At 37.6% G+C, this 127,944-nt stretch overlaps 2 long non-coding RNA genes across 3 annotated transcripts; one reads left to right on the top strand and one right to left on the bottom strand.

Moving 5' to 3' along the window:
* Positions 1-41,568: 41,568 nt before the first annotated feature.
* On the bottom strand, positions 41,569-103,304 carry LOC108281391. Of its 2 annotated transcripts, XR_005195227.1 has the most exons (5): positions 103,198-103,304; positions 79,680-79,797; positions 78,900-78,973; positions 54,362-54,460; positions 41,569-41,773 (listed from the first exon to the last, which is right to left on the bottom strand). It is a non-coding gene; the product is annotated as an uncharacterized LOC108281391 (long non-coding RNA). The 2 variants fall into 2 exon arrangements; XR_001815971.2 differs by lacking the exon at positions 79,680-79,797.
* A 235-nt stretch (positions 103,305-103,539) lies between these two features.
* LOC108281392 lies at positions 103,540-108,536 on the top strand. Its single transcript, XR_005195228.1, has 2 exons — positions 103,540-104,915; positions 105,754-108,536. It is a non-coding gene; the product is annotated as an uncharacterized LOC108281392 (long non-coding RNA).
* Positions 108,537-127,944: the final 19,408 nt, after the last annotated feature.

A 127,944-nucleotide genomic window follows, 5' to 3' on the forward strand; every position in this document is an offset into this window, starting at 1 on the left:
AGCTCTGGAACGTGGGCTGAAGGTAAGGAGCAGGCTCCTCACCATGTCCATTTTTCCACTCTCCAGCTCTGCAGCAAACACGCGAGCATGACCTGCGTAGAGGGGCTTCTTGTTTTAGGAGCAGTCACACCATACAGGGAGGAGATGTGACACTGGCCGTGCTATGTGTGCACAGATAATGGGATACACTAGAGACAATGAAGGAAACACTAAACTCACAATGCACGATGAATCTTTGCTGAAGGAGAAACAGATAGAACCCTTCACATAGGCACACAAACATTGGGAATACACAGAAAAAAAAAATTATATGAGCTAGGCATGGTGGCTAATGGTTATAATTCCAATACTTTGGGAGACTGAAGTGGGCAGATCACCTGAGGTCAGGAGTTTGAGACCAGCCTGGCCAACATGAAAAAACCCTCTCTCTACAAAAAATACAAAAATTAGCCGGGCATTGTGGTACACACCTGTAATTCCAGCTACTTGGGAGGCTGAGGCACAGGAATTGATTGAATCTGGAAGGCAGAGGTCGCAGTGAGCTGAGATCATGCCACTGCACTCCAGCCTGGGTGATAGAGTGAGACTCTGTCTCAAAAAACAACAACAACAACAAACAACAAAGAAATTATATGAAGCATGGATCTTCTATACATACACAATAAAAAGTAAGGTGGGGCCGGGTGTGGTGGCTCACACTTATAATCCTAGAACTTTGGAAGGCTGAGGCAGGAGGATCTCTTGAGGTCAGGAGTTTGAGACCAGCCTGGCCAACATAGTGAAACCCTGTCTGTACCAAAAATACAAAAAAATAGCCAGGTGTGGTGGTGCATGTCTGTAATCCCAGCTACTCAGGAGGCTGAGGCAGGAGAGGTTGCAGTGTGCCAAGATTGCCACTGCATTCCAGCCTGGGGACAGAACATAATTCTGTCTCAAAAAACAAAAAAGATTTAAAAGTAAATGAGATTAGAACTATTAAATCAGCAAATAAAGTATTCTCTCCCACCCCCCAATCCAGGTAGATAGATAGATAACATACATACATATATAACATAATTCTATGGTTTAAAGAAAAAGTAAACCATGATATTTTTGACAAAAGACCCATCTTATGTGTGACAGATTGATTATCTCTTATCTGGAATGTTTAGGACCAAAAATATTTCAGATTTCAGATTTTGGGGGTTTTGGAATATTTGCATGTATGTAACAATGAGCTATCTTGGGGATAGGACTGAACTCTAAACAGTAAATTTATTTATGATTCAAATATACCTTATACACATAGTCTGAAGATAATTTTATGCAATATTTTAAAATAATTTTGTACATGAAACAAAAGTTTATGAACATGAGATTAGGTGTGGAATTTTATGCTTTGTGATGTGATGCTGGTGCTTAAAAGTTTTCAATTTTGAATCATTTCAGATTTTGTATTTTTAGAGTATGGATGCCTAACTTGTATTGAGGTTGTTATATATTTCTAAATGTATTCTTAATCTCCTCAGAATGCTGTCAGAAAACCTTTGAAAAAATCCTAACAGTTTTTCAATAAGGAATTAAATTTCTGTCTTCGAGTAATCATCCTATTTAACAATTTTCAAACACACTTCTAAGTGTACTCCTATATTTCTGGCTTTCAGACACATATCCAAAAATCTGTTTATTTCTACAGCTAGTCTGTTTTATTTGCATCCCTTCGTATTTCAAATGGAAAATGCATTTTTACTAAAATTCTAATGTGAAAAGTGAAATGCAATAAGATAAAGAGATTCTCCAGTTTAGTGCCTTTAGCATGTAGTGGATATGTCTAAATATGGCAAAATTCCATGAGGTATATTTAGTGGCCTAAAGAGTGACTTGAATTTTATAGTTTAGATACTAAGTATAGATTAGTAAACAGTAGAATAACTTTTTCTTCCTGTTCCTTCCCGGAGCATCCTCCTTTAGAAATAAGAAGCAAAGGTTCCTATCTTCTGGGCTAAGTCAGTGACCTTTAACGCCATCATTGTCAGTGAAGGCTTAACCCTGCAGGCACTCTGCAGAGGGAATTGCAAATATCTCCTGATTGTTGGTGTTCAGAGCCTGTGGTGTACACAAGATTATGCACACAAGCCCAGGGTGCACAGGCCAAAAATCTATATTAACCAAGTTGTTCTCTGTGTCTTTTACATGCCAAACGACATATATTTCTGGAGTACAAAATAAGGACAAATAATAGCTAGTAACAAAGAAAAGTAATTTGGGGAGTGTAGCTTCCTGACCACAAATTATGGAAAGTAAAAATTTCTTTCACATCAATTCAGAAAAAAACTCCGTGATAAAAGGTAGAATTTTACATTGAAGGCGTCAATAGGGTGAAGCATCTTGAGCACCTTGGAATGTTTTAGAGATGGATGGAAGGTAGAAATATTAATACTAACCATAGAGCAAAGCCATTGCTTAGGAGGAGGGAAGGAAATAATAAAGAAATTAAAATAATTGTTTTAATGCTATACTAAGGAAGAACTCCAACACTGTTTTTTAAGAAATCAAGAAGGTCACAAAACTCTGGGCATTGTCAGAGTTAAGCAGTGAGGACTTGTTTGCAGAGACTGGCATATCATCTTCTGTTGGCCAAGAAGCCTGTGAAATTCAGGGTCTGGCTATGATTCAGTGTGGAGTCTGAGCTAACAGACAGGTGAATCATCAGGTAAAAGAGCTCATGAAGCAAACATAAGCCAAATTTAATGTGGAGGTTTCATGCATAATCAGAGGAATGGTTGTAAATTCCAAATTCCAAATAGTAAGATTGCAATTTAAAGGGGTGTAGGCATAACTAAATGTCAGGGATGCGTTGAAGCTGGAACCAGGGAAGACCACTGAATGCAGACCAAGGAAACAATGTTCAAAAATATCATTTTTTTTCCCTCTTAACATTAAGAATGAGTGGCTCTGGTGATGAATGTTCCTGACCAGTTTTATATGTGCAAGTTGAGAAGACATTGAGACATTGTTACTATCTAAGAGAGAGATACTAAATGATTTGATGAATATGGTGGTGTTTGTAAGAGAGAGAGGAAGGGCATGCATACACACACACACACACACAGACACACACACAGACACACACACACACAGACACACACACACACACATGGGTTTTATAAAGGGCATATATATATATATATATGGTTTTATAAAGACAAATATAAGATTTGTTACTTGTGTGAATATGTTGAATAAAACAAATCAATAAATAAAGCAGTGTCAAAGTTAAAGTTTCGTTTTGAAGGAGGGATGCATTCTTAGTTTCAGAGAAGGATTCTTTGATAGAGCATGTTTAAAGCTATTAACAATATGAAAATCAATCAATCAGGCATATTTTAGTATAATGAGAGTATATTTCCCTGAGCTTTTCAGTGTAAGAATAACCTGTGTACATACTCCAGCTGTTCTTTCTTTTCTCTTTGAGTTAAATTTTTTTTTAAACCAAAGAGAAATGTTAGACTTTCCTCTCAATTACCATATTCCTCCATTGTCCCAACAGGCAAAGCTGAGCTGAAGGCCTTTTGACAGTCTTATTAGGTTGATGCAAACGTAGTTGCGATTTCTGACATTATTTTAAACAGCAAAAACAATAATTACGTTTGCACAGACCTGAAAAAGCAGTTGTATTATAGGTACACAAGAAAGTAACATTTTCCTGTATATCTTTGTTCACTAAGGGAAATGGAAATGTTCTTCTAATTAGGAAAGAGGAAATTCAAGATAAAAGTTTTAAAGCTCAGTTGTAAAAGAGCCAAAATAAAATTGAAGATAAAAATTGATTAAAATAATTTTATTTTAGGAAATATATATAAATGTGCATAAATAAGTAAAGCATACTGACTACTCAGGAAATTCTAATACACGTGTTAGCATGTGGAGTGTTTCAGGGGGAAACTGGGCCTTATTTTTGAGAATACTTTTGAAGAAGTAAGTCGGGAAAACTGTTTATCATCAGAACTTGGAGCATTTAATTCCAGATATACCTGTGTAATTTATCTCACTGTGAGTAGAAAAAAATAGAAAACAGTTGATGCACCAATGTTTAAAAGGTGAGGAATGCCTGGATTTTATGATACTAACTTTAGTTTCAACTAGAGAGGGGAGGGAGGGAAAGACATTTCTTTAAATTGCTCATAAAACTTTTGACTTTTGATAGAAATAGGGCAACTGACCTACCACTGTTCTCATAAGAAAAAAAAAAAAAACATGGTGCACAAGTACCTTCCTACATATTTCTTTACATTATGACACCTCTGTATATACTAAACATATTTTTATAGCTAAAAATTGAGAAAATGGTGCATGCCTGTAATCCCAGCTATTCGTGAGGCTGAGGCTGAGGCAAAGGTTGTGGTCAGCCGAGATGGCACCATTGCACATTGCACTCCAGCCTGAGCAACAAGAGTGAAACTCCATCACACACACACACACACACACACACACACACACACACACACACACAAATTGACAAAATAAAACAAGACAAAGACTACAGGATAACCTTGAAGGTGCATGTAGCATGGGGTTTTCAAACAGTCTCAAGCACCTACTGGCTGCATTTCAAGTTTGCTAACAAGTTGCCCTATTTTGTTTTTCTCTTAGAAGTTTCTTTTTCCTTTAAGCCATCCTTCTACAGTAGTCTTGTGAGATAAATCACACCAGGATCTTTTGGAGTGTCACCCTTTGAAATTGCAGCGCCTCTAACAAGTGAGGTCAGAGGAAAACAGAAAGTACTGCATTGATCTTGTCGCTTTGCATCTGAGTTTTCACTCAAGAATCTCCCCTGGAAGACACTGCTCAGAGGGAAAGTCCTTGCAAGCTCCTAAATCTAAATCCTCTGTCAATGTGAGAAAGCATTTCCTCTGAACTTCTTGCTCCCACCCAAACTAACACGTGTTGCTGAGAGCCTATTCGTCTCATTCTTGGTCACCAGCAATAGTGGGCATGGCAAGTGAGTTACTTTGGTGGCTCTGACTTTCCTTATTTTTGGGCTTTGGGTGGTTTTTTTTTTTTGACAAATCTCTACATATTGGATAAGTTCTTGGGATTTCGGTCTTGCCGTCATCAACATGCTACTGACTTTTACCAAATAATTGGCAGAATGTATTTTTCTTGACATTTTACTGGATCTCTTGGGACTCTAGAATTTTAGTACATTGAAAGTCACCAATGAGCTTCAGGATGCAATAAAAGTTAAAAATCTTAATTTTGATTTACAATAGCTCATTGTCATTTTGCATTTGAAAACAATCATTGTTTCACCATGAATTATCCATTTTCTGTCATCCTAGACTCTGCTAAAAGATATCCCTTTCATAATCTGTTATGAACTAGATCCACCATACTGCATCACATTGGATTTTACAGTTTTTATGCTATAAATGTGTATTCATCTCATTTATTAATTAGATTTTCTTTTTTTCTATTAATCAAATGAACACTACTTCTATAAATGTTTTAAATATACCAACTTCCATCCCAGTTTTCCCTGAACAGCATTTTGCAGATTTGTGCTTGAATGCACAACTTACACTTATAACCCAAACAAAGGAGCTGGCTCCTCACTTTTATCCCTGAGCATTCAGCTTGGGAGGGGTGACAGCAGGTGTTAGTTGATAGCAGAGTGTCTTTATTCTTGAAGCAGCCCAACATAGTGGAAGAACTCCTGAATCGTCTGACATTTTAAGGGGTTTAAAGCTTCCAACCAATATTTTAAAGCTTCCAACCAATCTTAACATGTGCAAGGTCCTGAAATAGCATGGATTGAAAACAATTCAATCTATGAATGGCTTTCCACTTATCAAGTTGAGTTAAACAGTGACAGAGCTGGCATAAGCCTGCTCCATGGGATTGTTTCACAAATAACAAAACCTGCTTTGTCAATATCATTGTTTGGTTATACTCTCCAGGGCAAAGGGAGTGACATCTTCATGGGCAACTGGAGCACAGTGAAGAAAGAAAGGGCTGATTCTCTTTCTTTTAACTTTACGTTGTAATATTATCCAGTAAAACTTAATAAATTTGTTGATTTTATATTTTGAAAAGTTGATCTCTTACTAATATTAGCTTCAGGATTTTTATAAAAAGCTCCCCTAGTAAAGTGCCCTTTGAAGTGATATCACTGTTACAGCCTTAATAAAATTTAATTAAAAGATCATTGTAAGCTATTTATGTTTCCATTAATCAAAGCAAAAAAAAAAGTATATGCCAGTGTGGCAATATAAAAATCTTAAAAGCAGTATAAAATTTCCACTTTTGGTTCTTACCCAGTAACCACTAACAAGAATATGTTGTAGATGTGCAGACGAAAATTAAAGATTACAACCATTTTGTGAGGCTAAAAGCAAATGTCTAAATCTACATAAAACAACTAACAGTTAAACCCAAGACTGAGCTGAAATGCCAGCATGATGAAATGAGAAACACAGAAAACAACCTCATGATTGTGTTTATATGGCAGCTTTATTGAGGGTATTTTCAGTGAGAATGGTAGGTAGTAACAAAATGTAATAAAACCCTGAAAATGTTCCCAAATGTGATCTAGCATCTTATTTCACGTTAGTTAGAAACCATTACCTCATCTGGCAATATTACAAACCTGGGACCTTATTAGGTCCTCCTCAGCCATGTGAGTTTTCAGACCTGCCCAGCTGAACTCTAAGGAGCGAGCCTGTTCTCCGGCCGACTCCCTTTCAGACTGTCCAAGGAAAACTGAAAGGATACCACAGAAAAGCTAAGCTAGATCCCAGACTCAAACTGCAGGGAAAACAACCACACTGGCATGTGCAGATGGGGATACTGGGAGCAGAGTGGATTTTATCCTGTTTTTTTCCCCACACGCCTGGTGTACCTGGAGCAAATTCCATCGGTGGTACTGGAGGAAAACAACTGCTTTAATGACAAGTTCTGGCTTATATAATTTAATTTTATGGTGGATTTTTTACTTGAAGTGAATCAAATAAATCTGTAGCTCTAATGTATTATCTGCAGATAATAAATATATTTTAAGAATATGGTGAGAAATAAAAGCACTTAGCCAAAGAATACTATGTAGGCAAACTGTATCGAATTAAAATGTTTCAAACTTCCCAACTTGTTTCAAATAATCTACTCTTAAGCAAGCAGAGTAAGAGTCACAAGTTTAATATAGAGTTAATTAGTCTTGGTGAAGTGCTCAATTGCACTTTCAGGGCATGTAATAACCATATGCCCAAACAACAACAACTGCCTTTGCAAATTAGGTGCTTTCCAATTATTTATTTCCAAAAACATTGAAGGAAAACATAATCCATGAGACCATCTAGATTAGTAAAATGAAGTTTTGATGATAAACCACCACATGACTTTTTGATGTGTAACTTGGAAGAAATTCACAGAATTGGTGACAATTATGTAACAAAAAGACTCATTTCCATCACAATATTTGTTTAATTAATTTGTTTATATTATTAAAACATTGCATTATTGATTTTATATGATATTATAAAGTTATATACGTTTCTTAAAACTTACAACTCTAAACGCAAAAAATAGGAGTATAGTTGATGCAAAACTTGTCTATGTAAGTGGCATACATCCACTGAGAGGTGCACTGTTAAGGATAAAACTAAAGAGTCTGGGATGCCACAAAAGGAGGAAAAAGATAAAGAATGAGGTCTGAGGTTTTTCCCAAAATAATGAAATACCTCAAATCACAAGTCCAGTCAGCAGAAACAAACACTAAACAAGCAAACATAAAAACACACATCTAGATACATCTTATTCAAACTGCTGAGCTGCTAGAGGAGAAGAGGAGATTGTGTAGAAAAGAATGAAGACACAATTTACAGCAGATTTCCATCAGAAATTATCCAAGCCAGATATTAAAAAGTGACATTGCTAAAGTGGCAAAAGGAAAACAAACAAACCACAACAAAATAACTCTATAAAGTGAGAAGCTTATGCCCAGGAAAAATATCTATCAAAAATGAGGAAAAAATAGTTTAGGCTTTTCCAGATAAGCTGTAACTGAGACAACTTATTTCAGCAGAATTGTGCTATCAGAAATAGTTTTTTTAATTATTCAGACAGAAGAAACATAATATCAAAGAAGAACTTAGGTTGACACAAAAAATTAAGGCATCTGGAAGTGATTAAAAATGACAGTAAACATAAAACACATTTTTAAATTATTAATATATCTAAAGGATAATGGACCAAATAAAAAACTGCAGCAACATATAATGTAGTGTTTACACAATATGCAAACATAAAATATGCTAAAATAACATTATATATAAATTATATATATAAATTTATATATATAAAATAACATTATATATATATGCTAAAATAACATATATATAAAATAACATTATATAGCATATTAAAAAATATGCTACAATAACATTATAAAATAAAATTATAATGTATATTACTGTAAGATTTTTACACTATCAGTGAATCAGATATTATTTGAAAAAGGCTCTAATTATCTAAAGATTTATATAGTAAATCTTATGATAACCAATAGAAAAATTTTAAACAATTAAAACAGATATAAATAAGGAGCCAGTAGTGGAAAATAAATAAATTTTTAAAAATTATTTTCAAAGCAGACAAAAAAGAAGGAAAAAGAACAGTGAACAAATTAAACAAATACAAAACAACACACAACAGGGATAACTTTAACCAAATGATATAAATAACTACATTAAATATAAATAATTAACATACACCAGTTGACAGAAAGGGATTGTTATATTGGGTAAAAAGCAGTATCAGGAGTATGCTATCTGTGAGAGACCCACTTTCAACATAAGATGTAGATCAGTTAAAATAATTTTTTAAAATACTATCATACAAATACCAATCCAAGGGAAACAAGTGTGACCATATTAATTAATATCTTACAAACTAGACTTTAGACCAAGGACTATTACCAGTGTGACTAGAGTTCTACAAGGTAAAGACAAATTTAACAAGAAGATATAAAAAATTTTAATGTACACACACTTTAAAAAAAAGCAACTACAAACAAAAAGCTTCAAAATGCAAGAAGCAAAATATATCACCGAAAAGAAGAATAGATAAGTCTGCAATTGTGTTTGGAAGCACCAACTCTTCTCCCATTAATTGATACATCAAGAGCATGCTTGTAGAGTATGAGTGTCAAGTATGGCTCCTTTAGGTATTTAAGAAGTAGGCAGAAAAGAGTACAGGTAATGAAGAGGAGAAAGAAGGAAGCAGAGAAGGAGGAGAAAAAGTAGGAGACTTGGACAACAGTGTTAACTATCTTGACTTAGTTGATATTTGCAAAACACTACATCTCAGGACAGCAGAATACACATGCTTTTCAAATTCACATGGTACGTTCACCAAGATAGGCAACATTCTGGATCATAATAACAAAATCTCAACACAATAAAATAATTGAAATGATACAAAAGTATGTTGTTTGGTTGTAACTGAATCAAACTCTTAATGAATAACAGAAAGATATCTGAAAAAAATCCCCAAATATTTTTAATTTAAAGAACAGACTTTTAAATAATCCCTGTGCCAAAGAGAAAGTCTTAGGAGATGGTAGAGGTATATTTCATGGTAGATGTGGATCATTATAGGAATTAATGTAGTTGATGAGGTATTTAAAGAAAAAATAACACACCATTTCTTTTTAAATGCATTAATGTTTATGATAAAACATTGACAGCCATGAAGATATTTTTTAAGAAAGAAAAATAATTTTAGGCAATATGTAAAATAGAATTAAATTTTAATAAAATGAACAGATGACATATTTAAAAGTGATTTTTTTACTTAAATACACACTATATGTAAGAGTATTTTAAGAAAAATAAAATTAATCTGATCACTGTAAGTTGCCTTATTCTTATCAATAGTCTAACATTTAGGTAAAATGAATAAATAAATTCAAAATCATTCTATCAGTGTCTTAGTAGAAATTTGGAAAGTTATAAAAACTGAAAAAGAGCAACAGATGAAAGTGAAGGACCAAAGACAGAACATTATAGGCATGGAAAGGCCAATTCTCATGGCATCAGTAAGTTATTAATTATGTGCCATTTTTAATGTGCTGTTTATTTATGTGATCTACCAAAAAGATTAAAATGGTGGTGTGTGTTTATTTACTTTGCTTTTTAAAAAGCAAACGTGAACCTTCTGGCTTGATAATTTATCATAGTTGAGGACCTAATAGTCATCAAGAGTTGTTATTTGAAATACATGAAACTCCTTGTGCCTTATAATAATCTTGTTCCTAAACTATGAAGACTCTAAGTAAGAGTTTAATGTAGAGGGTGTAAATCCCAGGCATCCCCACTTGCTATTAATGCAATGACTGAACCATCTGAGCCCCTTGGTTGGCTCAGAGCATGGGTGGATACTCCCCATTTGATGTTGTTGCCCAATATTGTGGGAGAGACCTAGTGGGAGCTGATTGGATCATGGAAGTTGACTTTCTCTTTGCTGTTCTAATGATGATGAGTGAGTTCTCATGAGATCTGGTTGTTTAAAAGTGTGTGGCACTTCTCTCTTCTCTCTTTCTCCTGCTCTGCCATGGTAAGACAGGCTTGCTTTCTCTTCATCTTCTGACATGATTGTCAGTTTCCTGAAGCCTCCCAGCCATGCCTCCTGTATAGCCTGTGGAATGGTGAGTCAAGTAAACCTCTTTTCTTCATAAATTGCCCAGTATCAGGTAGTTACTTAGAGTAGTGTGAGAACAGACTAAGACACCATCCAATAAACTTTCTCTTTTCTCTTCATGTCCACTCCCAAGCCAATGACTGTTCAACTAAGAAAAAGCAAGAGGTGCTTCAGCATTGCCAGTTCCTCAGAAAGGAGCTAGGATGTGAAGCCAGAACCTAACAATGTGTTCGGCATCTAAGAAAAATCCCCACTGCTGTTTTCCTTGAATGCAATGACAGAGACACCTCTAAGGAGGGCAATCTATTAGCCTGTTTTCACATGGCTGATAAAGATATACCCTAGACTGGGCAAGTTACAAAAGAAAAGGATTAAACGGACTTACAGTTCCACATGGCTGAAGCTGCCTCACAATCATGGCAGAAGTTGAAAGACACATAGCAGCAGACAAGAGAAGAGAGCTTGTGCAGGAAAACTCCCCCTTATAATCACCATCTCGTGCGACTTACTCACTATCATGAGAACAGCACAGGAAAGACCTGCTTCTATCATCCAGTTACCTCCTACCCAGTCCCTCCCACAACATGTGAGAATTCAAAATGAGATTTGGGTGGGGACATAGCAAAACTATATCAGGCAATATGAGAAAACTACACTTAATAATCCCAGCAACATGTGTAATGAGTCTCCAGAATAGAAACAAGTCCATTGAAAAATAGGTGGAGCCAGTGATCTTCTAGTTTGAAACATGACCCACATGTATCAATATTTCTATGTTCAAATGTCTTCTGGAGGAGAGATGGGGCTTCATAATGCAGAGAACATTATTAAATCCAGCACCTCTGCCACCTTCCTTTCTCCACTGGATGCTTCTCAGGAAGGGGTTGTTATATGGCTGTTAGATGCATCAAGAGAATAAGTATGTCCTCTGTGCATCTGAGTTGAGGCTGTTCTGCAGGTGTACACACTGACACAAAGTTGACTGATGAAGGCGCCTCCTCCCAGGGTTCCATCAGCCTCCCCATGGGCTGCGTGCAGGAGGCTGCAGTAGACATCTGTGCCCACCTCTGATGTTAGAGAGCAGTGTGCCTCCTGGGACAGATGGCCCACAATGATGAGAACTCATGAATGAGTACCTGGGAAAACGATTAACCTCTTTACTAATCGAGAAGGCAGATTAAAATCACCCATGCATCAGTTAGTTTGACATGTTATGGCAGATACCCTAACTCCCAATGCTAGGATGCAGTTATATTGGTGTTCTCATGCACTTGAATTAGCACAGCTCTTTCAGGTGGTGATTTAGAAGAGAATATCAAGAATTAAGCAAAAGTGAATACCTGCTGACTTACCAGATGGTTTTTATACTGAAGAACTAATGTGAATTTCAAACAAAGAAAAAAAATTTAAATACAAATAAATTATTCTAAGTATTTTTATAATAGCAAAAATGAAAACCAATGATTCTCCAAAGAAAGGGAAATGATCAAGTAAATTATGGCATTTCCATAACATGCAGTCGAAATGAATAGTGCTTTTACATTACCATTATAAGACAATATAGTGAATTTGAAAAAAAGTTGAGTTATAGTATGTTCATAATCATGTAAGCATGCATTTTGAAAAGTAGAAACCTACATAACAATAAAATGAACTAAAATTGTCAACTTTGTCAATATAATTATGTTTGACGTTAAGAAACATATAAAAATGTCAATGTGTACAGTCACTGACACAACATGCACTTTGAATTGCTTTCTATAGTGACATATACCAAGAACCAATTTTATTCTCTTCCCTCTCCTGTGCATTAGATTTCAATTTTGTTAATTTTTTCTAGTTTAGTTTTACTAAAATCTGGTTGAAATTAGAATTTTGCAGTATATTTAATTTGACAGAATATTAAAAACCCCTTAAGCCCATGGTTCAAATAGCGCCTTTTCATATTTTGTATTTTCCACAAATCTATTGTCTATTCTGCTGCCACATGTATTTACACAACACTAATTAGCTCACACATGATTGATAAATAGGGGATGCTGATGACAGGAAAAGCCGTGTTGTCTCGTGCAGTCTTGCGTAGGGCCTGGAATAGGGAAAGCGCAATCATAGCCTTTTAGCAGGACAACACGGCTGTTTCTCAGGTAGAAAGCATATCAGATTTATTTGCAGAAAATTAAAAATGAGCAACTGTGCCCAAGGCTCCCTTTTCAGGGAGGCTGCCTCCAGCTTGAAATATTTGGACCAGAGCCAGTGCCCACCATAATGGCTGTCCTGCTGGCTCATGTCTCTGCTGCCAGCAGTGCTGTCTCCGAGCCTGCAGGTCAGCACTCTCACGCCACTGTTTCTGTGCATTTTAAACACATCCAAAGTAAACCCCCAGCTGCCCTGAACTGTCAAATCATCACCCCAGGTATCAATTATTGTTTATATTAGTAGCCTAGTTTTAGCATTGCAGAGGTTTTTAGTGGTCTTACTAATATACATCTTCAAACAAATGATCATTTGATTCTATGGAGTATTTTCTTAGGAAAAAAATCCCAAAGCAGAATTATATGTGAAAGAAATGAACTTTTTTTAATAACTGCAACTATCTATGGCCATATATATTTACAAAAGTTCTGTCCCTCACTCCCATGGACCTGTGCTATCTCTGATACACTTATTTCAGTAAGAATCCAACTACAGGACCCATGGAAGAAAGCAAGTTAGCCAGTCCTTGCAGAAAAAATCTTGGGCACAGGTCTCCTAAGAAAAGTTTTATTAAACCATTAAATAAAGCAGTCCAAACACAATAAAAAATATTTTTAAGTAAAGTTTTGATGTCAAAAAATTCAAGGTTAAATTTTAAAAACAAAATTCCTATTTTAATTTGTTACAATTATGATTACACATTTTGCTCTTGTAAGCTGATTGAATACATGTGACTATCATTATCATTGAATCATGAGTTCTCTCTATGGTGGTTGCATCGGAAACAGTAAATACAACTATATTTGCTGGGAGTTGCAGACATGGCTGGAGAGTAATTCTCATAAACATTGAAATGCTTCCCATATGCTTCACAAAAGCCACATTTCAAATATTATTATTTATTTCTATATTGATACTATAATTACAACGGTGATGGTGTCTATTCATTGTGTGCGTGTGTGTATATATATATCAGTATGTATGTGTATATATATGTATATCAGTATGTATATATATATCAGCAACATATATTAATATGTATGTGTATATATACATATCTCTATTATGTGTATATGTGTTTGTGTGTGTGTGTGTGTCTGTATATATCTCAATTGTACTTCTAATTCCAAAGATCTGAGCTGTCTTATTTCCAGCTCTATATAAACATGCATTTTGGACTCGATTCCATCAGTTAGGAACTGCATTATTGAAATCATTTTACTAGAAATAAGACTGAAAATCCCCAAACCAGAGGCCAACCAGATTTCTGAGGAACACATCCCAAGCTATTTACAAAGTATTAAGTTTTCACATCCAACTGGATTTTATTCAGTTTCCTTTTCTGTAAAACTGGGATGATAATACCAAACTCATAAGTATGTTTTTAGAATTTAAATTATATGTATTCAGTGAAAACAATAAAGTTTCTTTAAAATGGGATGCATATGGCTTTTCTAATTTATGTCTCAACATAATAAAAATACTACATATTATAGATGTTCGAGGGTGTTTGGGAACAGTTTACATGGAAATTGTTAAATCCCAAAATGTTTAGGGCTCTTTATTTAATAAACCAACATGAGATGTCATAATGTTTACTATTAAGTATTTCAAAGCAGTCCAGCTATGCATCTGAATCAATCAGTAGCCATTTTTTGACTACCTATATGTTCAAGGCACGGAGATAAATGTTGAAGACTCACAGAAGAATATAAATATCTGGCAGTGTAGTGAGGGAGGAAGAACACATTAACAAGTGCTGCCAGCAACACAGCCTAGAAATGGATGAATATAACCCAACAACACAACATAGTAAGTGATAAATCTTGCTGCAGGGGTTCAGAGGAGAGAGAGCAGAGAAAGCAGTTCCAGGAGAAGAAGAGGTTTCAGCTGGCTTTGAATAAAACCCAGTTGAGGTCAGCTGAATGTGAAGAACATCTTTAGTTCCAGGGAACCACCAGGACTGCAGGAACCACAGGTTGTATTGGAACAGCATAATGAGGTGAAGTGAGGTGGTCTGTGGGTTCTTTGATGTGTCAAAGAGACATAATAATGTGAAAAAGAATGTTGAGAGTAGTCTTAAGAAGCAAAAAATGTTTACTGTAGTGTACATATTGTGTTGAATACACCACAAGTAGATACAGTAAAACCTATAAGAACAATTTACGATGCCTGTAAATATGTATAAACTACAATTATAATTCACTTATTTTAAATAAAGAAATTTAACAAACGAATCTATGTGAACTACAAATTACCTACTTATGCTCATTACATATATATCTTTCCAAAGATACTCAATGATTTATATTACATGCAATGATATGTAGATGATGTTCATAAATAGTATTTTAATTAGTGACTTGTCTTTACATATTAAAAACGATTTACTATTGGCTAATCATTATTCCACCCATTAAAATACAATGATAATTTTTCACATTTTAATTTAATTTTAATAACAAATTTCATTCATTGAAATGGACAGCCATTAACACTAAGCACATTATTTTTAGTTAAAATATTAATAGGTGATGGTAGCACTCTGATTATCCTAAATAATGTGTTTTAAAACTGAGTCTAATACAAAAAGTGATATGTTTTGGAAAGAAAACAGTAGTAAGATAAAGGCAGCAAAAGAATACAGAACCGTTGAAACGGCCAACCCAAATGGGCTTTCTGGAATCTAGTCATCGCAGTCACTTAGAACCAGCTTTGGTTTCTGGCCTAACATAGCCCACGTCATCCCTCAACATGCACAGAGCCCCACGCTCTTTGTCTTGACTTTCCTGTGGGCTTCATGCATCTCAGCCACAATCATGGTCACGTCATCCAGAAGCTTCCTCTAGAAGAAATACAAAAGCTTCCTGGAAAGGTCAACTCTGCCTGCAGGAGGAAGCTTTCCAAAGAAGAAAGCCTCAGCTATGTCAAGGGACAAAAACCAGGATCCAGGGCACACAGTGGGCTTACGTGAGCCCTTCACAAGTCAGAGACGTGAAAGTATTCACCAAGAGTGGTGACCAGAAAAAGCTGTGTCTGTGAGCCGGAGAAGGAAAGAAAAGCATCACTGGTCATTTTATTCAGAGAAGAGCTCACATTTTTATCCTATGTACTTTACTCTGTAATGCAGGTGATTATAGGAACTTCTGAAGCTCAGCTTTCCACAGGTTTCTCTCCGTAGCAATCAAGGATAAAAATGAAGACACAGCCACCTTTTTGCCCCATTTTCACTTTCTTTAAGGGAAACATGCCAATGAAAGAGGATTTTATTGGCAAAATTAGAAAAAATACAAGAGGGTCTGAAGGGTCAACAGCTACTTCTGAGAAACCCACAAGGCGAGAGTATCGAGTCACGTATTTTGTAAATTCTTACATAAAGGTGTCTTATGTGCAACCAAACATTGCTGTATCAGCAATATTTGATTGAATTCTGAAGGTCAAAAACAGGGGAAAATGCACAAATACTCCAACTGACGCATCTCTGTGCGTATTCAAATTACATACAAGTAATGTTTATAACTCAGAAAAAAAGTTATTTTATTTTTTAAAAAATCTCTGTACTCAATAACAACTGCATTTCATATGCCAACTACTACAACCACATTAACACAGAGAAGCTAAATTTCCTTTTCTTTTCTTTTCTTTTTTTGAGCAGGGTGTCACTCTTTCCCTCAGGCTGAAGTGCAGTGGTGCGATTTTCAAAGACAGATGTTACCTTCCATATGTACAATTTTACCATCATATTTTCTATTCTGTTCATTCTCTCTTGAATTCTGTTCTATTACATTCTATTATGTTTTAAATGTTTCTTCCAACTCATTAAATTAATTCTTGATTATGCATGTTAACTCTTTTTCTGAAAATTAGTGCATTAAAATATCTCTGAAATATGGAAATAATTTAGTTGAGCAGTGTCATATGTGGATAAGAGTTTATAAATAATCTTCCATTCTGAGTCACTCATCAGAATCTGAACCTGCATCCACAGAATAAGGAAAACATTCCCATGAGAGCCCATGGAGTAGCCAGGATGGTCGGACTTTAAGACGGCTGCAGGAGTCTGCTTTCACTTTGCCTTGTTTATTTTGTGTTACCATTTGCTTCAATTGCATAAAAGCCTGGTAGGATCAAAAAGTGTTTTTATATGTGTTTTCGTGTTTAAATGTGCGTGTCAGTGTGTGCATGGGAGTGATTGACCCAAGGTAGGGGGAGAGGTGCTTTTGAAGGTGGCAGTACAGGCTCTTTCTATAAAATGTTGCAAATATATTTTCTTTATTTTCTATGAAGCAAATCTAGCTTCAGTGTTGGGAACTTTATGAATCCTTATAAATCCCTGGAAGCATATCTAGCAATTTGTATTCATAATTAAGTATATTTTTTTCATTAAAAAACTTAATTGTACAATACCAAAGACATGATCCATGAAAAGAAATAACCAATGAACCGGACTTTGTTAAAATTAAAGTGCCTGCTTTAAAAAAAGAAAACACAAAACACTGTCCAGGAAATGAGAATACAAAGCATAGACTAATGGAGACATTAATAAATGACTGCTAATTAAAATATACAAAGAATATTTAAAATTCAACAATAAGAGAATAAGCAACCTGATTAAAAATGAGTAAAAGAACTGAATGGATACCTCACCAAAGAAAATATATAGATAGCAAATTAACATATGAAAAGCTGCTCGACATTATATGTCACAAAGGAATTGTAAATTAAAACAATGAAATGGCACGATGCACCATTACAGTGGCCAGAATCCAAAACACTGACAACACCAAAAATGAGAATGTGCAATAACAGAAATGCTCATCCTTTTGTGGTGGGAATGCGAAGTGATTCAGCCATTGGAAGACAGTTTGATGATTTTTTTTTTAATTATATAAATTTAAAAGATACAGGTGCAATCTCCTTGCATGCATCTATTGCGTAGTGGTGAAGTCTTAGCTTTCGGTCTATCAATCTCTCAAATAATGTAGATTTTACTCATTGAGTAATTTCTCCTTATCCTTCCCATTTTCTTCCCCCACACTTGTTAGTCTTTAATGGTTGTCATTCCATAGCCTGTGTCCATGGGTACACATTATTTAGCTCCCATTTATAAGTAAGAACATCTGGTATTTGGCTCTGCTTCTAATTTGTTTTACTTAAGACAATGACCTCCAGTTCCATCTATGTTGCCAAGAAAGAAATGATGTCATTCCTATCTATGGCTGAATAGTATTCCATTTTGAGTATATACTACTTTTTAAATCCAATCATCCTTTGATGAACACAAACTGATTCTATATTTTTGCTATTGTGAATAATGCTGTGATAAACATACAAGTGCAGGTATCTTTTTGACATAATGATTTCTTTTCTTTTGGGTAGATACCCAGTAATGGGGTTGCTGGATCAAATGGTATTTCTAATTTAAAATCTTGGAAAAATATCCATACCGTTTTCCATAGAAGTTGTACTAATTTACATCCCCACCAGCAGTGTATAAGCATTCCCTTTTCTCTGCATCCTCACTAGTATCTGTGATATTTTTGTCTTTTTAATAAGAGCAGTTCTGAGTGGTATTAGATGATATCGCATTGTAGTTTTAATTTGTATTTCTTTGTTGATTAGTAATATTGAGCTTTTTTCCATATGCTCGTTGGCTATTATATGTATTCTTTTAAAATGTTTGTGTTCATATTCTTTGCCCACTTTTCATTGAGACTTTTAAAAATTATTATTGTTCTTGTTGAGTTCCTTGTAAATTCTGGGTGTTATTCACCTGCAAAAATTTTCTCCTATTCTGCATGTCATCTCTTCATGCTGTTGATTGCTTCCTTTAATGTGCAGTATCCCTTTACTTTAAAATCCCCCATTTCTCCATTTTTTATTTATATATATATTTTGCTTGTGATATTTTTTTACTTTTCTTTTTTTGAGATAGAGTCTCACTCTGTCCCCCAGGTTGGAGTGCAGTGGTGCAATCTCTGCCCACTGCAACCTATGCCTCCTGGGTTCAAGCAATTCTCCTGCCTCAGTCTCCCCAGTAGCTGGGATTATAGGCGTGCACCACCATGCCTGGCTAAGTGGAGAACGGGGTTGTACTATGTTGGCCAGGCTGGTCTCGAATCCCTGAGCTCAACTAATTCACCCACCTTAGCCTCTCAAAGTGCTGGAATTATAGGTGTGAGCCACCATGTCCGGCCTGGTTTCTGCTTTTGAGGTCTTAATAATTAATTCTTTGCTTAGACCAATGACCAGAAGAGTTTTTCCTAGGTTTGCTTCTAATATATTTATAGTTTCAGGTTTTAAATGTAAGTTTTTATCCATCTGTAGTTGGCTTTGCTATACAGTGAGAGAGAGGAGTCCAGTTTCATTCTTCTGCATATGACAGTTCAATTTTCCCAGCACTTTTTGTTGAAAAGAGTATGAATTACCCATTACATGTTTTTGTTGACTCTGTCAAACATCAGTTGTTTCTAGATATGTGGCTTTATTTCTGGATTCTCTATTCTGTTTCATTTGTTTTTGTGTGTATTTTTATACCAGATACCATGCTGTTTTTGATGACTATAGCCTAATTTGAGGTCACATTATGCGATGCCTCCAGCTTTGTTCTTTTTGCTTCAGATTGCTATGGCTATCTGGACTTCCTTCTTTTTTCATATCTATTTTGGGTCTTTTTTTCTTCTAATTCTGTGGAAAATGATGGTATTTTGATAGGGATTGCACTGAATTCATAGATTGCTTTGGGAGGTACCATCATTTTAACAATATTAATTCTTCCAATCCCCGAGCATGGGGTGTCATCTACAATTTCTTTCAAAGGTGTTTTGTAGTTTTCCTTGTGGATATATTTCTCTCCCTTGGTTAAATATAACCCTTAATTAAATAACTAAAAAGACATTATCTTTATAGTTATGAAAAATAGGATTTTATTCTTAATTTAGTTCTCACCTTGAATTTTTGCTGTATAGAATTGCTACTGATTTTTATATGTTGTATATTTTGTTTCACAAAACTTCACTGAACTCATCTATCAAATCTAAGAGTTTTTCATGGAGTCTTTAGGGTTTTCTAGATATAAGATTATATTACCAGCGGACAGATAATTTGACTTCCTCTTTTTCAGTCAGGATGCCTTTTATTTCTTTCTCATGACTGATTGTTCTAGCTAGGACTTGCAGCACCACTTGAATAAAAGTGGTGAAAGTGGGTATCCTGGTCTTCTTCCAGTTATGAGGGGAAATATTTTCAGTCTTTGTCCATTCACTAGGGTGTTGGCTATTGATTTTCATATATGGCCTTTATTATTTGGAGATATGTTCCTAGTTTGTTGAGCTTTTTTTTGGTTTTATCATGAAGGGGTGTGGAATTTTTTCAAATTCTTTTTTTCTATGTCTATTGAGATAATAATATGGTTTTTGTCCTTAATTCTCTTTATGTGATAAATCAAATTTATTGACTTATGTATGTTATACCATCTTTGCATTTCTGAAATAAAATCCACTTGATTATGGTCTATTACCTATTTGCTGTGCTGTTGAAATAAGTTTGCTGATATTTTGTTGAGGCTTTTTGCATCTATGTTCATCAGAGATATTGGTCTGTAGTTTTTTTTTTGTTGTTGTTATATCCTTGTCTGGCTTTGGTACAAGGGTGATTCTGGCTTCATAGAATGAGTTATGGAGAATTCTCTTCTCCCTGATTTTTTGAAATTGTTTCTGGACAATTGGTACCAGTTCTTTTTGTATTTAGTAGAAGTTGTCTGTGAATCAATCTAGCCCTGGGATTGATTCAATCTCATGACTCATTATTGGCCTGTTCAGAACTTTTATTTCTCCATAATTCAATCTTTGGAGATTGTAGGAATTTATTCATTTCCTCTAAGTGTTCTAGCTTGTGAGTATATATTGTTCATAGCAGTCTCTGATAATCTTTCATATTTCTGTGATATCAGTTGTAATGTTTCCTTTTCCATTTCTGATTGTGTTTATTTGAAACTTCTCTCTTCTTTTTTGATTCATCTTGCTAGTTGTTTATCAACTTTGTTTATCTTTTCCAAAAAAAAGGATGTAAAGATAAAAACTTGTAAAAGAAATAGAAGCTGAAACTTTTCCTGAAACTATTTCAAATTTAGTGTAAACTATAAGCTCACAGATCTGGCAAGTTCAACATATCCCAATCACAAGAAACATGAAAAAATAATTGTACCAAGGCACTTTATGATCAAGTTGCATGAAGCCAATAACATGGATCAAATCTTAAAAGCTGTAAGAATAAAAAGACATTTTATACATAGAAAAACAAAGGTGAGAATAACAAAGTCAAAAGGCAGTGGAACAACATTTTTAAAGTACTGTAGAGAATAAACGTCAGTATTTTCCACTAAAATATATTTCTAAAATGTAGATGAATTAAGATATTTCAGAATATATTTTCTTTCAAAAGACTTTATTTCCATAGGCCTGTATTACCAAAAATAAAATAAAATAAAATAAAATAAATGGACAACTTTAAGAAGTAGGAAGATACCCATTAGAAGTCAAGATATACACAAAGAAATGGAAAGCACCAGAAATAGTAAGAATGTTGGTAAATATAAAATACATTTCATATGAATTCAGTCTTATAAATTCAATATTTTAAAGATCTTTGCATATTTATAGCAAAAGCAATGATAATAAATCCTGTGGTTTGTAACAGAAAGAAGTAAAATGAATGACAAAGATAACATAAATACTGAGAATGCGGAAATGGAAATACCCTGCCATAGGATTCTATACACACACACACACACACACACACACACACACACACACAGAATATGCCAAGAAAGATTGTAAAATAAAAGTATTTAATACAATTAATCTAAAATCAGATGGAAATTTTAAGAAAAACATGAAATGAGAACAAATGAGACAAATAGAAAACAAAATGTAAGGTAGAATATTTATACTTCACCAAGTCAACAATTACATTAACATAAATGGGTTAAAAAACAACTAAAAAGGCATAAACTGCAGGATCATATTAATAAAACAAAACCTAAATATAATCACTCTAAATGTAAAGGCACAAATTGCTGAAAATAAAATGATGGGAAAAGATATATTAAACTAACGTGCATTAAAAGATTGCTACAGTGGCTCAATTATTATCAAAGTACATTTCAAGGCAAATGTTATTAGCAGGAATTAAACAGGTCATTTTATAATGATAAAAAAGTTAACTCATTGAAGACATAGCAATTCTAAACATATATACAACTAATTACAAAATTTTAAAATGCATAAGCCAAAACTAATAGAACTGCAAAGACACGGACAAATCCACAGTTATGGTCATATGTTTCAATACCCTAATAAAATAATTTCATAATCATATGTGTTACAATATTATATCAGAAAAAACACACAGAAAACTTGAAAAGCATTATCAATCAAATTTATCAAAATAAGATCGAGAAAATCCTCCAGCCTACGACTGTAGAATACACATTATTTTCAAGGGCATATCATACTTTTACCAGGTTAGACCATTGATACAGTTTAGCTCTGTGTCCCCACCCAAATCTCACCCTGAATTGTAATCCCCACATGTTGAGGGAGGGACCTTGTATTAAGGTTCTCTAGAGGGATACATCTAATAGGATACATATATATAGTTAGAACATATATTTATATGTCCTATTACATATATGTGTATGGCATATATATATATATATATATATATATATGCATATATAAAGGGGAGTTTATTTATTAAGTAGTATTGACTCACATGATCACAAGGTGAAGTTCCACAATAGGCTTTCTGAAAGCTAGGGAGCAAGGAAGTCAGTCCAAGTTCTAAAACCTCAAAAGTAGGAAAACTGACAGTGCAGTCTTCAGTCTGTGGCCAATGGCTTGAGAGCTCTAGCAAACCAATGGTTTAAGTCCAAGAGTTTGAAAGCTGAAGAACTCCATCAAGTCATTCATGTTCACCTCTACACTGGTTATTCTGGTTAGCATTTCACCTAACCTTTTTCAACATTCTTAGTAACCTCGAATTGGGTTAGAACATGCTCCTTTAGCTCAGAGAAGTTTGTTATTACCCACTTTCTGAAGCCTGCCTCTGTCAATTCGTCAAACTGATTCTCTATCCAGTTTTGTTCCCTTGCTGATAAGGAGTTGGGATCCCTTAGAGGAGAAGAGGCATTCTGGATTTTGGCGATTTCAGCCTCTTTTTGTGCTGGTTTCTTCCCATCTTCACAGATTTATCTGTCTACCTTTGGTCTTTGAATTTGATGACTTTTGGATGGATTCTCTGAGTGGACATCCTTTCTGTTGATGTTGAAGCTATTTCTTTCTGTTTTTTAGTTTTCTTTATGACAGTCAAGCCCCTCTGCTGCAGGTATCCTGGAGGTCCACTCCAGACCTTGCTTGCCTGGGAATCACCCACAGGGGGCTGCAGAACAGCAAATATGGCTGCCTGTTCCTTCCTCTGGTAGCTTCATCTCAGAAGGGTACCCACCAGATGTCAGTCAGAGCTCTCCTGTATGTGGTGTCTATTAGTCAGGTTTAATGGGAGTCAGGGAGTCCCTTGAGCAGGCAGTTTGTCCCTTATCCAAGCATAAGTGCTGTGCTGTGAGCTCTGTTGTTTCCTTCAGAGCTGCAGGGCAGGGAGGTTTAAGTCTGCTGAAGTGGGACTCACGCTGCCACTTTTCCCAGGTGCTCTGTCCCAGGAATGAAGGAGAACTACAAACCACTACTCAGGGAAATAAGAGTGGACACAAACAGATGAAAAAAACATTCTATGCTCACGGTTAGTAAGAATCAATATCATGAAAATGGTCATACTGCCCAAAGTAATTTATAAATTCAATGCTATCCCCATCAAACCACCATTGACTTTCTTCACAGAATTGGAAAAAAACAACTTAAACTTTATATGGAACCAAAAAAGAGTCCACATAGCTAAGACAAAACAAACAAACCTGGAGGCATCATGCTACCTGACTTCAAACTGTACTACAAAGCTACAGTAATCAAAACAGCATGGTACTGGTACCAAAACAGAGATACAGACCAATGGAACAGCACAGAGGCCTCAGAAGTAACACCACACATCTACAACCATCTGATCTTTGACAAATCTAGCAAAAACAAGCAATAGGGAAAGGATTCCCTATTTAATAAATGGTGTTGGGAACAGTGGCTAGCCATATACAGATAGCTGAAAGTGGATTATTTCCTTACACATTATGCAAAAATTAACTCCAGATGGATTAAAGATTTGAACATAAGACCTAACACCATAAAAACTCTAGAAGGAAATCTAGGCAATACCATTCAGGACATAGGCATAAGCAAGGACTTCCTGACTAAAACACCAAAAGCAATGACAACAAAAGCCAAAAATAGACAAATGGGATCTAATTAAACTAAAGAGCTTCTGCGCAGTAAAAGAAACTATCATTAGAGTGAACTGGCAACCAACAGAATGGGAAAAAATTGTTGCAATCTACCCATCTGATAAAGAACTGGTAACCAGAATCTACAAGGAATAAACAAACAACCCCCTCAAACAGACACTATTCAAAAGGAGACATTTATGCAGCCAACAAACATACGAAAAAAAGCTCATCATCGCTGGTCATTAAAGAAATGCAAATCAAAACCACACTGAGATACCATCTCATGCCAGTTAGAATGGCAATCATTAAGAAATCAGGAGACAACAGATGCTGGAGAGGATGTGGAGAAACAGGAACACTATTACACTGTTGGGGGGAGTGTAAATCAGTTCAACCTTTGCAGATGGCAGTGTGGTGATTCCTAAAGGATCTAGAAATAGAAATACCATTTGACCCAGCAATCCCATTAGTAGGTATATACCCAAAGGATTATAGAACATTAAATTATAAAAACACATGCACACGTATGTTTATTGCAGCACTGTTCACAATAGCAAAGACTTGTAACCAGGCCAAATTCCCATCAATGATAGACTTGATAAAGAAAATGTGGCACATATACACCATGGAATACTATGCAGCCATGAAAAAGGATGAGATCATGTCCTTTGCAGGGACATGAATGAAGCTGGAAACCATCATTCTCAGCAAACTGACATAAGAACAGAAAACCAAACAGCACATGTTCTCACTCATAAGTGAGTGTTGAACAATGAGAACACATGGACCCAGGGAGGGGAACACCACACCCCAGGGGCTTTGGGGGTTGGAGTGGCTAAGAGAGGGATAGTAGGACATGGGGGAATTGGGGAGGGTAACATTATGAGAAATATCGAATGTAGATGATGGGGTGAGGGATGCAGCAAACCACATGGCACATGTATACCTGTGTAACAAACCTGCATGTTCTGCACATGTACCCTAGAACTTACATAAAAATAAAATAAAATACAAACTGAATAACTTGGAGTTCAATGGGCAGGAAGAACCCAGCATGGGAGAAAAATGAAGGCCTGAAGACTCAGCAAATGTCTTTTTATCTTTTTCTGCCTGCTTTATTCTAGTTGCATTGGCCACTGATTAGATGGTGCTCTCCCAGATTGAGGGGTGGTCTCCCTCTCCCCATCCACTGACTCAAATGTGAATCTCCTTTCGCAACACCCTCACAGACAAACTCAGAAACAATACTTTGAATCTTTCAATTGAATCAAGTTGACACTCAATATTAACCATTAAAGACCCGGTGGGAGGTGATTAGATCATGGGGCAGTTTCCTCCCTTCTGTTCTCATGATAGAGATGAGTTCTCATGATATCTAAGGGCTTAAATGTGCAGCACTTTCCCTTTTCTTGTCTCTCCTGTCACTGTGCAAGACATTCTTGCTTCCCCTTCACCTTCTGCCATGATTGTAAGTTTCCTGAGGCCTTCCCAGCCATGCAGAGCTGTGAGTTAATGAAATTTCTTTTCTTTATAAATTACCCAGTCTCGGGTAGTTCTTTACAGCCATGTGAAAATTGACTAATACAGAAAATTGGTACTGGGATAGTGATACAATGCTATAAAGATAATCTGAAAATGTGGAAGTGACTTTGGAACGAACTGGATAATGGGCAGAGATTGAAATGGTTTGGAGGGCCCAGAAAACTGGAAGATGTAGGAAAGTTTGGAAATTCCGAGAGACTTGTTGAATGGTTCTGACCAAAATGCTGATAGTGATATGAACAATGAAGTCTAGGCTGGTGTGGTCAGAGATGGAGATGCAAAACTTACAGGAACTGGAGCGAAGATCACTCTTTCTATGTTCTTGCAAAGAGACTGGTGGCATTTTGGCACTGCCACAGAGATTTGTGAATCTTTGAACTTGTAGGAGATAGTTTAGGGTATCAGGCAGAAAAAATTTCTGTACAGAAAAGTGTTCAAGAGGCAACCTGGCTTTTACTGAAAGCACACAGTTATATGCACTCACAAAGAGAGAGTTTGAAATTGGAACTTATGTTTAAAGCAGATCATAAAGTTTGGAAAATTTGCAGCCTGACCCCTCAGTAGAATAAAAAATCATATTCTCTGGGGAGAAAGTGAAGCTTGAATGCAGAAATTTGCATAAGCAACAAGGTGGCAAATGGTAATATCCAAGACAATGGGAAAAATGTTTCTGGGACATTTCAGAACTCTTCAAGGCAGCCCCTCTCATCATAGGCCCCAAGACCAAGGAGGAAAAAATAGTTTCCTGGGCCCAGCTGCTCCATGCAGCCAAGAACATGGAACCCTGAACCAGCTGCTCCAGCTTCAGAAGTGGCTAAAAAGGGCCAAGTTATAGTCCAAGCCATGGCTTCAGAAGGTGCAATCCCCAAGCTTTGGTGGCTTTCACATAATGTTGGGCTTATGGGTGCATAAAAGACAAAAGCTGAGCTTTGGGAGCCTTCACCTACATTTTAGAGGATATATGGAAACAGCTAGATGTCCAGGCAGAAGTCTGTTACTGGGGTGAAACCCTCATAGATAATCAACTACTAGGGCAATGTAGAGGGAAAATGTGGGGTTGAAACCACCATATAGAGTCCATACTGTGGCGCTGCCTACTGGAGCTATGAGAAGAGGATCACCATTCTCCAGACCCCACAATGGTATATACACTGATAGCTTGCACTGTATGCTTGGAAAAGCCACAGGCACTCAACACCAGCCCATGAGCAGCCATGGGGGCTAGACCCTGCAGGGCAACAGGGGCAGAGCTACCCAAGACTGTGGAAACCCACCTCTTGCATCAGAATGACTTGGATGTGAGACCTGGAGTCAGAGGAGAACATTTTAGAGGTTTAAGATTTGACTGCCCTGCTGGATTTCAGACTTGCATGTTGTTCTCATGATAGTAAGTGAGTTCTCACGAGATCTGATGGATCAAAGATGTGACATTTTCCATTTCGTTTTCTCTCCTGCCATCATGTAAGACATGGCTTGCTTCTCCTTTGCCTTCTGTCATAATTGTAAGTTGCCTGAGGCCTCTTCAGCCATGAGGAACTGTGAGTCAATTAAACCTCTTTTTTCTTATAAATTCTCCAGTCTTAGATAATTCTCTATAGCAGTGTGAAAACAGACTAATACAACTATGTTCTAGGCCATAAAAAAATTGTCAGCAAACTTTAAAAAATTTCAAATCACACAACGTATGCCCTCTGAGCACAAGGGAATGAATCAGTAAGACATGAAAAATCACCACCAATTTGGAAATTAACACATTTCCCAACAAACCCCTTATCATACAAAGTCCTGGTAAGGATGAAGTGCAATTTGAAATGCTCATAAAATTCTAGTGTGAATTCAAAATAAAGGTACAGCCACTTTGGAAAAGAGTATGGCAGTTCTGAAAATGTATAGACAGATAGACCATATGACTCAAATGCTACAAATGTAGGTATTTACTAAAGATTAATGAAAGCATATGTCCACAGAAAAAAATGTGTGCATAAATGTTTGTATCAAGTTTATTTATCACAGCACAAAAGTTGAAACAACCCAAAGGTTCACGAGTGGGTGACTGGATAAATTACAGTGTAGTCATAAAATCAAATAATATTCAGCATTAAAGATAATAAATTATTAATAAATCAAAATATTGATGAATAGCAAAGTACTTTGTTAGTGAAAAATGTCAGAAAGAGAATACATGTTATATAATTTTGTTTAAATAAAATGCAAACTATCTAAAGTGTCAGAAAACTGACTTGTGGTTGCCTGGGAGCAAGTAGTAGGGTTCATGAAGGAGAAGGAGGAAAGAGTTATAACTGAGGATTTCAAACATTAATTAACATGAAATTTTAGGACAATTAATAAGTTAGTTGTTGAGACTGTGTTAATGGTCTTAATGTGTAAATTTACCAAGACATCAAATTATCCACTTTTAAAACATGCAGTTTATTGCATGACTGTTAAGCCTTAATAAAACTGTTTTAAAAACATAGTTAAAATATACAAAACAAACCTACAATGTCTAAAGATGCACAATTACATAGCAAGCTATGAATAAAAGTAAAGAAGTGAGGATATTTGACTCATAATAATTCATTGTTACATGTCTGTTTTGTGTAATTTTCTGTAACTCTGTTATATTTCACAATAGAACGTTAAAGCCACGTTACCTCCCATTTTCTAATTCACTGTTTCCAAACAAGAAAATAGGGCTGGAGGCAAAATCTTGACTTTTTTTAAAACTGTCGTTTCTGGCCCAAAGATTTAAACCTTTATATTTGTCATCATTAAGTAAACTAATTTACATTTTTTATAAAATATACCTATTTAAATCAAGCAATACAGAAAACTTCACAGAAGTAAACCAACAAAAAGCAAACAAACAAACAAACAAAAACCCTTATCATACAAATAAAGGGTTGGTTTGTTCCATTTCGCTTTGATCATTTTCCGAAGTGCTCAAATTGTTGAGGTTGAAGTGGCAGCCTTTTTTTTTTTTTTTTTTACTAAGGTCATCTAATTTTACCTCTACTTTTTCTACCTATTATTACATTTACTTATGGTCATCCTTAACTTATTTGTAAACTCCCAAATGCAAACCATTTCCCATCATTATGTTTTCTAAATCGAAATTTCAAGGAATCTCACATCATTTCAGCTAGGAGGGGTCTAAAGCACATCACTGTATTTTAGGGACAAGGAAACAGAAATGGAGGCAGTTCAATAGATGTTTCTGTCCCAGTGTTATCCTGTAAAGCCAACATATTAGCATTTGAATGTATAAACAATATTACAAAGCAAGTAATATTTCTAGAAGAGGGACAACTTCCCAAAGAAACCAGAGCCATGCCACGCACTGTCACTAGACCAGTCAGACCTCGAACAAGTAAGAGGTTTCACTAATGTGCTTGCCAGTGGTCTGAGAACTCTTCTGGACACAGACCACTAGATTGTACATCCAAAACATTCCTAATAATGATTTTTGCTGGTGAACAATGAAGTCATGCAAGACCATAAGTAAATGTGATGATAAGTAGAAAAAGTAGAGGTAAAATTAGATGATCGTAGTTAAAAAAAAAAAGCTACCATTTCACACTCAACAATTTGAGCCCTTAGGAAAATTACCAAAGGAAGGGCAAATAGCATCCCTGACAATGGTTTACAGAGGTAAAGTTTGCACAGTGTCACATAAAACAGTAGTAAATTCCAGTTAAATGTAATTTCTGGGGGAGAAATATTTACACAACACTCATCAGAAGACTGAAGTATAACCTTATCAGGACAAGAAGAAATTCTCCTAAAGAATTCCAGCTACAAGAAATGATGTGTAAAATACAGAATCTTGTTTTACCAATCTCTAAACCACAGAAAATATGTTCAGGTCCTGAAACAAATGAGTTACTAAGCACACTATGGGTAAAATAACTGAAAAGAAAAATGTATTCTTCATGAGAAAATAAAAAAGCATTTGGGTTTAAATGAAATGCTGTTCTTAAATGCAGTTGTAAGTAAAGCTGCCAGGAATAATTTGTAACGCATTATGTGGAAACAGAGCACCCTGCCTATGAGACGTGGAGAAGCTGCAGCAATGATTAAAATCCCCACAAAACCTTCAAGTACTGTGGAGGTGGGAGCTCAAAGGATTTACCTAGAAAAGCACCATCCAATGGAGATATTTTACAATCTACATAAATAATTTTTGAATTTCCCAGTAGCCTCTGTTAGAAATGTAAAAAAGAAACAGTTGAAATTTATTTTAATTATATATTTTATATAAGTGAATAAGTACAAAATATTAGCATTTGAGCATATAAACAATATTAAAAAATATTAATGACATAGGGACAACTTATTGCTTTCATATTAAGTCTTTGAAATTTGATGTGCTTTTGATTTACAGAGCAGCTCAATTCAAACTAGTCACATTTCACATATCCTGTAGCCTTGTGGTCTGTGGGTATGGTTTTGGACAGCAAGATCTAGATTTTGGTATATAGAGGTGTCCCAGTGTTACCCTGAAAAGCCAGCTCTCAGTCACCCACAAAAAGGCAAAGGATTCACAATCTACAAGTTTCATTGACTGCATGCCACATATTGATATTTGTCATATAATTTCATTTGAACAAAGGTTTCATCTTCACAAATATTTGAAAATCTCATAGAACAAACTCCATACAGAAATGTGTGGGCCACTTCTAATTTCCAAAGGTAACCAAATACAGTCCAGTTACTAAATCCAACACGAAATATACCTGAGGGCAAATGAATGTCTTCATTTAGCAAAGGCTCTCTGCCAATAAGCTGCCTGTCTGCAGTGCAATGCAACACCAATGGGGGTAACCTGGGCTCCACTGACAGTACTCTCTGGAGGGAGACCCAGGCTGAGAGAAGAGGAAGCTGAGTTCTCATCACTATCTACCTATCAAGCAAGCAGCATGGGAAGGGTTCTTTCTCTTCCTTCCCCTTTGAAAAATGATGATACTTTTCAGAGAGTTTTGTGGACTCGTTAGCAAAAGGGCCAATATCTGAGACCTGTTATGGTCAGAAAACAGCTGCACAGAAAGGCACATGATATGTCCATAGAAGAGGATTCAAGAAAGAATGAAAGATGACCTCATTGGGGCTGACAAGAGCTCCATTGAATGAGCAGCTCCAGGATGACCAGCTGCTGACCAGAAGAAGAAAGGGGTGTGCTCCCTGACTAACATGAGAAGCACTGTAACCCTTCCAAATGAGTGACACCGTTAGTTGAGCTGCAAGAGTCAGTGACGATGGGCTTTTAACCAAACTCCCAAATGCAAACCATCCCCCATCATTATGTTTTCTAAATTGAAATTTCAAGGAATCTCACATCATTTCAGCTAGAAGATGTCAAAAGCACATCACTGTATTTTAGGGACAAGGAAACAGAAATGGAGGAGGTTCAATAGATGTTTCTGAGTACATCATAGGTGGCTACAACTTAAACCTCTTCATTTCCATTTTAGTGCTGGTTTCAGAAATCTCAAAGGTTGTTGGTGCTTTGAAAGTCTGAAAAGGGTAACATTCAATCCCCTAAAATGCATCAGTGATATGATGGCTTATAAATTCCAAGAGGGTCACTGGGTTAATAAAACCGTATATTGAGTTTTATTCAAAATAAGAATTAAGCAGTCATTCATGCATATGCAATTATCCCATCAGATAATTCACTACACAGGTTACCAATATATGAATGCCACCGAGACCGGGATAGATCTCACTTCTTTATCAGGCTTTGGGGTCACTCTTCTGTGAGATCAAAAACAAACAAGAGAATAAACTAATAAATAAGTGCTCATTTCATATAGGCGGAAGACAATTCATGAGGGCACAAGGTTTATTTAAGCAAAACTCAAAACTAAGATGAACAAAAAGACTCTGACATCTCTTTAGGCAAGCTATCACGGTGAAAAAATTAGTCACTAGTGGCTGGAATTGACTTCATTTTGGCTTTGAAAGAACAGAGCTAATATATTTCTACTTTTTTTATCTTTAACTTTCTTACAGATATCTAATAACTTAAAATTCCATTTTACAGTCTTTGTTAGCTTATTCAGTTGAAATAAACACAAGTATAAAAATCATGTATTTGTAGATGGAGTTGCTTTAAATCAAGTGAGGAATATAAAGAGTATATTTTGTTACTTATATATAGACCAAGATCATGACAATAGTAGAAAGTAATTTGTTTTCTATTTTTTACCCTATCATGCAGCTTCTAAACATTGGTATTACCTGTTAGATTTAATAATTGTTCTATTATTACAGTATTAGACTAATCTTATTTAAATATCTTATTTAAAAATATTTTAATATAACATTTATTTCTGTATACATATAGAATTCTGATTTATAAAATTGCAAGAATATTCATTTGAGGCTTGTAGTATTTTACTAAATTTATCAATTTTGGAAGACATTATAAATTAATTCCTGTAGATGCAGCTGCTGTTGACAACCTTTATGCTAATGCCTCTGGTGCTCTTTGGGGGATAAAATTAGAAAGAGCTAAATGGCACTGGAGAATGAACTTTCTAGCATCAGAAGAAAGGGTCTCTGATTAATTGCAGTGAGTATTCATTTCACAGACTTCTAAAATTTTCAGCCACTGCAAAGTTTCAAGTGTGTAAAAATAATTCTTTCAGAAAATAAGAAATAAAAATAAAGAGGAAAAAGAAATGGGGCTAGTTCCAACATTTACCATAATTATCATTAAAAATTATTTTAAATGATGGTTTTAGACTTTTCATGCTTATAGGTAATTGGGCAGCCTGTTACACACTTCCTTACACCTCCGACTATGAAATAACTAATGTTTATGCAATATCTAAAGTGAAAATCACCGTTCCTGTGTGCACTCTAGCTTAAATCCAGATAAAACCTAAAACCTTGGGAAGAATAATTTCCAAGTTAAATTAATTGCTCTAAATCCCAGAAGTTAAAGAATTTCCAGAAAACGGACTCATTGTATATTTCCTCTAGGCTTAAAAAAGATGCACAGGGTGGATTTTTTGAACATTCACATTCAGTGTATACAAAATTCATTGACTTTGTTTTACTTATACTCTTGCTTTTCTTATAGTTTAAAGGAAGATTTGTACCTTTTCTTCATTGTGCAGAAATTATACCTGCATCTGAAATAAATGGCCCCATTGGCAATGGCATAGAAGTTCATTGTTGGCACTGAGGCTACAAACTCAGAAAGCTAACTTACCTTACCTCAAATTGTACAGCACCTGGATAAGTATTAGTTTTGTCTCTATCTGACTCCTCACTGTTGTACTTAAGGTGGATTTCTAGTGTTTCTCTCATCAACCCAGAGTCACTGCAGAGTGAAAGAAAATCTTTTGTATTTGTATCTGTTAACAGTTCCAAGCATTATCAAGGAGGTAATGATGAAACACCCTCTTCCACTCACTGGGCAACTCGTCACCATAGCAACAGCTCATTATATAAATTTCATCAATTTAACTGGTTGTATCCCAAAGCAGCAGACAGCTAATATGTTAAGGAAAGTTCTTTCTCTTAACTTGCTAATGAGCAAATGAATTAAATTGGTCTTGGCACTGCGAGTTCACCATTACATTTATATAGCAAAGAGGTATTCAAAGAAGAAAACAGGTCTTTTTGGCTAGCGTATGCTTGAAAAGGAGATTTTAATTAGCTCAGTTACCAGTTTTGACTAAGGCTTATTTATCTCAAAAAAATTACTTTACCCAGTTCAAACATTCTTTGGCATAACTTACATCCAATATTCTTTCTTCTCAAAGCATTATTCCAAACCACGTTCCCCCATGATGCACCTTTGACATATAAGTTCCAGAGAATCAGCTTCTGGGGGACACAGCATGCCTTATTCACTGTGACCTTGCTGGCTTCTAGAACAGAGCCAGGCACACAGTAGGTTCTTAAACAGAGCTCCTGGTGCAGTGTGTGGACCCTGGGACTCAACAGCCCAAGGTACACTCCTGGCTTCCACACTAATAAGCTGTGTGGCCCAGAGCAGGACACCAATATCGCTGTGTCTGCTTCTCCCCAGTGCCCAGCTCACAGGGTTGGGGGCCACTGGGTGAGTTTAGCTGTGTGTTTGCTTGGATGGTGCCTGGCACACAGAACACACTGCATAAGAATTTTCTATTATTATCTTACTGCTACTGTTTAGCATGCAGATGATAAGTCCTATTCAAGTTTTGTCTAAAATCAACAAGCTCCCTGCTTCTATCAAATTGGTCAACACATATAAGGCAGGAGGGGAAATGATATCTTTTTTACAAAGGCTCCCACTGCCTTACTGAAACACAAAGCAAAATACTCCTTTAAGTACTCTAAATCATAAGTTGATAGCATAAAAGACATTTGCCACTACATTTCCTGTGTATGGAAACCTAATTGTATTTTAAACAAGAGTGCAATCAATAGAGTCCTCTGGGTATCCTTACTAAAAGCTCTTCCAGCCCCATAGCCTAAATGTAACTTCAGCCAGACTGAAAATCATTCTGTTAAGGAAGCAATTCAAGGTTCTGAAGGGAAATTACTTGCCTTAGATTTATTGTATCTAAATTACAAAGCAACCACCCGGTTGGTAACATGGCAACAGCGGCAGCCCTTCTCTGACAGTCAGCAGGCAAGCAGCCACAGCCTAAATTACCTTCTCACCCCCAGCGTAAAATTTATACTGTGTCTGGTCCCATTAGTGTGGGTTGGGACAGTTGAGAAAAATCTATGCAAAGCACTTTTACACATTATTAATGTGAAAGAAAAAAAGAGAAATGTGTACTCTATGGAATAAGAAAGTTAATTTGTCATTTTTCTGAGTTGCTATATTACACCAGTTGTAAACTTGGAATCATGACATTTCAAGCTATTTGTTAGCTAGAGTTTTCTCATTCTTTCTTCAGGCATGATCTTATCTGTTCCTATGGCTTCAAAGACAACCTGAGGCTCCTATTACTGCTGATCCAAGCTTTCTCAGGTTTCAAGGAGGGATTTCTAACTGACTCTTAGACATACCACATGAAACTGGAACTCAGTGTAACCAAAATGGAGATCAACATTTCTCCTTTGGACAAAATCTGTTCATGCATATGAAATCCTGAATTCATTTGCTAGTATGAAATATTCAATCTGAGTATCATATCTTTCAGCTTCATCTCTTGTCTCTTCACCCACAGCTTCAGCTCATTTCAAAGTCTCACCCTTTCCAGAACACCTCTGCCCAATTCTGCTTCTTCCTTGCCTTTTCCTTCCACAGGTATTACTCCTCCAAAATTTCTTGTGCTTTAACTCCATCTCTGTCCTTTTCCTGGAGAACCCAACCTATAATGAGGACATCTGGATGAGCAGATCCAGTGAAACACAGAAGAAATCAAATGCACTTCCAAATCAGAAAAAGCCAGTGGGGTAAGGGAGGGAAGATACTAAAACTCAAACTAGTGGATAACAGACCATGGGGATACATCTTCTCTTTTTATTCCCATTGAAAATGTTGCAGAATAGATATTGTGAATTCTACTTGTAGATACCAAACCTGGGAACTCCAGAGGTCTAGAAATGTGCTCGTGTCACATAGCTTATAATAGGTGAGTAAGAAAGTGATCTCAGCCATGTCCAAAACTAAAGTTATATTTTTACCTCTATACTATATACTATTTCTAGGTCCTCCATTTCATAAGAATTTTATACTTGTCTGAATTCCTACTACATTAACCATAATCTGAAGAGTTCCCTTTGACACAAATTCGTATCATTCTTAATGACTTCTCATGGCCAGATATAAACACACCCTTGACCGTAATTGTAAATGCCTTAAAGTAAGGCCTAAATTTTACATTCCTTGTATAGCCTGACCTTGACCTAGTAAATAATGTGCCTTCTCTCCATGCTTATTAACCACATGGATAATACATATGTAATGTGGATGGCCTTGTTCAGAGAATTGGATGAATGTCAACGGCATGTAAATGTGCTGAATACACTGGGTAGCATCCTATTGTTTAGTATTTATTAAGGGATTTTCCCTCCAGAAGCAAAACTGTGTAATACGCATGTTATGCAAATGACATACCTGGCCAGATTTGGCTTACTCACTTGACATCACTCTTCTGTTGTTTCTGGTCTTTCCCTGCACAGGTGTAACCCTGGCGTTGTCAGAAGTCCCCCAGCCTCCCCTCCCTTCCACACAACAGAGCAGCTTTGACGTGGCCTCTGATCAGGACTTATGCCCTCCTTCTTGTTTCCCCACCCACAAAGACATGGCTGCCTCATGACAAGGGGTCACCCACAAGCTGCGTAGGTCTGCAGGTGGATCACTCAGACCACCCTCTCCTTCTGCTTATTTCTGACTCATAACTGCCAACCAATTGCCCTTGGACACAAATACTAATCAATTCATTTATCCATTTAGTGAAAATTGAGAGCATAATTTGGGTCATGTTCCTGTTTAACTGCTGTTGTTATGAAAATATCAAATTCAGAAGATTTTTAGATATTTGGGGCTGGACTCAATGTCCACCAGTTTCTTCTGATTTTAAGGATTGAGTTACCTGGAACAATTTCTTTTCACTTGCCATGTCTGGCTGGGATGTGGTTCACAGTAAATAATGTGTTTCCATTTACAATCTGGAATTACAAAGGCTCTATTCTTCTAGCCCAGGCATGAACAGGATCTGGCGATTCTGGGAGGTTCTAAGTATTTCGGTGCCCTGCCTCCCACCAGGACGTAGCCTGGAAGGAAGAAAGGGAGGGCCACACAATCTACTTAGGAAAGTAGGGTAGAGGTAGATCTTCCAAGATCTGAAAAGGCATAACCTGTCCCTGGAGAGATGATGGAGAGAGGAAAGCCTACATTTTTATTTAGCTTTCACTTTAGGCTCAAGGGTATATGTGAAGGTCTGCCACATAGGTAAACTCATGTTACTGGGGTTTGTTTTCAAACTCATGTTTCTGGGGTTTTTTGTTTTGTTTTGTTTTGTTTTTTCTATCACCTAGGAATTAATTCCAATACCCAACAGCTATCTCTTCTGCTCCATTCCCTCCTCTCATCCTCTAGTCTCAAGTAGACCCCAGTGTTGTTTTTCCCTTCTTTGTGTTTATAAGTTCTTATCATTTAGCTCCCACTTTGAAGTGAAAACATGTGGTACTTGGTCTTCTGCTGCTGTGTTGGTTTGCTGAGGTTAATAGCCTCCAGCTCCATCCATGTTCTCACTAAAACATGATCTCATTCTTTTTTATAAGCCTATACTTTTCAACTTTTCCCTGAAGAATGAGAAATTATTTGCCAAGCTGAGAAGAAAATGAAGGCATGTGAAGGAGAGTGCTTGGCCTGACCAAAGTTTAGGAACTATGGCTTGTGGACATGCAGGATTCAGGCCATACAAAGGATTAGAGACCATGGCTGGTGCAAGTGTAGGGTTCAGTGTCACATAAAAGGGCAGTGCATTGCATTGGAGTCAGTGATTCATCACATCTGTCCTGGCCCTCCTCTTTACAGAGACAGAAATGCTCAAAGTTCCTACGTGGTTTGATTCTTCAGCATTTGATAAAAACCATATAAAGTTGTGGTAGGCAACCACAAATGTTATATTTGGAATATGCAGAAGTGTTCTGCATATATGTGCTTTCATAATATAAATGATTGGTTCAAATGCAGTTGAACTACTGAGGTCTGAAAAAAGAGTTCAGACATAGTTTAGAAAGCTGTAGCAGAGTTGAAGACTCATAACCCTGATGAACCAGCCGTTCCACACCTGGTGCTCACCTGCTCGGCCCTTAAGTCCTGAAAGTGTTACAGGTACATCAAGATACTGATTCCTTCCACCTTGGAGAAGCCTTCTACTCCTGCAGCCATCACAAACAGCTTTATTTGTTTCCCAGTGAACCGTACCAACAATATTATTTCTTGTGGTTGCCATGATTGGGAAACCCTGACTTAGAAAAACCCTGCACCAGGAGACTTGGACAGAAATAGCCACAGCAGCAGCGCTGGTGCTAGCGAAACCTGGAAACTGCGTATGCCAATTAATGGAATCTTATTCAATTCAGGATTACAAAGGGACATCGAATAGTGATGAAGACTAGGAAATCTTAGTTACCTGCATGACAAAATATAAATGAAAAATAGCAAGTCACAGAAGAATGCATATTTTTCCACTGGCCTTGAAGTTGAACTATACAATGCTAAGTGACACTGCAACCACATCTTTATGTGGCAAAATCATGAAAGAAAGGGGAGTAATAATCATTACCCAAAGCAGAGGACAATAGGTTGGAAGAGTGTTCAGAGTAGACATCAAAGGTGCTGATGAGGTTTTAGGGTAAAGCTGGGTGGTGGGTGACATAGTGTTTTCATTTTATTACTCTATATTCAGTACATATGTTTAATACCATATGATTTAAGTATTTAATATTTATTAATAAAATAGATAACTTTTGTTGAGCTCAAATGACACGAATAAATACAAATAAGATAAGGGTATTGGCCCTTGCTAGATTACATTTTAACATAGCTGGGCCTATCACACGGGCCATGTTTTGTACATGCACAGACACCTGCAGATACACACATACACAGTAACAAGGTAGGCAGCTACATTGCGATGCTCATATGTTAAAACAGGAGTGTGTTGGTAACAGGTGAGAGGATGAAGAAGACGCACTGTGATTTGCAGCAGAACTCAGGAAGTGTGCTGACTTTCTCGGGCAAAGCCTGGAGCTGAATTTGAAATGGTGCCGCTACAATCAGGATTTGAACATTGGATCAGGGGTCAGACAAGACAGCACCCTCTGCATAAGACAAGGGAGTAGTTTTGGTGCCTTCTTGGTAAAGAGAACAGAAAGAGTGAAGAAAAGAGTGAGAGTGACAGAAGCCAGAGAGATGGCAGGAAGCTGCTGGCTGTTCTCCAAACCCTTCCCTGCCAGTACTGAACCTTCAATAGTAGCTTCCAAATTCATGTGATGCTTGACATAACTTTGTTTTTGTTTGTTTGAATACAGGAACAAGTGAAGGAACTGAGACTGCATTTGTTCAACAGTGAGAGAAGCACATCCTTCCTCGACATAGACAGGACTTGGTGAGTCTAACCCCAGGGGTTGGTAAGAGAAATAATGGGGAGGGCTGTGAACATCCGAGGTGTAAAATAAATAAGGAGCCAAATATCTGGGAAGCAAGAAAGCCTTAGCTGGCACCTGAGGGTCAGGCACGACACATGTTCTTAAGCATTTATCGGAGAAACAGCAGGTTTAAGTTGTGACCCATGGCTGAGATGATCAGCCGAAGGACCCACACTGGCGATGTGAAGTCCCGGGCCCTCACCTCTCTGGCTTCTGTTGACGTTCCAGTGTGACTCCCCAAATCTTTTCATGGGTGCAGATCTGTTTGTGATCTGTAAGGCATTCCAACCCAGTTCTTACTGGGCAGAAGGCAAATTATGAGTCTGAGATGGTCTGGCTGTGTCCACGGCCAAATTGCATCTTAAATTGTAGCTTCCTTAATTCGGACGTATTGCGGGAGGGACTTGATGAGTGGTAATTGAATCATGGAGATGGGGCTTTCCTGAACTGTTCTCATGATAGTGAGTAAGTCTCATGAGATCTGATGATTTTATAGATGGGAGTCCTCCCTGCACAAGCTTTCTTTCCTGCACCATGTAAGACATGACTTTGCTCCTCATTCACCTTCTGCCATGACTGTAAGGCCTCCCCAGTCACATGAAACTGTGATTCAATTAAACTTCTTTCCTTTATAAATTACGCAGTCTCAGGCTTATCTTCATTAGCAGTGTGAGAACAGACTAATACAGACTCTACTGAATTCACTGCTTTCCCTAACTGGGAAGCAGTGAAAGGGTGGCTGAGAGGCAGCCCGGTCCCAACACTAGTTATACATCCTTCAGCCAACCACACAGACTGTGGCTATGGGTCCAGTCAGAAAGCAGGAGGCAGAGGACCTGGGGGAAGAGAGGTCTGTGCCTGAAGATGAGGCAGGAGGGAGTGGGCACCAACAGCAGGGCACAGGAGTGGCTCTGATTCCTTAGATGGGGATGTGTCATAGGACACAGGACAAAGCTCAGGCATCAGAGCAAAGGACTGATCACAAGAGAAGATATCAAAGGCCAGATCACTCAAACTGGGAGAGAGGTGAAGGCCAGGAAGGTCCCAGAATCTGAGGAACTAGAGGGGCAGGTGAAGGGGCCCCAACTCTCAGAGTTAGAGGGTCCCACAGACAGGCTTCCAGGTGAACTACTGCAGGTCAGCAACTCAGCAAATTCCAACACAACTGGCTTGTATTCAACTCATGTAGAGAGAAATGAATGCTACCCAGAGATATTTAAAAATGCTGACACGGTGTAATTAATACAATATCTAATTGAAGAAAAAAATTATAGTTTAATTCAAAGAGCAGCAACTCATTATGAAAATTGCCTTTTAAAGACCCAATTTACCAAGGACAAGTGAAGGCCTCTGTGGTTGAAACTATTTTTCACTTTGAAACAGTGTTTTTTTGCTAAGGACAAAGTCAGATTTTAAAAATTAATTAAATGTTCACATTGAATCTTTACATGAAACTCTTAAATTCCACTAATTAAGCTTAGAGAACACTTGCAATATGAAGGGTCAGATGTTTCCCCTAAAATTTCAGAAAGATATTTAGGCATTCAAATAATTAACCACTGAAGGTTTATTCCTGGCAAAAATACATGAGAAAAATGCTGTCGTTAAAAGCCTTTAAATTAATTCCTGACAATTAAAATCAACTTCTACTGGGCTCAGACCTATGTTACTTTATGTGCCACCTGCTAATTGTAGACAACACTCAATGTTTTATCACTCCTGGTCCCTTTGCAAGTGAACTCAACAGCTCACTCATTCATTTACCCACCTTCCTCTATTTAGCAGGAGGTCCCACTACCCTCTCCACCTGCCACTTCCAGAGGGCTGGATTCTTGTGAAAGAGTCCAGGCTAGAGCCATAGAGACTGTTGTGGAGGTAAGTCTGGCTGTAGTTGGAGACCAGAGTGATTGGACCCTTCCTACTGGTCTGTCCTGGGCTGATGGGTGGGTGATCTTTGCTGATCATCCAACATGGGAGCAGAGAGAAACTGGCAGCCAGAGGCAGAACATGGTGAGAAGTAGTGCTCGCATTTCCCATTTCTCCTAACACAGTTCTACTGTGCTAGAAGCGACAGCCTATAGCCACAGCTAGAAAATAATCTGCACTGTGACTTAACTGTGTATGTCATTCCAGTGGACCACTGAGCCAGACAGCTGAAGCTAAGATCATTGTTCTACTTTGTATTTACTACCGTGAGAATCAGTTGACTCCACTTCAGGTCCCTGCTTAAATTCCTGTCACTAAATGTGTTTGGTTTCAAACTTAAAACAAACGTAACAAAAAAGACAATGCAGGAATGTTTACACAAACTTTCTAGTCTTCTTTATCAACTTTGTTTTAAATTCGAATGGGTGGCATAGCTAACTGGTATTATTATATTCTTCTGGGGCTCAGTATTTGGACTAAAAGCAGGAAATTGGGACTACAATTTCAACATTGGTTTAATTTCAAAATTGTTCTCAAATGTTACTTATGTTTTACGGTTTTGCTGGCTTCAGAAATCCAGAATGTGCACAGAAAGCACGTAAACATTAAGATTTTTGATACTTGGGTTAAGCTGATATAATGCCGGTGAGGATGATAGTGATGGATGATAAATAGAGGAACAAACAGCGGCTTTCAATTCATTCCAAATGTTTAATGATTTAGTACTTGCTAATATCAGCCAAGATAGGAAACTGAAAAAAACACCTTTTTGCTGTTCATATTGATTTTTATTCAGTCTCCAAGGATCAGTTTCTTCATAATTATACTTTCAGAGATTCTTGTCTCTGGAAGTTAGTAGAGATCTCATTGATTCTTCATAAACGTCTCATTAGAAAAGCTCATGCCTGCAGCATCTCTGAGAAAGCATTTATTTATCTAAACGGTAAGGCAGAGAGAATCATAAGAACATTGCTTCTCATCGTACAGCTGCTCTAAGAGACTTAGCTCTACCTATCCAAAGCATTATTCCGATTTATTATTCATGTCCATGACAATTACGATGTTACCAAGTAATATCATTAGGAATGCCCTTTAGTAAGAATAACTCCATTTAAAAATCATAAGAGAAATTGTAAGAAGTATATTTCAGCTAATTACATGTTTCATAAAGGGAATGAAAATATTATAAGCCAAAATAAAAATGATCTGATTATTATCTAATTGTGGGATTATACAGCTGCTACTGTAGGAAGGAAGGAAGGAAGGAGAAGGAGGGAGGAAAGGAGAGAGGGGAGTAGAGAGGGAGGGAGAGAGGGAGGAAGGAAGGGAGGAGGAAGGAGGGGAGGGTGGAGGGAATGAAGAGGGAAGAAGGGGAAGTGTGAAAAACAAAGACAGTAAGAAAACATATGACTTTCTATGCTGAAATACTTTCAGGAGATAAACATTGCTTTTCATATGCCCAGGGAATGTTTATTTTTAGAATTGGCTGGCGTTAATCACTGCCACATATTATAAAGCTGTTTTTCCAAATTGCAGCTTCCTACAGGCATCCTGGTGGAAAGGAGAATGGAAATGTCCTAAGTAATGCGTGATGATTTGGAACTAGCCCATTTACTCTAGTGGATTCAAAGAGGGAGCTACAATATTAACAGTTACACAGCACTCTTTTATTACTATGCCTGTCACATCTCTTTGTTTTATTATCTAAGGGAACCCTTAACTCCCATCTTCCTGTGAAAGTTTATTTTGTACCTTTGATATCAGTGATAGCTGATATCAAAACCAAAGGCATTCAAAGAAAACTACAGACAAATATCTGTTTTGAATGCACACATAAAATCTTTAACAAAATACTAGTGAATTCAGAACAGCAACATATGAAAATAATCATATACCAAGTAGGATTCATCCTAGGAATACAGGGAAGGTTTAACATCAAAATTAATTAATGCAATACACTTTGTCAATAGAAATAAAAACAAGAAAAATACGATTATATTACTTGATACATAAAAATTATTTGACAAAACCTGAGATCTCTTCATGATAAAAGCACTTAGCAAACAAGGAATAGAGGGAAACTTCCTCAATTTCATAGAGTATCTATTTTTTTTTAAATGTTAACATTAGACCTAATGGTGAAAGAGTAGAGGCTTTCTCCCTAAGATGAGCAACTAGACAAGGATATCCACACTTATTACTTCTATTCTGCATTGTACTGGAATTTTTAGCTGTGCAATTAGGCAAGAGAATAAAATCAAAGGTATCCAAATTAAAAGGAAAGAAGTAAAGCTATCTCTATTTGCAAATATCAGGATTTTGTATACAAAAAAATAAACTTAAGGTATTCACCAAAAATCTACTAGAACTAATAAAAAGAGTTTAGCATGGTTACTGGATGCAAGCTCAAAAACATATAAAAATTAATTGTACTTCTAGACATTTGTAATCAATGATCTAAAATGAAATTAAGAAATAAATTCCATTTATAATAACATCAAAAGGAATAAAATTATTAGAAACAAATTCAACAAAAGAAGTGTAAAAAAGAATACCTATTTTTTAAAAAAGAATATCTAACTAAATGTAAAAACACGCCATGTTCATGGATAAGAAGACTTAATGTTAAGATGAAAATACTCTCTAAATTGGTCTACATGTTAAATGCAAGCCTTGTCAAAATTCCAGCTGGTATTTTTAAATGGGCAAGGTGATCCTGAAATTCATATTGAATTGCAAAGGACTTTGAATAAGCAAACAATCTTGAAAAAGAACAAAGTTGAAGGACTCATATTTCCCAATATAAAAATATAAACAATAAAAATCTGGACAGCATGGTATTGACATAAGAATAGACATTTAGACTAATGGATAAAACTGAGAGTCCAGAAATAAACTCTCTCACATTTGTTGTAAATTAATTTGTGATAAAGTTTCCAAGACAATTCAATGGGGAAAGAATATTCTTTTTAACAAATTATGCTGGGACTACAGGTTATCCACATGGAAAAGAATGAAGTTGGATCACTACCTCACATCATATTCAATAATTAACTCAAAATGGATCATCCACCTAAATGTAAGAGCAAAAACTACAAAACTCCTTCTAGATGCAGTGTGTTCTGTGGGAGATTTGCATTCATTTCACACCTATAGGTGACTTCAGAAAGATTCCTTTTGAAGGATTCACTCAACAGGGTATGTGTTAAATCCATAAGGGCTGCAAACAGACATGGCGATGATCGTTATCTTTTTTTTTTTCTTTTTTAAGACAGTCTCACTCTTGTCCAGGCTGTAGTGCAGTGGTGCCATTTTGGCTCACTGCAGCCTTTGCATTCCAGGTTCAAGCGATTCTCCCACCTCAGCCTCCCAAGCAGCTGTAATTACAGTGTGTACCACTATGCCCAGCTAATTTTTGTATTTTTAGTAGAGAAGATGGTTTTACCATGTTGGCCAGGCTAGTCTTAAACTCCTGACCTCAAGTGATCTGTCTGCCTCAGCCTCCCAATGTTCCAGGATTACAGGCATGAGCCACTGCACCTGGCCTATGGCCCTTACATTTTTATGTTATCAAGTAGAGATATCGTGTTTATTCATTTTCCATTCATGGAGAGAATTACCTATTGAATGTCATAAAATATGTAGCATTTTTCTTTTGCTCCCCTCTACTACATTACTATTTTTTTTTAGCAGGCATTTACTTATGGAGCACTGGAGCAAATGCAAAATAACTTCAGGCAGGTCTGAATAACCAGACATAAAGCAAATAATCAATGCAATTACTTGTGCAGCTCAAGCAGACAAAGACACCCCTCCCATTTAAATGTAAATAGTCCTAATGATTACAGCAGGAGGATATATATTTTATTTTTAAACTATTAACATTAGCTTGAAGTTGAATCATTAGAGTATAATATGAAAACCATATACAAAGACATTTGGAAATAATGAGGGGTTGTAATTCTAAGTGGCAGTTACAGAACTGCCAAACTTCCTTTGGATCCTAGTTATTTCGTCCAAATTGAATGAGAAATACAGGTTACAAAGGACAAAGTCAAAGAGCAAGAAAAGCAAAATGACTTAATTCATAGTTTAAAATCTTCTCATTTGTATCAGTAAGTTGAAACTGTGGGAAATAGTGACAGATGACTTCCCAACTTGCTCTAGTTGTCATATGCGTTGAATTTTCTTTCTGATATTCCTCATCTGAACATTTGGAAGCATCTTTTCTGAGACACGTGTCCTTATGTTTTCATTCAGTTTGTATTTTCTGAAATAGATTTCTTGACTTGACCTTCGTTGATGAGTAAGGGCTGTGGAATTGTTGCACTTCTGGTCGGTAACCACAGTGAGTTCCCAGAGCAACCCCAAGTACAGAGAGTGCTGTCCAGCACATGCTCATCTCCTGTTTCTTCAAGTGCTTCATGGCTCCCACCCTGCCTGTCCTCATTGACTCTTTAAGACATACAGTGCTAGGCCTACCTTTCTCCCTGGTGACTAAGGGTCATAAAAATTCTGATTTTTCACACTAACACAAGCACTATATTGGGATGGATACATAGGTCACAACCAATGTTCCAGCAGACAGAATTTATTTGGTTACTGAATACATTCAAGCTCTAGAATTAGAATAGAATTCTAGTTCTAGTTTTAATATTTATACAGATGCAGAAAACTCATGTTTAATTTGACTTTATATGAAGGCAAAATAGATAAGATTGAAAATAATATATATATTTACTTTATAAGTAAGTTCATGGCCATTATTTAAAAAAAAATGAAGCATAGGCTCACCACCTAAATCCAAAATCCAAGCACTAGTGGTTACCAGAGGCTAGGAAGGGTAGAGGGAAGGGGGAGATCAAGAGAGACTGAATAATAGGTACAAAAATACAGTCAGAAGAAATTAGACCTAGTGGTTAATAAATTTATGGTAACATTTTCTCTCCTGGGCTTTATTTAAAAAATTATCCCACTCTTAATGTGTATTAGAAAATACAATTACATTCAATTTGACAGTAGAATCTTACCATACAACCTCCTTCAGTGACAAAAATAAAATTGGATAAAACTCCTTTGAAGACATAGCCAGCACTTTCTGTGGAAAGAAATAATGGACAAGCACCGTCAATAATTGTCAAGTGTGTCTAATCACAGCAAACGAAATGGAAGGGGAGGGAGAACAGTTTATTTAATTAGGCATCTTTATTACCAATGGATTGACTGAAAATATCCTTTTATCATAACACTTGCAGATTCATCTTCCAATTAGAAGATAAGTAGATCTTCTCATAACTGAATGATCCTGGATAAAAATAACTGCTAGGGATTCTTAAGTCTGTTTCTAAATTATTAATTTCAACAAACATGTACCTACCTTAGACTTGCCTTATAAATGTTCTACGAGGAGCATCATCCCACAGTTCTCCTATAAAAATGAAATCTTTGATTTAGACTTAGAGCTTTTGAAATATATTTGGATTAACATCTTTAAAATGTCTTTGGAAAACAACATCATTATCTAAAACAGAGGCAATAATATACTGGATTTTTATATAAGCAAGTAGTTGGTAGGTTTGATAAGAGTTGTGCTTAAACTCCAGCAGCTGCCATTAAACCTAAAGGATTTATATAAGACAGGCAGGATTTATATACAAGATGAGCCAGTTGTTTTTTGTTTGTTTGTTTGCTTATTTGTTTTGGCCACAGACCACACTGCTTTAATACCGGGACAACTTGCAATCAATACTGATCATGAAAAACACTAGAAAGGAAAGTTGGGAGTCTATAGATCTCAAATAAAGACAGGCAGACCAAACAGAAAATAGAATGGCTGGTTACTCTGTAATGACAGAAGCTGATTACATCCCCTTTAGAATGAATTAGGCTAATGACATACTCATAGAGTACAGCTTCATAGGGTTTTGTGGATTCAGAACTAGGATTAGACAGCTACTAAAATTATCAAGAAATCATATTTAAATACAAAGAATAATTCAAGAATTAGTTTTTCTTATTTAATCAAACAACATAATCACTTAATACAATTGAAGTGGTATGACATACAGAAGTTGTTTTTAATAGTATGTTTTTAAATTTTTTGCCTGACAAAATAATAAAAAACTAATTTTTCTCTTTAAGTTCAGGTTAATTAGGAGTTCAGAGGAGACAGAAGGAAGCCAGATTTCATTTCAAATTTGTCAATTAGATAGTTTAAAGTCAGAAAAGTTGTAACGAATAATTAAGAGTTGACTCCATTGTTATTACTCATTAGAATTTAACTGAAAATTCATTACATTATTAAACTAAAAATCAACTAAATTTTACATAATTTATGAAGTGAACTCTATCTTTTCCCTTTTCCTTTTACACATAACCCTTTACATATATGAAAACATTTAGAACAAGTTCTAAATTAAGTTTGGGTTTATAAATTCCCATGAGAGTAAATCATTTGACTACTGGAAAACATTTTTAATGTGAGAATTTTCACAATTCAGTGTTCATGACATTGAGGTAGCTGCAAATTGCATGCAAATTTTGAGAGAGAGAATTGTTGTTGGTAGTGAGGTAAATCCATTACTTAATTTTCAGTGTCTGAAAGGATCGCATTGGGGTCTTCAGTGTCCTATTATCCTCTCAAGTCTCATTCACCTTAGTCAATAAGGCGAATTGCTATAGCCTGGTATGAGAAAATGCTATAGCCTGGTATGAGAAAAAGTTGGGACTGTGATATCTCCTCCAAACTGGGAAGGAGCTGAGAGATCAAAGAATGACGTGGACCAGCACAACATGGTGAGTAGCTAAGTTTATTAGAACTTACATACAGGGTACTAGCGAAAGGAGGCAGGACGGCTCTAGAAATTTGCGCCTCCTTCCATCTGTGAACTGCTTTTAAGTTAATTTTCTGGCTCTTGGCCTACTGTGTTTGAATAATAAGACTGTGTTTCTTGGTAGGTTTTCAAGTACTCTCCAGAATATTTGAGTTCTCAGAGTCACCTGCTCTTCAGTTGGGCACCACGGCTGTGGCTCACTGCCTGGCCTTCCAGGTTCAGGCAGCAGATATACACATTTAAGTAACCTGTGGGGGACCTGTCACACTACACAGATCGTCCCTCACTTAGCAGCCTTGACTTCCTCTTCGAGAACTGGTGTTAAATGGCTTGAATCAGGAGCTGTAAGAAACCACACAGAGAGATCAAGTCAGGAATGAGATTACAGCATTTGTTGAGTTTGTTGTTAAGCCAGTTGTCAGTCTAATACCAAAATTTCTAGAGAACATAGAACACTTTAATATACAATCACTTTGGAAGCCATACTAACTTCTGAATTAACTTCTGAGTTAATAATGATTGGTAGCAAGTAACCATAAAAAGGCCACGTTCTATATTTAAAATATTTTTGGAAGGGAAGAGAGGGAACGTGGGGAAGGTCCCTGGTCATTTTTCCTTTCTGGTGCTCATGAAAGGACTAAGTGAAGACGATAGGTGTGGGTTCTGGGCCCTTGTGCACTTCAGGGCATCTCCTTTCTCTTCCTTGAGGTTACATCAACCCCACCCACCGTGTCCCTCAGAGCCTCCCCCACTTGGGGACACCTATCTCTTGCTCCCTGATTTTTTCTTCACAGTGACATGATGCCCATCTGTAGTTGCAAACTTTATGAAAGCCAGGTTCATAGGTCGTGGACTCTAATCTGTACTGAAAATATTAAAACTCCAAAAAATCAAAGTTCTTAAAAATAGGATTTCATCTTTACCTCACACCTCTTGAAAACCACTAAACACAATGCATCTCAGGTATGGCCTCTGGAAACGCTTCTGTCTGTCATTGCTTCTCTCACCTCTCTGATGGTTGTTTTTTCTCAATTGGCAGCCCCACTGCACCCCATAAACAATGAGATGCAGTCGCCCCCTTCTTAGCTAGCTTACACCTTCTCTCCATTTCCTTTAGTACCTCATTCTGGGAACTGACTCAGCCCCTAAGCCAAGTCCTCCCCTTTCCCTTAGCCTCATGGCCTAGGCTCTAGGTGTGACACTCAGAGGATCAGGGATGGACTTGATAGAAACAGGGGCTCCTCCGAGGCCCAGGGAGGAGTTTGATCCTGAGCAGGTGAAGATGGATGGTGGGGAGGGTTGAGGGAGGCTAGAAATTTGACAGGTGCATTTCCCTGTGGCAAGTGCAAAAAATACAAGCTAAAGTCCACAGTAAAGGGTCCTTGCTGACCTCGCATCCACCTTTGTTCTGCTGCTTCTCTCCCCAGTCTTGCCCCAACAGAGTCCATCATGTGTAAGGGGTTCCCCAGACAAGTGTCCATTTCCTGAGCTCAGTCTCTCCTCAAGTCACCCCGGTGTGTCATCCCAGATATTCCATGAAAAATACTTTCCCTGGGTGTTTTCCCCACAACATTCAAATATGGCTCTGGACTCTGTACTCTCTTCGTCTTGCAGGCATTTCTAACGCTAAAATCCTAGCCCTCCATTCTTTCTTTCTGCTTTATTTTTCCGCATCTAATGTTTCAGTTAACTTTATTTTGTGTTATTTGTCTCTGGTTAACATAGGCTCCATGACGGCAGAGATTTTCTTTATTTTATTCATTTCTGAATCCCAAGGACGTCATAGGTGCTTAGTCAATTTCTTGTGCAGGTGCGTGTTCAGTGAATCTTTTCAGGGATAGTGCTCTCTGTTTTCCTTGCCACCACATGCCTTAAATTCCCCTTGACCTCACTGGTTGTTTAACCAGATTTTTTTTCCTGACTTGTCATTTTCAATAAAGTCATAAATGTTGCTGTTGCTATGGGTTCAGTCCTCGGTTGCCTTCTTTCTCTACTTTCTTTCCTTAGTCTCATGACTTTGAACACTATTTAAAGCCAATGACTCTCGAAATTATATATCCTCCCCAAGGCAAAGATGCTAATAAGAGGCAGGGAAAGGAAATATAGCCCTTGTAATTTGTAGAATACCAATACTAAAGATTGAATATTTGGTATATTAAGGCTGTAACTTTTTATACATGTGCTCAATCTAGACAGGATGATAGTAATAATACTACATTTCCCAACCCCCAGACTCACTGTTATATCTCTATTTGACATTGCCAACCACTGTTCATTCTCTATTCCTTTCAACATCTAAGGGGTGGCCTATAAACACAGGCTTTCTCTAATTCAAAGCACTAAGGCTTTTATTTTTAATTCAACATCTGACAACACTTGCTGCTTCTCTACCTACTACAGGCTGTAATGACAGACATAGTCAGTGCCTACATGGGCCATTTCATGGGCAGATCGCCACTCTGTACTAGCTGAGTGGCTATGAGAAGGAACACTTATGTACTTATAGATTCCAGTTTTAGAAGCAGCAAGAGGTTTCTTTTAAAACACACGAATCATTAGATTTTTTTCTTCCCTTCCTTGTTTTAACTGGGGAGCAGCTGACTTGCAGAACTAAGTGTGTGCATTGATATGTTAGCTGCCATTTGGCCGAATACCTAGACACAGATTAAACAGATCAGAGGGCTCCTGGATGCTGCTATGCTATCCAAACCATGTGGACCCCACAGTGTTTGTTGTAGAAACTGTGGGAGAAGCCAGATGGCTTCTAGGGAAGAAGTCATTGATGAGATCCTGCCATGGTTGCCTGGCAAAACTCTGAGACTCAGATGAGCATGTATGTTATTTATAAAACCTTTGTGCTACTGTTTCCCTTCTCAGAAAATGCTCACCAGGGTTCCCAACATGCAGAGTCCATCAGTTAGCCTTTAAAGTGCTCACAACCTCTGAAAAGAAATCAAATGTGGAGAGAAATACTACCTAACAAGAAAACATGCAATAGCAGGGTAAATTTACACATCTCATTTTAAAGTTGTCCACATTCATGAGTAATTTTTCCATCCTCAGAAGCACCTTTGTGGTGTTCTCTAAATCATCAAAACCATGTTAAGATGGTCTTTCCAAAATCAAATAGATGGTACTTGAAGAAAATGAAATTTCAGAGTAGTTTGATAAAAGGGAAATTAATTTTCATTTTTATGTCATAGTTGTGTTGTTAGGACAATAAGAGAGAAAATGATTTAGGATAATTCAGGAGCTGATTGAAGATAAAGATAAGGGGTGTTTCTTTCTCCCTCCAAACTACCCCTCATCAGCTACTTCTGAGCTTGGGAGAGAAGAGGGCAAGTGAAGGGAGGAGGCATCAGAAGCTTGGCAGTTTACACGTTGATCCAATTAGTCTCTGCCCACTCTCTCCAAAATAAGCTCAAATAATCTCACTCTGCTTCAATTTTTTTCTTTTTTTCCTGTCACCTTTAAAGAAACAGTTTTATTATTTATTTATTTATTTATTTTATTGTACTTGAGGTTCAGGGGTACATGTGCAGATCATGCAGGATTTTTGCATAGGTACATACACGGCAAGGTATTTTGTTGCCTTCATTCTCCCATCACCTATATCTGGTAATTCCCCCTACGTTATCCCTCCCCACCATCCCCACTCCCCAGTCTTCTTTCCCTAGCCCCCTCTTACTGACCACAGTGTGTGATGCTCTCCTCCCTGTGTCCACATGTTCTAGTTGTTCAACACCCGCCTGTGAGTGAGAACATGTGGTGTTTGATTTTCTGTTCTTGTGTCAGTTTGCTGAGAATGATAGTTTCCAGATTCATCTATGTCCCCACAAAGGACATGAACTCATCACTTTTTTATGGCTGCAGAGTATTCCATGGTGTATATGTGCCATATTTTCTTTATCCAGTCTATCATTGATGGACATCCAGGTTGGTTCCAGGTCTTTGCTATTGAAAACAGTGCCACAATGAACAGACATGTGTGTGTGTCTTTATAGTAGAACAATTTATAATTCTTTGGGCATATACTCAGTAATGGGATTGCTGGGTCAAATGGAATTTGTTTTTCAAGGTCCTTGAGGAATTGCCACACTGTCTTCCACAATGGTGGCACTAATTTGCACTCCCACCAACAGTGTAAAAGTGTTCCTATTTCTCAACATCCTCTCCAGCATCTGTTGACCCCAGATTTTTTAATAATTGCCATTCTAACTGGCATGAGATGGTATCTCAGTGTGGTTTTGATTTGCATTTCTCTAATGACCAGCAATGATGAGTATTTTTTCATATGTTTGTTGGCCTCATAGATGTCTTCTTTTGTAAAGTACCTGTGCATATCCTTTATCCACTTTTGAATGGTTTTGTTTGTTTTTTTCTTGTAAATCTGTTTTAGTTCTTTGTAGATCCTGGATATTAGCCCTTTGTCAGATGGGTAGATTGCAAAAAATATTTCCCATTCTGTTGGTTGCCCCTTCACTCTAGTGATTGTTTCCTTTGCTGTACAGAAGCTCTGGAGTTTAATTAGACCCCATTCGTCTATTTTGGCTTTTGTTGCCAATGCTTTTGGTGTTTTAGTCATGAAGTCCTTGCCTATGCCTATGTTCTGAATGGTTTTGCCTAGGTTTTCTTCTAGGGTTTTCATGGTGTTAGGTCTTATGTTTAGATCTTTAATTCATCCTGAGTTAGTTTTAGTGTAAGGTGTCAGGAAGGGGTCCAGTTTCTGCTTTCTGCACATGGCTAGCCAGTTTTCCCAACACCATTTATTAAACAGGGAACCTTTTCTCAATTGCTTGTTTTTGTCCGGTTTGTCAAAGATCAGGTGATGGTAGAAATGTGGTGTTGCTTCTGTGGCTCTGTTCTGTTCCATTGGTCTATGTCTCTGTTTTGGTACCAGTACCATGCTGTTTTGATTGCTGTGGCCTTGTAGTGTAGTTTGAAGTCAGGCAACATGATCTTTCCAGCTTTGTTCTTTGTGCTTCGGATTGTTTTGCCTATGTAGGCTCTCTTTTGGTTCCATATGAAGTTTGAAATGTTTTTTTCCAGTTCTGTGAAGAAGGTCATTGGTAGCTTGATGGGGATAGCGTTGAATCTATAAATTATTTTGGACAGTATGGCCATTTTCATGATGTTGATTCTTCCCAACCATAAGCATGTAATATTTTTCCATCTGTTTTTGTCCTCTCTTATTTCACTGAGCAGTGGTTTGTAGTTCTCTTTGAAGAAGTCCTTTACATCCTTTGTTATTTGTAGTCCTAGGTATTTTATTCACTTTGTAGCAATTGTGAATGGGAGTTCACTTTTGATTTGGCTCTCTGTCTGTTATTGGTGTATGGAAATGCTTGTGATTTCTACAAGTTGATTTGTTATCCTGAGACTTTGCTGAAGTTGCTTATCAGTTTCAGGAGATTTTGGGCAGAGGTGATGGGGTCTTGTTAATATACAATGATGTCATCTGCAAATAGAGAAAATTTGGCTTCCTCTTTTCCTAATTGAATACGCTTTATTGATTTTTCTTGCCTGATTGCTCTGGCTAGAGCTTCTAATTCTATATTGAATAGAAGTGGTGAGAGAAGTCCTCCTTGTCTTGTGCCAGATTTCAAAGGGAATGCTTCCAGTTTTTGCCCGTTCAGTATGATATTGGCTGTGGGTTTGTTATAAATAGCTTTTATTATTTTGTGATACGTTCCATCAATACCTAGCTTATTGAGAGTTTTTAGCATAAAGGGCTGCTGAATATTGTTGAAGGCCTTCTCTGCATCTATTGAGATAATCATGTGGATTTTGTCTTTGGTTCTGTTTGTGTGATGGATTATGTTTATAGACTTGTGTATATTGAACCAGATTTGCATCCCCTGGATGAAGCCTACTCGATCATGATGAATAAGCTTTTTGATTTGCTGTTGCATTTGGTTTGCCAGTATTTTATTGAAGATTTTTGTGTTGATGTTCATCATTGATATTGGCCTGAAGTTTTCATTTTTAGTTGCGTCTCTGCCTGGTTTTGGTATCAGGATGATGTTGGTCTCATAAAATTAGTTGGGGAGGATTCCCTTTTTGTATTGTTTGGAAGAGTTTCACAAGGAGTGGTACCAGCTCCTCTTTGTATGTCTGGTAGAATTCGGCTGTAAACCCGTCTGGACTTGGGCTTTTTTTGTAGTTGGTAGGCTGGTTCAAGCTGCATGTCTGCTTCTTTCTCCTGATTGCAGACATGCAGCGCGAACACTCAAGGTAGGAGAGGCAGCCTTCGGCCACTAAGCAGTAGGAAGAGCATCTCTTATGTCTTGCAATGACAAGCATTGATAATGCAAGCTTGTCTTCCTCATCAGCATCTCTGCTGGCTGCCATGGCTGCCTCCCAGTGCAGAGCAATTGTCACAGGATGATAAGAGGAGCTGTGCCATCCACTGCCTAGCCATGAGACTTGTCTCTATCACTGACCAGCTGAGTGACATTTGCCCTCAGTGTCCTTATTGATAAATTGGAGATTATAGTAGTGTCTAACCTGGAAGGTTGCTGAAAAACTACATGAGATAGTGCACGTGTAGCTCCTGGTGCAGTTAAAATGTCAGCTATCATTTAATTGTCTTTTTTGTCATATGCATCAACTGTGCAACCTAGAAAAGTTTTAAGATACAAACTGCAATCACAATTAGAAGAATATAATCCAAAATACAAACTACACTTACCACATTGACCAGTGAGTTTCTTCCTTAATGAGTAAGGACCTCACAGTCCATTTCACTTCAGTGTCCAAATCTCTGTTCAGCAATAGTTTAGTGCTATTCCTGAAATGTTAAATAACATTTGTGGCTAATCTTTCAATACAATTATATATGAGAATTTACAAAATAATTGTTCAGATATATGTAGGTTAACTTTTTAATTTAAGGGGAAAAGCACAACCTTGTTCTTCTGTTCCTGTGTCTGTGTCTAGGATCCCCCAGATCACTTCAAGTTTCAGTTATTTTGCTAAGATAATTCACGGGACTGAGCATATACTTGTGCCCTAAGACTTTTATAGTAAAAGGTACACTTACGTCTTTAATCCATTTTGAGCTGTTTGTGCTGGTATAAGATGAGAGTGAATTTCTATTCTTCTCCATATGGTGATCCAGTTTTTCCAACACCATTTTTAGAGGCTATTCTTGCCTGATTGCATCTTCTTGGTACTCTTGTCAAAATTTAGTTGACTCTGTTTGCTTGTGTGTATTGCTGGGCTCTTTATTCTGTTCCACTGTTCTATGTGTCTGTTTTATGTTCATACTATACTGTTTTGTTTACTACAGATTTATAATATAATTTAAAGTCAAGAAATATGATGTCTCCAGTTTTGTTCTTCTATATGAAGATTGCTTTGGCTATTTTGGGTCTTTTGTAGTACCATAAATTTTAGAATTGTCATTTATTCTATTTCTGTAAAAAAAATGCCATTCAAATTTTGATAGATATTACGTTGAGTCTGTAGATTGCTTCAGATCACATATATATTTTAATAACATTAATTATTTCAATTAATAAACATGGGATGTCTTTTCATTTATTTGCATCTTCTTCAAATTCCATCATCAATGTTTTATAGTTTTCAGTGTAGAGCTCTTTCATTTCCTTGGTTAAATTTATTGCTAAATATATTTTTTTCTTTTTGATGCTATTTTAAATGGAATTATTGCTTTTGATTTCTCTTCCAGAGAGACTGATATTGCATAAAAATGCAAATGATTTTTCTATGTTGATATTTATATCCTTACCGAAGTTATTTATTAGTTCTAATATTTTTATTGGGTCTTTAGGGTTTTCTACATACAGAATCATGTCATCTGCGAAAAAAAAATATTCTTCTCTTCAAATGTGGTTGCTTTTTATTAATATTTCTTTTCTTATAGCTCTAGATAATACTTCCAGTACTATGTTGAATAAAAGAGTTTAGACGGTATACCTTTGCCTTGCACTGGATCTTAGAGAAAAAGCTTTCCACCTTTCACTACTGATTATGTTAGCTGTGGATTTTCCATAAATGTTCTTTATCATATTGAAAAAAATTCCTTCTATACCTATTTTATTGAGAGTTTTTATTGTAAAATAAAGCCAAACTTTGTCAAATGCTTTTCCAGTATCTATTAAGATGATCATGTGGTTTTTATCTCTTATTCTGTTAATGCGATGAATCACATTGATTGATCTGCAAATGTTTAGTTAACCTTGTATCCCAGGGGTAAATCTTTCTTTGTCATAGTGTATAATCTTTCTGATATGTTGCCGAATTTGGTTTGCTAGTATTTTATTAAGAAGTTTTGTGTCTATATTTATCAGAGACATTGGCTTATAGCTTTCTTTTGAGGATGCCTTTTTATGGTTTTGGTGTCAGGGTGATGGTAATCTTATAGCATGAGTTTGAAAGTATTCCCTCTACTTCAATTTTTTGGAAGGATCTAAGAAGAACTGGTATTAATTATTTCTCGAATATTTTGCATTATTCAGCCAGGATGCCATCTGGGCCTTGGCTTCTCTTTGTTGGAAGACTTTTAATTAGTACTTCAATCTCTTCTATCCTTTTATTATCTCAACTGTGAAAAATCATTACTTTTGCATTTAATATAACAGAATCCCAATAAGTGTTTATCTTTTAGTTATATTCTATTCCAAATTGTGTCAGCTATTTCATTACATTTAGAAAACAGAAGCAGCTATCTATATTTTTAACATCTGTGAAAGAAATAACCAAATGCCCAGCGATGATACACTGGACAAGGAAAATGTGGCACATATACACCATGGAATACTATGCAGCCATAAAAATGGTGAGTTTGTGTCCTTTTTAGAAACATGGATGAACCTGGAAACCATCATTCTCAGCAAACTGACACAAGAACAGAAAATCAAACACTGCATTTTCTCACTCATAGGCAGCTGTTGAACAGTGAGAACACATGGACACAGGGAGCATCACACACTGAGGTCTGTGGTGCGGGGACTAGGGGTGGGACAGTGAGGGGTAGGGAGTTGGGGAGGAATTACATGGGGAGAAATGCCAGATATAGGTGATGGGGATGAAGGCAGCAAACCACATTGCCATGTATGTACCTATGCAACAATCCTGCATGTTCTTCACATGTACTCCAGAATCTAAAGTGCAATAAATACATATATATATATATTAATATGGATATACAGTCATTAATATATCCAACTCTGTTTCACACTTTTTAACATGCCAGATTTAGTAATAAACTATCCAAAATCATGGTAGAAGTAGTGAATCATGGAACAATCACTAATTTAATCTTTTTTTGAACAACGAAGATATGCATTTCCTTATGTTCTTTCCACAGATTTCTCCAGTTTCTTAGATTTGAGTACTCCTATTTACTCTTAGCACCACAAGGTTCTAAATAGAAGAGAGATTAATCAAATGACAATGAACAACTGTGTTCTTATTTACAAGAATTTCTAAGAGTGAAGCTTTGGTGCTGATGGTCAACGTGCAATTCCACTGAAGCACTTATTTAAACCATGAATGGATCCCACTCTCATGCCCATTTCATGGTCTTGATTTTTATTGCTTTGTATTATTTACATATAATGTAATCAGCCCTCTATCTGCATCAAATTATTGTTGATTAACGCAATAGTGACTAGCTCTTAACAGTCAACACAAAACCTTTAAGCGTAGAGAACAGCCAGAGCTTATAAGCAAAGCACAAGTTTGTTTTAAATATTTATTGAATTTATAAATTATCCTGTAATGAAACAGAAATCTGTATTAGAGTCACTGCATAACTGTGATTTATTTTTCTATATTAATTAAGCTCTCTGTCTGGAGTTCAAAAAAACTACATCTTAGGCTAAAGTCTACTGCAGGATAGGTACTGTTAGCTCAACGAGCCCTCAGCCACAGTGTGCAATGACACAATTGAGGAGCTTTGCTCTGTTATATTTCAAAATGAAGGACTTAATGTATCAAAGTAAAATACAACTGTGTTGTTATTACCACTTTTCTCACAAAGCAGAATCTACCATAATTAATATCCTTTTTGATTGGATGCAATTAGATTCTAAAAAAGAAAAAGACAAAAAAAAAAAAAAGCTTGTCCCTGTACTTGAAGCTACCTATCCCAGAACAATCACCTAATTGCATTTATATGGTTAGTAGGGGCAAGATGGCAACCAACAGTGAGTGGGTATCAGTGGTGCTTACTATCACATGCTGACATCTGGGCAACCAACAAAGTTCAGGTGGCTTTTTTGGTTTCCAAGCATTATCCTTCTACGTTGACCTGACAAGCTCCCCATAACTCGCTATGGGCAGAATCCAGGGAAACAGCAACATGTGAGGGGCAGGCAGAAGAAGTGGAGCCAGGGAGATAATAACCACAGAGCCAGTAGAAGAGGTAGAAAAGACAGTGTTTTATAAGGCAAGTAAGGAAAAGATTCCCAGAATACACACATGGCACATACAACTTTAGTGTTATCTTTATAGAGAGGAAAGGAGCAACCATTTGCATACAAGACACACTCATTTAAAAAACTCCAGCCATTGACATTCTAAAGGAGTTACCATTTTCCATTGTGCCTTCTTCTCTAAGAAGACCTTCCAAGAAGTTGCCAAAATATCTGCACAATCAGGGCCCCAATGATGTGCTTGGCCCTGGTTGGATTTCCAACAAGAAAGACACATGGAATCAGCAAGAAAGCTAACCCAGAATGTGTCTGGGGAGGCTGCTGCCCAGCTGGAGGGTGGCAGTGGGGAAACATCACAGCAGCAGCAAGATGCATCTTAGCTGCACCAGCAATGGGGGTCTAATTCACTTTAATATTTATGTAACACTGAAAAATAATATAAACCAACTTTTTCAATGGCCATTGGCAAGTTTTCTCCAATTTATGGTTGTTCAAGTAAAATCAAAGTGTGAGAAAATACACTTATTTCCAAACCTGGATTCTTTTCCTAATTTCCAAGCCTGAGATTCCAAACTGATTCTTGCAAAAGATGACATCCACCTCACAATTCATTAAGATGGCTATAATAGCTAAAATGGAAAGATCTAAAAGAAATCTCTAAGACCTGAAACTTGTTTATAGAGGTGATGAAGTTAGAATTGTCAACTAAACAAACGTAAATGTTGTCTCAGAATCCAGTTTCCCACAAAAATTTTTTGGGGTCTGCCCTGAGTTACCTACCACATACGACTGGGGGCAGGGCTTCCTGTAGGATTTTGTATCTCCCTGATTGCCTTCTGCAGGAAGGTACATCCTCCACTGCAAGCTCCCCCTCCCTTTGAGTTAACAAACTAGTGAGAAATGGAAACTGACAAGCGAGAAACGGAAACTGCAGTAGAGTCCTATGTAGGGCATCCTCACCCACAATCCCAGCCTATGATTTGAATTAGCAACAACTTGACATTGTGTGCTACATAATTTTAATTTGTGAACAGCCAAGGATTTTAAATAAACACACAAACAAGCCTATGGAAGAGTTCGCTGCAACCCTGGGTATGATGAGACAGCCTGGAATGCTTCCTGCTGCTAAGGCCAGGGAGCTTCTCACTGTAGTGTTCAGGAGGACCACAGTCCAGTCATGAGACCATTCAAAACGAACCTGTAACCAAACTTCTAGATGGGTGCATTACATAAAAAGCAACTAATATTAACTGTAATTTTATGTAGGAGTGTATATCTTATGTGAGATCTTCTATTTGACTAGATTTGCATTCTGTTCATACATACTGTTTGGAATAAAAATATTCACATACAGTACTACCTGTACAGCAATATTTTCAGTAGTGTAAGAAAGTGTGAGAAAATACGTGTATTTGAAACAAGTGTTCTGTTCTTCACAATAAGTGTTCTATTCTTCATAAACAGTATGAGTCGACTCTTCCAAGATTAATGAATTCCAATTCCATTAGAAATCATCAGAAACCTCCAAAATCAAGTCATTACAAACATAATGGACACACACATCACCTTCTCGCAGCCACTGTTAGGGAAAGGATCAGAAGCCCATGGATGTAAGAAATCTTGCTGAGTTGAAGTTCTTCAGTGACTCACTCAGTGATTCACTCACCCAACACCACCTCTCCTCACTCCACAACCTATTTGGGTATTGATGAAGACCTCCACCGCCTCCTAGAATTACAACAATATGGCTCTAATATTGTAGCATTACCCTAAACATTTGTGATGAAAAACTAGGAACACGTATGGAAAGTTCTAGTTTATTCACTCTGCAAACCTACTGTGTGCCAGACACCCTGGGAGACATTAAGGATAAAAATGGCAGAAAATGATAGAATTCTTGCCTGCAGAAGTGAGCAAGATAGACAATGAAATGGTAATTCCTTTTCTTCTCTTAAAACAAACAAAAAACAGACAAAAGTTTCTTGCTTGACCTCCCATGCCCTCCAGATGTGGCATCCATGCTCCACATGCCTTACCTGAATCACTTCTGGAGAAGCCTCTCCCAGCAGCTGTGTCCACCTCACTTTGGCCCACGCCCCTCCTCCTCCCACAGGCTGGCCCTGAGAGGCAGCTGTGGCCTCCACTGGCCCTATCTAGTGCTCACATCTGTCCTCATCTTACTGACTGCCCTCAGCTGGCTAGTCCCATATCTAGTGTGTTGGCCCTTTCCTTCACGGGTGCAGGACTGACCTCTCCTGCTCAGTCTGCACTCAGCTTAATCATCACCTCCTGGTGGGGCCTGATGCTGACCAGTGAGCACAGGAGCCTGCCTGGCACCTGCAGCCATGTGTGTCTCTGCTTCCACTGTATCTGTTTGCCATCACTTTTCTGGCATCTTACTGGCTGGTCTGTTTATTATCTGCTGTCTCCTCAAGAATGTAAGCCCCAAGAGGCCAGGGGATACCTGCCTGTTCACCAGCTTACTCTCCAGTGCTTCAAATAAACTCCACAAATAGTAAAGTTTCAGTACATAGCAGCAATTTTATGACTAGAACAAACCAAGTAATAAATGTACAACCACAAAGTGAGTTTTTTTAAAGAAACATATTATTATAATAAAAATGATTTTTTCGTTTTCTGACAAAGCATCAATCAAACTGAAATGGAAGAGTGAATGGGTTGTTTGCTGCAGAAAGAACTAGCAGGAATAGGGAGGTTGTGGGTGCAATCCCAGGCCAAGGGAGGCGGATGTGAGAGAGCTTAAGACAAGGAAATGCTGGGCAAGTGTGCAAAACCAAAAGGGGGTCCCTGAAGCCAATCTCCACTATCCTCAGCATATGAGTAATAAAGAAAGAAGGTATGGAACTCTCTTGCCACACTCTAAGCTACTCTGGAAATTGAACAGGTCTAAATGTCATAACTTGATGAGCCCTGTCCCCTAGATTTTCCATAAAACATTCCGCTATTTGTGCTTAAGAGATAATTTGATTCCATGTACTACGTTACAGAAAAGAAGTATTTTGCTGTATTGTCTTTGAACCAATCAGAAATTACCATGATGATTACAGGATTATTTTTTAATATCACAATATCACGAACAAAATGTTTTATTGTCTTAAATTACCCAAACTAAATGGTTTTGCTGGGAAATGGCTATTTTGAAAAGTTAAAAAGCAATAGTGAGGGCACAAAGTATTGTCTTTCCAATTAAAATATGACCCAAGTATGAAAAAAAATCAAACTGTAAACAAGACGTGCAGAGGATGACAAAGATGAGTGAGCATTGTGGGGTTTAGTGGTTGCAAGAAGTGGCAGATGAAAAACTTGAAATTGAAATTGCACATTTAGAAACTAAAACCCCAAATCAAAAGATTGTAGCAAACTCCTCAGATGAGAGCAGAACTCCTAGCTGTGGGCAAACAGATGGTATGGACAAGCAAGTCTCTGCTCTGCACAATATTGATGACCAGATGGGAAAAGCGACTATTGTCCTCTATGAAGGAGGGCAGTGTGGTCACTGGCTGCACCACCTCATGCATCAGAATGAACTTCTGACCATCCTGAAAGTTCCTCTTCATCAGATTAATGTCCAAGCTCTGGTCCTCGGTGCTCCATTGCAAAGGGAGACAGGTCATGTCACTGGAACCAGACCCCTGGACACCCACAGCTGACTGTGGCCACCCCAGGCAGAGGAGGGTGACTTGGAAACTGAATAAACTGCAATGTGTAATTGAAGTGTGCGAACATGTTCCCTTCTCAATTTTTCCTGAAGTTCCCATCCTGGCATTTCTCCCATTTTAGAGTCGACCTTAAATTTAGGGAATCTCTCAGTTTCATCATAAAGATTCATATTAAAAGTGAAAAAAAAACATAGAGTGGAAGTTATTGCTGACTTTGATTTAAACAGCATATGCATAGAAACTCCTCAACATATTTTAAGTCACTTGGAAGCTATTTGTCTAAGTGCATATTATCATATATTTTCGATAAATCAGGTATCCAAATTGAAATGCAGCAAGAACATAATATAGATTTGTGACTTTCCTTGTTGAGGGAAAGGGCCTATAAGGCCATGAAAAGAAAATTATGCTACTTTCCTTTAGAGTGCATATAATCCTGCAATATCATTCACATGGGCATCTAGAGTGCATATAATACTGTAATATCATTGACATGGGCATCTAGAGTGCATATAGAACAGAGATTTATTTTTCATAGTCCTGGAGGCTGAGAAGTCCTAGATCAAGTTGCCAGCCCACTGAGTGCCTGGCAAAGGCTAAAGGGTACTCACTTCTTCCAAGATGATGCCCTGTCACTGCATCCTCCAGAGGGGACAAATGTTATGTCCTCACATGACAGAGGCAGGGAGGCAAGCCAGCCAAAGGTCTGAAGCCTCTTTTATGAAGGCCTTTGTCCCAATCATGATGGAGGAGCCCTCAAGCCCTAATTGTCTCTTAAATGCCCCACCCATTAATTTCATCACATTAGCAAGACCTGAATTTTTGAGAGGGCATATTCAAACCCTAACACTTGATGTATTGCCTTTATTTATTATTGTATGTTAGAATATAAAATACACCTAACTAGAGAATAAGCTTACTACAAATCAGAGAAATATCATGCTGAATTTTGCATGATAAGAACTGGGGAAGGAGAGAGAAATGAGACAAGAAAAGAAAAGAAGGAGAAAAAAGAGAAATAAAGGGACAAAGATATTTAAGTAGAGCAAAACCATGAATAAGAAAGTGGCACCTGTAAGGAAAATAAAACCTGACCGCTGCTGAGAATCGAATTCAGAGCTATATTGCAGAGGTTGGCAATGTATCGCATTCAATGCATTCTGTCAAAAAAAAAAAAAAAATGCATAGGAGGAAAACAAAGGTTAAGCTTTCCTGGAGCAGAGGACTGAATCAGGAAACCATAAATTTTTTAAAATGTATTTTCATTAACTTAAAATCCTGGTACAAGTAATGACTGATCACAGCAGAATTTCTTATAAGTTGGTTGGATAGAAATGAATTTTCCTGTCCATAACAATATGAAACCTCCATTTATGCCATTCTAATAATTGGATGTGTTATTTTGAAAAAACACCACATTGAGCTATAATTGACATTCAAAAAGCCATACAAATTTAACATGTGCAAGTTGATGGGTTTGGAGGTAAGTACACCCATAAAACTGTGAAAAGAAAATGTCTTGTACCCCCAAAATCACTAAGGAAAACTCAAGCTGGAAACTGCTTAGGGCAAACCTGCCTCCCATTCTACTCAGTCATCCCTCTGTTCGCTGAGATAGACGCATATCTAATTGCCTCCTTTGGAAAGGCTCATCAGAAACTCAAAAGAATGCAACTATTTGCGTCTCGCCTATCTATGACCTGGAAGCCCCCTCCTCATTTAGTCTCCCTGCCTTTGCTCCAAGGTGTCCTGCCTTTCCAGACTGAACCAATACACTTCTTACATATACTGATCGATATCTTATATAAGTCTTCCTAAAGTGTATAAAACTAAGCTATGCCTGACCACCCTGGGCTCGTCTTCAGGACTTCCTGAGGCTATGTCAGGAGTGCATCCTCAACCTTGGTAAAACAAACTTTCTAAATTAACTGAGAGTTGTCTCAGATTTTCTGTATTCATAAAACCATCACCATAATCCATGTCATGAACCTCTCAGTTGCCACCGAAAGTTTTCTCTCACCTTCATATTCATTATTACTTTCATTCATTATTACATTTTTTGTGTGCGTGTGATAAGAGCACTGACATAAGATCCACTCCCTTAGTGATCAGCCAGAATTGGGTCCAGGAGAATACCTCGTGAAGCCTCCTTATCTGATCTGTGAGATGCCACAGAAATGTTGTGACATTAAGTCAGGTTTTGAACCAGGTATGTACATTCCATTCAACTCCAACATTCTCAAATTCTTCAGGTTTTTAAATGTCATTTTACAGCACGCAGAATATTTTTATCACATGCTACACAAATACCATTTACTTTAAAAGAGTGGCAAGAAAGAAATATAACTTATTTCCTTAATCCTCATAAATTTGTAATTGGGACAGACCCCTATAACAAAAGACAGATAAAAAGACAAAAACAACCTAATTAATGTATGCTGGGCATGCCACGGATGAGAAACCTCACTTAAAGATAACACAAAACAGTGGCTTAGGACTCAGCCTTATATAGCACCTTCAGCAAACATAAGTGAATTTGTAGAGAAATAACAGGACAACAGAAAGCAATTTTAGGGCTCCAAGAGTGGGAAGCTGTGGAAAGAGAATATGGGAATAAATGAAAAGTGTAAGCTTTGTTCGCAGATACCTCCGGTGTCTTCTCTGAGCTGATAAGTCTCTGGTGGTTAACGTGTGTCCTCCCTGGTAGAGAGTGGGCAGAGTAGATTTTGTCTTTGAAAGTTATGTTCTCCTTTTAGGAAAATGGGGAAGGGAAGAGAGCTTTGCTATATCTTACTTCTTAGTTGTCTTCAGCTTAAAAATTCATATTTTGAGGAGATATGTTCTCCCACAATATTTACCTCTAACCTATTATAAAAGCAAACAGTTTTAAGCATAGTATAGTCTAAAATACCTGGTTTTTATAATAGATTTTACAACACAATTTAAATCATAGTGTATTAAAACTATTTGGCTTTATATCACATTTCATAATAAAATTTTAAATATAACATACTTAAAATGCTTTGTTTTAAAATAGGTTAGAGATTTATATTTTACAAGAGTATAATGCTTTTAAAAAGTAGACAATATATATGTAGCATTTGATAAAATGTCCTGCATAATACAAAAGAAAGAAAATAAAAGGAGAATTAGAGAATGTTGGCATTGGATGAATTTCACTGGCCGGGTTCAACACCTCATTTAATATCCCAATCTGTCTATGGCATCCCACAGGTTAGGTGATGAAGCTTTATGAAGTCAGATGAAGGTCACCATCTTGCAGCCAGTCTGACTGATCATCAAGCTTTAAACCAGAGCACTGGCTTATGGCTCAGGGACCATGTTCTAAACAAGACGGTGAAACATCCCCAATGACTGCTCCCATGTGGCTTAAAATTATGATTGCTGATATGATAACACCACTTAAATTACTGTTGTGTGTCTAGTCTAGTATTCATCAAATAAGAAAATATTTGTATATAGTTCACTTAATATTTTCACCTACAGCAGATGGGTCCTGTTTCTAGCAAAGCTAAATTTTGTGAGATCCAGATTGCACTGAAAAAGTCCATAATCATCCAACTCTGTACTTCAGGATTAACAGATTTTAATCATGCCTCTTGCTCACTTGCTTCCTTTCTCCCTTCTATCTTGCCTCCAATATGTGTTGAATCCTAAGGAAAAGTCAAATTTCTTCATTTGCACCTCCAACAGCAGCCTTCCCATCTGCTTGATCATTGTAAATGTCTCATTTCACCTTTTAACTCTATCAGTTAAGATTTCTGGTAATTAAAACTGCACAGAATATCCCACATACAGAAACGCGGTAGCCGGGTCTGATTTTTTGGTCTTAAAATTTTTGCTTGTGGCTTTTCAAAAAATAAATAAGTTCACTGTTTATATTACTATAGGGACAGCAGCGTGAAATTGGGTGTAGTTTTAAGATGCTGCCTACAGTATTTCCTTCTGTAACTGATACCCCCAGGAATAGTTTGTGGTTGTTTAATTGAGATGTCTGCACTCATGTAATGAATAATGACAATGTATCACTCCTGATCACTCTTTTAATTTAATTGTATCTGAATCTCTTTTCTATTTCTCTAATGAATTTGCCAATTCTAGTATATAAAGGCCACATACTTTCCCAAGTTGATAAACAGATGTCATCTGTAAAAGCAAGAATAAGGAAAAGAAAAATTTAATTGCACATTATGCTTATTATTTCCAAGAGAGACACTCAGATGTTTGAAGCACAGATCCTTAGATTAAAACTTAGTACCACTACATAGCAGCAAAGATGATATCATGAGTATACATATGCTAGCATAACTAGAAAACACTGGAAAGCCAAAAGAAAAGACAATGTACATATTTTACATAAATTTTCTCATCAATATTTAATACAATACCTAACCATATACAAAAAGTTTGGTAATCTGCAGATCTTAACTTCTATCCAAGTGTGAAAGCTTAGGTGAGCTGCTGCAGGAATTCAAGTTAAGAAGGGCAAAGAGAGCACACAGAGACTCCAGAGAATTTACTGGTGCACCCACTCAAGGCAAGGTTAATGCCTGTAATGGCCGCCGGTCCTGAACAAAGAGAATGTGTTTCTTTTATACAACTTGAGGTGGGAAAATAGGGCAGGAAACAGGTTTCTGACAAACAGTTAATCGAGTTTTACAATCTTGGGAAAACATATTTTCTTCATGGTTATCTTGACCTCTTAACCTTGCAGCAGGAATTTCTGAAGTATGTGCGGACTGCAGGCATAAAGATACGCTCTGGTGCTCCTATCTGAGTAAAGAGCAGGGTTATGCTAGGTCTGCTCTACCTCAACTTTCTCTAAATGCAGTTGTTATGACTAGCCTGGAATGCGGGCTGCGAGATAAGTTTGCAGTTGCAGTTAGCTGGGCTAAGCTGGGAGGGTTACTTATTTCTGCTTACTCTTATTTTTCCTAATAACCTAGTCCTAATATTAACTATTCTTTTGATTTTATTTTCCTCCTCAGAGCCAGCCTCTTGCGTGAAACCTGTGCCACATTTCCACAGGAATTATTCATTGTACTGTGTGGTGCTACTTCCATTGTATCTACTCTTAAGAGGCTGTGCATGGTGACACTGATTTTACAAGGTGATTTCTTGTTAGCCTAAACATGTAGACAGAAGGGGAGATTACCCAGTAGAAATTCCCTAGATCTGGTCGGTAACGAAAAAGTTTATTGATTTACTCAGTTTTACTGTGAGTTTGCTATAGACTTCTGTTTTCAGCCTGGACATGAGAAAAGCTGATAAGAAGGTTACTTTAGCAGAGAAAGAAAAAAAATAAATAAAACCTCTGAACAAATTGTAAATCAATGACTTCCTGCACCCATCAGAAAGTTCAAGGCACAACACAAACAAGCACAAGCAACCTGAAACTTCGAGAAAAAAGAGGGGTCTGCAGAGAGAAATAGAAATGGAGCATTTGCCTGCCTCGGACAGACATCATCAAAAACCTCATAAACTGCAGAGAAAATTCAGCTACAAAGTTCCTAAATTGCTACAGGGTGAGCATGAGCTAGAATGGAACTGTGAAGCTCCTGATGCTGGCAAGCTTCCCCTCTGGAAACCCCACTGTGTGCTCACAGGAGGCTTTGGGGAATCCCAAGGGAGCATCCCTCATGGTGCTAGCAAGGGGAGCAGAACAGCAAGCACAGGAGAAACTCTCCCACAGTTACTTCCCCCATTTACTATGGTAACAGCCTTAACTTGTAGAGGAAAGGTAACAACCTTAACTTGTAGAGGAGACAGCAACAAAAACTGTTTCCTTAAGGCACAGCACAGTAGTAGTAATCCGTTGCAGTTGGAAGAAAAAAAAAAAAAAAAAGCCATCAACCTTGACAGCTTATCCAGATCCCTCTGTTCTGTCTCCCATAGGAAACATCAAACGCCACAGGGTGATCTCCAGGGGAAAGAGCAAGGAAACTGTGACCTGAGGTACTGACAGAGACCACTACAGCTGGGGGAAATAAAAAAATAAAGAATTAAGAAATAGTAATTAAAAATATCCCCTACCCCTAGGGCCCAGCACAGCAAACGAAAGGGCAGGAGCCCCTGGTGTGAAGGCCGCACCTCAGGCACCAGGTGTATAGTGTTTAATCTGAACATCAGAGCTAGTCCTTCTCCACTGTGACCCCACAATAACACTTCGGTAAAAATAACAGAGGAACACAGAGATGAGAGCTGCAGAAGCCAAATTATCTCTGTCAAGCAGCACAAAGGGAAAACTCATGACCCCATGGAAGAGCCAGCAGGAGCCATCAAGAAAACATCACTGGCAAAGGAACTGACACTTTAAACCCAGAAACCAGAGAAAGATCACTTAGGGTAACTTGAAGCCTAGGCTTCCCTGAGGGTAACAGTAGCAGCAAAACCCATCAAATCCAGTTTGACTCCTGACTACATCAGTACAAATCACCCTATTAATAATTTAACAGAAGAAAAGGGTGCTCAAATTCAATCATTAAAGAAGATATTTCAGTATCCACTATCCTGTACGGCTTATCCAAATTGTGTGTGAATGTGCGTGTGCACCTTATAAAAAAGGAGCAACAACAAAAAACACAATCCACAGAAATAAAGCAATTATCAGAATCAGATTAAGAGATAAGATAGATGCTAGAACTATCAGGCAGGGAAATAAAAATTCCTATGATTAATATGGTAACATCTGTAATGGAAAAGATAGAGGATATGAAAGATCAGAAAAATGGTTTTAGCAGCAAGATAAAGGACTAAAAGCAGAACGACCATTTGATCCAGTAGTGGATCTCTACTCAGAGGAAAATAAGTCGTTACCCTGTATATGAAAAAGATACTTTCATGTGCATGTTTATAGCAGCACAATTTGCAATTGTAAAAACACGGAACCAGGCCTGGCATGGTGGCTCATACCTGTAATCCCAGAACTATGAGAGGGCGAGGCGGGCAAATCACCTAAGGTCAGGAGTTCAAGACCAGCCTGGCCAACAGGGTGAAACCCTGTCTCTACAAAAATACAAAAATTACCCAAGCATCATGATGGGTGCCTGTAATCCCAGTATTCAGGAGGCTGAGGCAAGAGAATCACTTGAACCTGGGAGGCAAAGGTTACAGCGAGCCGAGATTGCACTCCAGCCTGGTGACAGAGTGAGACTCCATCCAAAAAAAAGAAAAAAGAAAGAAAGAAAAAATATTTAACAGTTATAAATATCACCAGAAATAAAATACTTATGTATTCATCTAACAAAAAAAGTATTAATTTTGCATTCTGAAGACAACAAAAGCTAGATGACAGAAATAGAAGAAAATCTAAATAGAAATGTATTTCATATTTATGGATTGGAAGATCAGTAATATTAATCTATTGATTCAAGGTCGTCTTTAAAAAACTGCAATACTTTTAAAAAGATAACTCTAAATCTTATATAGAAAGGCAAAAACTAAAATATCCAAAATAATTCTGATAAAGTAAAAGATATCTAGAGATCTTACACTCCCTGATTTAAAAACTTATCATAAATCTAAAGTAATTAAGACAGTAGTGTATTATATAAAAGAAAAACACATAGACCAATGGAATAAAGAGTCCAGAAATAGATACATAGAAATACAGTCACTTATTGACAAATTGTAATGTTAAATCCATGATATGTCTTTAAAGAAATAATTCTAGAACACAGCATGTGAAAAAAAGTGGACTTCAACAAAAACTGCATTTCTTATACATTTCTTATTTCTTATTCAGTTAATGTCTTAAAAATTAATTGAAAATGAATCATAAGCCTAAATGTAATTGTGAAATTATAACACTTTGGGAAGAAAATGTAGGAGAAAATCCACATGACCTACAGTTTGGAAGTGAGTTTTCAGATAACTTATCTGAAAGCCTCTGTTAAAATAAAGAAAAAGTGTGCCAAAGACTTGGACAAAGTATTTGCAAATCACACAATCAGATAAAGGATTATATAGAAAGAATATATAAAGAACAGTTAAACATAACAATTATATAAACAGTCAATAAAAATAGTTGCAAATATCTGATGAAGCACTTCATTCAAAATAATATATGGGTGACAAATGAGCATATGAAAAAATGCTCACCACCATTAGTCATCAGGGAAGTGTATATCAGAAACACAATGAGATACCCTTACACCTTATTTAGAGCGGTTGCATATGTATAAATTAATACTAGCAATTGTCAGATATAATGTGGATCAACAGAAACTTTCATTCATTGGTGATGGAAATCCAGTCGTGTGAAACCACTCTGAAACATAGTTTTGCAGCTTCTTTTAAAGTTATACACACATTACCATATGTATATTGAAAGCTTGAATACACACAAAACCTTATATGTAAATTGTTATAGTAGCTTTATTCATAATTGCCTAAAAATGGAAATAACTCAGTGCCCTTACGTGAAAGAAATGACACACTACTCAGAAAAAAAAAAGCAAACTATTCGTGAACAACATGGATGAATCTTAAATGTGTGTTGCTAAAGTGAAAGAAATCAGTCCCAAAAGGAAACATATAACATTGTAACAATCCATTTTACCTTACAGTCTGCAAGAAGTAAAACTAGAGGGAGAGGAAAACAGACCACTGTTCACCAGGGTTTGAGGGAGAGTAAGTTAAGGGGCTGAGGCACAAAAGGAAATTTTCACAGGAATGAGGCCCTTCTGTTCTCTAAGGGACTCTGGTGAAGGATCCAAGATTCTATTCAATTGTGAGGATCCACTGAGCTTTATTTCATAAAGTTTGACTTTTATTGTATCAAAAAAATTACCAGGATGTTAGGAGAAATCCAAGATGGAAGACAATGACAGATGAATATAACTCGATTACAAGTTTATAATATAATATTAGGGTGGGAAGGGGTTTGACCTGAGTAACTTGGAAAAAGTCTTTTTTTTTTTAAGTGGATACTGTAAGGTTAAAGTCAAAAAAGGCCTGTACCCAGACTCTGTGCTGTAGTTGGTAAATGCGTTTCTCTCAGGGTTACACTTTAGCAATTATGAAGATATTTTGGATGAATACTAGAGTTTCAAAAATAAATAAATATATTGTACATCATGTGAAAGTTAGATTTCTGAATTTCTCACAATCAAAGAAAGAAATTACAAGTAATCAGTGAGGAAAAACTGGAATAAATTCTATAGTGCTAGATTAAGGTCATGGCTCTCAGAATAAATTCATCTTTATTCTCCCTGTCTCTCTTTTTATTTCCATAAAGTAAACATAGATACATGTATATATATCTGTTTATATATACATATCTATTGATACACATATATATCTTGATACATATACAATATATCATATATATGTACATATATATGTTGATATGTATATATGATATATATGATATGTGTATGTACAACATATATGATACAACATATGTGTACAACATATGTACATGATATATATATATATATATGTACATACACAATCTCTGCCCACTGAAGGGGAATAAAACTACCTATACCCAGTAGAACTGAGCACATCTAGCACCCCAAAAGACATAAGAACTTATCAACAGAGCCCTCAGTGTTCAAAGCTGGAACAGTTTGAGCAACAAAATAAATAGGAAGGAATTGGATTATAACTCAATGGATAAAAAAAAATATTCATGGGTCCATGCTTATATATATGTTGGTATACAATGCTGTATGCTATATACTAATTATATAAATACATGTTCTAATATGCTATATTTATATATCATATTACAACATTTCATGTAGTACATGAATGTTGTAAATAATACATATTATACTAATATATTAATGATACACTTGGGATGAAAAACTGTGCATGAATACATTTCTGTACTATTATAATATCTTAACCAAATCTGCCTAATGCGAGACTTAGTATAAAGAACCATTTGTCTAACAGACCTAGAGTTGCATGTTTCAGGTTGTCTTTTATCAGTAATCAGATTGAGACTGTGGCCTTGATTATTTAATTAAACTTTTTGTTTTGAGATCAATGTAGAGTCACATGTTGTAATAAACAATACAGGTAGGTCCCACATACCCTTTGCCCTGTGTAAACTCTTGTAAAATTAGTTTTGTATTACATCCAGAATATTGACATTGATACCATGCAGATGCAGAGATGCTCCATTCCCACGGGGATCTCTCCTGCAGCCCTTGCACACCATGTCCATCTCCTTCCCTCTCCCAACCCCGATTCCTGGCCACATGAATCTGTTGTCCATTTCTATAATTTTGATATTTCAATAATGCTACACAAAAATAACATGCAGTATTACAACTCTTTGGGATTGGCTTTCCTATCACAATAGTTCCCTGTGGATGCATTGATGCTGTTGAATGTGTCTGCAGTTCGTGCCTTTTTATTGCCAAGTAGCGTGCTTGGGATAAATGCCCAAGTGTGCAATTGCTGAGTTGTATGGTAGTTACATGTTTATTCTTATAAGAGTCTGCCAAACTGTTTTTGGCTATAGCATTTTACATTCCCATCAGCAATGTATGTGTGATCCAGTTTTTCTGAATCCTCATAAACATTTGCTGTTGTTTATTCTAGCCATTCTAATAGATGTGTAGTGAAATCTCATTATAGTTTTAGCATGCATTTTTCTACTGGTAAAAGATTTTGGACATCTTTTCATATGTTTATTTGACATGGGTATATCCTTTTTAGTGAAATATCTCTTCATGTCTTTTGTCCCTTTGCTAGTAATATTGTTTTTTGCTTTTGTGTGCTTTATTTTAATGTTGCATATCAAGACTTCTTTATACATTTTAAATACTATTTCTTTGTTGGATTCATGGTTCTAAATATTTTCCCCCAGTATGTAGCTTGCTTTGGCATTAGCATAACAGGGCATTTTACATATCAATTTTTAAAAATTCTATGATACATATTATGAATTTTCCTTTTATGAATTATGTTTTTTATCTGAAATCTAAACATTTTTTGCTTAACTCTGAATTCTTAATTTTGTTTCTTATGCTTTTTTTTCTCTAACTTTGATTGATTTTTACTGATGTATATGATCCATTTCGAGTTAAATTTTGTGTTAAAGCATGGCATCCAAGTCAAAATTTATGGCATGTTTGTGAAAATTCAGTTAGGCAAATCAGCACTTTTGATCCTGAGAAGATGGTTTAGACCCATTTCTCCCTGTTTTCTTCACCAAATAAAACTCTAAACTCTGGGGATAATGTAACAAGCAACCAAGGGAGACTTCTGAAAGGTGGCAGGAAGGGAACAGGTTTGGGACATCATGATTGGAGAAAAGCAGAGACAGGACGTCATACAACCCTCCACCCCACAGAAGGCACCCCAGGTCTGGTACTCCCCGACCTCTAACGTAGCAACAGAACATCCATTCCTTCCCTCTGTTAAATATTCCTCCCCCACTGACAGCACCAGGCAAACTCAACAGCACTAGCAATGGGTTGATAATGGTAAGTAGAGGTAGGAATCTCTCTTCTTTCCTGCAAGTGAGAGTCCCCTCCTCTGTTAAGAAATACCGAGGTGGGCAGGTGGAACCAGAGGGCAGAACACAACCCAGTCGGTAAGCAACCTGGAAGACTCTTTGAGTCCACTGAACTGAGACTCCACTCCCCCACCCCAAAACACTGGTGCAGCCAAGGGGTACCAGCACCCAGCTCAGGGAGTCCTCTACATCCCCAATGGCAGGAGGGATTTTGCCATACCAAGTACCCATCCAGGTAATCCTCTTGGTGCCTGCAGGCCTAAGACTCCTCTTTCCCACAGAGAGACAGCCTGCATCTAGTCTGGGGATACCCTTTTACTACATCAGGCACCGCCAGCAGGGACCAGGATGGCTCAGGTGGCATGATGTAAACCAAGCAGATAAAGAAACACCTACTAAAATAACAAGTAAACTGTCATTGGAATCACAACCTTCAAAAACATCACAGGTCCTGCATACTACACCTAATCACAGTGGCTGTCTTCTAAAATAAAATGGTTACATTAGACCAGTCTTCTAACATAATAGGCAAAATGTCCAGGATACAACACAAATTTACCTGTCATAATACAAACCAATAACATCGCAACTTGAATGGAAAAAAAGAAATCAATTGATACCAACACTAAGATGAATCACATGTTGGAATTATCTGACAGTGATTTTAAAGCAACCATCAGAAAAATGCTTCACCATTCTATTATACATTCTCTGGAACCAATGTAATGACTAGAAAAATCTTATCAAAGAAAAAGAAGTTATAAAAATAAAGTCAATGAAAATTATAAAACTGAAAAATATAATGACAATTTTTTTAATAAAAGTAAGCAACTCACTGGATGAGCTCAATAAAGGAGTGGAGGTAACAGAGGATAAACTTGAGGACAGATGAATAGAACTGCCCAGGTTGGAGTGCAATCGCACGCATGATCTCAACTCACTGCAACCTCCACCTCCCAGGTTCAAGCAATTCTCCTGCTTCTGCCTCCCAAGTAGCTGGGATTACAGGCACCCACTATCACACCCAGGCAATATTTGTATTTTTAGTAAAGATGGAAATTCACCATGTTGAACAGACTGGTCTCGAACTCCTGACCTCAAGTGAACCACCTGCCTCTGCCTCCCAAAGTGCTGGGATTGCAAGCATGAGCCACTGCACCCGGTAGAGAACTCCTCTTTATAAAACCATCAGATCTCATGAGACTTATTCACTACCATGAGAATAGCATGGGAAAGACTTGATCCCGTGATTCGATCACGTCTCATCTGGTTCCTCCCACAACACGTGGGAATTCGAGATGTGATCTGAGTGCAAACACAGCCAAACCATATCCTGGGGTTCCAAATGAGCTCACTTTCCTCTTCTTTTTTCAGAGTCCTCTTTTGCTTGTATCCTGAATTATGTCCAGGGTTTACAGTTGTACTTCATTAGGAGGAGCCGGAAAAGAGACAAGAATATGCTACTTGTCCCACAGGAAAACGTATGACCTTTTTTTTTAATGCTCTGTTTATTTCCTGTAAACTTGTGAGGAAGGGAAGTTCTGGGAACTTCCTTGGTTATCCCAGGAGGGAAACTTAAAATTTGTTTTGTGGGTTTACTTGAATTCATATAAAAAAAAAAAGTATAGATGTTCCAGTAGAAACATTTCTTCACTCCTTCATGAAAGCTAAGCAATAAAGTAACCTTACACTTCTCTGTTCCCATAACTTAAACTTGTATGACCAACACTATCATTTTTTAGAAAAAAAACTGTCTATGGTGATAGAAAGCAGATTAATACTTCCCTTTTCAATATCGATGATTAGAAATAGGGGGTTGATCACAAAGGGACATGGGAAATATGTTAGCTGAAGGATATGTACTATATCTTGATCGGGGTAGTAGTTACATACTTGTATACAACTGATAAAACTTTGGAAAGTACACAGTTAAATTGTGAGACCTCTATTGTACATAATTTATATCTTAAGAAGGCTGGGAAAAGTGAAGTAGAGAAAAACTGAAAATCTTATCTTTATAATATTCTGTTTTGTCTTAACTGATAAAAGTTTTTCCAAGAAGGTAATCTTTTATTTTTCTTTTAGACAACATTTGTTCTTAATATAGTGAATGAGGAAGGGGTCACTGTAAACAGCTTAATGATTCACTCTTATATTAGTCTGCTCAAGCCATCATACCGAAAGACCATAGACTGGAGGCTTAAACAACGGAAATTTATTTTCTCAAAGTTCTGGAGACTGGAAGTCTGATATCAAGGTTCCAGCAGGGTTTGCCTCTCGGTGAAGCTCCTCCTCTATGTGTTCTCACATGCAGAGAGAGTGAGCTCTGGTGTCTTCCTCTTCATATAAAGACACCAGCCCTACTGAATTAAGGCCCCACCCTTATTACCTCTTTTTGTTATGGGATCTTTGGGGTGTCACTTTGGTGGCCAGAAACCTCTGTGGCCAGTGGTGCCTCTGCTTGAGTTCTTGTCCTATGTCCAGGAAGAATGGGGTATGCAGACAAGTGGAGGGTGAAGAAGATGAAGAGGAGCTTTATTGAGTATTACAACAGGTTAGAGAAGACCCACAGTGGGTAGCCCCTGTCAGTAGGCAGGTCATCTGGAGTGTTGAGCTCTCAGCAGAGAGGAGACCCTGGAGAGGGTGGCTCTTCTCTGCACTGCCAGCAGGTTATCCCTTTGTCTCCAGCTATCAGCAGAGACAGTATCTCCTCTCTGCAGCTGGTCACCTGTAGTCTTTGCATCCTCTTCCCTGCTCTGTCTGAGCCCAGGGCTTTTATGGGCATCAGAGGTGGGAAGTACATATTGAATGGTCCTTGGGCAGTGATGGGAGGACCCAGAAAGAGGCACTGTGAGATCCCCCTCCCTTCTGCAGTACTGGTAGGCCAGCACCCAGGCTTCAGGACTATGCTGGCTTGAAGGTAGGGCTTCACTGGGGACCTGCCCCCATCTGCCCAGGAGCCTGTCTGTTTCCTGTGGCCATTCATGGCATCCAGGCTGCTGTCACCAAGCGGCACCTGCAGGCCAGCCTCCAGCCTCCCTCAGCCCCTACTCAGCTTCCTTTCCTGCACTCCTCCATTCCCAAAGTCAAGAGGGGGCCAAAGCAGTGGAGCGCTAGCATATCAGCACTGATCCAAGCGTGCACACACCCAGCTGGGCTGTGACAACCCCTGGGCTTGGCCGCAGCTCCACTCAGAGATGGGAGCCATTGCGGGCATTGGGGAGCTGCCAGGAGGCAGGAGCAGGCACCTGTAAGCCTGCAAGGATGCAGAGATGCCTGGGTCTTCAGCCGTTTGGGCAGCTGCAGCTATGCAAATGGGATTAGGGGAATGGGGTCAGGCTCCTGCCTGCTCTGTGGAGTGGGAGGCCAGGATCTGCAGCCACAACTTGGGTGGCTGCAGCCCCACCCAGGAAGGCAGAGCTGGGCACCTACTCCCAGCTCCTGAGAGCACATGGGTAGCTGGGGTTGCAGCCTTGGCTTGGGAAGCCTGCTGTTGCACCTGGGGAGCTCCCACCCAGTCAATTTGGAAAGGGCAGAGTTCCTGCTTGTCCAAGGCTTCCCCAGCTCCATGGAGCACCACACCCAGCTGTGCACCCTCACAGCCTGGGACAGTTCTTCATTTCCTCGTTGGGCCTGGGGAAGGGGCAACATTGTCCTGAGTTCCTGCTGTGGCCCCAGCACTCCTGGGAAACCAAAGCTTCCCCCTCGCCCAGTGGCACAACCTGGCCTGGCCCCATCGCAGAGGCCCCCGCTGGGGTATGAACTGTCTGCTTCCTCCTCATGCCCTCCCTGCAGTGACCTGCATCATGGCAACAGTGCACCAGACAGCCTACTGCGTCATCAATTTGACTTTATCTTTTTATTCCAATTTCATCACATTGTGAATTAAGGCTTCAACATATAGATTTGGTGGGTAGGGGTGGGGAAGACACAATTGAGTTCACAGTTTTCCTACACAGAATATTGTGGCAAAATCTCACTTCTGAATGATGGGATATTGGTGTGAGCAAAGCACATGAGTAGACTGTGTTAATTAGGTTCCACATCAACCTGCAGTTGCTAACACCAAATATGATCAGCACAATTTGCTACACATTTTAGAAAAATACATGTCTTTGCACATTATAACCAGCAGAAATTCTTCGCTACTAGTGATATAAAGTCTTTGTCAAATTAAAGAGCTTTTCTTTTTGAAAACTTACAGCAGAGGAGGAAAAAGATAAAGTATTATATATCTTTATTCATGTTTGTTTTATGCAGGACGTGAAAACATTTTGCCTTCAAACAGATATCTAAATGTACTTTGAAAATGATTTTAGTGCTTTTGGGAAGAGCTTGGAAAACACTTTTTTTTAAAAAAAAAATTGAAATAAAATGAACTTTAGTGATTTGAGTGACCTAAATTTGCTTTAGCAATTACAGTGATCACCGTGCCTGGTGACTCTGATAGCTCTGAGGACCATCTCTTACTCTCTTCTTTCTAGTTTGCTGGGGAAACCATTTAGGGAAGGAAAGGGTGTCAAGAAAAGGCCACTGCCTTACAACTTTCTTGCCTCATAATTAACTTAAAAGCAAAAAGACACAGCTGACAAAATTCTGCAAAGCTGTTAATTTAATTGAGCAAACTCAAGAGAAACTTGAGAATTACTTAGACTGTCAATTTTTTTTAGCAAGTAAACAAACCCAAGACCACCAGAAACACTCCTATGGTTAGGCAAATTTGGTGAGCATATGCCATAGAGAATGGTGGGTGTCTCAGAAGGAAAGTGTTAAAATGAGCCTATTATAGGATTTGGATTCAGGTAGGTCATTCAGGAGAGGTCCTAAGAGGTTTGCACTGGATTAGATATTGTTAGAAAGCTGGAGTTACCAGTATTTTTTGTTTTTTTTTTTAACCTATGATAAAAGTTTTTTTTTTTTTTTTAACCTATGATGAGGTTTAAAAAAAAAAAACAAACAGCAGTCACTTATTCAGCAGAGGGCAGGGAGTATACTCCATTCTTAAGTGGCACAATGATCTTGTTTTTGTCTATGCTTCAACAGAATTGTAAGGTGGACTTGATTTGTTTCGCTTTGTTTCACTTTATTTTACTACAGTCTCAGAGTCACCTTGTCTGAGGTTGGTATTCTCTGATAATGTTTATGTCCAACGGGAGAAGATGTCCCAGCTGTGAGTGTCAGGTCAGCTTCTAGATGTCAGGAGATAATTTCTTCTCCACCTCAAACATCATTTGCACAACATTCTGTTGGATAGTATAATGCATTTGACCTGTTTACACCATTACATACATAGTGGAACGCTTCAATTTATATTTTAAAAGTCTAACAACTGGATTTGCTTCTATTTTTTCTATGTCTTCCTTCTATTTAATAAGCAAGTGTCAGAACTTTACAGAGCAATTAGAATAATTATAACAACAGAATTTAATGTTCAAAAAATGAATGGAAATGTGTAGACAACAACTCTATATGTTAGAACACATTTTCATGGATAACTACACATTTGTTGGGGCAATTGAGTTGGACATGTACTTTGGTAGGTGAAGCTGAGTTGCACCAATGGACATATAATTAGTAGAACAATTAAAATGCATTATGTAACTATAAAAGGAGCCAGTAACATTAAGAGTAAGACTCACATACACTCACCTAAAGACAGACAATGAACTGGACTTCGGTGTTTGGCACCACAGTCTGAACTTGTACCATCTGACCCAGAGCCTCTGCGTCAAAGTATACAAAAAAGCACAGTCAGTCAAAAACACATGAATTATCTGAACAATATTCAAGAATGGAATTCAGATTCCTCTCCGATGGCTATGGATCCCAAGCTGGCAAGCTCTTAGAGATGGAGTTCCTAACTTGTGTGTGAATGGTGAGCAAGTTTTTATGGGGATTGGCTGGGGAGGTTTTAGAAGTGACTGAAGGAGAAGAAAAAATTCCAAAGGGAACTTCACCTCACTCTGTACGTGCTCTCAGGAATGTCATAGAACAAGTGCACGGGAGGAGGAAGTGATGATCACTAAAGAGCTTATTAAACAAGGTCATTGTTGGAGAGCATGTGATTTGGGTCCAGAGATGGTGTTTGAGGTAGTGCCCACCAGGACCTCAGTGTGCAATGAGTACCATAGTGTGTCTATGGCACGTCTGTTTTCCACTCCATGAAAGCACTCTTCATTCATATTTCTCATGTAGATTTGTCCCCATACCCTCTCCTTCCATAGAAAAGCCTCCCCTGATGTCTCCAAACCACCCGGAGCTTGCCTTTACCCAAAAATTATTTTTATGGTGTTTTAACTAAGTGTGATTTTAATAAAAATAGTCAAACAAATGTTATCCTACTAGGTAGGCAGGAAATAATGTGTTGAAGTACATACAGGTTACTGTAGTCAAGAAGCCAAATGACATTTGGGAGCACATATCGGTCACCTGCAGCGTGGCCTTCCAAGACAATGCCTGGCCTCTGACTGCGGTCTTCAGTTGGATCAGGAAGCTCCATTTGTGAGACAGAAGAGCCTCTTGAAGCTAAGCCAGCAGCATCCTTATCCTTTTCCAAAGGCAGTAAGAAAAAGCAATAATCTTTAAACTCACCACTGACCCATGGAACCATAGACAGCAGGTACCTCCGTAGGCCTGCATTTTACAGATATGGTGTGTGTGATTTGGGGGTAGGAGAGAGGCTTCAATCTCCCCAGAAAGAATAAAAATAATGCAATTTGTTTTTTTTTTCGTTATATTTAAACATCTGTTTCTTGCTAATGTACAATTTGCCACAAATCTAATTTGTATCAATTCTGAGTTAATCAAAGAAATTATAAAGCAGATATCATTTTCTAATCAACAATGAATGTGAGTGAGAGATCACAGGGTGCTTTTGTACAACATTCTTATAGATACACATGAGCAGAAGATGTGTTAATTAAGCAAGGCAGAAAATAGGCATGAGCATATGTCAGCCTGTGGAATGATTTCATGTGTGTGTGCCTGGACATATGCATGGAGACACAGCTTTCATCACACATGCTTGGATAGCATATTTACTTGTGAATTTCACAGTTTCTTATAAAAATTCATGTACAAAAAAGAAATTATATCTAATTTAAGAATCTTGTTTTACAACTTTGTTTCCAAAATGGTAATGTAAAATTGTCACTGAGATTATTCAGAAAAAATCCAAAATTTACAGAGACATTTGGCATTGAGTAGATGAACAACAAAAAGATTGAAAAAGAATTTAATGTTCTTTGTTGCTGGGTGATATATGGAAGTATCTTTACAACATGCACTTAGGAATATTACATAAAATTATTTCACTTAGTATGGCCTATGTTTACTGATTATGTTTTTAAATTAAAAATGAAGGTTGCTTTTATTTTTTAAAATAAGTTAACATGAAAGATCATAAATAGCACCAAAGAATATAGGAAATACGCAGCTGTAAGGATATGAAACACATCTAAGTCTCATCAGCCAACTAGTGGATAAAGAAATTGTGGTGTATATATACACCATGGATTACTACTCAGTCATAAAAAGGAATAAAATAATGTCTTTTGTACCAACTTAGATGGAGTTGGAGGCCATTATTCTAAGTAACTCAGGAATGGAAAAGCAAATAGCATATATTCTCATGTATGAGTGGGAGCTAAGCTATGAGGCTGCAAAGGCATATGAATAATATAATGGACTTTGGGGATTCAGGGAGGAAGGTTAAGAAGAGGGTGAGGGACAAAAAATTACCCACTGGGTACAGTGTAGACTGCTCAGGTGATGGGTGCACCAAAATCTCAGAAATCACCACTAAAGAACTTATTTATGTGTATTAGCCTGTTTTCACGCTGCTATAAAGACATACCTGAGACTGGGAAATTTATAATGAAAAAGAGGTTTAATGGACTCACACTTCCACGTGGCTGGAGAGGCCTCACAGTCATGGCAGAATGTGAAAGGCACTTCTTACATGGTGGCAACAAGAGAGAATTTGTGCAGGGAAACTCCCCCTTGTAAAACCATCATATCTCATGAGACTTATTCACCATCATGATTATGGCATGGGAAAGACCCACCCCCATGATTCAATTACTTCCCACCAGGTCTCTCCCAGGACACATGGGAATTGTAGGAGATACAGTTCAAAATGAGATTTGGGTGAGGACCCAGCCAAACAATATCAACATGTAAGACAAAACCACCTGTACCCTCAAAACTATTGAAATAAAAATAAAAATTTTAAAAGGAATACAGAAAATATCTATAAGGAAAAAAATAAGGAAAATAATTTTGACATTAACCTAAATTCAAGAATTCTGAAAGTATTTTACACATAGCAATATAGTTCAAAGGTTTAAATTTATATTTAAAAAATAAGATTGAACAGAACGTATATATTGAACTACAGCATCATTTTGTTCTTATAAAATGTCCTCTTCAATCTTCAGCTAGAGAATAATCCATGCCATTGCTTTAGCCTTGATGCCTTCCCCTTTGAGGAAGTAACTGCTTCAGAGAAACAGAAAGATAGATCTGGACCAGGATAAAGAAAAGGCAGAAGCACCTAGAAATAAATTCTTAAAGTACAGTGTTGAATGATTAATTGTGACATGGCATTTATTGGAAAAAGCATTGCAGTCTTTTGGAGCAAATTTGCTGAAATGCCTAGACCTGAGTATTTTATAAATAGAGTGACAATGTAATTTATAATTCAAACTGGAACACTTTTGAGTGGGAAACAGAATTCTATATTTATGCCAGGACAATGAAAAGTGTAAACCAGGACTTACTCCTCTAAGAATTAATCTTCAGACAATCAAGACTTAACCATTTTCCTGATTTGATATATCAATGGTAACACAATTCTATGTAAAACTTTGAAGTTCTGCATAGTGTATAATGAAGCATACCTTATTTGTGCAACATTCATGTGAATTTCATCTTTTAGGTGACAGACCCTCCTAGGTTTGAGGGTACACAAGTTTGGTTCTTTGCCTTCATGATGTTTTGCTGGGGAAAGAAAGACATCTGACAAACAAGAATAACTCACTAATTCATGGCAATTAAAAAAATGTAAATTTAATCTACATATTTTTAAGGAGTTACTAATGACAAGTCTACTCTTGGTCTTTGTTTTTATTTTATAGACCTTCTTTGTCTTTGTGTTAAAGTCTGAGGAGCTCTTACACAAATATATCTTATTCCCAGTCTCCATGTGTCTTTATTTCATTTGTTCTGTGACTGCCACTTCCATTTATGAATTATCTGCATTAGTAAATGTAATCAGACTGAGGAGCACCTAGGGCAGGATGCTTCACATTTCCAGGAAACTTTTATGTAGACCCTGCCAAACAGGCTCTCTCTGTCCTGGGATAGAGTCCAGCAAAGTCACCCCAGCCTGGCTGTTATTTGGCTGGTGAGAGTCAGTGCCTGGTCCCAGGGAGAGGTGCTGAGCTCCAGAAAACACTTCTCTTCAAGTTAAGCAGAAATGATTTCTTCTTCAATTAAGCACAGAGAAGATTTTTATTTCTTCCAGGCAAATTATCTTTAATCACCAGAAAGTTAATGACTGTTATTTTTTTAAACCACAAGAGAGTCTATTTCATGCTTAGCTCACATCTTCAAAGCCAGGAGAATTTGAACTAATGTTTGAATCTCCTTTATTTAAAAAATACTCATAAAATTATTTTGTTGAAGAATACTTTTAGATAGGTGATAAGTAAGTGGATTATTTCAATATGAGATTATGACCCTAAGAAGAGAAAAAACTGTGAAGTTCACCGTGACAACTGGGACAGATTACTTATTCACAAACAGAAAATAAATTAGGATCATTTAGGGTAGACGATATGAATTTCCACGTTGAGCTGTTGTAGACTGGTGCAGCAATTGTTCAAAGTTCCCATTTGATGAAGGGGTATAGTTCCCCCTGTTGAAGGGGTACAGCTCACTCTTCACTCAGGAGCTCAACTTTACATTCTAATTTGGAAATATGATTCTTGTTGCCTTAATTTTCATTTTCTTGAAGGTACAGCATCTCTATTTTAGTTATCTCTATTTTAGACATTAATCATTAAACATTAACTGTGTTTTAGTAAACTGCCTTAAAGAACCGTTATTTTAAAAAAGATTATTAACTGATCGATTAACATTTAAATGTATTAAAGAAGTACACTAAGCACATACATTTGTTTTTTTATTTTTTAAGATGGAGTTTTGCTCTTGTTGCCGAGGCAGGAAAGCAATGGTGTGATCTCGGCTTACTGCAACCTCCACCTTCTGTGTTCAAGTGATTCTCCTGCCTCAACCTCCTGAGTAGCTGGGATTATAGGCGTGTGCCACCATGTCCAGATAATTTTGTATTTTTAGTAGAGATGGGGTTTCTCCATGTTGGTCAGGCTGGTCTTGAACTCTCAAGCTCAGGTGATCCACTTGCCTTTGCCTCCCAAAGTGCTGGGATTATATGCATAAGCCACTGCCCCCAGCAATACATTTGTTTTTAAGAGCGCTTTTGGTACAGAGAAGAGATCTGACTTTGAAACTTAGATTTATTACCAAACACATAGTTTGTGGTTCCTGATTTATCCAGTGATATATTTGGATGACCCACTTGCCTCAGTAAATAGCTAATTAAAAACAATTGAAAATAGCGTTTACAAAGAATTGTGAAAGTCAGGTTTGTCAGTTTTCTCATCCTCAATTTATTTAAAGAAGTTTAATCAGTTTTCCTTTCGGATCATCAGTAATATAGTTTTCCTTCTCTTCATTTAACAGTTGTTTTCGTATCTCTGCTGCTTATCAAGACAACTTGTTTTTCACATATTCATCCTAAAATTATTGATTGAGGGTTGACAATGTTTAAATCTTTAATAAAGTGCTGGGTACACAAATGAGAAAGGTGTCACTCTGCTCCTTAAGGAGTTCCTAAAGCAGTCATTAATTAATTTATTCAAAAAAATTTTATTGCTAAGCACTGTTCTCAGCTTTCAGGATAGACTGATGAATAAAAGCCACAGAAATATAACTGCTTTGTGGACTCTGCTTTACAGTAATGGAGACAATTACAATAATCACGAAAATTAGAAAATTATAGGGTATGTTAGAAACTGCTAAGTGTTACTGAAAACAAATAGGAGTTCAGGAGTACCAGATGGGGAGTAGTAATGTTGACTATGTGATCATTCAGAAAATGAGATTTGTGCAAAGATTTAAAGGAATTGAAGAATTTGGCCAACTGAATATTGAATGGAAAAGCTTTACATGTGGAGGGAAGAGCAAATACAAATGTCTGGCATTTAAAAAAAAAAGAGTCAGAAAACCAGTGTGGTTACAGCTGAGTGAATAAAATAAAGAGTAAAAGGGGAAAGCGTCAAAGAGAAACTTGGACACACAAGAGAAAGGTTTCAGGTTTTACCAAACTTGAAATAGGGAACTGGTTTAGTCCATTTTGTGTTGTGGTAACAGAATACCTGAGTTTATAAATTAAAGAAGTTTATTTGGCTCATGATTCTGGAGGTTGGGAAGTCCAAGACTGGGCAGGCTATCTGGTGAGGGTCTCCTCCTGCTTCAACTCATGTTGGAAAGTGTAAGAGGAGCAGGTGCATGCAACCAGACCACAAGGTGAAAGAAGAAGAAAGAGAGAGAAACCAAGGAAGCTAGACTATGAAGAGGAAGAAAAAAACAAAACTGAAAAAGCAAGGGTGAGCAGTGGCTGCGCCTGACATACTCATGCTCTCCTGGTCCTTGAGGATAGCAGACTGCTCTGTAATGCATAGATTGGTGCAACTATGCATGTGTGATAATGGTAGGTTATTATATGACCTATGGCAAGGTGGCATGCATGGTGTAGTAAAACATTGTATTTGAACCTCAAATGTTATATTTCAGTAACCTGGGTCCCAAGAGGGATGCTTCTGCACCCATGGAAAGATAGTTATTTATGCTGGAGTTTCAGGACAATGTGGATGGATTATAAGAAGCTTAGTGACCTCTTATCCAAGAATTCCTGCAATTTGGCAGGGCACAATACCATCCCTGCCAACCAAGTGCATTTGTCATGGGGAATGAGGGAGTCTGGAGGACTTGAGAACACTGAATGTCCCACAGACTAACGTAACTTATAAACATCTTCCGAACAGTCTTTGTGCCTATGTTACTCATTAAATCTTCTCTAGGACTGTGGCATCAGAGTACCCTTTATGTAACTCTTTCAATCCAATATTTTCAGGGATTAAATCAGAACACCATTTTCACCAACCACGAGCATTTTCCCTGAGAAACAAGGGACCCTACAGAGCAAGAAGAGATTCAAAGACAGCCCTCAAATTGAAGGAGGGACACCACGTTCTCTAAGGCTATGAGGCAAAAGAAGAGGTGCACGTGAACACAGTCAGCCTTCAGTGCATCATTTGGCTGACTGACTGCACAAATGCTCCAATTCTTACACTGTCCCTTTATGTCCTTTGCCACATCACTCTGCAGAGCTCTGCTACTCTGACTTTGACAGTGGAATTTGCTTTAGCCAACAGGATGATAGCAGGCTTGACACAAGTCTTGGAAAAGTGCTTGTTTTTCCCTACTCTCTCATGCTGCAGCCCTTACCAGGTTACTTGCCCTAACCAGCTGCATGGGAGAAGGTTGAGCCACCTCAATCATCCCCAAAGACCACCCTGGATCAGCCGACCTGGAAGTATTCACAGATTCATGAGTAAACCTAGCCAGGATCAGCCAACCCACCACAGATGAACACCACAAACCCACCAACAAAACAAATCTTTGTTGATGAATGCCTCTGAGGCTTGTGGTTGCTTGTTATGCAGTTGTTTGTGTGCTTCTAGGAAATGGATGTTTTCAGTTAACAAGAATTATTTGAATGTGTCTACACTTAGGATCAACATATTTGGTGTTTAAATCAGGACCTTTTGGCCAATGAAAGGGGTAGCAGTGCTAATAATTACACATAAACAAGACTTTCAGGCAAAGTAGGATAGATGATAATACTGTAATAACTGGAGAGCCTCCATTCCTCTTTGGGAAGAGGAGACATTGTCATATGATGAACATGAGAATGACAAGGCCAAGAAAGTCTGAAAAGTTGACACGTGCAGCTCTGGAAAAATTAAGATTATAGTCAAGAAGTTTGACAGCAACGATTTAAGATTTTATAGTTAAGGCACCAAGAATTGTGAAAGGGGTGGTTGCTAAAATGGAACTGGGTGGATGGATAGATGGTTAGGTAGTTGGGAAGATGGATGGAGGGATGGATGGATGGAAGGAAGGATGGATGGATGGTTGGATGAATGCCTGGTTGGCTGTATGGGTGTTTGGATGAATAGATAAATAACAGCAGGAAGACTGAAGGACTGAGTAGGTAAAGGCCCGGCAAGTTGCTGGTACTGGGAATTTGGGGGTTGGGCTCACAACACTGAACAATGCCCAATACAAGAAATTCTGTTCCTTACAAATTTACGAAAAGCAGTGATGATGGTAAGTGACAGCCCTCTAGAGGCTTTGAGTCCAATTTAAGTCTAGACACCCATTCCATAAGGTTTTTCTTGTGGAAGCATTTATTAATAATTGGAAATAACACACACAGGTCCAGAGCTACACATGTGGCAGTAGAGGGGAAGCTGTGGTATGAATAGGAAGGAAAAAAAAAAAAAACTTTAGAAGTGAGGAGAGTGAGAGAGAAGGCAAGACAGATGCGAATTGACTGTTCAGGAAACAAACACACTTACAGGTCTGGCAAGAGAAACGAGCCCAAAACTGATCAACTGCAGAAAAATGTAGAACCTGAACCAGTTATGACTGGTGCAGTGGTGTTTTCCAAGTGAGACGCTCCTTCTCGACAAAAAGCACACTAAGTGACACAAAATCCTTCCAAGAAACCAGTTAAGATAAGGACTTAAAATCGTTCCTTGAGCTTTGTAATTAGACCTTGTTCATTTAGGGAGGATAGTCTCAGCTAAGTGATGGGGATCAGAAGCCAAATAGAGGTATGGGATGTTCAGAAGTTGTTAAAGGTAGTAGTTAAGATTACCCAGTCTCAAGAAACTTGGATGTGAAAGGAGACAGGTGATGGGAGAGACTGCTTATTCCCTCTCCGGAGAATTTTATAGGAAAGAGACAATACTCCACTCAAAATGAGAGAAACAAGGAAGACTTAAAGCTTCTTACTGCTTCACATGGCACTTCATGAACCCATTTCCTTTAAGCAGCTCTATAACTCACAAATCTTACTTGATCTCCGTCTGCCTGACTCTCTTCCTAGTTTCAGAGTTTGTTGAAAACTAACAAAGAGAATATGACTTTTTTACCTTCTTCACAAGAACAGCAGCAACAACAACAAAACAGGTGCATTGTTTTCAGCTTGTTAGTTGTATTGCTTGAAAATGAAAAGATTTGAGCAAGGTTTTAAATTAATTAATAGGAAGGAGCCATTAGAGAAGTAGCTGCAGCAGCAAGAAGACATAACCAAAGCAACACATTTCTTGAGAAGAGAGGATGCAGAAACAAATTGGCCACAGGCCAATAACAACATTTCTTTCTCTGCACTGAGGGGTGAAAACATGCCGAGTCCACAGGTGATGGTGGGTTATTTTGTTGGCTTCTGGGAACCTAGAAGGTGTCAGATGTCTCTAAGAAGTACAAGACAAGAAAAGGAAGTTGATAATAAAAGGGACTAAAGCGGAGATAGGATTTCATTTATTTCCCCATTCTCTTACCCTCGTAATGTCCTACACATTCCTATGTGGATAGCAAGACTTACAAAGCAGATCCTGGGAACTACAATTATTAGTTGCCTGTACCAAATATATTATTCCATTTTTTTCCTTGGGGGGAGATAAATCCTCAATATTTCAGGCATCTGGGTAAATTTAGATCTAATTAAATTACAAGGATCCTTTACCTTTTAACGATAACTTGCATAAGGGTAGGTGTGCAATGCTATAGCCCCAGAGATGTGAAGGTTGGTCTGCAGGAGAGTTCTAGAAATGAATTCACAGAAGAAAGATTTTCTCTTGATTTGATGAGTGTGATACCTGAAACTGCACTATTACTTTGCATCCGTAGGATGCAATCATGGTGAAGGGGAAGCAGGCACCTTCTTCACCAGGTGGCAAGAGAGAGAGAGAGAGAGAGATGAGCAAAGCCAGAAGAGCCCCTTATAAAACCATCAGACCTCATGAGAACTCACGGACTATAGGAGAACATTATGGAAGAAGCCGCCCCCATGGTCCAATCACCTCTCTCCCTGGACACATGAGGGTTACAATTGGAGATGAGGTTTGAGTAGGGACACAGATCCAAACCATATCAGAGTTTAAAGAATAAATAGTTCTTAAATCTATGATAAATTAACCTTTAACCTGTTATATTTTTCAATGTCTTTATTTCTATGATGCTGAAGATATAGTTTGTACTCCTCATACAAAAGAGCCATGTGGTACCCTGCCAGACATAATTTCTCAGTATTAAGTATGTATAATTTTGACTTGAGACCTTGTGTGACCTCATGATGAGTTACAGTTAAAATGCACAAAACAGTTTGTTTACCATCCCCAAGGGAAAAAAAGACCCTCCCAGTCGCCTTCAGCTGCAATATATCCTTTCTGATAATGCCCATATCTCTCCACTTAAGCCCACCAAAGCTAATTAAATGGCAAGTGTGCAGGACAGAGGCACCATCAGCAGTCTTCCATGATATCCTTCATGGAGCCAAAGTAAAAGCACATATCCCCCCTGAGTATTTCTATTTATTCTCTGATATGTTGTGTAAAGTTATTCTTAGAAATGTCAAAATGGCCTGTGGATACCCCTATGGGTAACTGTGATACAAAAAAGAGAAAGCATTTGTATTTGTCTGTAGTATAGAATGTTAAGATGTTGAAGAGTCATGGCAGCAGTGTAAATATGAAATGTCTTATGGAAGAGTATGGTGTTAGAATGACCATTATATATGACCCAAAGAAACAGAAAAATAAACTGTGGAACTTCTCTGCTGAAAATGATAAACAGAAGTTAATTTTAAAAAATAGAGAAATGCTGCATAAAGCTAAAAATGAAGATCTTAATCATGTATTGAATAGAAAGAGTAGATCCATCAGTATTGCAGTGAATACATGACACCCAATGGTATATTGATGTCAAAACAAGTGAGTATTTATCATGATGAACTAAAAATTGAAGAAAATGTAAATGTCAATAGGCTGGTTACAGAAATTTAAGAAAAGATACAGCATTAAATTTTTAAATATTTGTGGTGATAAAGCATCTGCTATTCACAAAGCAGTGGAGAAATTGATGAGTGACTTTGCCAGGATCATCAGTGATAAAAATCTGATACCAGAACAAGTCTATAATGCTGATGAAACATCACAGTACTGGTTTTAATGCCCCAGAAAAACACTGGCTACAGCTGATGAGAGAGCCCCTACTGGAATGATGGATGCCAAGAACACAACAGCTATTCTGGGATGTGGTTACGCTGCAGGCATGCATACATGTAAACTTGTTGTGTTAGGCAAAACTTACATCCTTAAACTGTTTTCAGGAGTGACTTTTTTACCAGTCCATTATTATGCTAATAAAGGGCATGGATCACCAGGGGCATCTTTTCTGATTGGTTTTGCAATCATTTTGTACCAGTGGCTCATGGTCACTGCAGGAATGCCGGACTGGGGACTGGATGACAACTCCAAGATTCTGTCATTCCTTGACAACTGTACCGCTCTTCCTCCAGCTGAAATTTTCATGAAAAACACTTATGCCACGTGCTTTCTCCCAAATGTGACTTCATTAATTCAGCCACGTGACCAGGGTATCCTTTGTAAACCAAAAGTATCCGAGACAGGTCTAAATTAATTTAGAATGTTTATTTTGCCAAGGTTAAAGATGTGCACCAAGCAAGCAGGTCTGTGCCTTTCTCTAAAGATGATTTTTGAGGGCTTCAATATTTAAAGGGGAAAAGGTGGATATTGGGAAGAAAAGGAATACATTTTTTAAATGTGTGGATAGATAAGAGACAAATGGTTACATTCTTTTTTGTCTTTGATCAGCCTTTCACTGAATACAAAATTTACATGTTGGCAGGGACCAGGGGGTGGGTAGAGGAATAATGGTCACTTATGCCTTCATATGACTAGCTCAGTGAATCTTCATTTTTACATTAGAGGAAGCACTCAGATGTATATTTGTCTCAGAGGAGCAGAGGGATGACTTAGGGTTGTGTCCTTTGTCCTGCACCTGTTTAGATAGGCCATCAATTTACATTGTCAGAGTAAAATTCAACAGAATCATTTTAGGGTAAAGATCTTGGGCCCTTAAGGAATTTCCAAGTGGGCAAATTGTGAGGAAGGTATGTAGCTTTCTTTCTTTCTCTTTTTCTTTCTTTTTTTCCTTCCTTTCCTCCTTCTTTCTCTTTCTCTTTTTTTTTTCATTTTCTTTCTTTTTAATCTTTGTAGCTATTTTATTTAGAAATAAAATGTGAAGCAAATTAACTGCTGCAATTCCCAGCTTGACTTTTTCATTTGCTTAGTGATTTGGGGGTCCCGAGACGTATTTTCCTTTCACACCTTAGAAGAGTAAATATAAAAACACTTTCTTGAACAGCATGGTATCAGCAGTGTACAGAGCATGGTTCTGGAAAGTTTTCAAAAAGAGTTTGGCATGAAAGATGCCACATATGCTCTTCTAAGATTTGGAACACAATGACTAGAGACACAATTGCGCATGTCTGGTGCAACATCTGGCCTGCAAGTATGTTCAGAGATGGTGATGAACAAGGTGGTGACTTTGAAGGGTTCTCTATGTCAAGCTGAAATAAACAAGTCTGACCTCCTGCCATATGTGAAATATATAACTTCCGAGACTGTCAGTAGGCTGAAAGAAGTAGATATGGAAGTTTTTACTATCCATGATGACACTGCAGTTGTTCATTCATTGATTGATGAACAGGTGACAATGACTATGAGTCAAGGTGATCATTAGAAGAATGATGATGAAGATGATGTTTACACTGCAGATAAAGCACCTATAGATGACCTGGTGAAGAAGTGATGGGCTTATTGAAGGACTAGAGCAGTAAGCATTTGTAACAGACCAAGAAGTCATGTCAGTCTATAAAATCAAAGACAGACTTCTTACACAAAAGTCATTGTTAATGAGGCAAAGGACTCTGCAGGAAGCTTTAAAAAGCCACCCAGCAGAATGTCTCTCATCTCTAGAGCTCTCACTTCTTGGTCCCTGAACTGCTTCTGATGTTCTCACCCAAAAGTAAAATAAAATGCAGTGTATAGTAACATTTTAATCAAAACGCCACATCATAAGTGAAAATTGAATGCCTGCTGCTTGTTGCTGCTATTGTTTAATAGCTGATACAAGTGTTCAGGGGATGCTACTATGCTGCTTAATTACTCTGAACATATTAATTTTTCACTGTACTAACTGTATGTCTTTTTTTTACTGTCTGTTAATTATGTATAAATAAGTGTAAAGAATTGATTCCTTATTGGTAGCATATAAATTCAAAGTCAGGAATTATGGGCATGACAAACAACCACAGATTGTCCATGTGGATGGCTGAGATTGTGACACCATTGCTTTCTGATGGTTCAGTGTGCACATTTTATTTCATACACAAAATTATTCAAAATATATAAAATTACCTTCAGGCTAGATGTATAAAGCACCTAGGAAGCATAAATATATTTTATGTGTAGACTGGTTATTTCAGGATACCTATGAAACTATTCAAATATCAAAAAAAAATTCTGAAATCCTAGATACTTCTGGTCCTAAGCATTTCAGATAAGGGATACTCAATCTAAAATAATTCTGAGATTAGTTGAGTAATCAGAAACTTAACAGTTACATTTCTTCATTATGTTTATTAAAGAAAAATTGACAAGTATCATTAAGTTGCTTTAGAAAGGCTGCTACAGCAAAGTACCACAAACTGAGTGCCTTAAATCACAGAAGTGTATTGTGTCACAGCTAGGAATCCAAGATCATGGTGCCTGCAGAATTGAGGAATAATCTGGCCCATGATTCTCCCTGGCTTCTGCTTGTTTGCCGGCAATCTTTGGTATTCCCTGGCTTTCTTGAAGCATCTGATCTCTGCTTTCAACTTTACGTGGCGTTCTCCCTATGTTGGGGTTTGTCTCCAAATTTCTCACTTTATAAAGAAATAATCTTCAAGTAAAGTTAAATTCTGAGGTACGAGGACTTAGGACTTGATCATTTGAATTTTTAGGGGACACAATTCAACTCACAGCAACCATAAATTTGCACAATTATATATTTTTGCTATGATAACCATACTGTCCTATTTTTCCAATCTGTATATTCCATGTTGAATTTTATTTGTTTTAAATTCATTTATGTAGAGATCAGGTCTTACCATGCTGTCCAGGCTGGGCTTGAACTCTGAGCCTCAAGCAATTCTCCCACCTCAGCCTCCCAAAGCATTGAGATTACAGATGTGAGCCAGTAAATCTGGATATTTTGTTTTAGATTTTTTTTTAATTGTACTTTAAGTTATGCGGTACGTGTGCAGATCTTGCAAGGACTGTTACACAGGTATACACATGCCATGATGGTTTGCTGCCTCCATCTGCCTGTCACCTACATTAGGTATTTCTCCCAATATTATCTCTCCCCAATCTCCCCATCTCTGCTATCCCTCCCCTAGCCCTCCACCCCACAACAGACCCCAGTGTGTGATATTCCCCTTCCTGTGTCCATGTGTTCTCATTGTTCAACACCCACTTATGAGTGAGAACATGCAGTGTTTGGTCTTCTGTTCTTGCGTCAGTTTGCTGAGAGTGATGGTTTCCAGATTCATCCATGTCGCTTTCCAGTGCTTATCATCAACTTGGCGATGATATTTTCCTCCCCTGTATTTCAATATTTTTGCTATTTCAATAGTTATTTGCAGCCCTATAATAAAGTTAAATAGGAAAAACATCTTTTTGTTTTAGAGTCAATTGATTCATTGTAAATAGTTAGAAAATTGGTGGTAAAAATTGAATTTGGAGATCATGTTTAAACTCAATTACTCATGCCAATATTGTTTCCAACACTATAAATAATCCAGTTTTGATTATAAGTTATCAAAGATTTATTCAAATTGACAATGCTTTAAAAAACTTAAACAGTAACTTCTTTGTGCACCCAAAAATCTGCTTTTAAACTTGATGTTTTAAAAGAATGTTTGGTTTATTTTTGTACTACTCAGTTATCTACAGAGAATATGTGTGTATGTGTGTGTGTATATGTGTAAGAATGTTTGTGTGTGTGTGTATGTGTGTGTGTGTATGTGTATATATCTTCTCTGGAGATAACTGACTAGTACAATATATGCTGAAATAACCAAAGTCTACACATAAAATATATTTATGCTTCATAGGTGCTTTACAATATATTGTACTAGTCAGTTATCTCCAGAGAATATGTGTGTGTGTATGTGTTATCTCCAGAGAATATGTGTGTGTGTGTTTATGTGTGTATATGTGTGTGTGTATATGCGTAAAACAGTGTATATATATATGTATATACATATATATATTATTTTAAAGAATTGGCTTACACAATTTGGGGAGCTGACAAGCATAAAATCTGCAGGTCAGACTGGCAGGCTGATGACCCAGGAAAGAATTGATGTTACAGTCTCAAGCCTGAAGGCAGTCTGAAGGCAAAATTCCCTCTTCCTTGGGGAACCTGAATCATTTATCTTAATGTCTTCAACTCACTGGATGAGGCCTACTCTCATTATGGTTGGTTATCTGCTTTACTCAAAGTCTACTGATTGAAATGTTAATATCATCTAAAAAAATCTTCTTAGCGACAAATTTGACTGGTGTTTGACTGAAAACTGGCAAAACCGAGTGCTATGTCCTACCTCTGCTGATATATAATACAACACATCATGATCCTGTGTTATTAAATCCTGTTAGGTCTCAAGATGAAGGCCTACTCTGTGGTTCATACAGACAGTAGTGAAAGCATTGGTTTCACACGTTCATAATTGATCACCATTCACATACGCACAAAGCCATATCTAGCTTTAATATTCTTCCTCAAAAAAAAGAAAAAAATAATCAGAAAAAAAGAAAGTTTTCCAAATAATTAAAACACTATTTGACCACTTATATTATGGTTTAGAAAAAAGTAACTGTTAACTGAACTGTTGCAATGTGTCTTATGTACTTAATCAATACAAAATATGGAATCACTGTTCAATTAAAATCTCAATGTGTGTCCTATTTTGATGAGTGTAGGTAAATTTTTACCAGCCTAAATTATCTTTATAAAATGCATGCACAATTGCTGAGCTAGAGATTGTTTTTCACACCATGCCAGAAAAAGTGAGATCTAGCCTCAGCTCAAGTTACTCCTCTGCATGCAATGCGTCACAGATTCCGGTTATGGTAAACTATTCATCATTTGTCAATGCTTTATCTGGGATGTTGCCAGAAATGCTCTCACATCACTCCCATCACCTATTTTCCTTCTGAAATTCTGCCCACAAATCACTCCATGTAGCATTTTCTGATTTTCTTTAAGTCCTAAATTCTTGTGTAATACCATAGCATTTTGCATGAATTTCAGTGTGAGTGTGCACACCATATTAAACTGTGATCAACCGTGCACCTATCTTTCGCTGGATTGCGCTACATCAACTTGGATAAAGTTATAAACTATATTTCCCAGTTCCTTGAGAAGCTCTACTTTTTTATGTTTTATTTTTTTAGAGATGGGGTCTCACTCTTTTGAGCAGGCTGGAAAGCAGTGCACAATTATAGCTCTGCAGCCTCAAACTCCTGGGTTCAAGCAATCCTCCTGCCTCAGCCCCTCAAGCTGGGACCACAGGCACGCGCCACCATCGCATTTGGCTAAAATTCAAGTTTCCAGTTCAAAAAAGGAATCTAAGAAAGATTTGGAAAAGGGGAGCCTTAAGTTATTTATCTGTATAATCAAACAGAAAGCTTTTATGGCTAGTAAACAAATGGATGTCTCACTCTAATCACCACAATATAATTTATAGCCCTATTCAGAGGCCAAGAGCCTTCTGAATGGAATCGAAGTCTGATCTCTTTAGGGGGGAACAACACTATACTGTCAGAAATTAATAATTTAAGTCTTCCTCTTATCCATTTCCAAAGGTTTCTGAATCTATTTACCATGTCATTGTGCTTTGTGGAAGAGAAATAAATACTCTTCACAGGCTCTAAAGTGATACTTATTTTTAGGAACCCAAAGTGTTATTATGGTTCATTAGTCAAAGTAGGGGTTTACAGAATTGATTAATGTAGTTTTAGCACAGCTCTATCTCACACAGGGCCAGAAAGTCCCCAAATTTATTCAGTGTATTTTTTTTTCCAATTCCAAAATGCAAAGTTGGAATCAAAATACTCGGCCCTGGAAATATTTCTATATGGGTTTCCTGAGTTGCGGACTGACAACTATTACAGAAGAAATGTAAAGGTGAACTGTCCACTATCAAAGTAATAAAAGTAATACCAACCTCATGGAAGAGACGTGGAGAGAAATGGAAGAGAGCTCCATCAGGAACCTAAAAGATGCAGGGACTGTTTAGGAAACTTGGATCTTGGAAAACAGAAATAAAATACCATAAACTTAACCATATGGTGACTTCAATGGTAGCTGCTGTTCAGTTGTGTGTGTGTATTTAATTGAAAAAAAAATGAATATAATCCATTACCACATTACATAGCTATGAATCTGGTGAATGCTTTTATGTCTATATTCTTTAATGAAGGATACTGAAACAATTTGCTGTCGGCTGGCAGAATCTGTAAAATTGTCTAACTTTAAGACTATATCAACATTAACTCTTCAGTCCTATATAATAGTGTAGTCCATGGGAATCTTGGTGACCTCTGCATTCCACAGGGCATGACGCTGGCCCTCCACAGTGCTGATCAGACCTGGTGAGCACAAAGTCACAAAGATCCCAGGCACCCTGACCAGAAACACATATGAATTCCAGGAAAGGGAATAAATACCTAAAAATTCAATGCATTCCCACCTTTTTGGACGTCTTGGCGAGAGGTCCAGCATTCAGAGGGCACACTGAGATACAGGGCAAAGGCCTCTTTGGATCTGTAGTGTGCTACTTTGACCTTTTTGATGATAAATCTTAGAGGCTGTCAGTATTGAATGGTGACCAGAGGAAAATACTGCTCTACAGATAGGTCTGGGCTGTTATACAAGTTGATCTGCTATTGGGGCCTCATGACCCAGCAGATCCAAAAGTATCTGACGTGTTTGTGGCAGGTGCAAATGCTGTTTAGAACCTTTGCGAGGTCACTGTAGAAGCACAATGAGAAACTTCAGGATGTTGGAGCACAATTTTGTCATCATTTGCACACAGAGTGCTCTCTTTTCGATAGCTCCTGGACTGCTACTGGACCCTAGTAGAGATAGAATGTCTGACTCTAAGCCACTACGTAACCGTTCAACCTCTTCTGCCCTTCAACAACTGGGAGACGTCCGAAGCAAAAGTCAAAGAATAGTGTGCACAGTAGCACTCTATTATAAGTTGTAGTTTTATATATGAAGAAAATACTGAGTCTGGCTTACAGATGATTCTATGTGACATGCTGGTATCATCTAAAAGTGGAATACTGCAAGATTACTGCCCCATCCAGGAAACCCCCTCAGCAGCCCCATTCTTCAGGAACTGTCAACGACTGTGGCAAAGGAAGCCCTTTCTGTGGGTAGAACTCCAAAAAATGCCCCTGGTGTTCATTTTTCCTGAAAGGAAATTATCAGCAGTATATATCTATGTACATAAGCTGAAAGACTGCACAGATAATACAAAATTTCAAAGGAACAGTTGAAAAATGGGTAACAAAGAGGTGTGGGGAAGAGATGCGTGGCTAGCTAGTCCTCTCAATAGTCACAGTATAAAGATATTTTTGTCCCCCTGTAAATGCTCTGAAAGAAATCCTGGGGTATAGAATGGGGTATGTAGAAAGGATTAAATCAGTAATTATCAGAATTTAGAAGGGGAGTCACCTATGCTTTTGAAAACAATGTGATATACAGCTTGTCTCCAAAAAAATACATGTACATGGTACATACTTTACACTTTCTGAAGGTTCATGAACCTTCTAATCAGATAAGCTATGTCTACAAATCTCTTAGACTAAAGGTCAACAACATCATTTTCAATACCACAGATCTGAAAAGAATTATCAACTAAATACCTGATTTAAAGTGAAGAAAAAATGCTTTAAAGCTTAGCCTCCAAGTAGACAGCCTGCTCAACTGGGTACTTTAAAATAATTAGAATCTATCAAATCTCTTTCCCATTCAGTCTGTTTTATTCTCTTTGCCTGTTCACTCTCTAAAACAAAAGAACCAGAACACTTTATGAATAATCTTAGAGATCAGCTAACCTAACCTCCCTCTCCCTGAGTTTTACTGATGAATAAACAGACCCCAGAGGTAAAGTGAGGCACCAGCACAGTGTGACAAAATCAGACATAATTTTTAGAATAGTTATAGTATACTTACTTTCTTTGTGCTATCATGTTTGTGTTTTACATGTATTGAATAGCTTAATTCTCACACAATTCTAATAGTATCATCTCCAAGAAAACTGTGGCTTGAGAATTAACTTGTCCCAAGTCACGTGGTTGGCATGCAATTAAAATACTTGATAAATGGCCTGACATGGATGGGTATTCAGTGAGTAAATAATAGCAGTGTCTTTCCTTTTTCTTGGTCCTTCTTGATAGAATTATCTGATGATGAAAGGACTCAGACACAATTTTTCCAACTTTAGAGCCTTTACTACCTACAATCCCGTATTCCTGCCTTTCTTGCTATTCCTGTTCTGTCTCTCAACATGACAATTAAGAATTTATATCTGACCAAATAAAACTCGCATACTTTATATGACTTAACATCAGAGTGTCCCTTGTCAGTTTCCCTCACTACCTCTAAGAAAGGCTTATCTACATTAAGTTCCTTCTTACTTATTTGTACTTTCATGTTCCCCCAAAATTTTACATTTATATATAAGAATCTTTTGTTGCTAGTTTAAATATTTTTCTGCATAATTCAATGGTTATAAATATTCATCCCCAAAATAATATGATCTATTTTTTTTTATTTATCCTCACTATATATTTCCTTTAACTGAGATCCAGCCATCTGACATGTTTAAGTAGACTTGATTTAATATAAAATAATAAAAGACATACGTGTGGCCAACAAACATATGAAAAAATGCTCATCATCACTGGTCATCAGAGAAATGCAAATCAAAACTACATTGAGATACCATCTCACGCCAGTTAGAATGGCGATCATTAAAAAATCTGGAGACAACAGATGCTGGAGAGGATGTAGAGAAATAGGAACACTTTTACACTGTTGGTGGGAGTGTAAATTAGTTCAACCACTATGGAAGACAGTGTGGCGATTCATCAAGGACCTAGAAATAGAAATTCCATTTGACCCAGCAATCCCATTACTGGGTATATATCCAAAGGATTACAACTTGTTCTACTATAAGGACACGTGCACACGAATGTTCATTGCATCACTGTTTACAATAGCAAAGACCTGGAACCAATCCAAATGCCCATCAACGATAGACTGGATAGGGAAAATGTGGCACATATACACCATGGAATATTATGCAGCCATCAAAAACGATGAGTTTGGGTCCTTTGTAGGGACATGGATGAACCTGGAAACCATTATTCTCAGCAAACTGACAGAAGAGCAGAAGATCAAACACCGCATGTTCTCACTCATAGGCGGGTGTTGAACAATGAGAACACACAGACACAGGGAGGGGAGCACTACACACTGGGGTCAGTTGGGGGGAAATAGGGGAGGGACAGTGTGGGGTGGGAAGCTGGGGAGAGATAGCAGGGGGAGAAATGCCAGATGTAGGTGATGGGGAGGAAGGCAGCAAATCACACTGCCACGTGTGTTCCTATGCAACAATTTTGCATGTTCTTCACATGTACCCCAAAACCTAAAATGCAATAAAATAAATAAATGGGAAAAAATAAAAAAATTAAAAAATAATAAAATAATAAAGTAATCCTCTTAAGAAAATGTTCAAAGTGACATTTGGACATTAGGGTCTTTCAAGAGAGATTTTAACATTTATTATTGTAGTTATCCTTATCAATATTTTCCCTAAAATTATATTGCAACTCTTTCATTAGGTCACTAAAGATCCTGCTCTTCTGGAAACTTCCTACTTCCCTTTCCATAAAATGGTTAAATTTCTCTAACCATTTTCTTATACTTCAAATGCTTTATGACATGACTTCTTTTTTAGATCATTATGGAAAAGAAAGAATATTGCTGAGTGTAAAGGATTCCTGGACTCTGAAACATCAAAATTTCAAACCTTAATTATTCTAGTCTAAGCTATAACCAGCTCATCTTGACACTAGTGAAGAAAATAAGACCTGAATATGTTTAGCATAAGTCAGACAGATTATATTTGATCAGTGAACATGAATTAAGAGTTTAACAGTATTGCACATAAAAAGAATAAATATGAGGGAATAGCGTATTTTTTAGTTTTCTAAACAAAATGCAGGGTTTTCAGGCCAAGTAATTGACTTTCCCAAGTGGTTTGATTAATTGTAAAACCTGAGGGAGTAAAAGTTTATTTAGTCATACTTTTATTGTAAACTTTGCTTTACTGTGCTTCGCAGATACTGTCATATATATATAAATTGAAGGGTTGTGGCAGCCTTGTGTTGAGCAAGTCTATCAGTGCCATTTTTCCAAGAGCATGTGCATACTTCATGTATCTGTGTCAAATTTCGTAATTCTCATAATATTTCAAGTGTTTTCTTATTATTATATCTGTTATGGTGATATGTGGCAAGTGATATTTCATGTTACTATTACAATTGTTTGGGGGCACCAAGAGCCACATCCATGTAAGACCAAACTGAATTGGTAAATGTGTGTGTTCTGACTGCACCACCAACCAGCTGTTCCACATCTCTCTCCCTCCCCTTAAGTCTCCCTGTTCCCTGAGACATAATGTTAAAATTAGGCCAATTAATAACCCTATAGAGGCCCCTAGATGTTCAAGTGAAAGAGAGACTTGCAAGTCTCTCACTTTAAAACAAAAGCTTGAAATGATTAAGCTCCGCAAGGAAGGCATGTCAAAAGCTGAGACAGGTTGAAAGCTAGGCCTCTTGTGCCAAATGGTTAGCCAAGTCGTGAATGCAATGGAAAAGTTCTTGAAAAAACATCAAAAGTGCTACGTCAGTGAATAAAGGGATAATAAGAAGGTGAAACAGTTTTTTTGCTCACCGGGGGGAAGTTTTAGTAGTCTGGATAGAAGATTCAAACCAGACATATCATTCCCTTAAGCTTATGTCTAATCCAGAAAGAAGCCCTAATTATCTCCTTTTCTATGACGACTGAGAGACATAAGAAAGCTGCAGAAGAGAAGTTTAAAGCTGGAAAACATTGGCTCGTGAGGTTTAAGGAAAGAAGTTGTCTCCATACATAAAAGTACAAGGTAAAGCAGTAAGTATTAATGTAGACACTGCCACAAGTTATCCAGAAGATCAAGTTAAGATCATTTATAAAGGTGGCTACACTACACAACAGATTTTCAGTGTAGACAAAATAGCCTTATGTGGAATGAGATGCTGTCTAGAACTTCATCTGACATGCATTACTGTGATATTCACTTTAGTGAGGTGGTCTGGAACTGAACCCCCAATATCTCTGACATATGCCTCTAATTTACAAGGGGGAAAACAACTTTCTGATGTTACATTCAAAATGGATTTTGAAGGAGTCAGTTTTCTTTATCACTTACTTGACTTTCTTTGCTCAGAAAGTCCAGTAACATGTTGCTCTAGGGCTTTGTTAAAAAAATGTTATTGTGTCCAAAGTATTTAAAACTTTCTAAGACTTAGTATCTATTTCTTGGTTAGAACTAAGAAAAAGAGAGATCACATATAGTGTCTGATTCAAAACCGCAAGTATGCTGCACACTTGGCCTATTTAGGATTCATGTTAGAAACTATCAACTGAGATGTTAATTATCTTCTTTTTAAAAGTTGCTTGTGGATCCACTTTTTTAGCCCAGAATATTTCATAAAATGACACTGACATGTTTTGAATATATGGCCCACCAAATCTCAATGCTGAATTGCAATCCCTAATGTTGGAGGCTGGGGCCCAGTGGGAATTGTCTGGGACATGGAGGTAGATCTCTCATGGCTTGATGCTGACTTCCTGATACTGAGTTCCTGCAAGATATGGTTGTGATAAATTATGGCACCTCCCCACCACTTTTCTCTCTTGCTCCTGATTGGCCTTCCATTATGAATAAAAGCTCCCCGAGGCCTCCCACAGGAGCCTAGCAGTTAGATGACAGCACCATGCTTGCACAACCTGTAGAACTGTGAGCCAATTAAACTTCTTTTCCTCATAAACTACCCAGTCTCAGGTATTTCTTTACAGCAATACAAGAATGGACGAATACACACACAACATTTTTGTGGTAAATTCTCCCAAATTCTCACCTTGTATTCCCAGCACTGCCCTAACTGGACTTGGGGAGTTTCATCATACTCTTCAATACAAAGATTGTGAGTATCTATGAAACCTTTTAAGACAATTTTTGTATTCTGCCATCAGGCTTCCTAAGCTACTTTGTGGATCCACAGGCAACAGAATCAGAACTTTCAAAGCAGTCACCAAACATGTAATTGACAGCTTAAAAAAAAAATGAGATTAACAAGCACCAAAGATGTTATTCTCTAGTATTTCTTTTAGCAGCATTCCATCACTATCTTTTTCTTCCACTTCAAAACTTTGCAAAATTGCTGCAGAATATAAAGCAACTGTTCTAGTAAAGTAAGTGTTTTTTTTAGCCCACTGCAAAACATCTATTCACCCATGTTTAAATCTCTTGTTCACTCTCTTCCAAGTATGTACTTGGGAAAACGACAGGATGCCAACCAGAACAAGCTCATTACCATTTTCTGCAGATAAACTTTTATAATAGGTGTGAAAAACCTCACCCTGAATAATGGTGGTCGTAGTGAAAAGAACCATGAACACAAGAGTGACTTTTGAACATGATTCATAAAGCTGCCAGCGCCCCAGTGTGGCAACCCCGCATGAATTTTGCTAGCCATGTTAACAAAATAATTTCATTGTCACTTTTCCTCAACAGTACCCAAATTTTAAAAAGAATCAAATATAATGATGAAATACTAGAAAAGTATCATTTGAGATCACACTTCACACAATGAAAATTATCAGTGTTTATGAAAATAAAGATCTGTTTCCAAAAGAATAGCGAAGTGTTCACAATAGATTATAAACATCCAGGACATCAGGGACTTTGATCCCTATATTCCAAGGCCTAGAAAAGGTGCCCAGCACCTAATAACAATACTAACTTTTGAACATTTACCTCGTGCCAGGCACAATTTTGATACGCTCCATGTTTCAACTTAAGGCTTACAGTGAGCCTATAAAGTTTCAGTTGATATATTATGAGAACTGAAGCCCTGGGTTAGATAGTCTTCCAAGGCAATACAAGTTAGTAGCAGATGGGTTCAAACTCAGACCACGCATGTCTAGAGCCTGCAGACTTACACCCTTGCTGAAAAAACTGTGTTGGATAGGATCAAACTAGCTTTAGAAAATAGTCAATTTTTGGGGTAAAACGTCAAATGTCAGATATGTCGAGGCATGGGTAGCCTTCAAAGGGGTCATGCCTATGGAAGGAAAACGTTTGGTTTAGCAAATAGGAAAGTGAGAGAAAGAATGAAACAGGAAAATAAAAGGATCGTGATGGGGGCAGAGGCGGCCTGCCCAGACCTAAATGCCTTGTGGGCGAGGCAGGGACACCTCAGCAGGACAGAAAGGAGGGAAGCTGGAGACACGGCCCACTTAGATGTGAAAGAACCTCAGATCCCACGGGACAGAAGTTCCTGAGCACCCGCGCTGGCCGAGCCGGCTCAGGGAGGCTAGCGACTGACACTTCCCTTCACCTCCCGTGGCCGCGGAAAAGCCAAGGACGCCAGTGCGCAGCAGCTCTGCGCACGCGCAACACGGGGAGACACCGCCCACACACCAGGCACGCTGTGATTGGCCCCAGTTACCCTCGAACCTAGATTCCTACTGGTTCCGGGTGCCGCGCGTGCGCACTTTGGGCGCGCGGGCGAGTGCGTGATGGGAGCAGGTAGCGCTGTCCATGGGCATACCTGGCCCGGGCCGCCCTGGTGAGCGCTCTGTGCTCTGTCGGTAGTGATCCCCGGGTTTCAACCGCCCGCCTAGCACTGGCCTGATGGGGACGCGGCCAGAGGCGGGAAGGGTAGCCGGCTTGCTCGCGTGTTTCCCACACCCCTCAGGCTCCCAGGGGCGCCGCGGGGGCTGGCTGCGGGCTGGGCCGGGGGGACCCCGGGAGCGTGTGTCTGGGCGCCGCGTCAGCCTCTCCCGCGTGGAGGCCCCTGGACGGTGTGAGGCCCTTTTCCGCCTGCCTCGCCTTTGGCTCTAGACGGTTTCTAGGCCCTGGGAAACTGCACACGGGGACGTGGAGAACGGGGGGAGTGCCGGCGAGGGGCACACTCCGGGGACCCTGGGACTTTTCGAGCGCCCACCAGGCGGGACGCAGCCCTGAGCCCTACCCGCCACTGCTGCCGCGCCGCCCCTGGGCCTGCCGAGGCCGGGGCCTCCGCTGGGAGTCGTGGGAAGGTGGTGCCGGGATGTGGGTCTGTGGCGGGGATGAGGAGGCTGACCTCGGAAGCCCTCGGGATGTGTGTGGCTCCTGGAAAATGACGCACAGGTTACCTGCAGTAAGGTTTCAACACCACCTTTCCGCAGTACTGGGTCATAACAACTATATAGCTTTTTACATAGTACTTTTTGGGAGTTACTCATTTTAACAGATGCTGTGTTGAATGCCCTCTGTTTGCCAGTGCAGTTCTCATCTCTAGAAGTGGAGAGTTGAAGAAGATACATTCAGTTATTTTATTTTTTAATCTGTGGGCAAACTGATTTTATCCTTTGCTTTCTTTAAGGTTTAATTTGCCCTTAGGTGGACAGAGAAGCATAAACTTAATTTTAATTACTATTTGGTCACAGTTTAAAAGCCTCAAGTGTGGTTTGATTTTCAGCTTAGATCTTCCCTTACATATCTTTCCCGACACTTCCTCAGATTTAGATAGTGTGAGGATGAAAACTGTATAAATGTGCTTACTTTTGATAATCTGCGAGCATCAACTAAGACAATGTTGAGTGTATTAGACATGTTTTTCAAACTTTTTGAGAGTATAGGCAGTTTCACTTGGGTTCTATGATTAATTTGCTAAGTATTAGGATGATATCAAGAAACCTGCACTTTTCATTGAATTGCCTTTGATTTTGTTCCTCAAAAAAGGGGACAACAAAAATACCCAATTAGGACTACTGTTTCAGGCATTGTCTGATTGCATTTATCAGGTCTTATTATATTCATTCCATGAGGAATCTACGATCAACTCAGTCAAGCAGATGCCCAAGGTTACACGCCTAATAAAGGGGACATTCCTAGATCGAGCCCATGTAATCTGACTCTAGATTCTGACTTCGAACTGCTCTATTTCTGAATTGGAGTTTAACTTCTCTGTTATCCCTAGATTAATGGTAAGTATTTTCTCTCTCTCACTCAAGGTAACGGAAGTTAACTCCAATCAGAACGCTAATTTAGCATATCTCCAGTAGAGTAGCTGCAGATTTATCCTACTCTAAAATTTTTACGGTATATCTTACCTTTTTTTTATAAATGAAGGGACATCTTCCTCTGTAACACATGGGAACATTGTATAATATTTGAACAACCAAAGGCATTCCAGAGAAAAGATAGATGAATTTAGCCAAAGGCATTTCAGAGAAGATAGATCAATTTCATGTATTTTTATTAAAGCAATTAATTTTATTAAAACATAAATACTGGGTTATTTAGGCAAGTTGTAGTTTATGTAGCGTAACCACTAAGCTATGCTTCCTCTTTTTGCGTGTGTCTATGTGTGTGTGTGTATACATGTGTTTTTCCTAAAGATGTATCCAGGTTTAGTACTTTCGGGATAAGTCCTGCACTGTGCCTTGAGAGATGAGGGGAGGGAGTTAAAGGCAAAGATAAATTAACATGTTAATAGAATACAGGTCCTGAAAGTCCTTAGATGCCTGTTAAATAGTTTAGGCTTCACTCTGGGGGAAGTAGGAAGATTTTTGAAAGACTGCAGGAAGGACCTGATAGTTTGCAAGTTGGCACTATCACAGTGGCTGCAGACCTAAGAGTAGATGAGAAGGTTGGGTAGAAAAGTTAGGAAATGAAATTTTCCAAAGAAAAACACGGAAAGAACTGAAGGGGTCATCTTGGAGTTTGAGCCAGGTAGAGAGTTTAGAGATTTAAGGAGAATTTGGTAAGAGATTTATTGTGAATCCTACATCCTAAAATTTTAATATTTTTTTTCTTTTCTAGAGATGATAAATAGCCAAAGACGTCAGTGACACGAACACAGTAAGCATAGGAGGAGCTGAAAAACTAGAAGCAATGAAAATGTCAACTATTTTGATCAAAAAGTAGCCATGTCTTCAGAATTTGATCATAAAACCAGAAATTAAAGGATGAGAAAATCATTTTTCTGAAACTTATACTTTCACATTTCCTAGAGAGCATACGTGTATGGATGGGGGTAGGTAAACACTCCGCAAAATTTTCTTTAAAAAGAAGAAACCATCCTGGTTTGATGTTACAGCTGCCAGCTGCTCCCTTCCTGTGCCTGTGATCCTCCCCATACTGCCCTGTTGCTTGCAGGCTCCCCTGAGCTGAGAGGCAGGCCCTCACTCCCAGTGGGCATCTCCCTGGGGCCTTCTTTACACCCTGGAGAACTTCATAGGGAGTCTGTATCTGTACACACAAAGGCTTCCTGATCCAGATGTAGTTACTAGGGCTGATTGGACATTTAAGTCCTATGGACTTACTCTGCCAAAATTATTTAATAATGTAAAAATAATATATAATTCTTACAAAGTATCCCCTTCATAATATAATGAACTTTGGGATTATTGCATTTTAGTGCACATGTACAGTATAAAAGATTATTAATTTTTTCAAACAGTTATTGTCAAAGCTATTTTGCTCATAATGTTTATGAAAGTGCTTATAAAGTTCATGTTTTATGAGACTGGAGACGTATATTTTGTAATTTCATTCAGGTATTAATATTCACATCCAGTCCTGGTTTTGGCTGATGAGATTGACATTGTCTAATTTCAAGCTTTTTAATGTGTAGTGTGTCAGAGCAAGTGTAAAATTACTAGTGAAATATATACAAATATGCCTAACAATAAGTAGACTTTCTCACACTGATTACTTGAAACAAATAGGTGGGGCGAATCAGATGACTGTATTAGAGAAGCAACTAATGCAATGCAAAATAAAGTCACCTGTGTGAGTGCACAGAGGTAGCTGTGGAGGATGAAACACTATTTTAGGCTTTAGTTACACTCTGCTGTGATGTGCTGCCTAGTATTTGCATTAACCCGCAAATACTACAAGTTATCAGTTGTTTCTAAGTCTATTATTAAAAATAGCCTTGCTTCATTTCTTCCTAAAATGAAGACATATGCAGAGTGTCTATCTTGCCAGTATGTGTTAGAATAATATCTTAATGTGTATAAATGTTTATAGGAAGCTGTCTTTCAAAGAGCTATGTTTGCAAGTAATAGTAACCTTTTAAGGAACTTTTTTATTCAATCTTTTTTCTCTATAACTATTCTAGAATTTCTTAATGTAATGTTCAGAACCCTTTTCATTATCTATAATGCTAAGTTTTAGGTAGGTAATGAGAAACTAATAACATATGGAAAAGTAATGAATGAGGAGTCAAGATGTGTGTCAATAATAAGTTTGTCAGCCCTTGAATTATGATTTTATTCAGGAGGTGATCATTTTTGAAGGATGTAAGGTAAGAGCAGTGATACTATATGGTACGTAAGACTTAAAGTAATTGAGCTAAGATATTACTTGAGCTAAGTGTAGAAATAGAAAGAAACATATTTTTAATGCATTTAGTTATTTGTATCAGAATATCTAAATTAAAGATTTGGTGTGGCTGTTTACTGGAAACAGATGGCAGATAATATTTCTTGGAGTTGTAAATGACAACATAATGTCTCCAACTCTGTGTAGCTTCTTCCTTCACTTTGTCTTGCCTTAGATTTCCCTGTGTCAGAGAAGGCTTTCCTGGACATCAGTGACAGTTATTGATCGCTCATGCTATGAGCTCTTCCCATTTCTCAGTCCTCTTACAGTAGCTGGGGTCATGATACTAGTTCTTCTAGTCACTCCTAGTTCTTCTAGTCATGATACTAGTCACTTCTCCCGGCCTCCATGCACACACACTAAAATGTAAACCCCATGCCTGGCCAAAATAAATACTTGTTAAATAAAGTTTTCCATTTCTGTTTGTGAGTTATCAGAAACACGGAAGGAAATTATCTGTAAAGTTGATCTGTGCTTTGCCAATTCTCATTTAGGGTACTTGACCCTTTTTTAATGGCTGTGCATTTTTTATGATGATGAATATAAAGTATTTAGCAGAAATGTTTTTTATTAAAATCTTTGAGCTTGTGGAATGAATCTAGCAGCCTGTGTGAAAGAAAAACTGCTAGAGAGTCATCTTTCTGCCACGTGTAATCATTACATTTAACTCAAGTTCTCCATGGGAGATCCATGCAGAGATGTGAAAATGGGACATCTCTTCCTTCTTAAAATTTGCTCCAGGTTTTGGCTTCAGGTGCCTCCTGTTTTTTGCCTTCCTTTATTCCTAGGAGTTCCCTCTATTTACTTCCACAAGGACTCTTGATATAAAAGATACTTGTATACCCGGGTGTATGTGAAGGAAGTGAAGGCAAAGGTAGCAGTCATTTCAAGCTGAACGTGTTGAGTGGTAAATCGAGCACTTGTTTTTTGTAGAACCTCCTGTGGCCATCTCCACAGTGCCATATTTGAAAGAAATCTTGTGTAAGCACTGGTCTAAGGGTCACTGACCGTGAATGATGGATGTGGTGACAGTGCGGCCATTGTAGAGACAGGCAGACCAGATATTAGTGACTTTGATTTTAGTTGACAAAATTTATTTGCTTTTAAGTTTTAAAGCAGTACAGCAGTGTGAACTTCAAGTCATAAACTTTCATTTAGAAAGTTCAAAATTTAGTTCAAATATAAAATATTCTTAATTTAAATAAAAGCTTAAAACTCTTTGTTTTCAGTTGTTTTAAACACAAATGAATCAAGAACATGATTATCACCCGTTATTACATGTTTATATTTCTGTTGTATACTGAAGGGGGTGTTAAAATGAATGCTGCAGGAGGATTTTGGTTGAGAAATTGGGAAGAGGAGGAAGTAGCAGCTGAGACTGAGACAAATGGACAGTTAGGAAACTCAAGAATATGAAACAGTACAGAACAATATAGTGTTTCAAGAAGAACCTTAAGGGGCAACCGGGTCTATTACTATTGGTAGGTCAAGTAGGAGAAGAACTGAGAAGTATCCATAGGATTTGACAACATTCAGGTCATGGGGACTGAGGAGCAATTTTTGTTGAGTGGTAGGCACAAAAACTTAACATGAGTGGTTGTAAGAGGAATCAAGGAGAATAAGAATCCATGACTGGTGGGAGATTTTGAGTTCAAGACATACTGGGACTGGGCATGGTGGCTCACACCTGTAATCCCCGCATTTTGTGAGGCCAAGGAGGGCAGATTACTTGAGTCCAGGAGTCAAGACTAGCCTAGACAATGTGGCAAAACCTGGTCTCTACAAAAAGTACAGAAATCAGCCAGGTGTGTAAGGTTGTCCCAGCTACTTGGGAGCCTGAGTGGGAGGGTCATTTGAGCCCAGGAGGTTGAGCAAGGATGCAGTGAGCCATGATCATGCCACTGCACTCCAGCCTGGAAGAAAAAGTGAGCTCCTGTGTTAAAGAAGAAGAAGAAAGGAAAAAAACACATTGCAAAGTCAAGTAAACAAATCTGTTTAAGTTAGAGAGCTAGATAAGAGAATAATGAAATAAAGCCAGTAGAAGGAAATAGAAAACAGGCAATGACAGAAAATTTTTAAAAAATAATAAACCTAAATCTGTTACTAAAATCACTAATTAAAAAGTGAGGAACAGACAGAAATAGGCATCATGATCAAAAAGGAGGGCACAACTGTACATACAATAATTTTTAAAGAATCCAAACATGCAGTGCTTTCTATGATCTCTTGTTCCTCAGCATACATTTCTACATCATGATGGGTGGAAAATCAGGGTCTAGAGTCACAAAAATAGGAATGGTGGCACCTCAGAGGGGCAGTAGAGCATAGTGGTTTGAAAGCGTAGACTCTAGTGCCAGACCACATGGGTTTGAAAATGCCCTGACACTTACTAGCTGTGATTTGGTTAGTGCCTCAGTTTCTCATCTTGAAATGAGGATGATGGGAGTCCTTGCCGCATTGTGTGAATAAATAAGTCACTTTGTGAAGAAGCACTTAGAATAGCTCCTAGCATATAGTGAGCACTCTAGTGTGGGTATTATTGAATACTAAAAATGTGTTATATAATTTTAACTCAATTGGCCGTAATTTATTATTCCCCTTCTTTAAAATGCAGCCAGGATAAATTAGGATCATTAGTGGCAACTTTATTTGGATCCTGAGGTATTAGTAAATCCTTTATCATTTTAAGCACTAGATGAACATTAATAAGCTTATTCAAGTTTAAGCTAGATCTCTCTGGAGCTAAATGAGTAGGAAACCAATACCCCAAGTTACCTGCTGACTGCCCAGTCACTCCCATGTGCCCAGGGCCAGGTGTTCCTAAGTGCCTTCTGTTGTGAGTCATGCAGATTAATCTAGGAAGCCTGTAAGTTGTTCTGTTGGTGCAATTTGGCTTAAATTACATACATATCAAAGTGGCTTATTACGTCAAAACTGAAAACCTAATTTAAGCATGTTTAAAACACTTCAGCTGACATGATAAACTTTCCCCATCTGAAGAGGGGCATTAACTCAATTGCTAATAAAAGTCTTCTTATATAAGCTTGTTTTTAAATCTATTTTTCCATATTTTCATCTATATTGAATGCTGACATTTTTCATTTTAAATATTATTAGTTAATACTTAAAGGAAATCCAAATACTGTCTTTGACAACCCTTAGATATTCATGGCCAGAGGTTATGAATCATGGTTTTCTTAAGTAGGAAACATTTTGTTGTTAAAATAATTCCTTAGAGAGAGAGCGAATGCTAACATAGATTAGTTTATTTATGTCTAAACAATTTAACTTTAGCATTTATTGTTTTCTGTTTGTATGTATGTAATCCATCAGTGTTACCAGAGGCATAGCCAAAGAGGTGAAGATCCAGTTCAGATGCTGTAAGGCGGTCCAGCTACTCATGTTTGCTTGATCTGCAGAGGTTAGCACAGCTCCTTATTAAACAAGCTAAACATACCCAGGTGCTAAACACTATGCCACATATTTATGTTGAAAGCAAACAAAAACAGCCCATGACATCTAGAACTGATCTGACATTCACATTTAGACCTCAATACAAGCTAGTCTAATGTTCATGGCCAGACTCTTGTGTTCTGCCCTTCAGCATGTACTATCTCACAGAATGTCATAAAAGGGCAGTCTGGAAACATAATAAAATCAGACAATAATAAGGTCACTCTGCAACACAAAGTTCTAAACATTCCTGTCACCAAATGAGTGCCTGCTACTTTACCATTGTTTATCATGAAGATAGATCTATCTTCATACTAGTCTGTCTTCCATATGGATAAGATTTATTGAAATATCCAGTTATAGATTCACCCAGAAATCTATAATTTCTGACACCCTCCAATCTAGAGCAAGCCCTCACTTCCTTAGATGCTCTGCCAGTTCACCCAACCAAAACCCACTTCCCATAAGAAGTTCTTTATAACGCTATCTTGTTAAGACACCCCTTGGTTCCCTATTCTGTTTCTTACTAATTGCAAGGAGGAATAAACCCAACCTGTCAATAGGGCTGTTTTGGTGGGCTTCAGGTGTTGATGATGTATATTGTCTATTGAATCCTCAAGGCAATTTCATGCTGTTCTGGTGGGCTTCAGGTAAAGGGTGTTGATAATGTATATTGTCTATTGAATCCTCAAAGCAATTCCAGACTTAGTTCTGTCAATTGAGAAAAATGACAAGTCTTAATCATTTCAGGAGATTTATTTGCCAAAGTTAAGAATGTGCTAGGAGACAAGTCTATGCCCTTCTCTGAAGATGATTTTGAGGGCTCCAAATTTAAAGAGGAAAGGGTGGGAAATTGAAAAGTACACAATTTTCATGTAAGAAGAGGGTAGGGAAACATAGTTATTCATGCCTTTAGCTCAGTGAATCTGCTTTTTTTACATAAGATGAGGTAAACAAATGGGGCAGAGGAAAAATGCCTGGAATCTGCATTTTGTATAAGACAAACAGACAAAATGGGGCAAGGCGGCCATCAGATATGCATTTATGTCTGGTGGGCCAGGGTAACTGTACCTGTGAAGATAAGCTGTCAATTAACATTGTCATAGTGAAATTTTAACAGTTCACTAGGAATTTCCTTTGGGCAAAATATGAGGGAGCTTTTCATTTTGTAGCAACCTTATTTAGGAACCGAAAGGGGAGGTGGGTTTGTCTGACCCAGTTCCCAGCTTGACTTTTCCCTTTGGCTAAATGAGTTTAGAGTCCCAAAATTTAATTTCCTTTCACAGTTCTCATTAGTCTTTTATTTTTTTTATTTTTATTTTTTTGAGACGGAGTTTCGCTCTTGTTACCCAGGCTGGAGTGCAATGGCGCGATCTCGGCTCACCGCAACCTTCGCCTCCTGGGTTCAGGCAATTCTCCTGCCTCAGCCTCCTGAGTAGCTGGGATTACAGGCACACGCCAGATAAGAGAGCTGAAATTTAGAAAGCCTAAGTGTCTTGCCCAAGTTCATGGGGATAATAAATGGCACAGACAGGCTTCAAAATTAGGTCTATTGTGCTCTCAATCCTATGCTCATTAAAATGCAAGTTTTTAAAATTACCATAATATTTTATATAGGGAGAAAATAAAATGTAACATACATGTAAGTTATGATACATATTCGAATGAAGACACATGAATTTGCTACCCAACTTAGGAGCAGGCAGGAATTTTAGATCAATTGTTGTATCTTTCTTAAGGCTTTTAAAAATCCTATCCTATCTTTTTTATCCTACTCCCCAGAGCAAGTCAGTTACCTATGTAGTATGGTTATCATTGCCCTCCCTTTTTTTTCTTTCTTTTGTAATATTTTGAAAGCATCTCAGATTTACAGAAAAAATGCAGGTATAAACAAACAACTTTTTTTCCCACTATTTCTCTTAACAAATAACTCTTTCTAGACCATTTTCAAGTAAGTTGCCAATCTGATCACCCCCAAATATTTAGTATTTTTTTACAAACAAGAACATTCTTCTGCTTAACTGCAATGCACAATCAAAATCATGTGTTGCTGCATAATTACCATACAATCCTTGATCTCCATTCATGTTTTACAAATTGTTCTCATAATGCTTTTTATATAAAGTAGAAGGGATCAGTTCAGAATCATACATTAGTTGTCAACTAATCAATTAGCTAATCATCATAGAATCAATATTTAGTTGTCATGTCTCTTCCAGTGCCTGTGATGTACATTTTGATCACTTGATTAAGGTAGTGTCCTCCAGATTACTCTGCTGCAAAGTTCTTCTGTTTTCTTTTGTAACAAACAAGCATTTTGTGGATATGGTCTTTAAAACTATGCATGTAGCATATTCCTCATAAAAGTTCACATTAATTGTTTATATCATTAGGACTCATTGTGGCTTATTTCATTCATTGGATTATAATCCGTCACTATCATGTATTTTGATGCTTAAATTCTTCTAGATTTGGCCCATGGGAGACTATTCATATGAGCCTTTGTCTTTCTGATATGTTGCCATCATTCTTTCAGTCCTTCCTTTCTTGATTTTTGGGTCAAAAAGTTCCAGACAGATGTATTTGTATTGTACTTTACCCCTGCTATGTATTTCTCCAAAGAGCCCTTGTTCCTTTTAGTGAAAAGTGATATTTTAAACCAAAATCTGGGATTTCAGTGTGCTTACAATTATTAGGGTGCCCTTGCTCCCAACTAATCTCAATTCACAGAGTGAGAGAATGTAGAAAAAAACCCCTCTTTTTGATGCTCAGATTCTGATGCACCAACCCCATTCATGCCAACATCCATCTTATGGGTTCTGACATTCCACATTAGCTGATCATGATCAGCCTTCTGATTTTGCTCAATTTTTGACACTCCTTCCTTTGTGTGGACATCTTCCCACCCATCTCAAGCTTTGACCCAAGCACGGCTGCTCCTTCTCATGGACATGGTCCTTATACCTCTTGGGCTCTGTCCTTTTATAGCCAGCTTAGACAATTTTTAGGAATGGCCTTACAATGGGCTAATCTGTGAGAACATGCTTCACTCCACAGGAACCTTCCATGCTTGTGCATGTAATCGTTACTTAATTTGTTTTTACTGCTGAGTATATTGCAAGGTATAAGTACATCCAAATTTAAGAATCCATTCACTGAAGAAGAATATTCAGCTTGTTTCCAATGCACCCCTTTATGGACAACACTTCTTCATATGCACATTTGTATACATGTCTTCAGTATGCATACATATTCCTGTAGTGTGTGTCTAAGGACAAAATTGCTGGGCCATAAGGTGTACTGATGTTTCATTTGCATTACAGGATAGTGGTACGATTTTTAAAAGCACCCCTACTAACTAACTTCAACCAGCATATTGATACCTCTAGTCACTAAGATCTTGATATGTTCAGATGTTTTGTTTTCCAAACTAATGGTGCTAAAGTATCTAATTGTGGATTTAATTAGCATTATTGGTTACTAAAGTTACTTTGTTGTAAGTTGAAGTGTCTTTCTCTATATTATGATAGGAAAATCATTTTTATCCTTTCTAAAATATCTTAGCCAACCTTAGTTCTTCATCTTTCAATGTGCAACAAAATAGTAGCTCATCAAGTTTTTTAAAATACACTTTTGGGATGTTGATGAGTATTGCATTGAACCAATGATTTTTTTTTTTTTTTTTTTAGAAATGAAAGCTTTATTGTCCAGCTTACTGGACAGCTTTACTGTCCAGCTCCAGCTTACTGTCCTGGAGCAAGATACAGCTCCCCATTTATATAGATCTTTCTAAATATCTTTCAGTTCAATTTTACATGTTTTTATGTCAGCTCTGTACATATTATTATGTATATCCATATATACATATTATCATGTATATCCATATAATTTATTACTAGATATAATGTATCTCTTACTGTTTTAAAATTATATCTTTTGAAAAGTTAGATGTTCAAATTATAATTACTAATGTATATAAATGTGATTGGCTTTTCCATATTGCTATTGTATATTTATTAAACTTGAGACACTTGCTCATGAATTCTAATACTTTACCTGTATATTATTTAGATTTGATCTATAGAAAATCATATTATCAGCAAATATGAGTTGTATTTCTTGCTTTCCAATCTTAATGTATACGTTTTCTTTATTTTTTTTTTTAATTTTACAACATTGTGTAGTACCTCTAGTATAACATTGACTGTAAGTGCTAACAGTAATTATGTAAATCTTATTTAAAGGATATTTATAATATTATACTCATTGTATTAGTCCATTTTCACAGTGCTTTCAAGAACTGCCAGAGACTGGGTAATTTATAAAGGAAAGAGATTTAATTGACTCACAGTTCCGCAGGGCTGGGGAAGCCTCAGGAAACTTAAAATCATGGTGGAAGGTAAGTAAACACATTATTTTTCACATGGTGGAAGAAGGATAAGAGCCAAGCAAATGGGGAAAAGTTTCTTACAAAACCACTAGATGTTGTAAGAACTCCCTGACTATCACAAGAACAGCATGGGGGTAACTACCCCTATAATTCAATTATGTCCCACTGGGTCCCATCCACATCATGTGGAGATTATGGAAACTACAATTCAAGATTAGATTTGGGTAGGGACACATCCAAACCATACATTCCACCCCTGGCCCCTCTCCAGTCTCATGTCCTCACATTTCAAAACACAATCATGCATTTCCAACAGTTCTCCCAAGGTCTTAGCCCCTTCCAGCAGTAATCCAAAAGTCCAAGTCCAAAGTCTCATCTGAGACGAGCCACGTCCCTTCTGCCTATGAGACTGTAAAGTCAACAGCAAGTTAGTTACCTCCTAGATACAGGGAGGATACAGGCATTGGGTAAATACACCCATTTCAAATGACAGAAGTTGGCCAAAACAAAGAAGCTACAGGCCACATGCAAGTCCAAAACCCAATAGGGCAGTCATTAAACCTTAACGTTCCAAAATGATCTCCTTTGACCTCATATTGCACATCCAGATTACATTGATACAAGAGGGGCTCACACATCCTTGGGCAACCCCACCCTTGTGGCTTTGCAGGGTACAGCCCCCTTCCTGGCAGCTTTCACTGACTGGCCTTGAGTGTCTGCGACTTTTTCAGGTTCACAGCACAAGCTGTTGATGGATCTACCAAAGTGGGAGTCTGGAGGATCATGGCCCTCTTTTCACAGCTCTACTAAGCAGTGCCTAGTGGGGCCTCTGTGTGTGGCTCCAACCCCACATTCCTCTTTTGCACTGCCCTAGCAGAGGTTCTCCATGCCCCACCAGTGCAGCAAACTTCTGCCTGGACAGCCAAACATTTTCATACATCCTCTAAAATCTAGGCAGAGGTTCCCAAACCTCAATTATTGACTTCTGTGCACCTGCAGGCCCAACACCACATAAAAGCTGCCAAGACTTGGGGCTTGCATCCTCTGAAGCAATGGCCTGAATTCTACATAGGCTATGTTTAGCCGTGGCTGGAGCTGAAACAGGGCATCATGTCTCAAGGCTGCACAAAGCTGGTGGCCCTGGTCCTAGCAGGAGCCTGGGCCCAGCCAACGACACCAATTTTTCCTTCTAGGCTTCCAGGCCTGTGATGGGAATGGCTGCCATGAAGTTCTCTGACATGCCCTGGTGACATTTTACCCATTGTTTTTATGATTAACATTCAGCTACTCATTACTTATGCAAATTTCTGCGTGGACCTGAATTTCTTCTCAGAAAATGAGTGTTTCTTTTCTGTTGCATTGTCAGTATGGAAATCTTCCAAATTTTTATCTTCTACTATCTTTTGAATGCTTTGCCACTTAGAAATTTTTTCCACCAGATGCTCTGAGTCATCTCTCTCAAATTGAATATTCCAGAGATCTCTAGGTCAGGAGCAAAATGCTGCCAGCCTTTTTGCTAAAGCATAGCAAGAATCACCTTTATTCTAAGTCCCAACAAGTTCCTTATCTCTGTCTGAGACCACCTCAGCCTGGACTTTATTGTTCATGTCACTATCAACATTTTGTTCAAAATCATTCAACAAGTCTCTAGGAAGTTCCAGACTTTCCCACATCTTCCTGTCTTCTGAACACTTTAAGACTCTAGAAAGTTGCAAACTTTCCCACATTTTCTTGTCTTCTTCTGAACCCTCCAAACTGTTCCAACCTCTTAACTGTTACCCAGTTCCAAAGTCACTACCACATTTTTGGGTATCTGTATAGCAGCGCCCCACTCTCTGAGGTATCAATTTACTGTATCAATCTGTTCTTACACTCCTATAAAGAACTGCCAGAAGCTGGAGAAAAAGTTTAACTGACTCAGAGTTCCACAGGGCTGGAGCAGTCTCAGGAAACTTAAAAATCATAGTGAAAGGGGAAGCAAACAAGTCCTTCTTCACATGGCAGCAAAAAGGAGAAGTGCTGAGCAGAGGAGTAAATGCCCCATATAAAACCATCAGACCTCATGAGAATTCACTCACCACCATGAGAACAGCATGGGGATAACTGCCCCATGATTTACTTACCTCCCACCCTGCCCCTTCCCTGAAATGTGAGTATAAGGACTACAATTCAAGATGAGATTTGGGTGGGAAATTCCTCAGTTTTGTTATTTTGAGCTTTTTAAAAATACATTGTATTTTTAATGTTCATAACTTTATTTGAGAATGATATTTACCTGTATATTTTTTCCTATGCTTTCATTGCCTAACATCAAGCTTATTTATGCTTCATCAGCTGAGTTGGGGAACACTAACACTTATTTAAATTTTTGGAAGAATTTGCAATATATTTTAATGATTTATACTTTGAAATTGTAGTAGAACTCAGTATAAAACTTATCTCAGTGTGAAATTCTCTTTATGGAAATCAGGGAGAAAACAATTCTCTGATATACAGGTTTCACATATGCTATCACAACTTATTGCTAGAGGAATCAAATGTGTCATCCTTGTGACTCCACAGGGAGAGAACTCTAGGAAGCTTGCTCCTGGTTTCCTCTGGACTTCACTTCATGTGCCTTTTCTCTCTGCTGATTTTGCTTTGTATGCTTGTGCTGTAATAAACTGTAGGAAGGAATATGGCTGTATGCTGAGTCCTATGAGTATACTTAGCAAGTCATCAAACCTGAGGGTGGTCTTGGTGACCCACAGCCCAGTAATATTTTCCTGGAAAATTTTTTATTTAATATCTACTTTCTAAATTATTATCATAAGTGTGTTCATACTGTTTGTGTTATAATTTAAAAACAAAAACTAGTTTCTTTTTAAATTTAATATTTTATGTTAAATGTTCATTTGGATTTTTTTTTATTAGCCTACATTATTTTGTCCATTTCTTTAGTCTTTTAAACTTCTTTTGGATATGTGAACTTTCTCTATTGTATCTGTTTTCTATTTTATTGTTATTTAATTTTATCTTCATTATCTTTCATTCTCTTTGGTCTAATTTATTTGATCTATGTATGTAACTCCTGTCTTCTTCTGAGCCCTCCAAACTGTTCCAACCTCTAACCATTACCCCGTTCCAAAGTCACTTCCACATTTTTGGGTATCTGTATAGCAGTACCCCACTCTCTGAGGTATCAATTTACTGTATCAATCTGTTCTCACACTCTGGAAAGTTAACTTAATATGTATATGTAACTCCTTAGTGATCAGCCTTTTCTAATATGAATATTTAAAACTATATATATTCCCTTCCTAGTGCTTATTTTAATATCTTCTACCAATTTTGCTTTGTGATATTTTTATTACTATTAAGTTCTAATTTTTTCTACTACTAAACTAGTCAGTTATCAAAATATATAATACATAGGAGGACTACAATTCAAGATGAGATTTGGGTGGGAAATTCCTCAGTTTTATTGTGAACTTTTAAAATGACATTTTCCTTTTTCTGTCCATAAGTTTTATCCAACCATGCGGCAAACCTGGAGTCTCTCTGAATGTGTTTTGATGCTAGGAGCTGCCTGATTCAAGAATCTTTTTTTTCCTTTCTCGATGAGATTCTGTTAGATTGTATTAAATTTAATTTGTTTAAAGGTTTGTTTTGGTTTTTTCCTATTAACAGATCTGATGTCAAAAGTGAGGATCCAAAGTAAAATTCCAGTGGCCCTCAGGACCACCAGGTGACCAGGAGGCGAGGCATTGCGGAGCCCACTGTGCTTCTTGCTCTCTTGTTTGTAACTGGAGATCATGGAAAAGTTGTCTTGTGGATTCTGGGCTCCACTAATTTGTGTTCCAAGCAATTTTGAAAACAATATTTAGCTGGATTGACTGCAGGATCAGATTGAATTTGATAGTTCACTAGATCAGATTTAGTTGAAGACCTGGAACTTCAGATAGCAACCTTTGTGATAATGACTTTGTCTCAATTCAAGGAGTTTAGAACTACATTTTCTAGGATTCCAGCTAATTTTAAGTATAAAAATTAGGAGTCCAAAACTGTGCATCATTTTAGAAAGATGGGTGAACTTTACTAAATATAATATAGAACTAAGATAACCACAATGGCACAATGGGGAGGTTTTTGTTTCTTTGTTTTTGAGACAAAGTCTTGCTCTGTTGCCCAGGCTGGAGTGCAGTGGTGTGATCTTGGCTCACTGGAACCTCTGCCTCCCAGTTTCCAGTGATTCTCCTGCCTCAGCGTCCTGAGTATCTGGGATTACAGGAGCCTACCACTACACCCAACAGATTTTTGTATTTTTAGTAGAGACGGTGTTTCACCATGTTGGCCAGGCTGGTGTCAAACTCCTGACCTCAAGTGATCTGCCCACCTCAGCCTCCCAAAGTGCTGGGATTACAGGCATGAGCCATCATACCTGGCTGGAAGTTTTAATTTGAACAAAACTTAAAAGGCATATTAGAAAAGGGTGACCAAAAAGCCTGCAAAAGCAATTGCATGTATTCTTTAATTGGCATGCGAAGGCATCTAAAAGATTAAATGAATGAAAATTGCCATTGCAAGAAAGCAAACAAAAAGCTTAAGCCACAGACTAAGGACAGAACACAAGAGATTGTACTCTTGACTGAATGAACCCCAACTATTCCTTCTCTCTATTTAACTCTACCTAAATTCTCTGAGTCCACTAACCTTTTTTGCTAAGTGACCTTTTCGCCTTGATGATGATGATAACAGAGAAGTTGGACAGATGCTTTACAAAGTACGACCTTCTGATCAGCCAGGCCTTCAGGCTGTTACCACCTTTTACTTCATGGTCTAAAACTGAGCATACTGAGCATAGAGACAGTGTAAAGAACTTCCCTTACTCAAGGGAACATCCTCAAAAATGTATTGAGAAATTTAGAATCATCATAGAAGCTTACGATCTAGGACTTTCTGACCTTTACTGATTTATTCCCATGACATTGGGACTTAGGAAAGCTCCGAAATGGATGACAGCAGTGGATTGGGACAAACCTAAGGAGGATATTAAAGATCCTTTCGCACTCCCTCATGAAAAGGGCCAAACAGAGCTATGAAAAAATGCTGAAAACCCTTTAGATTGAATTTCTACATATGTTCCACAGAAAAATAATTGCTTCATCGTTCAATTTTGTAGACCAAAAGCAAAAGAGAAAACAAAATCCTGATCCAGTTTTAGATTACAGAATTCAGAAATGCTGCTTTTGAAACATTCTGGGCTCAAAATACAGCAAGCAGTCTTTTCTGAAGTTATTGAAATGGCATTAACTACTCTATAAATAGATCCTGTCCTTAACTCAGCAGTTTAATTTAAAAACATAAATTTACATGGGTAGGTATAGATATGACTCAACTGATAGCCTTGGATGAATATTTTGAGAGGATTCTAGAACAAGAACAAAACCCCAGAAAGATAACAAGCTTATATCTGTCCTATTACAATGGTTACAGAGTCGGAGACCAAAGGGACCTTCTTATTTTTAAATCACAACCAAGGAATAGAGAATAAGAAATTCTTTACTCCAGTGTATCTATCTTTATTGCAAATAACAAGGACACTGGAAAAGAGGTTGTCCAATTTTATATCAGTCCACTCATAAGCCTCTTCCCTTTAAGCCAAATTGTGTCTTCCCTAGACGCAGCCCAAGAGACCTTGGCCCTCATGGTGATAGTAAACATTGTGCAGGCCCCAGGGATTCTCCTGTAAATTGCCCTTGTTGTCTTCCCAACTTAATGTCTACTCCTTTCCACGATATCCTTATATAAACCCGAAGAAACAGGGTTAAAATAAATGGGTAATCTTGTAAAATACTGGTGGATATGAAAGCCACATTATCTACCGTAAACTCCACTTAAATCAATCAACAAATCCCTCTGAGTAAAAAGGTCATTTCTCTGATGGGGGTTTTGAATCAAGTTCAAGAGGCTCTCATATCTGAACCTGTCCAATTTACTTTGCAGCCATTTTCAGAAAAATGTACCTTTCTGCTATGTGATACTGCCCCAGTAAATTTGCTAGGGTGAGAATCACTTTCATTGCTAACAGGGCACATGGAATTCTTCAGTAAGGGAGAAATAATCCTAAGAGTTTTTGATTCTCCTCAGTCAGAACAGTTATGCTCTCTACAGGCAGAAATTGGTAAGATCAAAAGTCAGGCCTATAAACCCATGTCGTTTCTAAAATACCTGAAGGTTTATGGGACTCTTCCTTAACTGATATAGAAAGAATTAAAACTGTGGAACTTTTGAAAGTCCAAATAAATCATTCTAAATCCTTATCTAAATTACCGTAGTATCCACTAAATCTCAAATCAGTTCAAAGGCTCTCACCAGTAGTAGAAGATTCAATTAAATAAGGACTTATAATTCTGTGTACCAGTCCTGTAACACTCTAATCCTACCAGTTAACAAACCAAATGGACAAGATTACAGATTTATTCAAGATTTACAGGCAGTTAATAAAATCGTAATACCAAGTTTTCTTGTAGTCCTGAATACTGATATCTTTGATATCTTAATGTCTATTACACCCACTGATTCTAGGTGGTCTGCAAACCTCTGTTCAGCCTTTTTTTTTTTTTTTTTTGCATTCCAGTTCATAAATAGAGTCAATTCTTGTTTGCTTTACTTGGAAACATCAGCAGTACACCTGGATGGTAATGCCACAAGGATTAATGTAGTTTTCCCAGGCATTGCTTCAGAACTTAATAACCCTATAGAGTGCTTGAAATTCTACTCATATTCAGCACATAGATGACCTGTTGTTATGCACTCTGCCACTAAACAGTGCTTTGCAATTTACTCAATTTATCTTTTATAACAGGTTGCACATAAAGGTCACAAGGCTATGATGGTGAACTTCAGTTTTCAAGAGAAAAGGTCGGCTGCTTTTGACATAATTTGACTGCTAAAGGAGTTTTCCTCTCACCTAAAATCATACAAACTACTCAAAGTTTTTCTTGCCCTGTATCCAAAACAAAAGGGGTTTTTTTTGTTTGTTTTTGTTTTTTTTGTTTTTGTTTTTGTTTTTTTTGTTTTTGTTTTTCCAATTGTAGAATATTACAGATACTGGGTCCTCAGTTTTTCCTTTATGTCCTCACCACACTATGAACTCACTAGAAATATAGTACCTGAGTCTTTTTTTTTTTTTTTTTTTTTTTTTTTTCCTGATTTTTTTTTTTTTTTTTTGTCTTTGCACAAGATTTTATTAAAGATCTTTGCAGAGCAACATCCAGACTCCAGAATACAGCTGCCAAGGAGAGACCCTGTTAATGCTGTGGGACTGGCTGGGGCATGGCAGGCGGCCCTGGCTTCCTACCCTTCTATTCTGAGATGGAGAGTACAAGGATCTTAACTTTGGAAAGACAGTCGTGCACTAGTTTTTAACCAAATGAAATTGGCCTTAAAATAGCTCCTTGCTTTAGAAATTTCAAGTTACAGTAAATCTTTTACCTTTTTCCCTCCATGAATGTGAGAATCAGGTACTAGGAGTTCTTACCAAGAACATGGGGAAAATAGGGCCGTGGCATAATATAGCCTGCAGTTAGACCCAATAACTGAAGGATATCCTGATTGTTTGAAAGCCATAGCAGCAGCACCTTACTTGATAGAAGCAACCACCTGGTTTTAATAAATGAACTTAATTTGCAAGTCCCACATGAGGTGGAAAGTCTATGAAATTCCTGCCAGACTCAGCATTTTTTACCAAGTAGACTAACATCCTGTGAAATTCTTCTTCTGTCTCCTAATCTTTGATTGAAAATGCTGAAACCCACCTAGGCCTGCTACTCTATTACCCCTGCCTGATGATGTGAAGACCACAATTGTGCAAATGTAATAGAAATAATGTCCTCTCCTGCTGATTTATGAGATGCTCCACTGAATAATTCTAAATTAAGACTTTTTGTTATTGGGTTCTATGCCAAAAACTCAGAAGAAAAATATCAGTTGATGTATGATGTTACCACCTAAAATGAATTAACAGAAAAGGAAACTCTAGTTAAGTCATCTCAACTTGTGAAGCTTATTATTCTCACCAGAGCTTGTCATACAACTATGGACAAGTCAGTTAAATATTTATACAGATAGCAAATACACTTCTGGGTTCTTATATGATTTTGGCATGTTACGAAAACAATGAGGGTTTCTCACCTCTACTGGGACCGCTATCAAAATTAGATTTTAAGTAGATGGACTTTTTTTCAGCTATCCTGTGACAATTACAGATTTGCATTGTTAAGATTGAAGCTCACACCAGTAGAACTGAACCTGAATTATCAAGGGAATGACTTAGGCAGACTTTTGTGTTAAATGAGCTAGTGTTGCCATTGCTAGACTATGCAATTTGAATGAATTTCATCAGGTTGATCCAAGTCATCTCTCTTGTGGTGACTTATTTAATAAACAGTGCAATGCCCCTGATTATAAAAAAAAAATTGGCATCTAAAAGGATGTAAATTCAGTGTTAGATGCAGACTCACAGAGCATTTGGATGATTGCCTTGTTCTTCTTCAGTCTTTGAAGCTTCCATTGCTAAAAGCTCTGCACTCCAAAAATCATCATGGAACAGGCAAAAGATTCAAATTATGAGAAAAATATTGGTGTGGTGACTTTCAAAATTGATAAAACAGTTTATAACCAATGTTTGGTTTTTCAAATTTATAATCCCTGGAAAACAATAAAAACTTTAAATGGTGTATTTCCACCATCTGATTTGAACATTTACAGATGAACTTCATTCAGATATGATCCTCAGTAGAGTATTAGCACATTTTTCTAATATTTTTTATGTTATCTAGTTGGTTAGAGGCTCTCGCATGAAGGAAAACTGATGTGAAAATAGCTAAAAAAATTTTTTGAAAATGTGTTTCTTTCATTGGGTATTCCTGGAAAAATCTCTACTACTAGGTAAACTTATTTTACTGGGCAAGTTATTAAGAAGTTAAGTAAAATGTTAGGGACATAGTGGCATTACCAGTGTCCCTATTAAGAAAAGTTTCTTTGGAATGGCTGAAAGAACAAAAAATATCTTACAACCGAAATTGGCAGAATCAACTGAGCCAATTGGGTTGTCATGGACAAAGTTACTGCCACTGGCTTTAATGGCAATCAGATACATTGCCATCAAAAAACATTAAGTTTACCCTTTATGAAATAGTTACCATAAGGCTTATTTCTCTAAGAGTAGAACCTCCTGCTTATCTCACTCTTGTAAACTCTGGTATGACTAAATACTGTAAGGTTTTAATGCTTATGTCAAAGTGTATTTTCACCAGATAAAGGGCGCTTTTCCTGATCCAACAACTGAGGAAAGTCAAACCTTTTATGGTCTAGAAATTAGAGATTGGATCTTCTGGAAATGACATTAAAGGAAGACTACCACTTATTCTCCTTGGAAAGAACCATATGTGAGACAGGTCTTGGTTAATTTAGAAAGTTTATTTTGCCAAGGCTGAGAATGGGCACCCATGACACGGCTTCAGGAGGTCCTGATGATATGTGCCAAAGGCGATCACACAGAGCACAGTTTGGTTTCATACATTCTAGGGAGACATGAGACATCAATCAGCATATGCAAGAAGAATATTGGTTTGGTCTGGAAATGCGAAATGACTTGAACCAAAGGCAGGAAGACTCGAAGTGAGGAGGGTACTTCTAAGTCACAAGTAGATAAGAGATAAATGGTTGCATTCTTATGAGTTTCTGATTAGCCTCTCTGAAGGAGCAATCAGATATGCATTTATCTCAGTTGATTTTCGGGCATCTTAAATAGTGGATGGCAAGCTTAGGTTTGCCAAAATTTTCTAATTTTTGTAGTTCTTTTAGTAGGTCTATAAGGACACTTAAAGCTCGTTACATATGGTGCTCTATGGAAGGAAGTGTCAGTGCTATGGAAAACAACCCTGATAGAACATCATGAGAGTTTGGAATGATTACATCATTGGCAATGCCATCGTTGTTACAGAAAAGCCATGAAAGCCATCAGGCCTGAAACAACAAATTCCTGCTGGAGAATACTGTCTAGATGTGCGTGACTTCACAGGATTCATGACTGAGCCAATCAACAAAATCATAAAAGAGATTGTCCATATGGAAAAAAAGGGAGGGGGGTAAAGGGTTTCAGTATATGGATCTTGGAGTAATTCAGGATCTCATAAATGCTACACCAGAGAAATTCACAATAGAAGACTTGATGGAGATGAGTGCTTTCAAACCAGTGCCAGATGATGAGGAAGAAGGCACAAAAGATGCAGAGCCAGGAAACAAGCTGACTTTAGACACTCTGGGAAAACGGTTCCAGTTATTCAAGAATGTTTTTGGCTTCTTTTATGATGTGGGTCCTGCTGTGATATAGGCAATAAGATTAAAGCAAATGATAAAAAAGAATCGGTACCGTATAAAAACAGTTTTAGAGAAATGAAAAAGCAGGAAATCAGACAGAAATTATGATGTATTTCCATAACGTTATGCGGAATATGCCTGCTTCTCCTGACTCCTCTTCCACCTTCTCCATATCTTCCACTTCTTTAACCCCAGAGACAACAAGACGAAACCCCTTGTCTTCCCCCTCCTCAGCTTACTCAATGTGAAAGCCACAGGGATGAAAGCCTTTATAATGATCCACTTCCACTTAATGAATAATACATTTATTTTCTATAACATTATTTTTGAAACAAGATTCTCTCTTCTCTAGCTTACTTTATTCTAAGAATACATTATATAATGTATATAACATAAAATATGTATTAATTAACTGTTTATGTTATCAGCAAGGCTTTAGGTCAGCAGTAGGCTATTGGTTAAGTTACTGGGGAATCAAAAGTTATATGCAGCTTTTTGATTGAAAGTGACACTGGTGTTTCTAACTCCAACGTTGTTCAAGAATCCACTGCATATTTCATGACAATTTCTTAACTACTTATATTTAGATTTGATATAAACAGCAACACAACCAAAGAAAACCTTATTACAGCAGGAAAGATTCTCTCTGTTGTTTCTACCCAGAACCTCTGCAACCTCAATACCTCTCACTGATTTCTGAAAGCCCTCATCAATCTCTGGAAGAAACAAAGTATTGACGTTTTGTTCAGGCTCAGATGAGATAAAGTGAAGAGGATCATTATTTGGCTTTTGAAGAATAGATGATCATGAGTTTATATTTTAGGTTAAGATTGTTAAGAGATTGACTTAAATATGGAATTTTTATTTAAAAAATTGTAATGAATGCTCACCCTTCTTTTTTGACCTTGGCTAATGCCGCTGCTCAGCTGGGGACCCTTATGTTAATAAGACAACATTGTATTCTGAGCAGCAGGCCCTGCTTTGAAATAGTTCCATTCTCTTCTGAAAACTCAAAGCTGCTTTCATGCAAGTACTATTGATTAAAAAATTAAGGATAACAGGTAAAAGGCATTTTGACCTCTAAATAATTAATCATAACTTTCCAGTGACACATTTTAAAAGGCCAGGAGCAAATTGGTATTCATAGTAAATGCTGAAGAGACAGGATTTGCCTTTTTAAATTATCTGTTATTTAGAAATATTTATGCATTGCTGAACTTGGAAATTTAGCATAGAATTTGGTTTTATAATTTAGAGCTTTAGTTCTAGATGTTTTCTGTGTCTATTTAACAGAGGTATTGTTTATGGGTATTTAATAATTATTTTTAAAGTATAATATCTCATTAATTAAGTACTACTATTGTCTGATTTCAAGGATGGTCCCAACAAAAACGGCTCGCACCTGTTCAAGTTCTCCTCTACACTTGAATTTCCATTATAATTATTTTTAGACTTAGGTTCCAAATGAACTTTATGCTGTTTACTTTTAAAACCATTACAGGAGCAAATGATTGATCTTAAATATATTTGTAAGGGCCAAGGGAAAGCTTCTTGTTTGCCCTCTGAAGATTTGCTTGAAAAATCAACTCCCGAAAGGAGATTAACATGACATACAGATTTATTAATGTACACGTAAGGAAGAAAGAATGGGAACTTGGATCAAGGCAAAACAGGTTATCATGGTAAACAGATTATAGGAGAGGGAGATTATAGGAGAGGTAGCCTGACTGGCAAAGGTGTTCTTGCTATGCAGATGAAACCTCACATGTAGCAGCTGTTAGATAGAATAGATGGTAAGTGTGTCTTTTAGACCTTTCAAGGTGTCAGACTTTGAGTTAATCTTTCCTACACTCAGACAAGGAAAAACCTGGCAGCATCACTGCAGATTGTGCACAGACGCAAACCTCCACCACCTAAGACAGCTTTGCAAGGCCACTTCTGTTTGCTGGTTCTCTGAAGATCCATCTCAAAATATGTCTACCAAGTATATTTTGGAGTACAGTATTTTGATTTCTTTCATATTACAGAAACAAACAGTTAAGTTCCTTTTAAATATCTTTATTGAACTGAATTGAATTCAATACTTTGCACTGTACTTTGTGGTCCCCATCACTCAATTAAAGAGCAAATGCAAATTAAAAATAAGAGGGTAGGCCAGGCGCAGTGGCTCATGCCTGCAATCCCAACAGTTTGGGGAGGCTGAGGTCAGGAGTTTGAGACCAGCCTGGCCATCATGGTGAAACCCTGTCTCTACAAAAATTACAAAAATTAGCTGGGTATGGTGGTACATGCCTGTAATCCCAGCTACTTGGGGGGCTGATGCAGGAGAATCCCTTGAACCCACAAGGAAGAGTTTGCAGTGAGGCAAGATCATGCCATTATACTCCAGCCCAGGCAACAAGAACAACACTCAGTCT

The sequence above is a fragment of the Cebus imitator genome, unplaced genomic scaffold (genome assembly GCF_001604975.1).
Source record: "Cebus imitator isolate Cc_AM_T3 unplaced genomic scaffold, Cebus_imitator-1.0 Scaffold226, whole genome shotgun sequence".
Taxonomy (NCBI): domain Eukaryota; kingdom Metazoa; phylum Chordata; class Mammalia; order Primates; family Cebidae; genus Cebus; species Cebus imitator.